At 37.6% G+C, this 140,302-nt stretch overlaps 16 protein-coding genes, 2 non-coding genes and 3 pseudogenes across 21 annotated transcripts; 9 read left to right on the plus strand and 12 right to left on the minus strand.

The window, feature by feature from the left end:
• The first annotated feature begins 3,568 nt into the window (after nucleotides 1-3,568).
• Nucleotides 3,569-8,385, plus strand: LOC137715276 (probable CoA ligase CCL12). The gene is made up of 14 exons (XM_068454541.1): nucleotides 3,569-3,882; nucleotides 4,382-4,511; nucleotides 4,594-4,856; nucleotides 5,067-5,268; nucleotides 5,586-5,626; nucleotides 5,793-5,921; nucleotides 6,054-6,127; nucleotides 6,225-6,445; nucleotides 6,572-6,666; nucleotides 6,745-6,961; nucleotides 7,180-7,305; nucleotides 7,442-7,540; nucleotides 7,674-7,880; nucleotides 8,042-8,385. Exons 1-14 carry the CDS (start codon nucleotides 3,614-3,616, stop codon nucleotides 8,153-8,155), a joined length of 2,187 nt encoding a protein of 728 aa, XP_068310642.1. The 5' UTR covers nucleotides 3,569-3,613; the 3' UTR covers nucleotides 8,156-8,385.
• A 964-nt stretch (nucleotides 8,386-9,349) lies between these two features.
• On the minus strand, nucleotides 9,350-14,105 carry LOC137714099 (putative disease resistance RPP13-like protein 1; annotated as a pseudogene).
• Nucleotides 14,106-18,619: 4,514 nt separating this feature from the next.
• LOC137715519 (probable CoA ligase CCL12) lies at nucleotides 18,620-23,539 on the plus strand. The gene is made up of 14 exons (XM_068454868.1): nucleotides 18,620-18,920; nucleotides 19,417-19,546; nucleotides 19,629-19,891; nucleotides 20,102-20,303; nucleotides 20,593-20,633; nucleotides 20,800-20,928; nucleotides 21,062-21,135; nucleotides 21,233-21,453; nucleotides 21,584-21,678; nucleotides 21,757-21,973; nucleotides 22,174-22,299; nucleotides 22,450-22,548; nucleotides 22,685-22,891; nucleotides 23,056-23,539. The coding sequence occupies exons 1-14, from the start codon at nucleotides 18,652-18,654 to the stop codon at nucleotides 23,167-23,169; spliced, it is 2,187 nt and encodes a 728-aa protein (XP_068310969.1). The 5' UTR covers nucleotides 18,620-18,651; the 3' UTR covers nucleotides 23,170-23,539.
• Nucleotides 23,540-25,892: 2,353 nt separating this feature from the next.
• Nucleotides 25,893-28,212, minus strand: LOC137716510 (feruloyl CoA ortho-hydroxylase F6H1-3-like). Its single transcript, XM_068455965.1, has 2 exons — nucleotides 27,684-28,212; nucleotides 25,893-27,081 (listed from the first exon to the last, which is right to left on the minus strand). Exons 1-2 carry the CDS (start codon nucleotides 28,175-28,177, stop codon nucleotides 26,493-26,495), a joined length of 1,083 nt encoding a protein of 360 aa, XP_068312066.1. The 5' UTR covers nucleotides 28,178-28,212; the 3' UTR covers nucleotides 25,893-26,492.
• A 9,987-nt stretch (nucleotides 28,213-38,199) lies between these two features.
• Nucleotides 38,200-39,581, minus strand: LOC137716156 (F-box/kelch-repeat protein At1g15670-like). The gene has a single exon (XM_068455562.1). It carries the CDS (start codon nucleotides 39,487-39,489, stop codon nucleotides 38,296-38,298), a length of 1,194 nt encoding a protein of 397 aa, XP_068311663.1. The 5' UTR covers nucleotides 39,490-39,581; the 3' UTR covers nucleotides 38,200-38,295.
• A 6,638-nt stretch (nucleotides 39,582-46,219) lies between these two features.
• Nucleotides 46,220-48,074, minus strand: LOC137716430 (probable polyamine transporter At3g13620). The gene is made up of 2 exons (XM_068455887.1): nucleotides 46,507-48,074; nucleotides 46,220-46,381 (listed from the first exon to the last, which is right to left on the minus strand). The coding sequence occupies exon 1, from the start codon at nucleotides 47,940-47,942 to the stop codon at nucleotides 46,563-46,565; it is 1,380 nt and encodes a 459-aa protein (XP_068311988.1). The 5' UTR covers nucleotides 47,943-48,074; the 3' UTR covers nucleotides 46,220-46,381; nucleotides 46,507-46,562.
• A 2,027-nt stretch (nucleotides 48,075-50,101) lies between these two features.
• On the minus strand, nucleotides 50,102-51,619 carry LOC137714185 (probable polyamine transporter At3g13620). The gene has a single exon (XM_068453463.1). It carries the CDS (start codon nucleotides 51,617-51,619, stop codon nucleotides 50,195-50,197), a length of 1,425 nt encoding a protein of 474 aa, XP_068309564.1. The 3' UTR covers nucleotides 50,102-50,194.
• Nucleotides 51,620-53,940: 2,321 nt separating this feature from the next.
• LOC137716452 (phytoene synthase 2, chloroplastic-like) lies at nucleotides 53,941-56,157 on the plus strand (annotated as a pseudogene).
• Nucleotides 56,158-56,733: 576 nt separating this feature from the next.
• Nucleotides 56,734-56,805, minus strand: TRNAG-UCC (transfer RNA glycine (anticodon UCC)). The gene has a single exon. It is a non-coding gene; the product is annotated as a tRNA-Gly (tRNA).
• A 192-nt stretch (nucleotides 56,806-56,997) lies between these two features.
• Nucleotides 56,998-59,257, plus strand: LOC137716277 (uncharacterized). The gene is made up of 3 exons (XM_068455704.1): nucleotides 56,998-57,264; nucleotides 57,804-58,175; nucleotides 58,429-59,257. The coding sequence occupies exons 1-3, from the start codon at nucleotides 57,030-57,032 to the stop codon at nucleotides 59,127-59,129; spliced, it is 1,308 nt and encodes a 435-aa protein (XP_068311805.1). The 5' UTR covers nucleotides 56,998-57,029; the 3' UTR covers nucleotides 59,130-59,257.
• Nucleotides 59,258-61,593: 2,336 nt separating this feature from the next.
• On the plus strand, nucleotides 61,594-64,028 carry LOC137716429 (phytoene synthase 2, chloroplastic-like). Its single transcript, XM_068455886.1, has 6 exons — nucleotides 61,594-61,986; nucleotides 62,126-62,176; nucleotides 62,478-62,650; nucleotides 62,748-62,983; nucleotides 63,153-63,345; nucleotides 63,864-64,028. The coding sequence occupies exons 1-6, from the start codon at nucleotides 61,656-61,658 to the stop codon at nucleotides 64,026-64,028; spliced, it is 1,149 nt and encodes a 382-aa protein (XP_068311987.1). The 5' UTR covers nucleotides 61,594-61,655.
• A 632-nt stretch (nucleotides 64,029-64,660) lies between these two features.
• LOC137715491 (serine/threonine-protein phosphatase PP2A catalytic subunit) lies at nucleotides 64,661-69,715 on the minus strand. The gene is made up of 11 exons (XM_068454838.1): nucleotides 69,407-69,715; nucleotides 68,219-68,275; nucleotides 68,004-68,087; nucleotides 67,763-67,834; nucleotides 67,236-67,307; nucleotides 67,104-67,144; nucleotides 66,364-66,430; nucleotides 65,780-65,971; nucleotides 65,576-65,665; nucleotides 65,377-65,484; nucleotides 64,661-65,183 (listed from the first exon to the last, which is right to left on the minus strand). Exons 1-11 carry the CDS (start codon nucleotides 69,491-69,493, stop codon nucleotides 65,118-65,120), a joined length of 936 nt encoding a protein of 311 aa, XP_068310939.1. The 5' UTR covers nucleotides 69,494-69,715; the 3' UTR covers nucleotides 64,661-65,117.
• Nucleotides 69,716-74,153: 4,438 nt separating this feature from the next.
• On the plus strand, nucleotides 74,154-79,710 carry LOC137715144 (DEAD-box ATP-dependent RNA helicase 37-like). Its single transcript, XM_068454380.1, has 7 exons — nucleotides 74,154-74,283; nucleotides 74,657-75,556; nucleotides 75,634-75,717; nucleotides 76,882-77,124; nucleotides 77,415-77,582; nucleotides 77,722-77,835; nucleotides 78,677-79,710. The coding sequence occupies exons 2-7, from the start codon at nucleotides 74,804-74,806 to the stop codon at nucleotides 79,181-79,183; spliced, it is 1,869 nt and encodes a 622-aa protein (XP_068310481.1). The 5' UTR covers nucleotides 74,154-74,283; nucleotides 74,657-74,803; the 3' UTR covers nucleotides 79,184-79,710.
• Nucleotides 79,711-82,087: 2,377 nt separating this feature from the next.
• Nucleotides 82,088-85,463, plus strand: LOC137715497 (F-box/kelch-repeat protein At1g55270-like). The gene is made up of 2 exons (XM_068454842.1): nucleotides 82,088-82,436; nucleotides 83,826-85,463. Exons 1-2 carry the CDS (start codon nucleotides 82,374-82,376, stop codon nucleotides 85,074-85,076), a joined length of 1,314 nt encoding a protein of 437 aa, XP_068310943.1. The 5' UTR covers nucleotides 82,088-82,373; the 3' UTR covers nucleotides 85,077-85,463.
• Nucleotides 85,441-85,543, minus strand: LOC137716646 (U6 spliceosomal RNA). The gene has a single exon (XR_011065711.1). It is a non-coding gene; the product is annotated as a U6 spliceosomal RNA (small nuclear RNA).
• A 1,885-nt stretch (nucleotides 85,544-87,428) lies between these two features.
• Nucleotides 87,429-89,659, minus strand: LOC137716317 (uncharacterized). The gene is made up of 2 exons (XM_068455755.1): nucleotides 89,040-89,659; nucleotides 87,429-87,717 (listed from the first exon to the last, which is right to left on the minus strand). The coding sequence occupies exon 1, from the start codon at nucleotides 89,563-89,565 to the stop codon at nucleotides 89,041-89,043; it is 525 nt and encodes a 174-aa protein (XP_068311856.1). The 5' UTR covers nucleotides 89,566-89,659; the 3' UTR covers nucleotides 87,429-87,717; nucleotide 89,040.
• Nucleotides 89,660-91,689: 2,030 nt separating this feature from the next.
• On the minus strand, nucleotides 91,690-94,959 carry LOC137715347 (uncharacterized protein At5g01610-like). The gene is made up of 2 exons (XM_068454640.1): nucleotides 94,380-94,959; nucleotides 91,690-92,022 (listed from the first exon to the last, which is right to left on the minus strand). The coding sequence occupies exons 1-2, from the start codon at nucleotides 94,872-94,874 to the stop codon at nucleotides 91,978-91,980; spliced, it is 540 nt and encodes a 179-aa protein (XP_068310741.1). The 5' UTR covers nucleotides 94,875-94,959; the 3' UTR covers nucleotides 91,690-91,977.
• Nucleotides 94,960-96,604: 1,645 nt separating this feature from the next.
• On the minus strand, nucleotides 96,605-97,690 carry LOC137715465 (non-specific lipid transfer protein GPI-anchored 6-like). The gene is made up of 3 exons (XM_068454807.1): nucleotides 97,260-97,690; nucleotides 97,045-97,146; nucleotides 96,605-96,920 (listed from the first exon to the last, which is right to left on the minus strand). Exons 1-3 carry the CDS (start codon nucleotides 97,600-97,602, stop codon nucleotides 96,784-96,786), a joined length of 582 nt encoding a protein of 193 aa, XP_068310908.1. The 5' UTR covers nucleotides 97,603-97,690; the 3' UTR covers nucleotides 96,605-96,783.
• A 2,967-nt stretch (nucleotides 97,691-100,657) lies between these two features.
• On the plus strand, nucleotides 100,658-104,755 carry LOC137716041 (uncharacterized). Of its 3 annotated transcripts, none has more exons than XM_068455432.1 (8): nucleotides 100,658-101,155; nucleotides 101,522-101,627; nucleotides 101,956-102,048; nucleotides 102,143-102,338; nucleotides 102,622-102,800; nucleotides 103,156-103,367; nucleotides 103,607-103,767; nucleotides 104,384-104,755. In XM_068455432.1, the coding sequence occupies exons 1-8, from the start codon at nucleotides 100,822-100,824 to the stop codon at nucleotides 104,549-104,551; spliced, it is 1,449 nt and encodes a 482-aa protein (XP_068311533.1). In that variant the 5' UTR covers nucleotides 100,658-100,821; the 3' UTR covers nucleotides 104,552-104,755. The 3 variants fall into 3 exon arrangements, with proteins under 3 accessions (XP_068311533.1, XP_068311536.1, XP_068311534.1); XM_068455435.1 differs by having other exon boundaries at nucleotides 103,607-103,668; XM_068455433.1 differs by having other exon boundaries at nucleotides 102,634-102,800.
• Nucleotides 104,756-110,132: 5,377 nt separating this feature from the next.
• Nucleotides 110,133-112,532, minus strand: LOC137715552 (uncharacterized; annotated as a pseudogene).
• A 3,339-nt stretch (nucleotides 112,533-115,871) lies between these two features.
• LOC137716240 (uncharacterized) lies at nucleotides 115,872-128,355 on the plus strand. 2 transcript variants are annotated; one of them, XM_068455665.1, is made up of 8 exons: nucleotides 115,872-116,283; nucleotides 116,618-116,723; nucleotides 117,052-117,144; nucleotides 117,239-117,434; nucleotides 122,645-122,823; nucleotides 123,185-123,396; nucleotides 123,636-123,796; nucleotides 128,152-128,355. In XM_068455665.1, exons 1-8 carry the CDS (start codon nucleotides 115,950-115,952, stop codon nucleotides 128,317-128,319), a joined length of 1,449 nt encoding a protein of 482 aa, XP_068311766.1. In that variant the 5' UTR covers nucleotides 115,872-115,949; the 3' UTR covers nucleotides 128,320-128,355. The 2 variants fall into 2 exon arrangements, with proteins under 2 accessions (XP_068311766.1, XP_068311765.1); XM_068455664.1 differs by lacking the exon at nucleotides 128,152-128,355 and adding an exon at nucleotides 124,411-124,904.
• Nucleotides 128,356-140,302: the final 11,947 nt, after the last annotated feature.

Here is a 140,302-nt window from a genome sequence, read left to right on the forward strand (position 1 = left end):
GTAAACCATTTTCCAGTCTGTAAAGCACAGTGCAAACTGTAAAGCACAGTGCACTGCATGAGGAGCATCATTAACACTTAATGCACGGGAGAAGTATCCTGAGGTGGACTTCGTCTAACAGGAGGAGGAGAAGCCAGTTCGTCCCAGAGTCGTACCAGGGTCAGCATTGCCAGTTCGTATATTGTTCACCATGAAAAATGGCGGAAAGGGATGATGGTGCTCACGGTGTAGTGAAGCAGAAAGGGAGAGAGTTAGAGGAGAGAGAAAACTGAGAGATGAGAGGGAGTTGAGGGGAAGAAAGCTTAAGCAAATCCGAGAGTGGAAGGGATGGAGGTTTTGGGTTTGGTTTTTTTTTTTTTTATAATTATTTTAAAATTTTAAATTTGGGCGGGAATTTTTTTTTTTTTTTTTAATTTTTAATTTCCACGTGGACCCCTTAATGACACGTGGCGTCTAGTCATTGTCAACATAGGCACCACGTCATCAGTTAAATGGATAATTAACGGCTAGATTAACGGATGTATGAGATTGTCCCAAAATTAACACTTTAGGTATGACTCGAGGACGAAAAAATTTTCATGTACTAAATGTTGAAAACCACGAAACTTAATGGTAGTAAACTGATATTTACCCTAATTTTTTTGAAGATTTTCTGTTGTAAAGCACCTTGTATTGATAGCTTTCTTATTTTCTGCTTGGCACAGCTTGATAACTGAAACCCAAACTCCCAGTCAATGGAGATGGACACGTGACATAAGCTAAAACCTATCTTCTAGGGGAACGGATCCCCTCATGAGCAAATCACACGGGCCATTGGATTTTGATCCAATGGCTACAATTATTATAACTTTTAGAGGAATCATTTGTTTATAACTATTAGATCAAAATTCAACTACCCGTGTGATTTGCTCAGGAAGCTCAGCCTCCTAAGCTTAGGAGGGGATCCATTCCCATCTTCCAGATGGCTATCCATAACTTTCCAACAAAATGAAAGCCTATCCAGGTCACATAATGACCAAAAGCCTACCTACATGGGCCCCTTATCTCATCATCATAATTCCATCACCTTTAAACCCATCCTGGTCCTTGTCTAATCGAGTTTCAAATTTATTTTTGACTACTTATCAATCTGTCACCACCACCACATTTTTTGGATTTGGATCCTTTCCGGATCCAAAGGATATGAGCCAACAAATCAACTGATTCAGGCTGTTTAAATTTGATCCAATGACTCCTATCCTTTGGATGGCCCGAATCATTTGATATGCGCGCTCCAATCATTTGGATCCGAAAAGGATGCAAATCCACATTTTTGGGGGGATGTTTGTTTATTTATTTTTTATGAAGTTTGTGATTCTCAAAAATATTGTTCACTGCAGTGTTAGAGAGATTTCAGCATCAACTTAATAGCCATTTGCAGTATTAGCGAAGCCAAGGTGGGGGCAATGGGATTCTTTGACCCCAATAACCTTACGCTGACAGCCCTAAATAAGAAGAAGAAGAAGAAGAAGAAGAAAAAGCTATTGCTCCATTTGTTAGCCATCACTCCATCAGTGCCTCTTCTCCCCTTGCTAAATCTTCCCACCACCGTGAATCTATCGCCTGGCAGCCTCCAGATCTTTAGACCCGCGTTTTCAACCTGCCCTGTTTAGGGCATCGAATCGACTGGCACTTCGTCGTTGTCGCGTGGGGATTTGGATTCTTTAGACTCCTCGATGGGTTCCATACAATTTGTGCGACCCTTTTATACATACCTCATTTGTGAGCTTCTATGCTAAGCTTGGTAAGTTGTGCGATGCGCATAAAGTGTTTGAGGAAATGTCTGAACCATGTGTGGTTGCGTGGAATGCGATGATTGATTGCTTTGGGAAGAATGAGGATATGGGTTCTGCTGTTTTGCTATTTGAAAGCATGCTGGAAAGGGACGTGGTTTCATGGAAAAGCGTTATAAACGGGTTTGGGAGAAATGAGTGTTTTAGCAAGGGAATTCGATATTTTTTTTTTCAGATGATGTTGAATCATGAGAATGTGATGGGTTGTTTTGTGAAGCCAAATGAAGCTAGTTATGTTAGTGTGCTTTTTTCCTATGCTAATTTGGGTGGGTGGGGATCTATTTACTGGGGGAAGCAAATACATGGGCATGGGTCCGAATCTGGTGTCATCGAAGCTCCTGCTCTCTGGCCAGACGCAGGTGTCCCAGTACTCCGATGATGATGTCACTGGCCAAGGGTAAGTTTCTGACCCCATCGTTGTAAATTTCTGGCTCCGCCATTGGTTTGCAGCGTACCACTTGAATTTGTCAACCAATCCAAATTGATCCAATCCACACGTCAACACGTTAGACATCCCAAATCAATTTGAACTCTACTGCTTTCTTGGAGATATAGGCTTCGTTTGAATGTGCTTTTAAAATGACTGAAAACGCTTTTAGAAAAAATCTTTTTGAGTTCTAAAAGCACTTGAAGTGCTTTTTGCAAGAAGCACCAGTTATGTGCTTCTTTCAAGAAGTATTTTAAGTGCTTTTCTAGGATTTACTTGCATTTTACTAAAGATTGGTTCTAAAAACATTTTCACCAAAAACGCTTTCAATCATTTTAAAAGCATGTCCAAACGAACTCATAATTTGCATCTTTTTTATTCCGTAGAAGAAAGTACCAAGATAATTCACATTAAAAGATAATAATAATTAATATGATAAAAAAACTATAATATTATCTTTTAACAACAACAAAATTATTTTAACTTTCTTCATCCAACGTCTAGAATCTTGCCAATCCATACTTTGTCCACAAAAGTGTATAGAATAAGCTTTCATTTGATTTATAAAAACAAAAAACCTTTTAGCTAAAATAGTTTATAAGATTTAAATAACTCATCACTTTGATCTTTGAAATTTGAAATCAATAGAAGTGGTCTCTGAATTTGTCAACCATAAATTATTTTGATTATTTCATGAAAAATTATATTACGACCAAAATAACAAAAATACCCTCAATTTAATAAACAATGAGCCAAATGATTTAATAGAAATTGAGCGTATTTTTATCATTTAACTTTATTTAATGGAAATTTGTCATGAATGATCAAAGTGATTGATAGTAGACAAACTCAATGACTACTTATATTAATTTTAAATTTCAAATATCAAAATGATGAGTTGTATAAATATCAAGAACTATTTTGGCTAAAAAGTCAAAACCAAATCTTCATCCAGAAATAAGATGGTAAAGTTGCAACTTGTACGGAATCCGAAATTGTGTGTTTATAACTTGTATAAAGAAAAAAATTTGATATACCACATATGGACAATCATTAATATAATAATTTTTTAAAAAGGAGATTAATTTAGTCAAATTAATAAAGAAAACTCATGACCCAATTCAAAAAGTCAGCGACAATTCAATAAGTCAGCGACTACTAATTTAGCTAGTTTTTCTTTTAGTTGTTACCATAGTCCGAAGCTAGTGACGACGATATGATCAGCACGTGGGTCCACTGTCTTCACGTTTCTCACCTACTTAGATGAGGCGGGCACACCACACAAATCGTCCCTTAGCACATGCAAAACCCTGCAAAACCAGAGAGAGAGAGAGAGAGAGAGAGAGAGAGAGAAATGGTGAAGAACATAAGTGAGATGGGAGTGGAGGACTTTGTTCAGGCAGGGCTAGACGTTGAAGAGGCCAAGGATTTCGGAACAGTCCTAAAAAATACAATCTCCCGCACGAACACAACGGACCCAAAAGAGATATGGCGGCAGATAGTGGCTGAGAGATTGCTGAAACCATCACACCCTCATGAGCTGCACCAGTTGATCTACTACTCAGTCTATGCCAATTGGGATGCCTCCACCAAAGGCCCTCCTCTCTACTGGTTCCCTTCTCTGTAACTCACTTTTCTCCACTCTCCCACTTTTCTTTTGCCTTTTCTTTCTCTGTTTCATTGTTTAATGGAAGGTACGTGGTCTGCTTACCTGCCAATCACAATGCGACGTGCGTGCAGAAAATTTTCGTTTTTGTGTTTTCCGTGTAGAGTCCCGCGTTCTTTTTAACTTGGCATGTGAGGAATGAAATCTGAAATCTATAAAATTAAAGAGATTGTTATTGGCATTCTTAAATTTAATTAAAAAGAAAAATAGGTTGTGTAGAATGAGATTTTTAAGATTTTTGAAATGTTAATAACAGTTTCTAAAATTAAATCCACGTATTAATATCGAGGATATAAGAGGTAACTTTTGATTAATTCAAATATTTGACGCTTCTATGTATATCATTAATGTGTGGATCTTGGAGAAATAATTCTGCAGACATGGAATGTCTTCTTGCTTCTACTTTTTAATTTTGTTTCTATATCCTAACTGAACCCTGTTCTTCTCTATTTTCAGATACCAGTCTCGACAAACAAACTTGGGGCGATTGATGGAAAAGCACGGTCCAGAGCTTTTAGGAACATCATATAAGGATCCCATAACAAGTTATACACTCTTCCAGGAATTCTCTGTTCAGAATCCCGAGGTAACTACTCATTCGTATCCTTGAGTTCTGGCAGCCTTGTTGCATGTTTTTTATTGAACGAGCTGTGCTGTTATTGTTCTAGGCTTACTGGTCACTTGTTCTAAAAGAGCTCTCGGTTTCATTTCGAAAAGTCCCAAAGTGTATTTTGGATAGGACTGACAAATCAAAACGCGGTGGATCTTGGCTTCCACATTCAGTTTTGAATATTGCTGAATGTTGTTTGCTACCCACCAGAATCCCAAGAAAAGACGATGATGGTTTGGCTGTTGTATGGAGGGATGAAGGTTGCGACGATGATTCTTTTGTTAATCGTATGACATTAAAGGAGCTTCGGGAACAAGTAATGTATGCTCCTATTTGATTTCCTCAGCACGGTGGCATATGCTTCAGATCAGTGCAATTTCTGCTTTCACAATTGTTTAAGCCTTTTGATTTCATCTTTTCTCAACTTTTCCATCATTCTGCTTGTAATGTTGCCGGAGCTTTATTCCCTTTGCATACACAATGTCTTTGGTTTTCCTCCTTTTTTGATGTTGTCCACGACATAATTGACAGGTTGGTGGCTAATGCACTGGATGCAACCTTTTCAAAGGGTGATGCAATTGCTATCGACATGCCAATGAATGTCAATGCGGTTATCATATATTTAGCAATTGTACTAGCAGGATTTGTTGTTGTATCAATAGCAGACAGTTTTGCCGCAAATGAAATTGCAACTCGTCTACGCGTGTCTAAAGCAAAGGCCATCTTTACCCAGGTGAGTTTCCGTGACTGGTGGCTAAATGCACTGGATTGCACTGATTATTCTCTGCTAGGAATTTTTTACTTGCTAAAGTATCCTGATGAATTCTCATGTCAGCTATTTTCAATCGGATATCTGCCTGATTAAATTTTGAATAATCCACTTACTTGACTAAAAAGCCTTGAAAGTGCTGAAAATTCAGGATACAGAATTTCATACCAAGAGTGTGTTTTCAAACTATAATTTTCAATTCTCTCTGGATTTCATATTTTGCAGTGTGTATTTATGGCTCTTTTTCTAGCAAATGATTTCTACTTTCACTTTGTATTCAGGATTTCATACTAAGAGGAGGCCCAAAGTTTCCTCTCTACAGGTAGATGCTGCTTCCTTATAAATAATGCTAGATGCTAACATCTCTCTGCTCTTTCAGAGGTTGAAATGTCGAAGTGTTAATTATACATATAAATGCTAGTTTAACTGTTGCATCTGTGAAATGTTGTATGTTCATGTTCGTGGATATGATTTTTCTTTCCATGCAGTCGAGTTGCTGAGGCCGCTCCACATTTAGCTATTGTACTTCCAGCAATTGGGAGCAATGTAGGCATTCAGTTAAGAGAACAGGATCTATCCTGGCATGATTTTCTTTCTCGTGTCGATCACCTTCCAAGGTAATTAGTATACCAGCGATATTGATCTGGCCAATTAGACTTTGTTATGCAATGCGAGACTTATCTTGTTTCTCAATCAATGTACTTTCAAACCAATTTTATATCCATGTAACGCTATTATCTTCTTTGCAGAAAGAACTACTACTCTCCAGTCTATCAGCCAGTCGACTCCGTGACTAATATTCTCTTTTCATCTGGAACCACAGGTAAAGAAATTGCTTCAAAGAAAACTTTTATGGTTAGCTCTACTTTGTAACACATTTTCATCTTTTGATCTTCAGTTCATATTTTGGTGTTTATCAGGAGATCCGAAAGCTATTCCATGGACACAACTGTCACCAATTAGAGGTGCTGGTGATTCATGGGCTCACATGGATAATCAAGTTGGGGATGTCTTCTGCTGGCCAACAAATTTGGGATGGGTTTTGGGTCCAATCTTACTCTACTCGTGCTTTCTAACTGGTACAACTCTTGCTCTGTATCATGGATCTCCTCTCGGTCGTGGCTTCGGAAAATTTGTTCAGGTGAAACTTACATACTTTTGCTCAAAGTTCATATAAAAAGTGCAAAAACTTAATGTATTATAACTAGTAACTACGTATGAGTACCATCCTACCGAATGCCTCCCTTCGTCTATTGTATCTGTTCAGGATGCCGGAGTCACTATATTGGGCACAGTTCCTAGCTTAGTAAAAACTTGGAAGAGTACACGGTGTATGAAAGGCCTAGACTGGACAAAGATAAGGTAATATTTCTATTTAAACTTCAGAACGATTTATTAACATGAGACCGAGAATATGGACTTAAACATCGGTTTCTCCAGATCATTTTGTTCTGCTGGTGAAGCGTCTAGCGTTGATGATGACCTTTGGCTCACTTCCCGTGCTTACTACAGACCCATCCTTGAAAATTGTGGGGGCACAGAGCTTGCTTCGTCCTACATCATGGGAAGTCTGCTGCAGCCACAAGCTTTTGGAGCATTTAGCACAAAGTCGATGACAGTAGGCTTTGTCATCTTTGATGAACATGGAATTCCTTATGTAAGTACATGACTGGCTTGTTTTCTAATTGTGGTTCAATTCCTGTAACCTACCCGTCACTCGTTTACATCATGCTAGTCCCGGGGATATGTTTTTCTTGAATGACGGGTGACAGGCGGGAAAAAATAATGAGAACAAACATCAAGGAATAAAGTCCACTCATTTATATTATTAGACTATATTGTATGTCAATATCTTTGATCTCCTTGATCATACAGCCAGAGGAGCAAGCTTGTGTCGGGCAAGTGGGTTTGTTCCCGCTTTTAATGGGAGCGACTGACAAGCTGCTAAATGCTGATCATGAAAAAGTTTACTTCAAGGGAATGCCGATTTGCAACGGAACGGTAAGATTAGAACTGCATTTCTTACAATATTTGAACCTCTTCATATGCTTAAATGTGAACTTATTGATGTTTGGCAATGCCATTGATCTGTGATGAAAGTAAGAATCTTTTCTATTACTTGACATATGATTGGCAGCAACTTAGGAGACATGGAGACATACTTAAAAGAACTATTGGAGGCTATTTAATTGTTCAAGGCAGGTCCGATGATACCATGAACCTCGGCGGCATCAAGGTACAGTATTCACCTGCACCCTTTATTTGATGAGCAAGTGCTTTGGCTGCCTGATCATCTGTTTACCTTTAAACTAATATGCTCGGACTTGTTTTCGAAACATTAATGAGCATTGATCTTTCTTGAATTTCAGACAAGTTCTGTTGAAATTGAGCGCGTCTGTGACCAGGCTGATGAAAGCATCTTGGAGACAGCTGCAGTCACCGTTGCACCCATCAGTGGCGGTCCTGAACAGTTGGTTATATATGTCGTATTAAAGAAGGGATACGACTCCAAACCAGATGAGCTAAAGAAGAAATTCTCAAAAGCCATTCAAGGCAACCTTAACCCTCTATTTAAGGTTTGTCTTCTAATAATTTTCAAAACAAAAACATGTCCCGTCAGATCGCTTGTGTTTCATCGTTGCTGCTTCAGAAACCAAAGCATGGTCATGGCATTTTAGCTGTTTTTTTTTGTCTCTGAAGGTTCTGAAGTTTTCAAACATTTTAATGGATTGTACAGGTGAGCTTGGTCAAGATTGTAGCAGAGTTTCCTCGAACAGCCTCCAACAAGTTACTAAGAAGAGTTTTGAGGGACCAAATGAAGCATGAGCTCTCTGTTCGGAGCAGAATGTAGCAGCGTGCAGCAGACTCACGTGTCAGTTTAATAACAGCTATGATACGGTAATTTCGTTATGAAAGCAGAGAGTATTCTTGGTCAGTCATTCCATGTAGTGGCTTATGGTTTCAATTTTAGTGTATTTAATTTTGTTTATTTGGTGTTACATATCTCATTTGCTATTGAGCTTGGCCTTAATGGTCATTACTGATCACATTTCTTACTACCTGAGAACATTTTCGTACGTAGTGCATGATGTTTATATTTTGGCAAACTCAATCGTTCTCTTCCCATCATGGGGCTTGGCAAAGAAATGCTAGACATAATCAGAATACAGAACTTGCTTATACACTGGTTTCTCCCCACTCACAAGCGCTTCCAGCAGCGGAGAGAATATTTCCATAGGCCTTGGTGGGACAAATATGGGAACTGAAACCCTATTGTTGCTTGCATTGGCAGCCACTCGATGCTCACTGCTCTTGTACCGTCCATTTCTCATTATTTGCAGTGCATCACCAATGTGGCTAAAAGTAAATTAACAAAACTAGTGGCAAGTGGTGTTATATATATACATAAGTACCTGAGTGGTGGGGGGTAAGCTAACATCGTTTGCCCTTTGATAATCCTACCTTTTCAGTTCAATAGTTTTCTCTCTGGACCGATGAAGTCCCACATACATTCATTGTTTATATAGCAGTCGACGAGAGCTGAGGTCTAGAGGTCCCTGTCCCGGCAGGAACTGCGAGACCAGGAGGTGTTGAAAGTCCATTTCCGTTAACCAGAGCACCATTTGATGATCCTGTCTTTACAGGTTTACTCTGCTTGCTTGCTGCATCAATAAAACCGATATATCAGTTAGTCCTATCACATTTTCTTGACTTAGCATATAGTTGTGTATTGATAAGGCAAACTGAAGATAGAAAAAGTGAGAAAAGTAAATTACAATTCCACCCAGTGAAATCTATAGCACAACAACCAGCCTCCTTATATAGTAACATAATGTACGTACCGGCATTCAAGCAAGCACAGCATACCTGAAGAATACAGTTACAGTGAAAGATGAGAAAGTTATGCCGCAAACGAGACGAGTATGAGAAAACCATCATCCGGGGTTTACCTCTTCTCATGCAGAAGAATCACACATATCCACCCCAAGTAGTTCACAGTATCAGGCAACAAAGAAGTCAATCCCCTCCCATTCTCCTGTAATTTCATCGGAATTAGACTCTCAAACTTGAATTTAAGTAGGAATATTGCCGAGTACTCCAATTTAATAATAAATAATAAATAAGTACCTGGCTTTTGCCTTGAGAGTTGAGAGTTGGAGAGTGAAATGAAAGCTCATTGGATGATGACTAAGTCATCTATCTCTACGCGAGGAATGCGAGCTATGTTTCTCCTCTCTTTTCCCTTCTTGTTCCGATACCTCTTCTTCAGGTTCCGACAACTCAGAGAGATTTTTCAGTGTGATTGGTACACATGGTGGTATACCACGTGTCATTATACAAATGGTAAGATATGTGTGCTAAAAAGTTAATAACTTATAAAATAAAATTTTTCACCACTTCTATTAAAACACGTGATGTATTCCCGTCACAACTAAAAATTTCTCCAACTGTCGATAAGAAAGAGATGCCGGCAAACCCTCTTTTGGAAGGAATTTGAGACTATCGCAACTTGCAATTTGTAGCTGTTGAAGAGAGGTGAGGTGCTCAAGTCCCTTCCCGTCCAAAGATTTCAGACTCCGCATATAAGAGATTTCTAGTGTGTGGAGAGTGGCAGGGAGCAGCTGTTCATTGAGCAATGTCTCCAGCAGATCTTTGTCTCCTACGATCCGGATTCGTCGAAGAGAGACAAGTCCTTGCAATCCCCACTCCACTGATGGCCTCAGTTTCTCACAAAAATCGATCCAAAATGTTTGTAGGTTGGGAGCCCTTGTGCAAATGACACCACATTCGGAACATATTGTATCCGCAAATATTCAAGGGCGGTGAGGGTGTGCATTCGGTCGGGCAACAACTTCAAATTCTCGCATGCAGAGACGTCAGAGGAAGTAGGTTGGGAGTGGGCAATCCCACGTCGGGCAAAGAGATCAGATTTGGATATCTCTGAATATCCAGGGAGTTGAGATGGCTGAGATGAGTGGGCAAGTTTCTTCAAGGAAGGAAGATGAGTGGGCAAGTTTCCTCTCAGCTTCTGACAATTTACTAAAATCGGCTCCTTAAGACGAGGAAAGTCTGGACTTTCACCTCCACTTGGACTAGGCTGCCATACCTTCTACTTTGGCATACCACTAAACTCTAGCTTCTCTAAAGATTGAAATGGTTGATTTCCCCCGTACAACTCAACACCAACACTCGTAACAAATATCATCCTTTCTACGTAGAGCTCTTTGAGAGCAGGTAGCTAACCAACTGGTGGCAGAGAACGACAATCAATACAATCAATGAGACGCATCACTTGTAAGTTGGAGAAGGACGAGTCTCCCACCCAATTCGGGAAAATGGTTCCACATAAAACTTGTTGGTTAGTTTCACCAAATTTACCGAAGGTTGTAGACTTTCAAGTACGTCTCTCTTTCACAAAATCATTGGAAACTTCATGATCCCATGCCAACTCTACCTCATTGAGATCTTTCTTATCCTTCAGCAAGACATCAACAACACTGACTACATTTTGCAGACTCACGATAGAAATTTTTCCTCGAAGGTGCGATAACTCCCTTTGTTCTCTTATATTTGACCCAGTAGATTTCCCCAACACAGAAGCAGTGAGCGTTCTCAAACTTCTTAATTTACCCATTTTCGCAGGCATCTCATTTATGCTAGTTCCACTAATATCAAGATGACGCAAATGAATCAATTTCCTCATGTTTGCAGGCAATTCAACAAATGAGTCACAATTTAATAACAATAGAGTTTGTAAATTGTAGAGTGTAAAATTTGTATTTGGCAACCTTTTAATTGTCGTCTAAGAGAGATCGATATAGCGCAAGTGTATGTGGTTACTAATGGAATTAGGTAATTGATTGATATTTTAATGTCTTGACAATGAAAGTGTCTGTAAATATTTTTGTGTTGGCAATTAGGGGTGGGCACGGGCCGGGCCAAGCCGAGTCCATTTTTGGAGGGATCAGACCAGACCTGTGTGAATAGGAAATGGGCCGGGTCAGGTTGGGGATAGCAGTTTGTAATATAGGAACCAGACCTAATCCGGCCCGGTTAAAACGGGCTGGTTCGGTCTGGGTCCACGGGTCCTTGGTTTTTTTTTTCTTTTTTGGTTGCATATATTAAAAAAAAAAAAACGTAACATTTGTAGTTTTGCACAGATTCAACATTTGCACAGTTTTGCACAGATTCAATTGCACAGATTTAATTCAACATTTGCACACGTTTTGCACATATCACATCCAATCACCAATCCAGTGCAGATTCAGCTCAAACACAAAACTGGAAGCATAAAGGACCTCGTCTTATCCCAACCGTCGACCGCGTCAAATGGTCCGAACTCGCTGTCCCCCACACAGACTCGTTCATCCCAACCGTCAACCGCGTCATCCCCACACAGACTCGGTTCTCCTCGTCCCCTTCCTCAAATCCATCCTCAAATCGCTCCAGGACTTCATCTCGGTCAAGCCCGACCTGACTCAGACCCGCTTTCAGAATTCGCCCTCCCAATTCCTCCGCGTCGGAAACCTCTCGATCGAGCTCCTGTCAGGAAACTTCTCGATCGAGCTCCTGTCAGGCGATCTCCGGTTAGAGAAGGAGCGAAAATCGGCAAAGGTGCATTATCGGAGATAGAGTAGTCCGGAGAGAGATAGTGTGTGTGTGTGTGTGGGAGAGAGAGAGAGAGATCGAGATGGAGGAGATTGAGGTTTGAGATCGAGAGGGAAAAGATCGAGATTAAGGTATGAAAGTGAGAATAAGAGAGAGAGGGTGAGAAGAGAGTTGAGCGGCGACTCGGGATAGAGAGGGTGAGGGCTTGAGTGTGAATTGGGCCTGAGAGTGAGAACAAGAGAGAGTGTGTAAATGGGTAATAATAAAAGGCAGAGTACAAATGCAATGAACGGTTCGGGGCGGGGGCTCGTTGTTTCTAATTTTTGGAACTGGCCTGCCTCATTATTTATAAGAAACCGGCCCGGCCCACCCCGTTTTGTATTTTTAATTTTTGGACTCATCCCGTACCCACCCCGAACCACAAGGAACCGGCCCGCCCCGCAAATCCAGGAATCGTTTGCCCACCCCTACTGGCAACAAATCATCCAGAACTTTATTGCTTAAATATCCTTCATACCAACTATACTATGGTGGTAAAGACAATGGAAAGAAGGTACGCAAACACTTAACTCCTTTTAATGGCTCAAATTTTGGAGAGGTATCATCGTCTCTCACCTATGACAAGTGGCAAACTCTTTTAGGAACTTCATGAGAATTTTCCTCATCCAACTTAAAATAAAACTCTCCAGACACAAACATAGCCAAGTCATTGATGAGATCATGCATAGTGAAGCTTGGTTGATCAAATCTTGGCTTTTGAAATAGTGATTCATCAAAGTATCATTCACAAACCTCTTCCATTGTTTTCCTGCTCTCTGATTATGGAATTAAACCTTCAGCCACCCATAGTGGAATTACATTTTCCTTTTCAAATTCATAGTCCTTTGTAAAAGTTGAGCAATAAGCAAAGCATTGTTTCAAGTAAATTGGAAGATGATGGTAACTCAATCTTAGAGAAGGAAGAACACTATTAGCGTGTGGTGATCCCAAAGATTGCTACTCAATATGTGATTCCATTCCTTGTAGTCTAGGTTGCAACTTAAGAGACCCTTGAGTGTTTTTGCAGCTTAAGGAAAACCGTTGCATTTACTTGCAATTGTCTTACCAACTTCTTCCAAGTCTAGATGTGCACTGGGGTTTTCATTTCTAAATGCATGTTTTGCCAGTAACAACCAGCAGTCCTTGTCTGACAATTCTTCTATGTCGTGAATAGGAATAGTATTGTACACGATGGATGCTACATGTCTACTCCTTGTTGTTACAATGACATTACTTTCATTTGCTCCATACGTGAAAAGAGTTTGTAGCCGATCCCAATCACCATAGTTTTCATTCCAAAGGTCATCCAGGACAAGTAAATTCTATTTCCCCTCAATTGATCCCTTAGTTGAAGTTCAAGGGAATTCATCTCCAAAATATCACAAGGTTTTTAGTGATTTCCCCTATAAAGGGCCTTAATCACCATCAAAGCCTCATATTCGGAAACATAAGCCCAAGCATTTGTATCAAAATGCTCCTTAACTTGTTCATCATTGGTTCATTGTAAAGGAGTTGAGCAAGAGTTGTCTTACCAACCCCGCCCATTCGGACTATAGGGACCACAGAGAAATTACTGCTACTTTTATTTTATGGTCACGTAGCAGCAGTATTGTTTTTAACTTTTCTTTATCCTTATCCCTCCCATAGGTACATAATCCGTCCTCAACAACAGAAGTTGCGGGAGTTGTTTGTGAAACCTTGCCCCCAACACCTGCTCTAAGATCGAGGGTATTTTTTTTTGTTTTGCAAGGTGTTCCAACTTGTTGAATAAATCTTCTAATCTATCATTCGAGCCTTTATAATTAAAAGGATTAAGAGATGTAGAAAGGATGTTCCACACCTGGGTTTTCTTAGTATGATCTTTCGCCTTGCAACGCAAAGCTTCAGTATCGATCTCATCCACCAAGTCCTCGGCATCGAACACAGCATGTTTGTGCTGGCCAAGCCACATCCCGACGGCAGGGTTGACAATCTGCTTCTCCTCTGCATCGTTAAGCACTGCATGGAGAGAGTCATCAACGTCACCTTCAGTCTGTCATGAGTGAATGATTGAGTCTTCTTGCCCGGAAGAAGTCCATGAACTCTCCGGAGACAATCTTGTCGCACAGCACCTGGATTGATCTGGATAGCAAAGCCTCTCCGACCAAAGCCATTTTCCCTTCTTGGCAAAAGGCTTTGATGGAGTATTTGAAAGTTGAAAAACTGAAAATTATTGTGCAATTCAAGTGAAGAAGTAGCAAAGCGTGAAGGGTTATATATCTTAATTTTACATGGTGATCATCCGTAGTGAGACGACTTGGAAATTTTTTTCATTACTATTGGAATACGAGTGGTACACCACGTGTTTTTATATAAATATTAAAATTTTTTATTTTTTAAATTATTAAAACTTTTAAACATATATTTTACTATTTTGTATAGTATGATATATAATGCACTATCCTTTATTCTGATCACATTGAAAATTCTCTCGTTGACTTGATATTGTTTTGGTTAGTCATGCGAGTTGAAATTTCAGAAAAGTAGAGGGTGTGGAACATGCGTCGGTAGGTGGGATGACATTTTTTCATTTTCTTTCTTTCTTTTCCTTTTTTCTACGGGAAAAATAATAAATTAACATGGACCCACTTCCTACTGCTACGCTGGGTCAAGGGTGGCTATCTTTACCATTGAGTCGCAGCTGCTTTTGGCCGTCGGCTTCTTTCACTACCCCAAAAAAAAAGATTTTTTTTTTTTATTATTGAGAATTATTATTACTATTTCAAAAATCTTATTTTACATTCTAAATTTTCTATATTAGGAAAGAAAAAATACAATTATAAAAATTGTAGAATGAGATTTTTGGAATGCCGATAACACTTCCCTTTTTATTTTATGTTTTATGAATTTTGGCAAGAATTTTATTAGTTTTATTTCCTAGGTTGAGTCTAATATGTTGATTTTGTTCTTGTGTGTGGATTTTTGGCTCTGTAATTGATAGTCTTTTGGTACGGTTTAGTGATGAATTTGTGGTTTCCCAGCTCAATTTTCTCTTTAGAGAATTGGGTTTGTTTCTGGGTTAAGCTTGATTTGTTAGTGTTTTGCTTCAGTGTGGAGTTTTGGGTTTAAAAGTGGTGGTCTTTTGGTATGGTGTAGACTGTAGTGATCAATTTCTGGTTTCCCATCTCAGTATTCGTTTTTTAGATAACTGAACACATCCTACAGTTGCATCTCTTGGTTTGTTTCTTTTGTTGTTCTGTCCTGGGTGTCATGTTTTTCAGACTTACTGCAGACTGTAGGTTTTAGTTAGAATCAAATCTGTAGCTGTGTTTTGGAAGATGAGTGTGTGGGAACCCATCAGAATTCTTTTTCATGATTTTCGGATGGTATTACATTACTGATTTTGTTTATGTCTCGAGCGGAGGTGAATAAACTATTAACTGTATATGATTTTCCAATGGCTTTCGGTTTATTTATATTTGTTATTTTAGCAGCTAATATCTATGTTGATAACTGAGTAATAAGGAAAGAAAGAACCATAATGATTGACGTTGGGGCAGTCTTGGAGACCATTTTTATTGATTTTAAATCTCATAGATCAAAATAAAGAGTTGCGTTAATCTCATATGAATGATTTTGGCTAAAAAGCCAAGAAAAATTGAAAAATGGTATACATGTCTTGTGTAAAACACGATGTAAGAACGTAGCAATGCTCATTTTGTTTAACAAGGTATGAGTTGAGTTTGGTATAAGATGGCAAAATATTCCTAAACATCATATTCCTGTGGCTAGTACCCTTTAGAAGCATTGGTGTAACATCCCACATTGCTTAGGGGAGTGATCCTTATATGTATATTCTCATCCCTCCCTAGCACGAGGCCTTTTGGGAGCTCACTGGCTTCGGGTTCCGTAGGAACTCCGAAGTTAACCGAGAAGGGGGCTAGAGCAATCCCATGATGGGTGACCCACTGGGAAGTTGCTCGTGAGTTCCCAAAAACAAAACCGTGAGGGCGTGGTCGGGGCCCAAAACGGACAATATCGTGCTACGGTGGTGGAGCGGGCCCGGGAAGTGGTCCCGTCCGGGCTGGGATGTGACAATTTGGTATCAGAGCCTAACCTTGGTCGTAGTGTGCCGACGAGGACGTCGGGCCCCTAAGATGGGTGAATTGTAACATCCCACATCGCCCAGGGGAGTGATCCTTATATGTATATTCTCATCCCTACCTAGCACGAGGCCTTTTAGGAGCTCACTGGTTTCGGATTCCGTAGGAACTCCGAAGTTAAGCGAGAAGGGGGCTAGAGCAATCCCATGATGGGTGAGCCACTGGGAAGTTGCTCGTGAGTTCCCAAAAACAAAACCGTGAGGGCGTGGTCGGGGCCCAAAGTGGACAATATCGTGCTACGGTGGTGGAGCAGGCTCGGGAAGTGGTCCCGCCCGGGCCGGGATATGACAATTGGTATTTGTGTGCCTTTTTGTACTGACTGAATTCATATTTGAGCAGACAATCTGCTTGTCCTCAGCATTTCCCGTTTGTACTTGGAAGATAAACACGATGAGCTTGCTTCTGGGTGGACGTTGCGGTTTGCTAAGTGATTTTACAAAGGATCTTCTTACATCGTTGCAAATAGTCAGGAAGGATGTTGTGTTATGAAATATGAACCGAATACTACGAGCTAGCGTGTTATGTTCCTGAAGGGATGATACCGAGTAAATTTACCAGCAGAATTTTCTGTCGATTCATCGTTGAGTAGGGTTTAGGGTATGCTGATCTCCAAAGTTAGATGGTACATGCTGCCTGGATTTTTGAGTTTCTTGTAAGACCATAATCGTAGGTTTGACCTTTCAAACATATCAGGAAATGGTGCTGGTTTGGACAAATCCATGCACTTCCCCTCTCCATCTGGCTCTCCCTCCCCGATCCCGTGACCCCTCTCTCTCTCGAGATGAAAGAAGAAAGAGAGACTTATGAAGTAAAAGGGAAAATAAAACATAAATTAAGGGAAATGCTAAAGATACTAAATTTCTAGATCATATTCTGTAAATCACATAATATGGTGATTGATGACTAAATTTTTTTTTAATTATTAAAAAAATAAGTTCAACAATGGACTGTCACATGTGATCTACAAGTGATGTTCTAAAAATTTAGTTTTTGCATTTTCTTAAAATAAAATGGGTTAATCTCAGTTTATTACCTTAAAGTTTCATAGTTTTCAATATTTGGTATATGACGTTTTTTCATTTCAGAGTCACACCTCAAGTCTTAGTTTTGGGATAGTCTCATAAATTCGTTAAATTAGCTGTGAAGTCAGCTGATGACGGAACATTCACGTGAACAGTGATTAACATCACATGTCAATATGACCCACATAAATATTAAAAAAAATAAAAAATAAAAAACTAAACAAACAAAAGATGGCCTAGGGATGCGGACTTTCCCTTCCTCCACCGGCACCACCCCTTTTCCTTATCTTCGACAGCCACAAAGCTTATGTTGACTGCGTTTGAGAAATAAACACGTTTTGGTCTTCAAGTTTTAGAACTTGAAGACAAAGTTGCTAGTTTTGCGAAGTTCAATATTAAATTTGATTTTCAATGTGTCGAATGTTAAATAACTTTGGTAATAACTCACATAGTCGACAAAGATTTAGATAGATAATCAGTCGATATTGAAATAATGCTATTTATTCAAACTGAAAATATATTGTCAAGAAAAAAAAATTCTCTTTATGTGTGAGAGGTTTCTCGTAAAGTGAAAAATTGCATAACAATTTTTTGAGTTAAATTTTTTGGAGAGATTCTCTGTTGTAAAGCACATTGTACTGATAGCTTTCATATTTTCTGCTTGACATGGTATAGGCTAAAGCCTATCTTCTAGGAGAGATTTTTCAGTGTGATTATCACACGAAGTGGTACATCATGTGTCCTTTTTATAAATGGTGGATTCTGTGTGTTAAAACCAATAGACTGAAATTTGAATAACTCATTACTTTTGTTCCTGAGATTTTGAAACTAATAGAAGTGGTTCATGAGTTTATCCATCATTAATTATTTTGATCATTCTATAAAAAATTATATTACGATCAAATTAACAAAAATACGATCAATTTAATAAACAATATGCCAAATGATTTAATAGAAATTGAACGTATTTGTGCCATTTTAGCCTTATTTAATGAAGATTTTTCATGAACAATCAAAATGATTAATGATAGACAAACTCAGAGACTACTTATATTAATTTTAAATTTTAAAAATCAAAATGATGAATTATGCAAATTCTAAAAACTATTTTGACTAAAAAGCCAAAACAAAATCTTCGTCGAAAAATAAGATAGTAAAATTGTAATTTGAAAGGAATCCGAGATCGTGTGTTTATAACTTGTGTAAAGAAAAATATTTGATAAACCACATATGGACAATCATTAATATAATCAATTTTTTTTAAGGAGATTAATTTAATCAAATTAATAAAGAAAACTCATGACCCAATTCAAGAAGTCATCAACTACTAATTTAACTAGTTTTTCTTTTAGTTGTTAGTTACCGTAGTCCGAAGCTAGTGACGACCATATGATCAGCACGTGAGTCGACTGTTTTCACATCTCTCACCTACTCCTTAAATTAGGCACACCACACAAATCGTCCTTTTAATACATGCCAAAACCTGCAAAAAACCACGGAGAGAGAGAGAGAGAGAGAGAGAGAGAGAGAGGGAGATGGTGAAGAACATAAGTGAGGTGGGAGCGGAGGACTTCGTTCAGGCAGGGCTAGACGTTGAAGAGGCCAAGGATTTCGAAACAGTCCTAAAAAATACAATCTCCCGCACGAACACAACGGACCCAAAAGAGATATGGCGGCAGATAGTGGCTGAGAGATTGCTGAAACCATCACACCCTCATGAGCTGCACCAGTTGGTCTACTACTCAGTCTATGCCAATTGGGATGCCTCCACCAAAGGCCCTCCTCTCTACTGGTTCCCTTCTCTGTAATTCACTTTCTTTTGCCTTTTCTTTCTCTGTTTCATTGTTTAATAAAAGATACGTGGCTTGCTTACCTGTCAATCACAATTTGACATGTGTGCAGAAAATTTTCGTTTTTGTATTTTCCATGGAGAGTCCCACGTTCTTTTTAACTTGGCACGTGAGGAATGAAATCTGAAATCTATAAAATTAAAGAGATTGTTATTGACATTTCTAAATTCTTATTTTGTACTCTAAATTAAATTAGAATGAGATTTATGAGACTTTTAAAATGCTAATAACAGTTTCCAAAATTAAAACATGTCATTGAGTTAATCCACATATTAATATCGAGGATATAAGAGGTAACCTTTGATTAATTCAAATATATGACGCTTGTATGTATATCATTAATGTGTGGATCTTGGAGAAATAATTCTGCAGACATGGAATGTCTTCTTGCGTATACTTTTTAATTTTGTTTCTAAATCCTAACTGAACCCTGTTCTTCTCTATTTTCAGATACCAGTCGCGACAAACAAACTTGGGGCGATTGATGGAAAAGCACGGTCCAGAGCTTTTAGGAACATCATATAAGGATCCCATAACAAGTTACACACTCTTCCAGGAATTCTCTGTTCGGAATCCCGAGGTAACTACTCATTCGTATCCTTGAGTTCTGGCAGCCTTGATGCATGTTTTTTATTGAACGAGCTGTGCTGTTATTGTTCTAGGCTTACTGGTCACTTGTTCTAAAAGAGCTCTCGGTTTCCTTTCGAAAAGTCCCAAAGTGTATTTTGGATAGGACTGACAAATCAAAACGCGGTGGATCTTGGCTTCCACATTCAGTTTTGAATATTGCTGAATGTTGTTTGCTACCCACCAGCCACCCAAGAAAAGAGGATGATGGTTTGGCTGTTGTATGGAGGGATGAAGGTTGCGACGATGATTCTTCTGTTAATCGTATGACATTAAAGGAACTTCGGGAACAAGTAATGTATGCTTCTATTTGATTTCCTTAGCACAGTGGCATATGCTTCAGATCAGTGCAATTTCTGCTTTCACAATTGTTTAAGCCTTTTGATTTCATCTTTGCTGAACTTTTCCATTGTTCTGCTTGTAATGTTGCCGGAGCTTTATTCCCTTTGTATACACGATGTCTTTAGTTTTCCTCCTTTTTTGATGTTGTCTACGACATAATTGACAGGTTGGTGGCTAATGCACTGGATGCAACCTTTTCAAAGGGTGATGCAATTGCTATCGACATGCCAATGAATGTCAATTCGGTTATCATATATTTAGCAATTGTACTAGCAGGATTTGTTGTTGTATCAATAGCAGACAGTTTTGCTGTAAATGAAATTGCAACTCGTCTACGCGTGTCTAAAGCAAAGGGTGTCTTTACCCAGGTGAGTTTCCATGACTGGTGGCTAAATGCACTGGATCGCCCTGATTATTCTCTGCTAGGAATTTTTTACTTGCTAAAGTATCCTGATGAATTCTCATGCCAGCAAATTTCAGTAACTTATCTGCTTGACTTAAAAGCCTTGAAAGTGCTGAAATTTCAGGATACAGGATTTCATACTAAGAGTGTGTTGTCAAACTATAATTTTCAATTCTCTCTGGATTTAATATTTTGCAGTGTGTATTTATGGCTCTTTTTCTAGCAAATGATTTCTACTTTCACATTGCATTCAGGATTTCATACTAAGAGGAGGCCGAAAGTTTCCTCTCTACAGGTAGATACTGCTTCCTTACAAATAATGCTAGATGCTAACATCTCTCTGCACTTTTAGAGATTGAAATGTCAAAGTGTAAATTATACATATAAATGCTAGTTTAACTGTTACATCTGTGAAATGTTGCATGTTCATGTTCATGGATATGATTTTTCTTTCCATGCAGTCGAGTTGCAGACGCCGCTCCACATTTAGCTATTGTACTTCCAGCAATTGGGAGCAATGTAGGCATTCAGTTAAGAGAACAGGATCTATCCTGGCATGATTTTCTTTCTCGTGTCGATCACCTTCCAAGGTAATGAGTATACCAGCGATATTGATCGGGCCAATTAGACTTTGTTATGCAATGAGAGACTTATCTTGTTTCTCAATCAATATAGTTTCAAACCAATTTGTATATCCATGTAACGCTATTCTCTTCTTTGCAGAAAGTACTACTACTCTCCAGTCTATCAGCCAGTCGACTCCGTGACTAATATTCTCTTTTCATCTGGAACCACAGGTAAAGAAATTGCTTTTAAAAAAACTTTTATGGTTAGCTCTACTTTGTAACACATTTTCATCTTTTGATCTTCGGTTTATATTTTGGTGTTTATCAGGAGACCCGAAAGCTATTCCATGGACACAACTTTCACCAATTAGAGCTGTTGCTGATTCATGGGCTCACAATGATAATCAAGTTGGGGATGTCTTCTGCTGGCCAACAAATTTGGGATGGGTTATGGGTCCAATCTTACTCTACTCGTGCTTTCTGACTGGTTCAACTCTTGCTCTGTATCATGGGTCTCCTCTCGGTCGTGGCTTTGGAAAATTTGTTCAGGTGAAACCTATATACTTTTGCTCAAAGTTCATATAAACAGTGCAAGAACTTCATGTATTATAACTAGTAACTACCTACGAGTACCATGCTATTGAATGCCTTCTTACTTTCCTCTATTGTATCTGTTCAGGATGCCGGAGTAACTATATTGGGCACAGTTCCTAGCTTAGTAAAGGCTTGGAAGAGTACACAGTGTACGAAAGGCCTAGACTGGACAAAGATAAGGTAATCTTTTTATTTAAACTTCAGAACGATTTATTAACATGAGACCGAGAATATGGACTTAAACACCAGTTTGTGCAGATCATTTTGTTCCACTGGTGAAGCGTCTAGTGTTGATGACGACCTTTGGCTCGCTTCCCGTGCTTACTATGGACCCATCATTGAATGTTGTGGGGGCACAGAACTTGCTTCGTCCTACATCATGGGAAGTTGGCTGCAGCCACAAGCTTTTGGAGCATTTAGCACAAAGTCGATGACAACAGGCTTTGTCATATTTGATGAACATGGAATTCCTTATGTAAGCTCATGACTAGCTGGTTTCTAATTGTGGTTCAATTCCTTTAACCTACCTGTCACTCGTTTACATCATGCTAGTCCTGAACGATGGGTGACAGGCGGGAAAAAATAATAAGAACAAACATCAAGGAACAAAGTCAACTCATTTATGTTATTAGACTATATTGTATGTCAATATCTTTGATCTGCTTGATCATACAGCCAGAGGAGCAAGCTTGTGTTGGGGAAGTGGGTTTGTTCCCGCTATTAATGGGAGCGACTGACAGGCTGCTAAATGCTGATCATGAAAATGTTTACTTCAAGGGAATGCCAATGTATAATGGAACGGTAAGATCAGAACTACATTTCTTACAATACTTGAACCTCTTCATATGCTTAAATGTGAACTTATCGAATCTTTTGAATTTATGTTTGGTACCGCAATTGATCTGTGATGAAAGTAAGAATCTTTTCTATTACTTGACATATGATCGGCAGCAACTTAGGAGACACGGAGACATACTTAAAAGAACTGTTGGAGGCTATTTGATTGTTCAAGGCAGGTCCGATGATACCATGAACCTCGGTGGCATCAAGGTAAAGTATTCACCTGCACCCTTTATTTGATGAGCAAGTGCAAGCTTTGTTGCCTGATCATCTGTTTACATTTAAACTGATATGCTCGGACTCGTTTTCGAAACATTAAATGCCTTCGATCTTTCTTGAATTTCAGACTAGTTCTGTTGAAATCGAGCGCGTCTGTGACCGGGCTGATGAAAGCATCTTGGAGACAGCTGCAGTCAGTGTTGCACCCAAGAGTGGTGGTCCTGAACAGTTGGTTATATATGTCGTATTAAAGAAGGGATACGACTCTAAACAAGACGAGCTAAAGAAGAAATTCTCAAAAGCCATTCAAAGCAACCTTAACCCTTTGTTTAAGGTTTGACTTCTAATAATTTTCAAAAAAAAAACATGTCCCGTGACAGTTTGCCTGTGTTTCTTTGTTGCTGCTTCAGAAACCAAAGCATGTTCACGGCATTTTTAGCTGTTTTTTTTTTCCTCTGAAGGTTCTGAAGTTTTCAAACATTTTAATGGACTGGACAGGTGAGCTTGGTCAAGATTGTACCAGAATTTCCTCGAACAGCCTCCAACAAGTTACTAAGAAGAGTTTTGAGGGACCAAGTTAAGCATGAGCTCTCTGTTCGGAGCAGAATGTAGCAGCGCCCAGCAGACTCGACTGTCAGCCAACAGAGTCCACCTCCCTTTTTATGGGTGAATAGGCCAAGTTTTCGGCTAGCATTAGACTGTAAATTTCAGTTTGCTAGAAGTGTTTCTGTTTAATAATGGTCACTTGGCAACATTCTAAATTGATTACAAAAAAATTATATATCGGGGGTCTCACGTTGAAAGATTTTTCAGAGGTGATTTCAGAGAGTATTCTTGGTCAGTCATCCCATGTAATGGCTTATGGCTTCATTGTCTATCAATTTTAGTGTCTTTAATTTTGTTTATTTGGTGGTACATATCTCATTTGCTATTGAGCTTGGCTTTAATGGTCTTTATTGATCACATTTCTTACATGAGAACATTTTCATGCGTAGTGCATGATGTTTATATTTCGGCAAACTCAGTCGTTCTCTTCCCATCATGGGGCTTCGCAAAGAAATGCTTGACATAATCAGAATACAGAACTTGCTTATACACTGGTTTCTCCCCACTCACAAGCACTTCCGGCAGCGGAGAGATGATTTCCGAAGGCCTTGGAGTGACAAATATGGGAACTGAAACCCTATTGTTGCTCGCATTGGCAGACACTCGATGCTCACTGCTCTTGTTGCTGGCATTGGGGCCTGAAACCCTATTGTTGCTTGCATTGGCCGAATTGGATATGGTATGAAGTCGAATGCTCAGGCGAATGTCGTTCAAATACTTACTCCTCCTCTACTGGCAACTCAAAGAAGTGATAGTTGCCTCCACATTCTCAAGCACTTGAATGGGAACCCCATGATTTACTAACTGAAAGAACCCCCACTTTTCTGCTGCCTTGCAAATAGAATCTGGCACTTTCCGGTCGTCCCAGTTCGACATGTGAATGATAGGGATGGAGTCTTTTGACATTATCATGGTATTGAATTCTTTCCTCAAGGGGTTGTAACTTGTATATATTGGTAGGGAATGCTTTTGAGGCCCAATTCTGAGAGACCCTTTACTCCATTACCTTTGTTTATAACAAAGTCAGTGATATGTGAGAGGTTGGTGATGGTTTTTGGGCCTATAGTTGTTAAGTCTTCTACAATCTGGGAACTGGAGAAGAGAGTACTTAATTGACTATATATACTTGCATATTCTATAGAGAACTTTAACGAAAAGCTTTCAGTATTGTTCACTTTAACGAAAAACCATATTTTTACACTAAAAAGTCAATCTTGATACTATTCACTTTACCCTTTATTTTGTTCTTATCGTTAAACTCAAAGTTTCCAAATCATTTTCATTAGTTTTCCTTATTCTATATCTATCCTTCCAGCTCTGTATATTAACAACTAACCTAGAATCAAATGCAATTAGAATGCTTCTTGATCACGTGAGCTTTAGGTTGGGCACTAAATTACCTAGTCTTATGTGTTAGGTGTTGTTTTATCTTAGTGCTACTACAATAGCGTGCAGCAGTGGGCCTTCACCTACCCACCAGTCAAGCCAGAATTTTGCTCTTTGCCCATTCCAAATTAGCCATTGACTTCCCATGTATTTTTAAGTGTTACACAATAATGCTCATTCAAATCATTTATTTTTAGCCAACTAACTAGTGGCTCGCATACACAGGCAGGAGTCAAAGACTACAACAAATTAAGGTATATATATATTCACACTAATTTTATTAGTCACGCAAACTTTTTAGGCACACCAACTTTATTTCCCATATAGAACGGTATTTTATAGGGAATTGATTTGGGATTCATTTTGTAGGGATTTTAGAAATTTTTACATTTTAACAATTTATCGTATATCGTGCAGTCAGAAATCATTTGACTTTTTTTTATTTAAAATTAAATACAAATAGTATCAGACGAAAATTGATTGAACAAAGTACGATAAACGGTTAGAATGTAATAATCTCTAAGATTTCCACAAAATGAATCCGAAGAAGATCCTTCATTTTATAGCCAATTTTCTCAGTGCATACAAATTCTTGTATCGGGGGTAGGTGATGTAACACGCAATATTAATACATATCTAATTATGCATTGACATATGTACATTGAGATTGAGTTTGACTTATTTGTAATTGTACATATATATACACGAAGTAGATTTTAAATATATTAAATATTAAGTTTTAAACAATAGTAGAGTTCACATGGTAACAAAGAGTTGGGAAAGACAGGTTAAGAAAGGTAATAAAAAAAAGGTAGCTAGCATCCTTCTTACAATGAAATATTACTTATGCAGTCTTGTATATATACATTTAGTATATATGTGATTGTGTAAATTATTAGTAAATTATACTTAAGATACTATAAGATCATTTCACTTTAGAATTGTATTACTTGCAAAGCAAAAAATCCTACTTGATTTACTATAAATATAAATAAAGTCACAAGATCCGGGAATAAAATACAGAATTCCTCAAGCCTAGTCTTTATATTCTCTCTGCCGGCCCGTCTATCTCTCCCTTCTCTAAAATAGGCCACAAAATCCGTCTCCTCCTTCTCTAAAATAGGCCACAACACCAGCATGTTCTTGACACTGCACTAAAAAAAATTGTTCATCTTCAATAAGGAGATTATTATGTTTTAATCATTATTATGAATAAAATTTTTACTGTTTTAAATTCATATACTATTATTAATTCAATTTATTTTTATGTCGAATGAAATACACGTTTTGAAGATGGAAGAAATTGGAGGAGGAACTCCTGCAAACTCGTTCACAATATTTATCATCACAATCAAAGTTCTTTTAAAACGCAGTCGAAATTTTTTAAACCTAATTGCATGAACATTCAGTATAATGCATAACCGCGGCCTAAAGCCGCAACGCGTAAACCGAGCCGACGTCCAAAACCCAGGAGATATCCATACGAACCGTTTCGTCCCTCGATCTCTCCGTTAACCTCATCGCCTTCGTGCGATATCCTGTGGAGATCTATGATCTCTGACCACGCAGACGACCTGCAGTCGTGCAGTCGTCCCAGGTGACACGCTCATCTTCTTCTCTCGCCACCATGCCTAGGCATAGTTTGTAAGTTTAAACTTTTCTGAGGTTATAATTGTCATAGACTCCTTGTGAACAGTTGGATTTGCAACATTTTCTTTGTGTGCATTTAGTGTGAAAGGAGAAAGATTCAATATAAACGGTCAAAGAAGGATATTTCATATTCGTCAAGCTGTCACTAAGAAGAAGAAGAAAATCAGATCACATACTCAGTTCAATTTAGAGTTGGATATGATGAGTTGTAGTAGGATAAGAATGCATACATTTAAGAGATTTAATCGCATCTCTTACTACATGAGAAAATTTTCGTGCGTAGTGCATAATCTTCATATTTTGGCAAACTCAATCGTTGTCTTTCCATTATGGGGCTTCGCAAAGAAATGCTTGACATAATCAGAAAAGAGAACTGACTTATACACTGGTTTCTCGCCACTTTCAAGCACCTCTGGCAGCGGAGAGATCATCTCAGATGGCCTTGGGAAGACAAATATGGGAATCGAAACCCTGTTCTTACTTGAATTGACCGCTACTCGATGCTCAACGCTCTTGTATCGCCCATTGCTTATTATTTGCAGTGCATCACCAATGTTGATAACTAAGGACCCCTTCACAGGTGGAACATGAATCCAGCCGCTATCCTTGTCATTGCCATTGTCATTCCTTCGCACGTAAAGCCCACCAATATCGTCCTGAAGGAGGATTGTAAGCGTTGAGATATCAGAGTGACGGCCATTTCCGACTGCGAGCTCAGGATTTGGGCAAATGGGGTAGTAGTTGAGCTGGATCCGCTTGGCCCCCATTAAAAGATATTCTTTTGCTTTGTCTATTTCTTTCACATTTAGTCTTCTCATTAGCAACTCTACGAGTCGTTTTGTAAGAATTTCAGACTTCTTCATATATTCAAGTACTTCATCCCTAAAACCATAAATACATATATACATAGTCGATAACTTGGTATAAATACTTTTATTCAGATTAATCAGTTAAAAAATCTAAAGAAGATATAATGACTTTTAAGATGATGGCAAGGAGAAATGAATTGTTTAGTACGTACTAATCTATCATATGTGGTACGATGTCTATACTTGGTCGATACTTACTATTTGGTTCATATTTGACATGATTGACAAAATATATCAACCAAATTAATATCCATGATACACTATATATCGTAGATTTGGTGTCTACTAACTAGCCACTGTCCTACAAGTGATCTTCTTTGTTATGATTAAAAGTTCTTTCTTATGAGCGGAATGATATGGAAAATGAACATGATATGAATGTACTTACTAGCAATCTTGTGTTTGAACGTGTATCATTTATTATTTTTATAGCTTTATTCGTGTCCTAATTTTTGGAAATTTATTTTGTGTAGTGTTCGTACTTGTAGCGTATCTCTACCAGTACCTGTGCAACATAGTTTATCATGCTGTATACCTGAATTTATAAAATGGATGTACATGTTAGGGTGAATTTTACTTCATGTACATGTTAGGGTGCATTAATTTACTTCTTACCTGCACACAGGAGGCCAAAACGCAGAGGCCTCATGCTCGTCCCCATAAGCATAGAGACCAAGGAAATCTTTCCACTCCAGAGCCTTCTCTGCTTGAGGATTAAAGCTCGTGCCATATTGGACATTGTTCGAAGGCGAACGCTCTTTCGAGTACTTGCTCTTCTCCTCAGCTGGCAACAAAAAGAAGCGATGAGTTGCTTCCTTCACATTCTCGAGCACTTCAACCGGCACCCCGTGATTCACTAGTTGAAAGAACCCCAACTTCTCTGCTGCACTGCAAATAGATTCTACCACTTTCGGGTCGTTCCAATTCGACATGTCAATGATAGGAATGGAGTCTTGGGACATTATCATAGTACTGATTCTTTCTTCAAGGGGTTGGATGTATTGGTTGGGGATGCTTTTGAGGCCCAATTCTGAGAGACCCTTTACTCCATTGCCTTTGTTTATAACAAAGTCAGTGATATCTGAGAGGTCGGAGATGGTTTTGGCCATAGTAGTTAAGTCTTCTACAATCTGGGTACGGGAGACGGGAGAAGAGAGTGCTTAGTTTACTATCTATATAATAGAGTTTTGATCCAGCGACTAATTCATATACTTGGATATTCTACATCTACCCTTCTACTCTGTGTATTAACATCTAACCTACCATCAAATGCAATTAGAATGCTCGCTTGATCACGTGAGCTTTAGGTTGGGCACTAAATTACCTAATCCTAAGTTCTAGGTGTTGCTTTACCTTAGTGCTACGACAAGGTGCAGAAATATTTTTATGTGTAATGCGACAGTATGACAATCACTTGTTAGAAAAAAAAAATTCGCTAATGCTCATGCAAATCAGTTATGTTTAGCCAACTAACTAGTGGCTCGCATACATAGGTAAGAGTCCGACTACAACAAATTAAGGCACATATATATAGATCTTCCTACCTTGTGGGATAGGTCTATTAGTCACACAAAGAGTCACACAAACTTAGTGCATATAAACTACAGTGGTAAGGTTGCTGACTGCAGTTTCTCAATAAACAAAAAAAATATTGGAGGTTCCGAATTCAATGGTCTGATCTGGTGAGTCTGCTTGGCCCTGGCCACAGGCAGAGTGAAATTCCTCATAGCCTCTTTGATCTTAAAAGAAATAGATAACCGTGACTTACCATCCGTTGTCCCTCTTTTTAAAAGAGAAACAGTGTGCATATAAATTCTTCTATAGTGGGTAGGTGGTGTAACACGCAATATTAATACATACTTACTTATGATCGACATTGAATTTGGCTCATCTGTAATTGTACGTCTAGGTCAACTAAGTAGTTTTTCAACCCATGCAAGACGTTTACTATGGTCTGTTAGGATTTTTTTTTTTCTTTTTTTTTTGTGTTGAGAAAATTAGAATTCCCTATTTATCTTTCATATTTTATGATTAAACATTTCTCTCTTTTTAAGATTTAATTAAAGCACTTTGAATTTGTCCACATCAGCATTTTAGGTTTTATTTATTTTATGTCATTTTTGTGCTTTCATTTAATCAAAGTGGTATATATTAATTTTCAATTTTGTCTTGTCTGTTGTTTGAGATTTTTTTTTTTTTTGCCATGAGATTGAGAAAAATTGTCCCTTTTTCCTACTGTACAATTACCTTTAAAGACAAAATTCAATTGAAACTAAAAGCAAAATTTATCTATAAACTCATGTTCAATAATCAAACACTCCGCTCTATGGCTCGATTCTTGGAGAGCAATGGATTCTCCAAACCCTTGAAAAAGTTTATTTCAAAATCAGAAATCGAGAATGGTGGACTGAAGGACATTTTACTGGATTTGAAAGAAATGTATTGCAAGTATTCCGAGATGTGTAGTGGAGGTACAAATGTACACAGCGAGGAGAAAGTATTTAAGGCCTTAGAATTGCGGCCAAGACTGATAAGTATTGCAAGGAGGCAAAGAAAGGATTTTCAGATTTCGATTTAAATATTCTTTTGAAAATACATTTGTGGTTTAAGAAAGGGTAAAACTGATTTCAAATGCTTATAAACTTATTCTTAATCATGAAGGAAAAAAGTTTGCAAATTTGTTTTTTGTTTGAATTTTTTTTTTTTTTAAACAAGGGCTAACCATCATAGTTTTTTGGCAGTTTTCGGCTCTACTATGTTTTCAGCTTAAACATTATATTAAAAAAAACATTTGTGCCTTAATAAATGGTAAAACCGTTTTCAATTGTCTTATAAAGTTTTTCTTAATGACCATCCCATCACAGTTTTTAGACGGTTTTGAAAAATTGTACAAAATTCGTCATAAAATATATAGCCTTTCACCATACCGCACTGTAACGTCTTGAAAATTCATTTAAGACTTTTCGTTGATATTTTTGAGGATGGATTCCCATTTTAGCAATGTTTTGGGCTCCACTATAATTTTTTTTCTTTTTATTTTTGAACTTCAGCTTAAATTCTACTAAAAAGTACATTTGTGGCTCAATAAATTCTACTAAAAAGTACATTTGTGGCTCAATAAATAATTCACAAAATCATATGTTTATTCCACTAAGTTCAAGCAGAAAAACATAGTATTCCTCAATCATTCAATATAACCTGACAACATGTAATTCCTAGGCTCATGCTACACAGCAAACCCTCATGAAATCATGATTTCTCTTCCATCCAACATATAAATCATTATGTCTCATCATGATATCACAATTCACAACATACATCAATTTACGAACCGACTAAACACAAAACCCTCCTCTAGCCACATTAATTAATTAATTTGATCAAAGTAATAACAATTATTCTCATATCTTCTAAATTCATACCTTATCAAATCATAATCAAATCATAGAAAATCCCAAAGGAGTCACTCAGACGTCCAACATCTTTTCTAACTCAATTCACAAGACTCTCGAAACCATTGACACAATTATATATATATATATATATATATATATATATATATATAACTAAGGTTAGAGTGACACAGTTAGGCCAAGCCTACTTCTCTAAATAATGGGATTTCAAACCACTCTACGAAATCCACAACCTCGGGTTCCGGACCACTCAACAGAACCAAACTAAATATGATCGTCTATCAAATGTACCAAGTACAACTAGTCATCATCACCTCTAGAATGCGTATGGTCCCCCATCGCGGATATACCAAGCAGGACCATAGGCATAAACTCATCGTGCAGGCAGTGATCACCCATCGCAGATATACCAAGCATGATCACCCCTGAATACATATGGTCCCCCCATCGCGGATATACCAAGCAGGACCATCCATGTACCACAACTACATGGTGCAATCTCATCATCACACATTAAACATAATTATACGCCTACATGTTGTCACGCCCCAATCCCGACATACGTCCAGAATTGACACGTGACGTCATCAAAAATCCGTATCTATCATATCTCACCTCCGAGATATGGGCAAGCACAACACAATAATCGAATCACATAGTTATTTTCGTATGCTTTATGGCTGCATCTAACCTCCCCGTTAGACTGTCTACGTACCCTAAACAGGGATCAAGCCATTCGTAGTTCGTCATGCACAATAATTGACATATAACACACTCCAATTAAGTCGAAAGGTATAACGTTTCTCAATCAATCAATAGAACTCGACAAGCATGAAATTACTTGACTCAGGGTTACATAACAACCCATATGAAAATCATGATTTCCCCTCCAACAATATATAGGCAATTATGTCACAACATGATACCACAATTCACAACATATATCATTTTCAAGAACCAACGATGTACAATACCATTCTCTAGCCACATTTATCAACGAGTCTAGTCATAACCATAACCATGGTATCCAACATATCAATCCCACATGATGATTTACTTTTTCCACTTCAACCATCACATAATTCATCACGTTTTCCACATACAATCGCATTTCATAGTGTGTAACATAGTTAAGAATTAACAAAGCACACATTAATCTCTAGAAGTATTAATCAACTAAAATATTCATGATGACCCCACTCATATCCAACGTCATTCCATAATCACCTCAATCAATAATGTCAACCATCACATCATCAATAACACATACAACAAGTCGAAACGCAAGGCTAGAGCAACACAATTCAATTGAAGACTACATCTTTGGAAAAGGGGATTTTGGACCACCCAACGGACCAAGGCTCCAAAGGGGATTCCGGACCATCACTCAACGGAATCCAAACAGAACTCAGTTCCAATCCACCCAACCGAATTGAACGGAAGTCCAAGAAACATAACAATGGCTCGAAGGAATAAGACATGATTCAAGTTACCCAATTCACGAAACTCAACGAACGAAGCAATATTGAGCAAAATCCACATCACAATGGGTCATCGGTCATTTACTAGACCTCACATCTCCCAAGCAATTCAATATGCGTTTCAATCACATGTCACAACCATTTCCAATACACAACTCAAATCACATTTCACTTCATCATACTAATCACTATACTTCCAACATTATATTTCAATACATAGCTTGTAACATGTCAAGGAATCACGAAGTGCAATATTAACATTTAATTTCGTTAAGCAATCAGTGAGATAACATATCATTTCACGAATTTAATTAAAGAACTCTACATAATTCCCAATTTGGGGTTAAGAATAATAACATGGTAATTCTAATTTATTTTCACAATATCTATTGTGGGTAATTCCCATCTACTCGAATTTAGGATTCTAAATCACCTTACGGAATGAACTAGAGCAAGGATTCCGGACCACTCAACGAATCCAACAACATTGGGTTCCGGACCACTCAACGGAACCAAAATATCAAGCGGTTTCTCATAATCTACCCATACCTGTCATATGTAAAGTCAATGCCAATATTATGGAATTGGTGCACTGGCAACTCAGGCACTCAGATAAGCTGAGAGGCTCGGGTGAGGGACAATAAAATAAGCATGTGATACAATAATAAAAACAGCCATCAATCATAATTTATAAACCTTGAATATAAATCTTTCATAAGAAATCAATACCAAACTTTTGAAAACACCGAGGGAGTCACCCAAAAATCCAAAAGTTCATTCCAAACAACCATAGCATCTCACATCCATATTCACATACACACAATGAAAGTAGAAGTAGGGCGACATAGTTCATCCAAAGCCTACACCTTTGCAACCATCTCAAACTAAACTCAATGAACTAAGGTGGATACAATCTCGGACCATCACTCAACGGGATCACGGAGTAAGAGGGATTCCGGACCATCACTCAACGGAATCGCGGAGTGGAGTAGGAAGGATTCCGGACCATCACTCAACGGAATCGCGGAGTACATTGCATAATCACCAATCGATGAAACAACACATGAATCAAGTTACTCAAGTTATAAAGGCTCAACGAAACAAGAAATGAAATAATGAAACGAGCATTGACACATGTTTCAAAGCAACAAACCCCATGACAATGGGTTAACGGTCCACCACTAGCCCTCACCTCATCAAATCAAGTCATTCATACAAAACAAACCATGTTTCCAATATGCACGTCAAATCCCACTTCATATAACTATATCATTGGCTAAATATGAAAATTAACAATTTATAGGAAAATGATTATAAAGCCATTTCATATTCACACATATTAAAATCACTCACATTTCATCATAACATACCATCTATGTAATTCAAACACCTTTCGAATATGCACGTCAATTCACCTACCACGATCATCATCAGTACACAAGCCAAATCATGTTTGATAAACATAGGTCTATGGCTAAATATATATAAATATATAATCACATTTCAATAGAATCACATTATAAGATCAAGTCAAATTCACAGATGATACCAATATAAGAAATCAAGGTAATAACCATATCACACATGTTCAAGTCACTCTCTAACCAATGTAGGCCCACTAGACTTCACTTAAGTCTCCCATGGTACTAATTTTATTATTTAGAACATTCCGAGACATGTTGACCAAAAATCAACTCTCGGTCAACGATGGGGTCCACAACAATCTGCAAATCCGATTTATGATCCATAACTTTCCAAAGTTCACATTATGCTTCGAGGATAACATACTAAAATTTCATTATGATCCAATGGTCGAATTGTCGTCAATCACACAAACAAGTGGCGGTCCATATTGATCACCACACCCAACAATTGAATCTTTGGCAACCAAGCTAGACATAGGTTCACATGATCACTAGAAGGTATTTAAAACCTAGACAACACTCGTGAACGATCCCACGCACCTCCACACGCGGTGGAAGTCAAGGTGGAGGGTTTACAAACCCCGAATTTCAACATTAACTAGAGGAGCTCAAATTTACGTGGTAGTTAGAGCTCAACAAGGGAAACACTTTTCACAACTAGGCCTACGATAATTTCTAACCGGAAACAGTCCAATTTCACCGGAGAAAACCGGATTTCTAGGTGTTCTAAACACCCAACTCTAAAACAAATACGAAAGCACAAACTAAGCCTACCTACTCGAAGATTATGAAGAGTAGATGAAGTTTCATACCTCACTCGAAGGAAATCATTGCCGGAATCGCCGGAAAAATGATAAAACCGCCGGAAAAGTCGTGGACTTTGCGACCTCGAGCTGCAAAGATGGAAAGGAAATGGGGAAATCTAAAATCACAGAAATGTAGGGCTCGCCAAGAGCTTTCCATGGACACCAAGATCATCCAAAACGGAGCTCGGATGAAAAAGATACAAGTGGGTCAAGTTTGGTGGGTTTATGGGTCAATTTCTCCCTAAAAACGGGTTAGGCAGCTCTTTTCCCCCATTTTCCCGAAAAACTCCCCCTTCTCCGCTGGAGGTTTCCCTCCCATTTAATTTATAGCAATTTGGTAATATTACCAAAATGCCACCAACTTCAAACGACTCTAACTTCTCCGTTCGGACTCGGAAATAAGATCTGTTTACGCCTACGCGCTCATGGAATCGAACTCTACCTAACCAATTCAAGAGTTGACCGAAAGGTCGAGAAAATTAGAAATGACTAAAGTAACCCTCACTTCGTTTTTCTCAAATTTGGAGAAATAAAGAACTAGTTCCAATCAAATCTTCGAAATATGTCAAGAATAAAATAAAATAATAATTTTAGGGACGGGATATCACACATGTTATCGATCCCACATATCAACCAGCATCAAGTCATATGGAGCACAACACAAGGAATTCCCTTAATTACTATTTCTACTAAAAATCTAATAAAGTACCTAACTCATCTCCTGACTTTCGTCTCCATCTTATGCTAGGTAATAATGTCAAGTTCAAATAGGTATTCAGTTGGCAATCATATCCAAATAATTATCAAACAATAATTAGCTCCCATAATTGTCATAACATTCATCATAATTATTATTCACATTATTAAAAAGTTAATCAAACACATATATATCACAAACATCATCAATACACAAGCCAAATCATAGTTAATCAGCATAGGTCTATGGCTAAATATATAAATTCACATTTCAATAGAAATCATAATTATAAGACCAATTCATATTCCCAAATGATACTAATATAAAAATTTAAGATAATACTCATATTTCATATAATCAAGTTGCTATCTAACCAATATAGGCCCACTAGATTTTCACTAGTAATTCCCTAAGGTTCGTAAAGCATATCTACAATAGCATACTAAAATTTGGTGTCAATTCAACGGTAATATCATCAATTGTTAGAATATTCAAGTGGCGGACCTTATCGAAAATATACTCAACCAACAGTATTTAATAAATCGAATGCTACATATTGGAAAATTCGACTTTTTCCAAAAATTCTCAAATTTTACAAAAATGAAGATCTCAACAAGCAGAGTAAACTTTATACATGTGGCCAAGGCCAATTTGGCCAGAAAACACGCCAAACTGGCCACGAACCGCCGAAACCCTAAGGTGGGTGTTCTTCAATTCGACTTCCTCGGTGTCCCAACGTCCCTACAACCTATTGGGTCTTGTTCCTGGGTCCAAGGGGAGTTGAGTAAGGGTAGTGGTGGGTGGTGAAACTCACCGGAACGGTGGAATCGCCGTCAAAGCTCCATGGGTCACCCGCACGGTTTTTACACGATTTTGGACCTAAAAACCCTTAACTTGGGGTGGAAATGGAAGATGGGAGATGGTGGAAGAGGTTGCAGGTGATGGATAGTTGAATTTTACCTAAAAAAATGGTGGAAGTGGCCAAAAACCACTCCGTGTTGGCGCAGGTAAATGGGTTCACAGGAATGGAGGGAAAAAATATCCTTTTTCCCCCCATTGGTCCTTCCTTTCTTTCCTTCTAATTGGTCCCCTTTTCCACTTAAAATGGCCGGTCCTTTAATCCTAAAAAGTGTTTGGGCCTTTTTACCCCTAAGTGGAAATTAAAATAATTCTCACAATCTATAGTTTCACAACTGCAAACGTACGTAACTATACCGTTATAATCCGGACTCGCAAACGGTTTTCGCCTATGCGCTCGTGGCTTCGAGACCTATTCGAAAACGTTACTTATGAATTCAAAAGGTCAACAAGTAAATAATAATTTGCCAAACTTCACTTTTCGTAACTAGTTTAATTGAAATCTAATTTCAAATAAACTAATATAAATTCTTGAAAAATAATATAAAATCTCAATAATACAAATACGTAGATTATATCAGTGTTTTTAATCATGAAGGAAAAAAGTTTGCAAATTTGTTTTTTGTTTGAATTTTTTTTTTTTTTTAAACAAGGGCTAACCATCATAGTTTTTTGGCAGTTTTGGGCCCTACTATGTTTTCAGCTTAAACATTATATTAAAAAAAACATTTGTGCCTCAATAAATAGTAAAATCATTTTCAATTGTCTTATAAAGTTTTTCTTAATGACCATAAAAAATATTTCGCGAAAATAAAAAATTGTATTTTTCTGCAAAAACATGGGTGTCATCACAGGTTTTAGGCGGTTTTGAAAAATTGTACAAAATTCGTCATAAAATATATAGCCTTTCAGCATACCGCACTGTAAGGTCTTGAAAATTCATTGAAGACTTTTCGTTGATATTTTTTAGGATGGATTCCCATTTTAGCTATGTTTTGGGCTCCACTATAATTTTTTTTTTTTTTTTTTTGAACTTCAGCTTAAATTCTACTAAAAAGTACATTTGTGGCTCAATAAATAATCAAATGCAAGTTCCAACATTGCATTGTTATACCCTAAAATTAGAATAGAAAAAAAATACATAAAATTGAAGTTTTCTCTAATTGAGAACTCTTTTTTTTTTTTTTTTTTGTTCAAATTGTGTTTCAAGTTCTGTGCATTGCAAGTTCGAGGAAAGCAATGTATGTGACATTTAAAGAATTAATACAGACAGAGGAGTCATGCTTAGCAACCAGAAAGCGAGGTTTTCTATAAACGGGACTTCGACTAATCATTTTCTTGGCACATCCACCTTCGGTGAATACACTGTTGTTCATTCCGGCTGACTTGCCAAGATCAATCCCCCGGCTCCTTTGGATAAAACTTGCATCCTCAGCTGTGGCATCTCTACAGGGTTGGTGTTCTGCCCGAAATATTACGGTTTTGGTTTATGTAGCCAAAGTTGATCCCCTATGTTCAATCGTTGTGTAATACCAAATATTTTCTTTTCAAACATCAGGTTTGGGTGCCACTCTGAATGTGGCAAAACCAAAGAACGGATCTTCACATGTACGTAAATAGTTTGGCGCAACACTTATTTTGTTTCTTATTGTAAATAGGGTGTAAATAAATTTTCACATGTATGTATATAGATTTCCACGTATATATACTTACTACATTTTTGTATTGTTTTAAAACTTGCAGTATGGCATAGGCGCTCTTGCTAGTGAGCTATGATAGGACGTTTGTCAGTGCCGACCTTGAACCGTCAACGCATTGTGATTCATAAACGAAGGAAGGACTAGCAAACAAACATCATCATAAATACTTGCGTGCAATTAGGACAATAGGGATATCTAGGTCTGTATTTCAATTGCATCTAAATTTTCATCCAGCGTAATAAAGAAACAGAGATAACCCGTATGATAAAAATTCACGTGCAACTAGGTCAATAGGATGCTAAAGGTGGTGCTATCTCGAGGCTATCTCAAGCTTTGCATTTCATCAACTGTTTCAAACTGTAATAAGGGTTAATAGAAATTCGCACGAAAAAAACTTACATGCAACTAAAATAATAAGATGTTAAGGTATCAAATATCTCAAATTAGCGATATAAATTTTATGTCTACGTTTCAAGTTTCGTGTAAATTTTTCAAGTTCATGTAAATTTTTCTCCAATCTCGAACCATCGTGTAAATTTTTCAAGTTCATGTAAATTTTTCTCCAATCTCGAACCATCGTGTAAATTTTTCAGGTTCATGTAAATTTTTCTCCAATCTCGAACCATCGAATGTACCGCAATTCTTCATAGTGTGATGAGTCCTAGAGCCTATTTGCCGAAACGAAGGGACACTCGAAAAGACCCTATACAATTCTTGTATATATAATGCATGTAGGTATTACGAACGTAAGATACCAAAACTATACGTCATACATTCAAATAAAGAAAAAAGGTTGCACCCAAAAATCATACATATACTCATGTGTCATTATCCTTACTAGTTAATATCTAAATCTCAACGCAGCAACCTGATTGAACAAACCCAGAAAACTCGTCAGGCACACTAATCCTATCTAATTTGCCATTTTGCCCTCCCTCCGTTTCTTCCGCCATATAGAACCCTTGACTTGACCCTTGGTACTCCGACCCCACCACCAGGGTCCCACCCCCAAGAATGACACCGCAGGTTCCAACTCGGACCGCCGAGTCCAACTCACCCCGACTCACCAATCTCCCATCTTCCCCTACTCCAACACAATGCCTCGGACAATGTCCCGCCTCCCACGCCTCGTCCTCCAGCCGCCACCGCCCCGACCCCAACTCCAACACCTCGGCACCTGCCTCGAAGACTCCTTGACTCTCGGTGCGATACCCGCTAACCACCCAAAACTCGCTCCCTATCATCACCCCCTGACACTCGTCTCGCTCCTGACTCATCTGAGTCAACTCAGTCCACTCGTCTAGTCTCACATCATAAACCCATGCAGACTTCAACGCGTCCTTGTTCTCGTCGTGCCCGCCCGCCACGTAGACCCGTCCAGCGTCCGATCCGATGGCAAAAAAAGAGCGCTTGGACGGCATGTCGTTGGCTTTCTTCCAACGTGAAGTGGTGAAGTCGTACACAAACACGTCTGTGACCGGGCTGTAACTCACCGGGTCCCACCCGCCAATCGCCACAAGCTTCCCTTCACAGCTTGCCAATTGGCAAAACAAGGGCATACCATTTGGGTACTGAGGAACCGGGTCGAGTCTATCCCACGAACGACTCACCGGGTCAAACACGGTGATTCCGAAACTCGGTGACTCGGTGGATTTAGGTACGTCAGATTCTGAGGCAACAAGCTTTCGAGGAAGAGCTTGAACCAAGCATGCAACTTTGTGGGTGCGTGCGATTTTCTTCCTGTGATGGTAAAATTCTTGGCTTTCCAACAGAGTCCGCCATGGACTGCAGACCCGGGAAGCAACTGGATGAGCTGAGTAGGGCAACCGCGTCAGACACTCGAGTCCGAGTTCTGCAGGCAGACCCGGGATCAAATCGGTAAGCTCGATACTCCACATTTTAGCAGAGAAGTGTGGTTTTGCAGCAAAGCAAATTAAGCAAGAAGTGCCTTTTGCAGCTAAGGAGCAAGTGATGTTTGCCAAAAAAAAAGAAGCGTTGTTTTGCATCAAAGAAGTGTATTGTGCAATTGCGTCGTAGGCCATGGACTAATTATTTATAGAAACGGTTAGATGGTGGACTCTGTAAAAAGGAAACATATTGTAATTGCATTAGTCATGTTCGAAAACATCTAATTTCAGATTGGACGGCAAATATTTTTTTTTCCCTCAAAAACCATATATTATAAATTGAAAATGAGAGTTTCCCCTTTAAAACTTATTTTTCTCACTCATCCTTTTTATATTTTTCAGACATAAACCCCATTTACTAGAGTCCAACTAAGCAAATTTCCTTAACAAGCTTGGTATGTCAGTTTTATAATTCTTGCGTTCCTAAAATACCCTCATAGAGTGTAACGTGGGTTAGATTTGACTTATAATTAATCATAAATTTGCATTGCATTTTATTATTTTCAATGCAATTAAATGTCAATTAATCTATTATTTGATTAGGCCTTTTTTTCTCAAATTTTTTTACCAAAAATGTTTTATCGTGAAACTAGCTTACCTTATTAGCATGCAATATATAATATAAATAAATAAAAAATTATGGTGTTTTACGTTGAGACATGGACAAATAATTTCTGTCAAAAAAATTATACAAAATAATGGTTGTATTTTTTTCTTTCCATAGAAAATAATTTACCTATCTATATGTTAGTACCCACTTAGAATAGAAATCCTGTAAAAATAATTTACCTACCACATAGGTGTGATATTGTAAAGAAAAAATGTATATGATTATTATAAGTAATAATATGCATGACAGTATTATTTATATAGGTAAATTAATAAGTAGATTGGTAAATTAGTATGTACTACAAAAATGCAGATAAATTAGCTTGTAACAAAAGAATGTATGTAAATTAGTGATTTTTTTTATTTAAATATAGGTAAATAGTTTGTATCAAAAGAATGTTGGTCAATTAGTTTGTATCAAAAGAATGTAGGTAAATTAGTAAATTTTTAAAATATAGGTAAATAGTTTGTAATACGTGGTTTTAAAACAGGAGCTCAATTGACAATTGCTCATTGCTAGCATAATTGAAGGTGAGTAATAATAATATTTATTGACATATATTAGGTCATTGTGGCGTAAGTTGTAAATATTTTATACGGATATGTCGTTTATTTGTCAACATGGCAGACTATTTGAATTTTGGATTTTATTTGGATGTTTAATATGAGGTGGATTTTTGTCTAGATAATATCAGTTACAAGGGTCTATATCTAAACAACCCTATTATAAATGGCCCCGGCCCCATATGATTCTATTTACATTCAGTTTTTTTTTTTTTTTTTGAAAGCAGACCAATTAGTTGCTTTGCCATGACAATTCATTTTTTGTATGGATCGAAAAGATTCACATAATATTTCAGCGTCTCATAATTAAACTTCCGCATCTTTACTAAGACTTCATTCTTTACAAAATAGGTACATTTACAAAGATTTGATCCTGAAACAAACATGAATATAGTCTCGAACTCTACTAACAAATAGAAAAACAATCACAATCTTTATCCTAATAGAAAATCATAATACATAAAATACTAAACATTCCTTAAGATAAAAATAAACTAAATTGCTAACTTATTATTACTCAACACTTTGAAAATATATCACTAAAGTGTGCACTGATCATATTATGGAAACTAATTATGTCACGTCCCGACCCAGGACAGATCACTTCCCTTATGTCACATCCCGACCCGGGGCGGATCACTTCCCGAGCCCGCTCCACCACTGTAGCACTATATTGTCCACTTTGGGTCCCGACCACGCCCTCACGGTTTTGTTTTTGGGAACTCACAAGCAACTTCCCAGTGGGTCACCCATCATGGGATTGCTCTGGCCTCCTTCTCGCTTAACTTCGGAGTTCCTACGGAACCCGAAGCCAGTGAGCTCCCAAAAGGCCTCGTGCTAGGTAGGGATGGAAATATACATTTAAGGATCACTCCCCTAGGCGATGTGAAATGTTACAAATTATATTGCATGGTATTGATTCAAAGGAAAACTAATCAAAAGAACTTGAAAACTTTAAATTTTAATCAAAATGATAAAAATGTGTTGTAAGTGATTAGTACTATGAATGATTTTTTAAAATAAAAATATCATTTTCATTAAAAATAAATAATACTAAAAATATTTTGTTAAAACTCTTTTATTCAATAGCCAACCACTATTACTGAATTGATTGATAAAAACAAAGGGGATAAGGGTCGGAAAGGAAGGGATGACATAGCAGCGGCAATTGGACATGACGTAATGTGGGCTCTATCAAACGTGGCATGTAACCAACTATCGTGATGATGGTAAAATCGGCCTGCCATGTGGCAGATAAGTGGATGTGTGTATACAATTCAATTGTATGGGATTACTGTTTGATGAGGATGAGGATGAATTTCATTCATTAGTTATTACTTAATCGCTTGCAACCTTTGGATAGAGACAATAATGACTTTTTCCGTGCCAAGTTGCGAGTGAGTGGATGTTATATTCCAAGTTTATCGTATCTCAAGCAGGAAAAAGTTGAAATGTGCAATTTATAAATATTTGGTCAGTGAAAGTGAAATTTAGTACTAGTTTTATCTTGACAAGCACAATATGTCGATCGCATGGGTTTAATGGCTAAAAGAATCAAGATAAGGTTCGTTGATCTCATCCTTTCTTGGTGCAAGAGTCGATGGGTGATTACTCAAGTTGGTTGAAAAGATAGAATTACTTGGGAAAAACATTCCATAGAGCAGTACCAAGGAGGTCACACTACTAAAGAAACACGACTCTACAATTTCAAACTCATAAAAAATTGCTATTAATCAAATTCAACAGAGGTCGAGTTTCCTGTAGTTATTTCCTAAGAGCAACAATTATAAAAAACAATTAAAACAAAAAATACAAAAGATTTTTCTCGACAAAGTAAAAAAGTGAGCACAACCACAAAAACTTTTTTCGACCGTGCGAGAGAGCAATCACAACTAATAGAGAAGATAAATAAGTAAAGAGGGAAAGAGGTGTCCAGAGGAATTGCTTCCGACCCTCAAAGCCAAAAACGAGGATCCGCGGCTATAAGAACTTTTCCTCTAGTTTTTCTATCTAGCAGCTGATTTTATATGCTTAGATATGGTTTGGCGAACAGCGTGACATAGTTGTTCATAAGTTATAGTTATTGATAGATCTATTTGGCGGTAAAGGGTGGATTGTGAGTCTTCCTTCAAATTGGTGGCCTAGTGGTAAAGAGTGGATTGCCAAACTTCCTTCAAACTAAAAACTGGAGGTCTCGTGTTCGAAATCCGCTGTTGATGTGGAAACCAGACTTGTGGCCAGAAGGAGGCTGAAATGCCTCTATGAATCCTCCTGACCCCCGAAAAAAAATGGATAACTGTGATTTGCCACTAGTTATTCCCCTTTGAAAATAAAAACAAAGATATATTTGGCATGTGACACTCTTTGAGTTGAAAGCCCGAGGCTAATCCTCTGAGTATGGATACTCCCAATAATTTTAAGGAAAACTAACAAAAAATTCAAAAAAAACTTCATTTTTAATGAAATGCCCTTTTTAAAGATATAGTAAATAATACCAAAGAAATGTATAAATGTGATTTTTTGTTAAAAATGAACAATACCGAAAGTGTTTTGTTAAACCTCTCATAATTCTATCGTATGATTTGTATACAACTCTTCAACCCATCACAATTTACTATATTAAGCAATGCTTTTTCTTCCGCTTTCTTTGGACACCAATCACATCAAATCAGTTTTCGATGACTAATCTAATCCAAACAAACAACGAAATAAATTATATTGTTTGGATTGGAATGAATCAGTCAATTTGATCGGCCATGTATGGGAAATGAATTATTGACCTGTGAACACCTCTCTACTCACGTAAGTAAACTTACTAGCTAAAGATGCTTAATAAAAAAATCTTGAACGTTCTAGTGAGCGACGGACTCAGAGGTTTGAGAGCGAAAGAAAGCGAGGTTTGAAAGAGAGAAGTAGAAATTGACACGCGTCGATTCTAATATTCCATGAACACCAGAATATGCACGTGCTGGTCGATACCCGAGGTGACGAAAGCCATTTATTGAATGCAAATGCTGAAAATAAGGAATAAATAAGACTGTTGAGAACAAGGAATAAATAAGACTTATAAATTTAAATATAATGAATATGCATTTAAGGAACTTGTTCAAAGTATACAACTAATTACAATACTAAAAAAAAATAATATAAAATTGAATGAATATGAGGACTTGAAGATGCCGATGCAGAAGTGCCTGAACACCGGAATTGTATGCCTTGATTCCAAGTCTTGAAGGGGGCGCAAAACAAATATGAGTGGACCAAGTTGATATAGATATAACAAAACAGTTATCAACATACTAATCCCCAAGTTTTATGAAAACTCATAAACATGATAAAAATAGGTTTTCTGAAACCTAGCATGTCGTGCAATGTCTCAAACATCGTAATCACTAGTGAATGTTCAATATCCCTCCATGCCCCATGCCAGATCCCTGTCTCTATGCCAATTGCTAGAGGAAAATCACCTTCAGGCCCCGTGCCAGCTCCTCGTCCCTGGGCTAATTGTCAGAGGAAAAACGCTTCAGGCCCTATGCCAACACTGTAACCATCGCCCAGGACGGAATCTATCCTTCACCCCGTAACGGAATAGGGACACTAGGTAAGTACAAAACCATTGAACATACATTTATTTGAAAGGCAACTTCATAGTATAAAGTCATCCATTATCTATACTATAAAGAGGTGTTATAAACGTGTTCTAAATATTATATTGTCATCCATCAGATATTCTATAAAGAACACGGGTTATAGGAAAAATAGTAATAATTCAAAGTAGCCTCAATAAGCATGTTATCTCATAAAACGTTTCATAAAACGTAATCATTAAAATCATGATTTTTATGTATGCATTTCCACTATTAAAACATGCATTTTAGAATGGGTCCACTCACATATACTTAACCGCCGAAGAGCCACACAAACTAGCCAAGACAAAACGCCACAATAAATTGCCCTTAAGCACATAAAGGGTACAATTAATAAAACTTTATTATAACAATTGAATTTGGAAAAATGGATGTTGGAAACAAATTCAGGACGTCGAATTATCCTAAGAAGAGTCCCAAGTAAGTTTTATAAAAGTCAACATAAGAATATTCCAGAGAATATTCCTCGGAAGGTTCCAACTGGGTTTAGGGCTTAGGGTTTGGACTTGGGTTAGGTTTAGGTTTAGGTTTAGGTAGGTTGGGCTTCGGATAATGGGTTAATGGGTTAAGGGTTTCAAATTTAAAATGGGTTTTAGGGCTGGGTTATATTAGGTTTGGGCTTGAAAGCTCGTGGGTCTTGGGCTGGCTTAATGGCCTAAAGGCCTGTCTCACTTAGGTTCTCAAATGGGTTGGGCTTGAAGGCCTGACCCTATTCCTTTGGGTTTTAACACAAAATAAAAAAAATAAAAGGTTTGGGTTGGGTTTAAAGGGGCCTAAGGCCCGAGTTCTAAACAGCGCAAGGGGCTTGGGTTTACTAGATTGTGGGTCGCCGAATTCGTAGAAAGAAAAAGGTCGGATTTCGGCCGGAATTTTAGACAAACTTTAAACATTCATAACATTGTCAATACTCAACAAAATTGAGTGATACAAAAATGAAAATCATGGTTCTCGACGAGACAAAGAGAATGGTACCTCGCACGACGTTAACTCGCCTTAGTTTGGCCAGAAAACACCTCGAAAGCCTCGGAGGTCGCTAGAAACTAGGTAAGATTCAAATAGATATAACTTCTTCAATACTCAACGAAATTGGATGAAACAAAAAGGAAAGTTGTAGTACTCAGCAAGACGAAGAGATTGATACCTGCATACGGCCAAATCGCTGTGGTTTGGCCGGAAATTTCCTCGAAAGGGACAGTACTCGCCGGAAAATTTGGAAAAGCTACTCCGAGCAATTTTCTGCGGTTCACGCGTATGCACCACTTAAAACAACCTTCGATCTAACCCTAAAAGATAACCCCAAGGGTTTCTATAAGCTTACCAACGTCGGAAAAACAAGAAACACGTCGGAGAAGATGATGAACAGTGACACCGTCACTATTGGGGTTCCTTGAAGGTTTGCTTGAGTTTTCTCAAGGTTCCTACGTCCAGTGATGTTGGTTTGGGGTTGTTGTTGCTTATGTAAGTGACAAACTTGGGAAGTGAGGGAGAGATCATAGAGGGAGAGAGAGATCCGGGAGTCACATGGGAGAGGGAAGAAGAGAAGAAAAAGAGGGAGAGAAAGATGAGGTTACGGTGAGGGAAGAGAGGAGAGAGAGAAAGAGTTATAAAAATCAAGAAAAGAAAGAAAAAGGGAAGGGAACCGAGGCACAAATCAGGAGGTGGGCCCCTTGGGCTCACCATTAAGACCCAAAAACCAATTTTAAAAGAAAAAAATCTAGTCTAAGGTGAAATTTCACGAAAATACCTCATTCGTTCCGATAAAATCGGGATGGGTTGTTACAGAAACGACAGAAAAAATCGAGATTGTATAGTCGAAGCAGAGCATTTAATAGCAATCGACGCGTGGGCAGCCATGGATACAGACATCGTTCCATTGTGCCAAGGAGGAAAAAAGAGGGAGAATGAAGAGCTGATTAAGGGCATTTTTGTCATTTCACTATTGTGAATATTGTTTTTTGAACCGAGTAGTAATGTCTATATATAATTTATGCATTCTAGCACAGTTGATCCAAAGCAAAAAAATTAATAACCACATTATTGATAGCTTATTTATAACACAAACCTTACATTATTCTTCTCATAAATCAATCAAGTTGATAGGGATATGTCAAACTTAAAAAACTTCACTAAAATGTATATACAACTAGTCAGCTCCATTCTTGATCTATTGAATACTTAATCACTTCTTCACAAATTGGTCATAGTAGCTGCAAGATCATCCAAAGGACAAAAATGGAATCAGCACCATCATAAACGGATGGAAAAATATAGATAGATAGACTCTTTTTTAAAAAACAAATGTCTTTAAGAAGCATTAATATCATAAACTCACCCCAAATCTTCATAATCTGCTAGTTTTGCCACAAGATGGTAGAAGCCAAGCCACATTTAAGCCTGGAAAATCTTCATGCAGTGGTACCAAATAATCCCAAACACAGTCAGCACAGCAATCACCAAGTACACAACTTTTGTGCCAACACAAGTTACATACACCAAAATTCCAAACGGAATAAATAACACTGCTATTAACCCTCTCAGCCTTGTAACTGGAACTCTGAAGGGCCTCTGTAAATCCGGAATCTTCACCCTCAACCAAAGAAAAGCCGAAAATTCAACTAGCATGCTCAAACTGAACAAAACATTCACTAAAGATGTGACATGCCTAAACTTCATGTAAGAAACCAAGTTTGATATCACTGCTGATATAAAAATTCCCACCCAAGGAGTGTCGAACCATTTTGACCGTGCCCCGAAAAGTCTAGGCAGCAACCCTAATTCAGCCATGCCTAAAAGCTGGTGTGAGCAACTGCTCAATTGGGACTGGTAGACACCAATGCTAGACAAAAAGGCTCCAGCCCTAACCCATTTTTTGAACCTTTTCCCTACGATTTTTTCTGCCACAACTGTGTAATACCCATCAACCCAATCATCTAGGTCAAGAGACATGGCACCAGTTGCAGCTAGTAGAGGTATTAGGGAAGTCAAAAAAGTCAACAACCCAGCTGAGAGAAATGCTTTTGGTAATGTTTTGGGGGGATTTTTAACACCTTCCAGAACTAAAGTACTAACATTGTCCCAACAATTTAAGTTCCAAAATAAGGAATTAAAAAACAATGGCCAATTTTTTTTCTTCCTATTCTGGCCAGAAAAAACCCATTTGCTTGGGTCAATTTTGGGAATAGCAAAAAGCGAAATTACTACAAATGGCAAGTATGATAAAATGCCTAAAAATATTGCAGCATAGCCAACAGTAGGCAGACCAATGAAGTTAAGAACTGAGAGCAAAAGGGTTGAAAGAGAGATGAGAAAATAGTGAGGCAAGTGTGACAAAGTTGGTAGCATGGGATCAATGTAGTCTATACAGAGAACTGGGTAGGACGACAGGTTAATGACAGCACTAAGGAACTTCCAGAAACCAATGAGGAAGCCCCAGAAGGGACCAAAGGCTTGGTGAGTCCATATGACAAAGCCGCCATTGCCAGGAAAGGCGGTGGCTAGCTCAGCAGTGACAAGGGCCTCAGGAATGCACCAGATGATGGGGAAGAGGAGAAAGCCAAGGATGGCAAAGAAAGGCCCCCCGGAACCGACAGTGGACTCAGTGCCATAGGGACCGCCGGAGACTTGAAAGTAAATGAGGAAAACTAGTGGGATGAATGCTAGTTTTTTGCTTTTGATCTTGGTGTTGCTAAACATTGGATATTCTTGTGCTTCTTTTTCATTTTCAAGAAGAGAGGTTTTCGATTTTGGAGAAGATTGGGGAGATTTCATGGTGTTTCTTTTTTCCTTTGGGATTTCTTGGATTTTCAATGGGAATTTCAAGAGTTATGTGATTGGATTTCAAGATTGAAGGTGGAGGATGGATTGGAAGGCTGGTTGCCTTGCTTGCTAGTTCATTGGATATATAAATTGGTCCATGTGGCATGCAACAAAATGCTGTCAATGCTGTCAGAATGTATGCAACTAATATACTCAAACAATGTTTCAACTCTTCTGCTGCTTCTTTGTGGTGTTGTACTGAGTGTGCTGCTTCCTGGGAAATTGCTTATACCAGTACACATTCTTGTCACTTGTGAGAAGGGGGTATGATTAACTTTTACATGGTGACAGGGGATGTTATGAGTGAAACAGGATGATGAGTGATATATTTACGGTGACACCCAAGTTTTTCTCTAAGTGGTTTGTACAATAAACTATAATTCATCACCAGAATACAACTTGCATGCACATGTACATTGTTCACCATCTAGTTAAATAATTTTCATGTGGCAACAAAAAGTCTGAGGTAAATAAAACATATGGATACAAAACATGGCCTCCTTTCATTCCCTTTCTCGCTTCTTGTACTGATCATGCAGCTTCCTTCTTGGAAATTTCTTCGGCTCCTAACAACAAAAGAAGGACGAGAGTAACTTTAGATTCCTAAATTTATCTTACATTATTTTCTTGTACGGCAAACCCGTTCCCAAAAACCGACATATTTAAAATTGTTGATAGCAAACTTCCTTTGAGTAAGTTGCTCCTTAATACAACGGTTTAGTGATATTTCTCTTCATTTGTAAGTGAGAGGTCTTAGGTTCGATTCTCATCTTGAACCACATTATTGCTAGCTCATGTAATGCTGAGCCCGCCCACCCTGGACTTTTAGTGTAGATAATATCGTTTTTTTTAAATAAATAAAAAAAAAAAAAAACTTTCTTTGAGTTAGTTGTGAATAAGGTGTGATGACCATATTAAAAAACTAACCAAGCAATTCATCGCTGCCTTCCTCAAACATTCTCTTCGTTAGTTGTTAATATGGTGTGATGACCGTGGATCAAATTGTTGGTAAGAAACGTTAACTAGAAAGGATCAATGCCATCCAATTCCAACCAAGTTCATCACATCACTACTAATAGGTATGGTGTTTTCGGATCAATAGTCATCCCAAAGATCAGAAATGGAGACGGAATCAAACAGAGAGAAGGAATAGCTTTGTATGAATTGTATACTTCAACTAAAGTACCCAAGATTTCAAAGAAGGTGTCAGCTAAAGAAAACAAATTAAATGAGTATTTGTAAGCAGAGACTATTTGCATATTCATTTCGCTGGCGCGGTTCCTTTGGAATCAATTTAGGTGCTTAATTTGGATGATATGGTTCAAGCGACTGGTGTTCAAGTCCATAAATTTTACGACCATAACTCCCTCTCGAGAAATTATTTTCTGAAGATGCTTGACCCAAACATTCAATGAGCTTTAACTGACTAAAATTATTGGGCTGAAATCTATGAGGCTTCGTATTAAAGAGATACTAGAAATCGAGAAGTTCATTAGTTATGTCCCAAAAATATCACAAGTCGTCATTGTTCTAATGTTCTCACATAGCCTCGAATCATTAGTTTGAGACACTCTTGGAATTTTTATTTCATATAAGTATTCATAATTAGCTCCTGGGCTTGATGGATGGTTGGATAGGCTCTTTGTAAGTGCTTTTGCACTGAAATATGTTCACTTGGGTTTTGATTCATTAGAAAAAATAATTAGAAAGGATCAGACATGCTATACTTACCACATTTTTCATTTTACATTTGTATCATCTCTCTCATAGTTTCAGTTTGTCGCTGCAACAAATTATTTTGTGAACTTGTTCAGATCATGGAACGGTCAGCATGATACTTTTCAGTCATGAAGTGGTGGTCTTACACGGCGGGGGTAGTGGTGGCGTATTGGTTTAGAGATTGATTGGTTTAGAGGAGAGTTGAGGAAGAAAATAGTGAAGAGTTCCATGAAGAGTGTGTTGCATGTCTAAAATTTACTTGAGAAAGGATCATAAGATCGAAACAAGTTATAGCAGAAACCATGCAACTTCATGTCATTCGACATTTTTTTTTAAATTTGAATAGAACTCAAAATAAACAAATTCTACTTTGATCAATGGAATCTCGGACTTCTTTATCAACAAAGAGATTCAATCATGCACAACCGGTTTCCCAATTCGATGCCATTAGAAATGGTTCGCTAACTATAAGCAATTTCTGCTTGTCATCCTTCATCAACTTCTATAGTACTGAACGCACAAAACTTCTTAGACTTGAAAATTTTCATTAAAAAGTACCATCCGATTGCCGCCACGGTCATCAAACCGCTGATCAAGTACACAGTCCTGGTAGCAATAGCCATGATAAAGACCAAAAACCCAGATGGAATCAAGCACATGATCACCAAACCTGGCAGCCTCATCGGAACTCGATAAGGCCTCTTCAATGCTGGCAACTTCCTCCTCAACCAAAGAAAAGCAGAAAATTCCAATAGCATTCCCAAACTGTACAAGAAATTTGCAGATGCAATAATATCTGTAAAGTTCATGAAGGAAACTGCAAGAATTATCACTGTGGAAAGTAAAATTCCGACCCACGGGGTGTTAAACCTACTGGACCGAAGAGCAAAAAACTTAGGCAAGAACCCTAAATTCGCCATGCCAAGAAGTTGGTAACCGTAACTGCTTAGTTGTGCTTCAAAAAGTCCAATTCCAGATAACACTGCACCAACTTCAATCCAATACTTCAACCATTTTCCAGCAATCATTTCAGCAGCCTCTGCATGAAATCCAGAACCCCATCTAGTTTGATCCACATTAACCGAACCAATAACAGCAAAAAGCGGGAACAAGTACGCCAAGCAAGTAAAGATCACCGCCACGAAAAGAGCCACCGGAAAAGTTTTTTGGGGGTTATCTACTTCCCCAGCTAAAGTACTCACATTGTCCCAAAAATTTAAATTCCAAAAGAGGGTGTTGAAGAACAAGTTCCAATCTTTCTCCACACCCTTCCGCCCGAGACTCATCCAACGGTGAGGATGAATCTTCGGAATGGCAATCAAACACATCAAAATAAAAGGCGAAAGGGAAGCGACAGCGAGAAGAACAGCAGCATATCCAACAATAGTTAAACCAGTATAGTTTACGAAAGATAGAATCAGAGTAGAAACAGAGATTGCAAGATGCCTAGGCCAACCGGATTCGAAAGCAGGGATTATCTTGTCCATGTAATCAATGCAAAGAACTGGAAATGCTGCAATGTTGATGACGCCGCTTAGGTACTTCCAGGTGCCCATCAAAGAGCCCCAGAAAGGGCCAAAAGCACGGTCGGCCCAGATGACATAACCGCCATTTCCAGGGAAGGCGGTGGAGAGCTCTGCAGTGATGAGAGCTTCCGGGACACTCCAGATAAATGGGAAGATGAGGAAGCCGAGAAGGGCGAAAAGGGGTCCTGCGGCTTGCACTGCAGGCTCTTCTCCAAAAGGGCCGCCGGCAACTTCAAAGTAGATGAGGAAGATGAGAGGGATCAGGGTGAGCTTCTTTCGGTTTGTGGCAGCGGTTGTGGTGGTGGCGGCGGTGGTGACGGGAAGGTCTTGAGGAACCATTGCAGTTTTTGAAGAAGGTTCCATAGTGGACTCTTGGTTTGGCATGTTTGATTGTTTGATGAATTAAAGACTTGGCTTGGATATATAAGAAGATGGAGTCCTATCGAAAATCTTTTTTTTTTTTGTTTTTTTTTTTTTTTTTGGGTCATTCAAATAGGAATGCAGTTGGATTCTGATGAGTGAATCCTTAATAAGATAAGATTCTGGATGCTCTCGCCATCCAATATTGCGGAGAGACTCGGTAACTTTCAGTGGTGACCGTTATTCCGTAATTTGCATTTTGCTCATAAAAAATACATGTATCTTATATTCTTATTTATTGAACTATATACTCTATCTTCTTCACATATCAACTCCATTGTACGTGGTAGATTTCTCTAGTGATTACAGTGTTTTTCTATCACCTACTGCATATCGGGTTTTAAATCCTTTTTTCTCTTGAATGTAAAAAATATTAATTCTATTGTCCGCTCCTATATGATATGTGTATTAATAAATCACGAAAATAAATTGATCGTCGGACTAAAAAGTTCGGTACAGCCAACTTTTCATTAGAATTATTGTAGCAAATCTTATTAGGGTTATAGACACCTGCCCTTTGCATAAAACCAATGAAGACAGCTGACTTCGTTCTGGACGGTCCATATCAAGTTTACCAATATAGCAAAGAATGCATCTGTTTCTGTTCATATTGTCTGTGGGTGATATTTTGGATGGACATGTCGCATAACTTAAGAGTCTATGATTAATACAAGGTCATTCGTGTATTCCATTAAAAATCAAAATACAAAGTCAATAATTCATGCAAGTTGAGAAATTGAGATATATTTTCTCTGTTTTCTAGATAGAAAGATATATTTTCCATAGAAGTGAGTGATTGGTTTTGTATTTTTGTGTTGGATTTAGCAAATTTTTCTACCTATTGTTCTTTATAATGGCTTCTAGTCCATGGTGTCAGTATCCATCTTGAATGTTTGAAAACAGCAAGCACCATATATATTAGGCTAGGAGACGTGGATTTTCCTTGGATTAAAGTTACCCTTTCTTAATGTAACTAGGATTTATAAGTGAGTGGGTGGGACACAAATAACTATTATTATTTGAATTCAAACTTGAGTGCAAAGTGATAGAGTTAGTTGTACCTTAATTCTGGTGTAAAACTGCTCTTATTAACAAGATGGGATTAATTACAATGAGAGAGCTCAACACAAATACTACTTATAAGCTAATTCCAAAATCCCGGCCACAATTTGGTGCCTAACAAACTAACAACCAAAACTACTAGAACTGACCAACAAGTACCTCTTGATAACACAAGGAGACGGAGATACTATTATGGTCAACTGATCTAACCTGCTATTATTGAAGACTACATCATAAGTAGTGCCAAATGTTGTATCAATACGTTGTTTCATACAAATTTCTAGACTTTCAGATACCATATTTGTTGTCACAACTTAAAAAAAAAGTGATAATTTCTTGTAGCTTTAGTTATTGTGCAAATAATGCGACAAATTCATGTAATACAGGGTTTAAGGTTTATGCTAACTGCTAAGTGCCTACGATGTTCTTTAAACTCTCTAAATTCAGGTCAGTGGAGGTGAGGAAGTATGAGCTTGACCGTTTATTTGTCGTATCAAAGTTCTTTGAACGACAACTGGAGAAAATCTTCATTATATATTGGTTTCAATACAAGTCACACGCTGAGGGACATATATCATGCTTGGACTTCTTCCTGGTATGGAATGGACCGTCATGATCAGCATGGCTGCATGGTCTTGCCGGTCGTGCGCCTTTCCTTCAACAGAACGCAGAAAACGGGATATATGTTCAGAAGGGTCAACTAGCAGACTTTCCTTTCAACCAGACTTGCTTTTAGTGTAATTTAACCTTTATCATATGTGGTATAAACATGTTTATTTAATTCACTGGGATCACCAAAATTTAAAATAAGCGCGTCTTTAATGTGATAATAAAACAAAGACAGATCACATTCACATAACGGAAGATTTTGTTTCATCTGTCAAGATTTTCGTTGTTGTTTTTTACTATGAATTATTCTAGAAAGTTATTTGATATTTTACTCAATCAACTGACAATGGTGCTATTTTACATGCATCAAATTTGACGACACCCTTAATTTGCAACAATAATTGAGTAGTTAGTACGTAAGATATGTAAAATATGCAATCCCTCACACCATATAAGATTAATTTATAGGATTTAAGTTTTTAAATGTATTAGATGCCATTGACCATAATTAAACATCAAATGTATAGAAGATGTTGTGTTCATATATTTAAGAGGCCTTTCCTGTTTCAGTCTATATGTTCACTACACAGTTTGAGAAGAAGTGTACTTGTACAATGTGCTCAACATTTTCTCTTGCAGCAAAGGCATACATGAGAGACAGCAATGGAAAATTCCTGCCCCGAAAATATATGGTCATAGCAACAAAAAGGAGAGCTCCCAAGCAAATTATAAGCATACCTGTTTTTCCGGAATTATCAATACAAGTCATTCCCTCTGTTGGTGATTTACAAGTACAAGATCATTCAAAGGCAGTCCCAGACATGTAAAATGGCCAAAGAAGACGGCCGCAGAAAACCAGGGTTGGATCTTAGCTTTGTTGAAGAATCATATGAAAGATGCAGGAAGATTTGTGAAGAATATGGCAAAACATACCATCTAGGTTCACTGTCCAACTTCATTCTTTTATTTCCCATCAAATCTTGTTAATTATATATAGCATTACATGATCTTTCCTTGCCAATCTATTTGTCACATTTGCATGAGTACTGGTGCATGGTCTTGATTCAGGCACGTTATTGATGACAGAGGAGCGCCGAAAGGCATTATGGGCTATCTATGGTAAAAATTTAACTCTATGTTCATATAGTAACAAGAAGTTTTGTCCTAGACATAATATGAGCTATCTATGGTAAAAATTTAACTCTCTATGTTCAGTTTCGATAAAATTTCAATAACAGAGTTTTCAACGTATTTTGATCCATTGTCGATGCACAATTTTTTTGAAAAAAAAAATGTGATCGTCCTTCTCAAAGAATTTCTATAATAAGTGGTGGTGTACATATAAAGTTTTCAAATCAAGATGAAAGGGGAAGTTTTTATGGGCGGGGGACTCCCGGAATGTTCTCACTCCTTTGGATGTGGTTTTGTGAGACCGTTATTGAGGAATTAATCTCGCATGATCCTTCTCAACAAAGACATATCTTTGGGTTTATGCAAAATAAGCAACTATGAGTTTAAGATCTTGTAACCAGTAGGAGTCGTTATGTGATAAATTTTGTTTTTTTATTCTTGTCAAATTGAAATGCATGCAGCTTTGGGTAGGAGGACAGATGAACTTGTGAATGGCCCCAATTCTGTCCACATGAGCTCGGATGTTCTTGATATGTGGGAAGTGAGACTGCAAGACATTTTTGAAGGACGCCCGCACGACATAATCGATGTTGCACTGACTCGTATCGTTTTAAGTTTCTCCTTGGACATCAAGGTGTTTAATTATTTATTAATGCAACTAATCATGCTTGGATATTCTTTTCCAAACATGCAATGTATATATTCCATCAGTTTCATAAAAATTATTTCCATGATTCTATCTCATATAGAATATCCTTGTTTGATCATAGCCATTTAGAGATGTCATCGAGGGAATGCGAATGAATACAAGAAAATTTCGCTATCAGAATTTTCAAGAGCTCTATATTTACAGCTACCGCGTGGTCGGGACTTTTGGCTTAATGAGTGTTCCTGTTCTGGAAATTGCACCAGATTCTCTGATTTCTGCTCAAGGTGTATATGACGGCGCAATTCATTTTGGCACTGCAAATCAACTGACCAACATCCTTAGAGACGTTGGGGAGGAGTAAACTTCTTTAATATGCGTATACATCATGTTGAGAGTTGTCCAGCATCGAAATATGAAGCTTTGCCTTAGTGGTTTATATCATATTGAGCCTCTCTTTATTATTGTCAATCGTTTTTGGGTCGGATGCTGACATTCTAAAACAAATGTTAGTTTTAATTTCTTCACTCACTCTATTTATCTAACTCACCATTGTCCCCTTTTCTATTATTTTTTCTAGTGCTACGCTTAGCAGAGTTTATCTTCCCCAAGACGAGCTTGCACATTTTGGGTTATCCGATACCGATGTTTTTGCAAGAAAGGTAACTGATCAGTGGAGAGAGTTCATGAAAGAACTGATTGCAAGAGCTAGGATATATTTCAAATGGGCAGAGGAGGGAGCTTCTACATATACCTCTTTACATAACACTACAAATTTACAACAATGAACGTACTTGCAGCTTTGCATTGTTTCTTGAACTAATATTTCTTTCAAAGTAAATATAAAATAAAAATTATCGTGCTGCATGTGGGAAAGTTTGTCTTCTTCTGATGATGTGCGGTAATTCTGCAGATATGGTCAGCGATATTCTTGTATCGTGGCATCTTGGATGCTATTGAAGATAATGGCTATGATAACTTGACAAAGAGAGCATATGTAAGAAGAGCTAAGAAACTTCTCATGTTGCCTTTGGCTTACAAAAGATCTCTATAAAATGGAGCAGTACTCAAATTTACATCTTAGTGAAATGTAAAGTTATATATAAAAGTGATTTTTACATCTTAAATTTACATATAAAATCGATCATCAAGGAATTAGTGTGAGATATTATGTAAAAGTTCTTTTGATAAACGAGCTGGAATTATATATGTCAAATTACCATGATGTATGTTGCGTATGATATCCAGAGAAGAAAAAATATGTTTCGTGTATAACATGTAATTAGGACATGTACTCGAGTTTCACCTTGGTTATTCGTTTTAACTTTGTGTGAAGGGGAAAACTAAACTTCTTCAAATGCAACCATAAATGTTCCACGCATCCCTCTCTTTATTCATACACAACTTGCCTTTTTGTGTATTTCATAACTTATTTCATATGAAATAATTAATTAGGACATACATTCGCATTTCACCTTAATTATTCATTTTAATTTTGTGTTAAAGGGAAAACTAAACTTGTTTGAATGCAACCATAAATGTACGCATCCCACTCTTTATTCATTTACAACTTTCCTTTTTGTGCACTTTTCATAATTCAGAACATAAAAACGACAAAAAGAAAGGCCAATGCGTTTGCCGGGAGTCGAACCCGGGTCTATTGCTTGGAAGGCAATTATCCTAACCGTTGGACTACAAACGCCCAGATGTTCAACAATCTCAAATACTCCATAATTTTCCTTTTTTCGTTACTTTTAATATTAACAAACCAAACGAAAAGTTTAAAAAAATTTAGTTTTAATAAAAAATAAAAATTAATAATGTAAATAATAGTACCATAAAAAATAAAAATATGAATTTTCATTAAAAAAAAAGTAAAGAACATCGTTTTTGTTAAAATCCTTTTAATTTTTTCCCTTTTTTACGATGCAGAATCTATACGAACTGTCATTCATTCTGTCTCAGCTGCTTGCGTCTGGCTCTGAAACTGCAGCCATGGAGTCGATTCCTCTGAGGCATTCAATCTCTGCAACCAATCAGAGCTTTCTATTAAGAAGACAAAGAAACCCAGAAAATCAATTTCAGAGCAGCAGCCAAAGATTTCACCTTCACACCCCAACTCGGCGTTTTCGAATCCATTCCAAACTCCCTGGTTTTCAAGGTAAACAGACGCCCGCCAAATTCTTTTCCACTTAATGGGATTTCCTTCATTTGAAGAAAAATAAATTCTTTGTTTGGTATCTGAGAAAACTCAGGAAAATTTGTAAATTTTGAGATTGGCTTTAATGCTTTATTTGCTTGTTTAGAAGTTAAAGACAAAGGGTTTGAATTCTTATTAGATTTCGTTCACTTGGTTTTGGATTTTCTTCTGTTGTTTGGAGGCCATTTACTTGTGTGTGTGTGTGTGTGTGAGAGAGAGAGAGAGAGAGAGAGAGAGAATTGAGATTAATCAGAGGATGCGAATTTGACTTGGAGATGGTTTCATTTAGGTTGTAACGAACCCAACACTAATATCAAAAGCTTAAATTTTTGGATGACCTGCCTGTGAAATCTATGAATTTCTATACTTTTGTCAAATATGTACCGTTAAACAAACAACATTGGGGGAGGGGGAACTGAAGCGCGGGACATTAGACGTTCCATGTATGCAGGGATTGATATTGTAACTGTATGCTAAAATATTTCCCTTTTTTTGTTCAGATTCCAAGGGCCATGCAAGGCCTTCGCGTCTCTTGCCAGCTACAGAAGTGAAAATCTGCACAGATAACTCAGTGGAAAAGCTTTTCTCGTCTTTAAGGGATGACGGATCTCAGTCTTTATACAAGGTTAAGTTAGGTACTAGTAATGTTTATGGCTCAAGTCTCTCTGACTTGAATGCTGGGATCCTCCTTTGCGTGATAGACGAAAATGGTGACTCCATATTACAAAGGATACCATCGAGTATCATAACAAATCATGCTACAGAGTCGGAGGATGGCGTGCTTCACTTTCAAAGAGGTTCTGTTGATGAGTTCACCTTTGAGGGACCTAAGCTTGGAAAAGTTGGAGCTGTTTGGATCAGTCTTGAATCAGGTTAGACTTACTAGAATTAGTTTAGCATCCGTAGGCTTAGTATGAAATAATGAATATGCATACCGAAAAATTACATTTGGCTTACCTATGTTATATTGAGGCTTACTCTTTGCATATTAACTATATGTACTCTTGTCTCTGCTATGCGTACTAGTTGAATTTCTGTAGGATCAAAAGGTGAGCTTTAAAAACTGACTTACGCATGTTTTACTGAATCATGCTAACAATTTTTCTGTAAACTCTCCAAGGTCAGGTCAATGGCGGTTAGGAAGTGTGAGCTTGACCGTTATCTGTGGGAAACAAAGTTCGATGGAAGAAAAAGACGAAGAAAAACTTCAGTATACTGGTTTCAGTTACAACTTTGCTGTTGAGGATATCTTGCTGGGTGAGGGAAGTGACAGTTCCATGCTGCAACTTAGACCTTGCCTTGTGACCGAGCTATCCGGGGTTGACCCCGTCACCATCTTCACCAAAAGCCTCCCTGAATCAACTCTATCTGTGAGTGGGATATCAAACAAGGAAACCATGAGAGAATACGAGGATTTGAAACTATCTTTGCTACTTTATGATGCCATGCTGATCTTTGTTGGTACATCAGTTGCATCCTTCTCAGCTGGGGAAAACATAAGCTTTGCATTTTTAACAGGTGGGATGGGCGGCTTCTTCTATCTCTTGCTACTGCAAAGGTCGGTTGATGGATTGCCTGCTGCAGAATTGACTTCCATGAACACGGGACAGACCAACCAAACCTTCGGAGGATCTAAGGTTCCAATATTTGTCTTTGCATTGGCTATTGGTTTTACTCTAGTCACAGTGAAGTATGGCGGGGATGTCCCAATCGTATTCACTCCGAAACAACTCATAGCCGGGATGATTGGATTTCTTGCATGTAAAGTTTCTGTGGTCCTGGCAGCAGTTAAGCCCTTGCCAATAAGTCTAAAGATAAACGAGTGATATATCTTCAGTGTAGACAACATAGTTGTATTGTATATATTAGGAAAAAAAGAAATTGCAGCTTATACTTTCGTAGTTTCGTACAAATTACACATCACTATAAGTTAATAGATACAAACTGTTGCATATTTTCCTTGTTGATCTCTGTTTCTGTGCCCCGTTTTCGTAGGGCAAAGTTTGCTCGAAGTCGGACATGCCGAATTACCCGTTTCTTATTGTCCTTTCGGCTTTGGGGGTTGTTTCTGCTTGCCTTAGCCTTCATTACCTCGATGTTGTCATTAAAACAACAAAAACCCTTGCACAATTGGGAAAATCACAAATCGGCAAATGATTTGTAGCTTAAGTAGTTAAGAACATTTACTCACTCTTCACCTAAGGTCTCATATGCGAACCCTCCTTCCTCGATTTCACTTGTATCATGAAGGGGGGAAAAAAAAAGTGAAGGCATGTCATGTATGGTATTTTGTCTTCAATTTTTTCAAAGAGGATTAAGATGGTAGATGAACATGCCTTGAAGATGTGTTTCACGAGTCAAAGGTTGAATATTATTACTTAATCATAGTTTATTTTATATGTTACTTAATCAGCATACAATAGTGCTGTTATATATGCTTTAACCTACTTAATCCAGAAATCTCTTGATCAACCCATGGCATCTTCATGTGCGGATGCAGTACTAATTTGAGGATTGGACAAAACTTTGAGTTCCAACGTATCATTTTACACATGATATTTTCAAGTTCCAAAACAATTTATTCCTTCTGGCTGGATATTGTCAACAAATGTGCACCCACCACCACCCCCCAACCCACCCACCCCCCAAGACGCCCTCTAGTTAGCAAAAGATTTATAAATTTATTAATCTGTCTCGATAGTGGGGAGAACTGAAAGCAAGGTAAAATATAAAATATTGTGTATCTGTACATGTAGGCATTGTTTGGTGTATAAAGTTAGATTTGAATTAGTTATCATTGAAACTTCTTCCTTTACATCTTTGTACACATACACCTCATTTGGTGTCTAAAGTTGGATTTGGATTAGTTATTAAAGAAATTCTTCCTTCCAATCGTTATAAAATATGGTGAGATTGAGAGCGATAAGCTTACTTCGTGACTAATTCATCTTCTACCTTCAATTTGGACAATATTTCAAAGTTTAATCCATTTATTTATTCAACATATATTGAATCCAATGTTTTATCCAATCAAATCCAACCACAGACATCAATCAAGACCATAGGTCACATTTGGTGCCTAGGGATGTATTAGTTAACTCACTAAAATTATATGTATGTTGCAGTAAGAAATGTACGTCAACTTCCAAATTACCAAATCAAAGGAATTAAATAGTTTAGTTATAAAATGTTGACATCTTATCATTTTATGGAAACTGAAAAGTAAATTTATTTCATGATTGATTCATCTTCTACCTTCATCCGTCGACTTCATAGCCGTCTGCAATGCGGCTGAAATTCCTAAACAAACAACAATAAACAAAAATATTCAATACTAATATTGGATCCACAGTGCTTTATTCATAATTAAGTACTTCCCTCGCCATTCTTAGCTTCCAAATTCATACCAGATGACAACAGTTTAATCTGTTTCCTTACTATTTTTTTCAATCATGCTTTATTTAATCACTATAAGCATCTTTTTCCTCCAAAGTTAATTTCCACTTGGAGCCCCAAAATCTTAAATCTGAAACGTCACTCCATGACAAAATACTAAAAAAGGATTCAAGAAGCTCAAGCTCAAAGGAGCATCAAATTCTGATGATTTCAGAAAGATTCTGTCGATGAGATTTGCAGAAGAAGACAGTTTGTGCAACAATGTTTGGGTAGATAAGCTAAATACAGCACAAAACAACACAACAGCCTCTTTGTAAATCACGTCACATTCTCCTACCCAACAAGGGTTTTGTGCTCAAGTGTGTATATTTGTCAGTTGACGCCATATAATCTGAAGAAATATGCTCAAACAAAACCAATTACAAACTTTTCATTAAAATAACAAACAATAATTTGCTTATATAATATGTTTTGGATCCAAGACGGATTGGGTTAATTGAAGAGGAAGATCTTATCCACCAGGGCAATTCACCACTTGCTATATAAAATAATTAAGAATCATTTTCTTGTTCATTTAGTGCTCTTTTAATTCTATTTTTACAAATATTCTATTTCACTAGAGGGACACTAAACCGACGATAAAGTAGCACTAAAACTTATTTTACTGCATGCTTAGTGTCCCTATAGTAAAAACCAACAGAAACACGTTTTGGATTTTCAATTTACTACAAACAAGAAGCGTTTGGGAAGAAAGCGAGGTGGAAATGTCATCAACGTTTAATCCAAGATTTGGCTTGTTTCAATCGTGGGCCTTTTTTCTGCATTATATTTAACGTTGTATCTCCAATTATCACATCATGAAAGAGAGCGAGGGATATTTAAATGCAGAGGAGGTCTTCCATTTCACATTTCTATCTTACTCCCTAGACCCTTTCGAAAAGAAGTGAAACTTCCAAATGTGTTCTTCAATTTCCTTCGCAGGAAAGACTTACATCGGAGAGAGCAATGGAAGAATTCCGCGTCAAAAATCTATGGTCACAGCAGCAAAAGCTCAAGTGATTACAGCTCCCAAGCAAAGAAGCAGGCCTGTTTTTCGGGAGCTTTCAATTCAAGGCATTCCTCTTGCTGATTTACACGTGCAAGAAATCGTTCAAAGGCAGTCTCAGACTCGTAGTGTGGACGGGGAAGGCGGCCGCCGCGGGCCGCAGTTCAACCCTAGCTTTCTTGAAGAAGCATATGAGAGGTGCAAGAACCTTTGTGCAGAATATGCCAAGACATTCTATCTAGGTACAACTTCATCACCCTTGTTTCTTTCTCCATCAAATATTTTTATTGGAGCTTTTGCTTGCCAGGCTACTGAATTCAAAAATAATGATCATTTTTTCATGAATATGAGATTTAATTATGGTGTGCTCTTTTGATGCAGGCACTTTACTTATGACAGAAGAGCGTCAAAAGGCGATATGGGCAATCTATGGTGAGAATTCAACTCTCTATGATCATGTAGTATCACGTGGTAGATGTGGTTTAGGCTAGTTGATTAAGGCAATATACCGGTCCCTTTGCAGTCGAGCTCAAGTTCTCGTCTTGCTAATTAGATTACTTTAGAGTATCACTTTGTTAAAAATAATAAATAAATAAATAAAAGGTGGTGACGTACAACTTAATATAATTGGAAGAAAAATCATGTTCATAAAGTTGCCACACAAGAAATCATTCGTTGCCAAAAATAAAATTTGAATGATTATAAAATTGATTCTTAGAAAAATGAAATGCAGTTTGGTGCAGGAGGACAGATGAACTGGTGGATGGTCCAAATTCCGGTTACATGAGCTCGGAAGTTCTTGATCGATGGGAACAGAGACTGGAAGATATTTTCGAAGGACGACCTTATGACATGCTTGATGCTGCGCTGACTCATACCGTTTTCAATTTTCCCTTGGACATCAAGGTGCTTATAAAATATCTCATTTAGTTCATTAAACGTATGGTCATTTGATTCTTGTGAAATTTTTCTTCTTATGAACTCCTCTTCTTGTGACCAAAAGCCTTTTCGAGACATGATTGACGGTATGCGAATGGACACGCAAAAATGCCGATACCAAAATTTTCAAGAGCTCTATCTTTACTGCTACTATGTGGCAGGGACGGTCGGCCTAATGAGTGTTCCTGTAATGGGAATTGCACCAGATTCTCGGATTTCTGCTCAAAGTACATATGATTCTGCATTATATTTGGGCATAGGAAACCAACTCACAAACATCCTTAGAGATGTTGGAGAGGAGTAAGTTTCTTTGATGTGTACCAATTTCTCAATTCTATGTTCCTCACTACCTAACGTGAGTTAAGTCAGTTGATTAGGGCAATGTGTCATCCTCTCTTACACACAAGTTCGAGTTCACTTTGACTGGGATCTGATTTTTTTTTTTTCTATATATATATTTTTTTTCCAGTGCAATGAGAGGGAGAGTTTATCTTCCCCAAGACGAGCTTGCGCAGTTTGGGTTGTGCGATAACGATGTTTTTTCAAGAAAAGTGACTGATCCATGGAGAGCATTCATGAAAGAACAGATTACAAGAGCAAGGTTTTATTTCAACCTAGCAGAAGAAGGAGCTTCTCAGCTTGATAAGGCTAGCCGTTGGCCGGTATATACCTCTTTGCAAAATTTCATTAAGTGATTTTGTTCCATTACGAGCATCATTGATGTCATGGACTAAAAAGAAATCCATCCATATTGCCTCTTTGAGAGTAATCTAAAAGGGCTAAAAGCGTTTTCTGATGATTAAAAGCACTTCTAACCATATTTTGTAAGAAAAACTTGATAGTCCTGGTTCATAGAAGGGCTTTCTGGGCACGTTCTTCTTCGAGAAGCACTTGAAATTTAATATGAATTTAACGTGTTTCTAGCATGAACTTCTAACAAGAGCGCTTCATACAGAAGCAAATTCCAAACGGTTAGAAAACAGAACATTCTACTTCTTAGGGTATATAAACTAATAGAATATACAAAGACAAACAACAAAACGAATCTGTTGTCGAAGTTGTTGTCCCTTTGTTGCTGTCTTACCTGTTCATTCATCAACAATACACGTTCTTGTCATGCAGGATAGATTAGAGGTTATCTCCCCTTTTCTTTGTCTAATGATCTGCTGTACTTTTGCAGGTATGGTCATCGTTACTGATATATCGAAACATACTGGACGCGATCGAAGAAAACGATTACGATAACTTGACAAAGAGAGCGTATGTAAAGAGAGCCAAGAAACTTCTCATGCTGCCTTTGGCATACACAAGATCTCTATCAACACATAATTTGATGTCCCAATAATAAAAACATGAAGTTGCACATCAAATTACTTGGACATGTTTTGCGAGTAATCAAGCTATGTATAAATCATTACATTTTTGCTCGTTATAAATTTCAAGGCACTTATAGCTCAAACGGTTAAGAACGTTTACTGCCTGTATCAATTGAAGAACAAGGAATCAAATGAAAATTCGCATTCATAACAAAGGTGCAAATAATGATCGTTTGAACTTTCCTTCCCTTTGTACCTCATCTCAAAAGAATATAATAGTTGATCTGTTAGAGCAATGCACTCCCACCTCTACATCCAAGTTCGTATCTCTCACCCGTACCTTGAATGACTTTAATATAGAATATCATCTCTATCAATAAATAGAGACATTCTCTTGTCGAAAGAAAAAAGAATAGCAAATCTAAAGAAACTCTCCCATCCAAGGGCAATTTTTTCTTTCTTGGCCGAAGCCATTCTATTTTTTTCCCGAGTTTTGGGAAGTTTGGTTTCCGACTAGCGAAACATAATTGGAATCTTCAAACGTCCAATTTCGCTAATCGGAATCTTCAAACGTCCATCCTTTGATTTATTCAATACAAACGGCCAAAATCAAGAGCAAAACAACATAGATTCGTGTAGTGGAAAACTACAAGACAATCAATTGGACTATGAAAAAAAATTGAGATAAAATAAACCTATTGGAACATTTAGAATTCAATACTAAGGGGAAAATTTTAAAAAATAAAAAAGCACCCATCATAGGAAGCAAGCTCATCATCCCTCTACAGATCACCAACCCCCCAAAAATACCATCCTTCTACAGAAAAATTAAATAAAAGAAGAAAAAAAAAATATGAAAAATCAGAACAGAAGATGCCACATTGTTTGCTGGAAACGGTACATATGCTGCAACAGTGTCGCCACCTCCACTGCTTCCTTTTTGCAGAGACTCGTGCACCATCAAATGAAGCCTAACCTGCCAATCCTACACGATTTCTTTCTCAAACCGAACACCACCACTGTTGTGTAATTCATAATCTTAAATTTAAGAATAACCCTCAATACGTAGACCTTGCAGGCAGCAGCAGCAGGTAATTCAGCAACTGATTTGACACTCATTATAGGAAGTAATCAGGTGTTCTTCGGGTCACATCTGGTTCTCCCCTCCTTGGAGCTGGCTCAAACTGAAATACAAGATAACAAAGTTTCAAGCCTTTCTCCCATGCAAATTTTGCAGGCAAGCCAATTAATAGATCACGTCAACCCTTACGAATAACCATTCAGTAACTACAACATATCAATTTGGTCACATTTGTTTTCACGTGCTGAGAAGAGGGGGGTTGTGGGTGGTTGTGTTTGGCAGAGAGCAGAACCAACCTGAATGAATGTGTGACCTTTGCAGTCATCTACTTCCAGGATGGATGCCATATTTCCACAGCGATAACAATAGTTGGGTGCGCTAAATATAGTGACCACTTTTTGTTCCTGCATAAGGTAAACAAATCAATTACAGAAACTTTCCTTCGCAAAATAAACCATATGCAAAAACAGCCACAGAATTAGGATAAATACTCACATGACCCCAGTTGTATCCTTCCATGACCAGCTGATGTGCTCTAGCAATCAACTTTAAGTTATTTGTGTGATTAAACTGCTCGGATATGTCCTATTAAAACAACAAAAGGAAGCAAATCAGCCTACAAGGTCACAACTCTAGAAGACTGGCCAGCTGATTCAAACCATCAACCCCAACAAGAAACGAAATGGATGGGTAACGTACCTGACCAAACGTATATCCAGCACCCCTGGGAGAGATACCCCAACCACAGCGATCATCAGGGTCAGACCATAAAAGATCACACATGGGACCCTCATGAGGAACCTCTTGTACACGGTCAAAATTACGTATGTTATCAAGGGTTTCAATGGATGGAGACAGCCCTCCATGCAGACAGAATATTTCACTTTCAACCTTTTTAACAAATAAAAGAAAATATGTCAATACTTGGAAAAAGAACTATTACACCTACAACTATCAACAATGAGCGTATAACAAAAGATGCAAGGGTCGATCAATGTGACAGGTGGTGGTAAAGTAATTGCAGTTTACAGTCATGCTGCAGAACAACACGATTGAGGACAGCAAGTAGAAAAGGAACTAGAGGCACTCATGCAATTAAACCGGTAGCAATGAACTAGAACGTTGCACCCAGAAATTTCTAGGGTGCATATTTTCAAATGATACAATAACAAGAATGTTCATGGTCATGTTGACCGCTAACTTAATCCAAGTGCAGGCACTGGCTCGCTAACCTACACAGACCATTTATGCATCATAATTAAGTCACATATAACTATACTAACCAATGCTGTCAGTGGAAAATAGTCAAATAAATCTGTAAAGATCTTCCAAACATTGGCATTACCATACCTGCAAAGAGAAATAAAACGGGTCACTATACATGCTTGACAAATAGGATACATCCAATCAAGGACAAGCAGGAAGACAAAAACTAGATGACTGATCAACAGTCAACTTCGTAGGCATAAGAGATTAATAGAGGCCAACAGTAGGTTGAATTCTTTAAGGTAATATACTTCTGACATAATATTGATTTGGTACACCCCAAGGATTGATTCACACTATAGTGTTCATCAATTTAATTCCTGGTTCATATTTTACTCTTTTATCCAGTAAAAGAAGTATGATCATGAAATCAAACTGAAAATACATCAAATGAATGTGAATGTGATATGGGGGCATTATGATGTAGCATAGAAAGTGCAAATACAAATATACTATATCAACATGCGTTCATAAATATGCATACCTACATTCATGCATGTACAGATAAAAGCACACAATACCCTACATTCATGCATGTACAGATACATGCGCACAATAGCTCACTGATCATTTTAAAAATTTTACGCCTAAACTTAGAAGACAACTAAACATAAAAAGCAAACCTTTACATGTATATAGTTTTTAGGCCTGAACATAGGCAAATGAAAAATGGAGTTCTTCCAGAAGTCACATGCCACACATAAATCTTAATTGTATCAAAATTGACCCATAAAACAAAAGATGCCAAGAAACTCACTTCCGTAGGCACTCGTCATAAAAACCATAAACTTGAGTAATCTGCAATGGGGAAACAAAAAGCCACAATCAAAGACCACGCATGCAAGTACTACCAAACTTATATGAACAAGAACGCGGATGGTAAAAACACCTGACGGCTTTCATGGTTTCCTCTTAGGATAGTAATACGCTGATGATAACGCACCTTCAAGGCCACTAGGAGCTGAATAAAAAAAGATAAAGTTAGGAGCATAATGATATACATAAATGGATGCCAAAAGGGAAGATGACGCATCCCCTTTTTCCCAGAAATTCCCATGATAAGAACACTAAGTTCTCAAGTGCAATATAGCTTAGGGGCCAATCTCATGATCTTTATGTGTACTACTACCCTATTTCAGTCTCCCCTGCTAGTATAACCTTGGAAGCGCTAACATATCCCAACCATACTATTTCATTATAGCTCATGTTCAACATGTATCCAACTCTCAATAGTAAAACTTTAAGGTCTTTCGTTAGGAATTGCAACTTATTGTATTGACCAAAACCCTAAATAATCAAACCAAAACATTGCTCAGAGTTTCCAAAATATCTTTTATCTTAGTGCCAAAAGGAGAACCCTAAAATTATAGCTTAACTAATTGAAAGATAAGTAGAAATAAAAATAATCATACTTACTGTCACTGTTTCAACTGAATAATAGCCACGGTCCACATAATCTCCCATAAACAAATAGTTTGTATCTGGGCACTGCAAACAAAATTGCAACAACGGGAAATAAATGTTAGTTTTGGAAAGTGAAACATCCAACAGAACAAACCAGAAAACTACAAATTAGGAAAGAGAAAACATCACCAATAAGTAGCAACCTATTAAGCAAATGTAAGAAGAATTAAATAGCCCAAATCAGAACAAATACCTTTCCTCCAATGCGGAAGAGCTCCGCTAGATCATGGAATTGTCCATGAATATCCCCACAGATAGTTACAGGGCTTTTTACAGGCTGCAAAACATAAGACCCAAAATGGTTATTCATTTATCTCAAGACATGTCCAAATCATTATAGGTCCGAAACCTGTATGAAACAATAAAAAGAAAAACATGAAACAGAAACTTGCAACTAAAAAGGCCCACCTGGACATTGCTTTCTTCCATTAATATTTCCTTGGCCTTCTCGCAGAGCACCCTTACCTATATTAAACAAAAATAATTAAGATGACAATTATTTTACATCTTAAATAAACTCCCCAGAAACCAACAAACATTAAATTGAACATGCACACACTTTCAATAACAGATTTCCATTTTCTTGCTCATTAGAGTTTTCAATGAGCAATTTTTTTGGTCTTATAACGCGTAGTAGTGTATAGGCTGGTGTACCACAGAACATAGCCAATGTTCTGAAATTCAAGAAGCACTAAAGCAACTCAGTTTTGAAGCTACCACTCTTGTAAAGTATGTTATCAGCCTTGCATACCCACACAACCCTTCATCCCTCCCCAAGAATATTGGTATGCTTACATGCACTATAAACCATATACCACAGCGTGCACATTATTTGGCAAATCAGAAGGTGTATAGAGTTTCCTCATAGAATAGAACGTAAACTAAGGATGTTTAACATTACTGATTTCAGAACTGCCCAAATAAGGAAGAATTCAAGGTATCTCCTTGACAATGTATTGCAATGACCACATTTAGCCAAAACCATACTCAAATACTACGCTCCACAAAGTCTCTGCTAATCATAACTCCACATAGGTTTAAAAATTTATTGAAAGATTCAGATTTTGTGGCCTTAAGACTTAGAAACCCAAATTTTGCTTTTCTTGTTCACAAATATACACGCAGAAGCCCTCAGTGCCACAGAAAAGGGGATCTGACCCACACTGCCAATACCCAATCCTAACAGCAGAACAAATCATTACAAACCACCAAGTTCATGTATTTCTTTAGAATTTTTAACCCAGTGGTAAATCCAATAAAAAGATCGACCCACCTAAGTGAAATCAAAACATTCATTCATGGATCCCCAAATTATATGAAATCACAACCCTAGATCGGTCCCATAACAACCCTAATTCAGATAAATTCAATTCACAGACCACGCCCATGGTCACAAACAAAGAAATGCACCACATTTTTCGATCTGCCCCATCAAGCTCTAACATTTCAGAGCTCGATCCGTCTCATTTCCTAAAACTCAACACAAATTCTCACCAAAAACACATTCACGCAAAAATTAATTAAAAAATAAAAAGAAATGGACTAAAATTAATATTAAAATAATTAAAAATCAGAAAAGTTAGATGCTTTGGGTACCTCTTGTTCGGACAAGGGCTTGCACTGCATGAGCTGAGCAATCTGTTCATCCAGGTTCCCATGTGAGTTCGAAGGGACCGAATCCATCCTCTTCTTCCTCTTCCCCCAAAACGCACCGTCTTTCCCAGATCAAGATGCCCCTCCGAAACCCTAACCCTAGATCTGTAGGCAATCGTCGATTTCCCTCTTCGTCTTCTTCGTTTTCTTCGAGCCACTCAGAGAGAGAGTAGGGAGAGAGAGCGGTGGTGGAGAAACCAAAGGCCTTTCAGTTCTTTTGAATTTTTCTTTTTATTTTTTTTGGATTTTTTTTTTTTTTATTTTTAGTTTTTATATTGGTCTCGGGAGTTTGAAACGATAAACCGGTAGTGCGGAGTGGGTAGGCGCGTGGGGATGACTGGACCAGTTCATGGGCTTTGTGCCGGGAGTTAGAGTTTTGTGATTGGGCGGTCGATAACACTGGGTTTCCAAAGCGCGTGAAAGACAAAGATATTTGTGGGTATTTGAGATTGTGGACGGAAATAATGAATCGCCATTAGTGTGCGATGTTTTTCAACAAAGGGGTCTCTCGCACACCCGTATTCAAATTTGTAGAAATGTGTTCAAGTTGATTCACGTAGATGATAAGTTTAAATTTAAATTATTAAGGTTAATGTATTGTGAATAACGTGCGGATGAATTAGAGATCGATCGAGAAAGAATATTATAGTGTTGATTATCATTAATCGTGTCATTATTGATGATATCAAGCATTTAGCAACTCAATTTCAATTTTTCATGCATTCATTTTGTTTCAGTCCTAGAAAATGTAATAAGATAGGTTTAGCAGTAAGCCATGTCGAGAAACTGTTGGGCTCTATTGTAGGCCTACTGCAGTGGGGCCCACTCCTGCAAGTTTTTGCACGTTTTACATGCACTTGGCAAAAAAAAAAATTAAAAAATGGTTGGCATCAGTGTGGCGCCATGCTAACGTTAGCTTGCCCACCAGCACAAAGTCGAACTTATCTTTTTCGGCTTTTGGACGAACTGGTGTTGGCTCACCACTTGCCTTCCACAAATTGGACTAGTGGAGGTTTTTTTTGGGTTAAAGGACAAGTTCATAGCCCTTGCTTTGCCTTTAGGAGAGTGAGATTGTTGTCTCTAACACTTGTATTCAAATTTCTTTAAATGCATTCAATTTGATTTGTGGAGATGGCAAGTTCAATTTAAAATTACTATGGTTAACGTATTGTGGATAAATTGCTGGTGAATCAGTGATCGATCGAGAAAGAATATTACGATGTTGATTATCATTGTGCCATTATTGATAACATCTAGCGTTTAACGACTCAACTTTCATGTTTCATGCATTTGTTTTGTTTCAAACCTATAAATTGTAATAAGATCATCAACTGGTTATGCATGCTTTAAGCATGATATAATACGGAAGTGTAGCTAGATGGAGGAAGGGGGGCTCTCTTATTGCTTAAGGGTTGATGTTGAACTTTCTTTCTATTTGATCGAATTTATTTTATCTAATAAGGAAAAAGGTTTTAGATATATCTAGAGTTATATGCACATACTTTGGATATGGATTCGTTTTTTGACATTTACTTTAAGCCAAATTTAAGACTTCGATCGTGGCTCAAGATGTTGAGCTGATACATAAAACTTGGGCTCATAGTTAAGCTCAAGACTCGTGACATAGACTAGAGAAACCATATACGAGAACCAAAACTTGAGCCTCTATGTGGAATGAGGATGCGGCTTTGTGAGAATTTCGGAGATTCTCCATTCACGTCCATTCATCGTACATCGTGCAGTCATAAATTATTGTTAATCTTTTTATTTAAAATTGAATATAAATAATACATAACGAAAACTAGCCACATGATTACGATGAACGGATGTAATTGAAGGATCCCTGAGATTCTCATCATTCGTCTATGTGAGGCTCAATGGCTTAACTCTAAACCCTTAAGGTGCGTTTGTTTCACCTCCTTAGGAGGGACTGGCTTGAGTAGGAATATAATACTGTGTTTGGTATATCCTTGGACTAAAATAAGTGGGACTCGCCTCGACCACGAGGCCTTCCAGGGTTCGCTAAAGCAGGTTATCTAATCCCAAGTTTTCGCTTGGTATTAAGGGGGACTAGAAGGGAAGGCTGACATCCAATCCCTGAGTTTTGCTTACTGACATATTGGCCTGAGAAATTTGTTGGTTAGGTTGGATATTAAAATTGGGGAAAATGAAAAGGGGTTGACTTTTGGGGGTATAGTTGATAGTTTGCGGGGGGGGGGGGGGGGGAGTGAGGAGTGGAGGGGTAATTTGGAAATTGAGAAAAGATTGAAAAACAATGAAAAGATGAGTTTGAAAGTTCGAAAAATCAATGTGATTTTTATCTGGGTTCTTCTAATTCATATGAGTGGTAATTCAATATAAAGTTGAGTTCCCAATTGAAAATTTTGAAGGGTTTTCAATTGGGCTTCTAGGTTCCATTGATTTATTGGAAAGTTTTGTTTTTGGGTTAAGAGAACGTAAAAATTGAGGGTTCAAATCATGTCTTTGAGAGAATGTAAAATTTGATTGCCAAGTGTAGTTGGATTCAACAGAAAATTTTTGATGTTGGGTTCAATTTCTTTGTATTAGAAAATTATGGAGAAAGTTTTGTTAACAAAAACTTTTTTTTTTTTTTTTGTCCAGTCCAACTTAATCTATAAAGTTTGTCCAGTCCGTGATAATCCGGTGCAACAAATGCACCCTTAAAGTAACAACGAATCTAGACTTTCATATGTGAGCAGCCCCATATAGTAAAGTTTTATAAACACAAATAACTGTACAAGTTTCATACATGATGCATACTCCCAAAAAGATTTTCGAGCTCGGGGCCACAACAGCTTCGTGTCTAATCATGAACATGACATCCCAACTCTAACCTGAATTCTTATACGGAATCAGATCCCCTTCTGGATCATTTGAAACTGAGGTTCCTAATAAAGGGATCCGGATCGTTGAAATTTGATCAAACGGCTACAATTATTATAACCTCTATTATTTTTAGAGGGACCCCCTGTTTGTAGCCGTTTGATCAAATTTCAACGGTCCGGATCCCTTGATCAGGAGTCTTAGTTTACAAGGATCCGAAGGGGATCCGATTCCTTCTTATACCATCATGAGCTGGAATTGGGAAATGGATAATTATAGTAGTATCAAAAGGGATTATATTAGTATGAAGTGTTTGACTTCCAACTTTTGATGTATGAAAGACGATTAGTTGAGAGGGGAGATTAGCCCTTAACAATATTTGTTGTGGAGTAAGGAATGACACACCCATTAACATGGTCCCAATCGAGATGGGCATGTTTTGACGTCAATAGTGTTTTTATAATGTTTTAAGTTTAAAAAACAAGTTCATATATATTACAGAAATACTGAGAATACAATCAAAATTTATGAATTTGATCATAAGTCTTGAAATGGCCCATTCTTTTTTAATTGAAGACTTTCACTTCAAAAACTAAATCCACACTGTTATTTAAGAATATTGACAAATGACTTTGAGTTTGGGTTCATGCATTATGGTAATAGCAATTGTGATATTGTGGTAGAAATTTGAACTAAGATAAGATTAGATCATGGATAGTTGGACCCAGAAATTTGAATTGAGATAAGATTAGATCATGGATGGTTGGACCGGAGCGTAGGGTCTTCAGGTTTAATCTCAAGCATCACTGGTTGGTTACTCATGGACACATATCCAAAGGTTGTGTCCATGAAGTCATTTGCCAGCATTAGGTCACTAAGTCCAATCTAGTGCGAGAATTGGGCTTTCATGATGCATGTTGATCCCCGCGTTGTAGGAGCCATGTCTCCAAGTCCTAGGTGTTAGGTTACAAGGTCAGTAGGTTCGATTTCAAGCATCATTGCCCTAAATCAAATCCCATGACACGAGTCATCGGGTCCAGATTTGGGGGAGATAGTTAGATTTATACGTTCAATTTTGGGCAACAAAGTTAAGGGTGCTGCGTCTTTATGGGTCGGGTCTGAACTTCAGTGTATAGAGACCAGGTTTGGTCCTAAGCATCGAGGTTGCACCGCCCGAGATCACAAGCTCCTATGCACGGGGGCAGGGTCCAAACTGTGTGAATTTCGATGCCAGATCAATCATTTATTATAGAAATTTTCGTTTTTTGTGGAATTCAGAGGTGAAATTTTGGCTTCTCCAAATCCGATGCATACTTTTTTTCTTTCATTTGATAAATGAAATTTATGAAGTTACCTTACCTAAAAATACAATCTTGGTGGATAACCCCCAAAACAAGAGTTTGGTTGTGTATCCATTGGGCACAACTTTGATGAAATGACAAAGGCTCGTATGTAGGGTTCAATATGCAAGTAATTACACAAATTCACTATATATTTTACGGCGCAGTAAATCACGCAAAATTACCATAAATAATGGTTAAGTTGTGAGATGAGGTGAATGTAAATAAGATTGAATTGATAGATATTAGGAATTAGTATAGATAGTGAAAATATTAAGACCTCCCATTCTAATTCACCAACAAGTCGCCAGCCGCAATACTTGTTGGATTTTCGGCTTCTCCTTTTCTTCTCCCAATTTTCCTTTTTATTTTCCTCCTAATTTAAATAAATAAATAACTAAATAAACCTCCTCCTCCTTTGGAAAAAGCAATAAAATCGAAAAAAATAATTAAAATTAAATTAATAATTTCTATTTTTTTAGAGAGAGAAAAGGGAGCGGCTTTCGGTTTGGATATTTTTGTCAGCGAGCTGCACCAACAAAACATTAGGGTTTTTTTCTCTCTCAGATCTTTTTCCTTCTTCTTCCAACCTCCGTCGTCGTCACGTCCGCACTACTGCTACAGGCTTTTGCTTCCGTACAGATCTCTCTCTTTCTCTCTCTCCCCATCTCTCTCTTTCTCTCTCTACTGTGCATGTCAATCTCTTGCCTTGCATTAGCATCGATTCTGCTGTTTTCGTTGCATTTAGATCGGGGATTGTTCTCCCATTGCTTTTGTTTGGGTTCTGTTTGTTGCTGGGAAAATTTTATCGAAGGAGGAGAGAAAATGGGAAAATTTTATTAATTGGTTTCAGTGGTGAAATGGGTTTTCTTTTTTGGTGATTTTGGGTGCATTGTTGTTGAGTTGTTGGTTTTGTGTTTGGTGATCATTCCTTTAGCATATTTGAATTGATATTTGTGTAAAGTTTTTTGCTTGTTTATTTTTTCTTACTTAGTGTTTATTTGTTCAGGGTTTTATCGTCTGCGTTGATTGGATTTTGTTGGAATTGTAATTGAATTAGGGATTCAATTGTGGAGAATTTTGAAGTGGGTTCAAAGATTGTATATTTTTTTGGAGGCTATTTTGGAGTGATAATTTTGTCCCAGTTGTATCGACTATGCGGACTTCATGGGCAGATTTGGCTGCAAATTCTGCAGCTGAGAATGTAGGTTCTGGCTCTTCTGGCAATGCTGGTTCAGGGAATGCTGCTGCTCCTGCTCCTAATCGGTCCACCTATGTCCCCCCACATCTCCGTAACCGTCCACCTTCCTCGGACCCACCTGCTCCAGCATATACTGCGCCGGTTACCAATGATAGAGGTGGCCCAGGTGGGTTCAGTGCACCTCGTTGGGGTGGTCCCAGAAACGACAACAGTCGAACTGGCCATGTTGGCAATGCTGGTCGCGGTGGAGGATGGGGAAGCAGAAGTGGTGGTTGGGATGGGAGAACACGAGAAGTGAACCCCTTTAGAGATGATGATGAAACAGAGCAGCCGTTTAGTGAGCAAGAGAACAGTGGTATTAACTTTGATGCATATGAAGATATTCCGGTTGAGACAAGTGGCGACAATGTTCCCACTCCTGTGAATACCTTTGCAGATATTGACTTGGGGGACGCACTGAATAAAAATATTCAGAGGTGCAAATATGTGAAACCCACACCTGTGCAGCGTCATGCCATTCCTATCTCCCTTGCAGGCCGAGACTTGATGGCATGTGCCCAAACTGGTTCTGGAAAGACTGCTGCTTTCTGTTTCCCAATCATCAGTGGAATTATGAAGGGACAACCTGCACAGAGGCCACCCCGTGGTGCACATACAGTTTATCCGCTTGCTCTCATTCTTTCTCCTACTAGGGAGCTTTCAATTCAAGTATGTTTAAAAAGGTTATTTTCTGATTTCCTCACATGTTGCAGGCCATGAGAATTAAAATTTTCTCTGTGTTTCAGATTCATGAGGAAGCCCGGAAATTTTCATATCAAACAGGTGTTAGGGTGGTTGTTGCGTATGGAGGAGCACCAATTAACCAACAGGTTTCTCATTCTTTTTTTTCTCTTTCTGTTGACTTGGTTTTTAGCCCTATGTTGGATTGGCTTTTGCCCTCATGCACTGTTTCATAATGATGACTTTACGTTTCTAATGACACTTGTTAGAGTGGTGATTACTCAGTCCAACTTATGAACTTTACATTTTTAGAACCTATGGGCTTATTTGTTGCAATTTCATTTACCCAAGCTATGATTGTGCCTGCTATTTTCATTATTTGTTTAAACTATAATTGAAAGAAATTACGTGAAGTTCTTTTGTTATGCCGTATTATGAAAGTTTGTGGCTTGTTAAATTTCTTGATTGCATTTTGTAGTTATTGTGTCTCAGCTGTGCTTCATTTGAAAAAGCATGTCAAAGTTTATAAATTTGAAATTGCTTAAATAGCTCTCTTAATATATATGCATGAAACATATTAGAAATTTCAGAGACGAAGAATTTTGGACTGAATAGTGAGCTCATGTGTTGCAGTGGATTTATCTAAACAGTTAAGTTCAATAAGCAAATTACTGTGTAGGTCTCTTTGGGCATTTTTTTTTTTTGGAGATTTGGGTTGGGACTGAAACTGTGAAGAAGCTTGATTGGAGTTAAATATGGCATAGAGAAGGGGCAGAAGATATTCCAGGGAGGTTCATTCCTCATTCTGGGATATCATTTTGGAAAGGTATTAGGAAAGGTTTGGACACCTCTTGCAAACCAATAAGGCTTAAGATGGGGGATGGTAGTCGGATACAGCTGTCAGTTGTCATATGTGTAGTGTGACATCTTAACTCGTAAGCTATAGGCTATAGCTGATAAGTAAACGACATGATTGCATTATAGTTAGCATATTAAATACTCACATCTTGCTGCTGTTATGTTGGTATTTTGTGAAATGATGCGTAGTTTGGTTTAGGATATTTTCTTCCTAACTGTTTATTCGTTGTGGTCATTCATGTAATACATATTTTTTTTATTGGGATCAGATACATGGTGCGCACACGCATATGCCTTATGCCTATGAGCATTTCTGTTCTGTTGTACTTAATCCTGCAAGTTGTTACACTTACACTGCTTTACTGGATCCTAGTGTATCTAAATTTTCTTGTCTACCGTACCGAATCGTTATTTTTGAGATATATAGCAGATCTTGATGATGTATTTTTGGACAGCTGCGGGAACTTGAAAGAGGTGTTGATATTCTTGTGGCAACTCCTGGAAGATTGGTGGATTTGCTGGAGAGAGCCAGGGTTTCATTGCAGATGATTAGATATTTAGCCCTAGATGAGGCTGATCGAATGCTGGATATGGGTTTTGAACCACAAATAAGGAAAATTGTGGAGCAAATGGACATGCCTCCTCCAGGTATGCGACAGACTATGCTGTTCAGTGCCACTTTTCCGAAGGAAATACAGGTAATTTTTCTTTTTGTGGGAAAAACTTTATAAATGCAAGACTTTCTTCATAGATTTTTTGTAGACATTTTCCGAACTAGAACAGTGTCAGTGTATCACACTTCATTAATCTAACCAACTAATTAATCAGGCCTCAGTAGATCTATGTTGGGATTACCAGATGAATTTATGTTGTAGAAACTAAGTAGAATTGATAATTTTATTTTTTTATTTTTTTTTTGGTTTTATGTTCTGGCCTTATGCTGAAAAGCTCTAATGCGTTTGATTTGAAACTTTTGTTTTGCATGCAGAGACTGGCCTCTGATTTTCTTGCAAAGTACATCTTTCTGGCAGTTGGAAGGGTGGGTTCTAGTACTGATTTGATTGTCCAAAGAGTGGAATTTGTGCATGAATCTGATAAAAGAAGTCACCTCATGGACCTTATTCATGCACAGAGGGCCAATGGCGCACAGGGCAAGGTATTCTTGTGGAACTTCTTTTGAACTTTTTAGCTACTAATGTGAAAACTATTACTAATTGGATAATTTAAATTTGTGTGATTCTTGCATTTATTAATGTGAAAACATTGGTTGCTTGCATTGTTTTTTTATTTTGCAGCAAGCTTTGACATTAGTTTTTGTTGAGACAAAGAAGGGAGCTGATTCGCTGGAACAGTGGCTGTGTATGAATGGTTTTCCTGCAACTACTATTCATGGTGACAGATCACAGCAGGTACGTTGGTTTTGCTATCTGGTTTCTGTCATTTCGGGGGTACATGTCTTGATATACTGTATGTATTTAACTTTAAAGGGGGGGGGGGGTAACATTGGTGTGGTTTTGTAATTGTTGCTATCAACACACACCTCACTAACATGGCGAGTTATCAGATTCAGGCTTCTCGTCGTGGTAGAACAAACATGGATATTCTAACTCAGATTTTTTAGTTAGTAGATTGTTCATGCTTGGGAATGTTGTATTTAGGGTTCTCCTTCCTGGATATTGAGATTCCAGTGAACATTAAGTAGCATGTTAGCAAAGAATGACAAGGTACATAACCAGTAGAGAACACGAGGACTATGAAATACCTTGTTTGAATCTTTTGCTGCTTGCTGATACTGTGTGTGTCATGATATGGCTTTCCATGGGCTTGTTGGTATTTATAAGCATGCATTGGCCCTTTTATTTTGGTTATTGACCCATGTACATCACATTGCGAAGCATATGAGTTTTAGGTTTGGGATTTTTGTTGGTTTGTTGTCAAGTTGCACCAGGCAGTGATTGGAGATGCATTCTTCCTCTTTTATGTTGATAAAAGAAATATGAATTGGGTGATAAAGTGGTATGGAAAAGCTGTTTTTAGGATATACACTGTTTTGAACTTTCGGCTTAGAAGAAACTTAATTGGCTTGATGTCTAAGAATGTACCCTTGTATAATCAATTTGAGACTTAGGATTGGATGTTATTCCAGGGGCTTGAGATCATGTAGTAGTTACGATGGACTGCATTGTTATAAGATTAATGTTTGAATTCTACCTTTTGTTTATATATTTGTTTACCTGTACTTGTCTGCAGGAAAGAGAACAAGCATTGAGGTCATTTAAGAGTGGGAACACTCCAATCTTGGTGGCTACTGATGTGGCTGCGCGTGGGCTAGACATTCCTCATGTTGCACATGTTGTCAACTTTGATCTTCCAAATGACATTGATGATTATGTTCACCGCATTGGTCGTACTGGACGAGCTGGGAAGTCTGGCTTGGCTACTGCCTTCTTTAATGAGAACAATTCATCACTTGCCAGGTCTTTGGCAGAATTGATGCAAGAATCAAATCAAGAAGTACCTGCTTGGCTGTCTCGGTACGCAGCTCGAGCTTCTTTTGGTGGTGGGAGGAACCGTCGTTCTGGGGGAGGCCGGTTTGGTGTCCGTGACTTCCGAAGGGATTCATCTTTCAGCAGGGGTGGCAATGATTACTATGGTGGAGGCGGTGGGGGTAGCAGCGGTGGATATGGGGGTGCTTCTGGTGGATATGGGGGTGCCTCTGGAGGATATGGTGCTGGGGTGGCCAGTGCGTGGGACTAACCGCTAACTCCTCAAAGCAGTTACAGTGTCTTAGGTAATGGATGCAGACTTCTTTATAAGGTCATATTTTTGTTTATGTAATGTTTGGTTTGAACGACCAATGTTTTACATTGTCGGAGACGCTCATCAATGTTTTGAGGGGAGGGGTAACTTATGTTCGGTATTGGTGCCACAGGAATAGAAGGTTTGTGTAATGTTGGTAGGTGTCGATTTAAAAGGTGCTAACAGAGTAGGGATTACTGTCATTTTAGTCATTCTGTACCCTTATTACGTACTCTGGCGTGTGAGTTGGGATGGGTTGTAGAATATGTAGTGGGAGAGGGGAGAGGGTTTCTTTTCGGCCACATCTTTGTTTATCTCATAGGCATGTTCGTTTCAACCCAGTTTGTCGGGTTTATAGTGTTTGAGGGTTCTTCAGTTCCTGCCAATTCTTTCCTCCTTTCAAGGAGTTGAACACGAGGAGTTATAGGGCTTTTGTAATATTTTGGTTCTGACTGAAATAAATACAAAGCTCTCGTTGAAAACCAGATTTCTCCGATTTGAACGGGAACTTTCGGTACCAATTGGACCGGAGTAATCTTAGTTGCCAGTCGTTGTTGAACGCGAAACGTTTGTTATTTTTATGCAAGCTATGTGAAATTCAGAAGGGCCAAGTATTTTCAGATCGGTTTTCTTTTATTTTGAGTGCCTACTTTGCTTTGAATGCGTTTTTTCTTCTTGTTATGAATGAGAAATTTGTGTTGGAACTGAATGAGAAATTTTAGCAAGGGAAGAAAGGTCCTAACTTCTAAGTTAACATCGATTTTATTTCTAAATGTGACTGGTAGTTGAGTTGGTTAATTCACTTTTGTATCCGACTCTGGAGGTTCTATGCTTGTCTTCTCTCTTCCCTATATCGTTTCTAAATATATATAAAATGGCTACATAAAGAAGTTGAAAAATGCAAATGTATGTTAGGTCAGTTGAGCAGGCAACACGCTTGTCATTTTTGCACTTTCGATTTTTTATTTATTTATTTTTACAATTGATATTATTTATACTAAGGAGAGGGGGTGAACTAAGTTTTACAATGAGCTAGCAATAATGTGATTTAATTTACTTTTGACGAGAATCAAACTTAATACCTCTTACTTACGAGTGAGGAGGAATATCGCTAGATTGTAGCATTAAGTAACCGATTTTCTTTTTATATTAAAACAATTTAGAGCGTTGGATTGTCAAATCCTAACACCAAATAGAGTGGGAGAGAGAGACCTACATTTTCATTTGTGGCGTGTGGGACATAAAGGAGAGGTAAGTGACCAACAACAACTCTATTAAGTGGTTAATCACGTAGAAAAAAGAGGTTCTTTATTCCCTTTGAGTCTTTTGACATATCAAAACTTAAACGAAGCTTCTTTGACAAGTGCATATGAGCCAAAAGAGCAAGTACACATTTTATGTTATTCTTTCTCACATCCAAATCAAAATGCTAGAAGACTCCTCTTTCAAGTCTTTGTCCATTTTTATATTCTCTTCCCCCACTCCTTTTCTTAACTTCCAATTTTTCTTCAATCCCTCAGTAGTTTAGAAAATGAATGGTGAAGATTGACTCTAAAAAATCGATTGTGAAAATTGTTTAGAAAGTCGGACTACTTGTAAGATTAGACTACCGAAGACAAACCCTTTAATGAAAATTTGATTTACCGAGTCGGACTACTAACATAATGAAAATTTGGTATAGCGATGCACAATCATTAATTTGTTGGAGTAAGTCATGAGCTCGGACCTCATAAGTGACGTTAAAAATAGTCTATTTCAATTAATTTATCTCCCATGGAAATAATTGGACACTAAAATTTGGAGAAAAGGATAAGAAGATAATAGGGGGGAAGTGAGAAACAGAAAATGATATTTCATAAAAACAGTCACCAATGGATAGGTAAGCTCATTAAAGAGTGGTGGAGGTGAGCTATTAATATTTCGTGAGACCAAAAGCAATATTCAAACCTTCCCGTTGTCTTCTCTCTCTCTCTCTCTCTCTCTCTCTCTCTCTCTCTCTGTGATACTAGTTCTCTCTCCTAAATTGAGTTTTGGGCATGAGCTCTGTCACCCTTGTTGGAGTTGAAATTAAAATAAAACATTTTAGAAGGGGGTTAAAACACCATTTTGGTTCCTCTATTTGCTTGCATTTTGTTTGATTTATTATGTTTTACATTTAACTTTTAAATAATGTTACGGTTTAGTAATATTTTTCTTGTAAGTATGAAGATTTAGATTCAACATCAATGACTGAAGAGTTCAATACCTATTTATGTTGGTTAATTATGCAGTTTAACCAAAATCATCTTCCAATTTCGTTGTATAAACAAATTTGTGTTTTGAATTTAACCAATTAGGTCATTGTGTTTCATCTCGTCAGTAATGTTGTTGGTCCATCTTATCTATTTTAACGTTAATTTTTATGCGCGAGTCTCTGCATGTGTGTGACGTGTCACCATAACGCTCAAATTAAATGAAAAAACAAAAAAGGTTTAACAATTTCAAAAGTGCATTAAAATAAATTAGTTCAAATTTTTCAAGACCCACCTCTATATTATTTTAAGTTTTTCAGACTAAAAATACAAAAATTACTTATCACTATACAATACCAGAAGTTCGAGAAAATTTTGATATTGATTGGAACACGAATGATACATTATGTGTTTTTATATAAATAGTGAATAATTTTATTTTTTAAGTTATTAACTTTTTAATATATATATATATTATATCATTAATATAATAATACATAATATACCATTTTGTATTTCTGTCACGCTGAAAAATCTCTCTAAAAGTTGGTCAGGTCCACGGTCCAGCTGTACTCTTTAGGTTAGAGAGAGAAAGAAACACGAGAGTGCAAACAAGTCTTCTCTTCTGGAGAGAGATAGAGACGGTGAAAGAGAGAGAAGACGTGCCCTCACATTTTGATGTTCGTAGTCTAACTTCCCAGTTGGTGGAGGCGGACTTCTATTTTTTTTTCTGCATTTTTTGTTTGCATCTGCAGATAAAATGGAAAAACAGACCTCCCCAGAAGAAAAAAAACAAAGCTTTTAGTTCATTTCTGCTATCGGCTGGATCGGATTCAAGAAATTGAACTTCCAGCTCCAAAGTGGCTTCTCGATCCAAGCTTCATCCAACCATTTTTCTATGAGCTTGTGATTCGCAGATGGACCAGAACACTGAACAGCCTTCCAATGCTCAGAGGGGCTTCAGAGTTCAAGCCCCACTGGTTAGTCTCCTCACTGATCTCGGAACCCAATTTCCCTTTTATGTTTTTATAATTTTTCCTTTGAATTCATGGCATTTTAGAGATACCCAGATGAAAGTTTAACTTAATTGTGAAAAATTGTGGAGAAATTTTGGATTTTGCTTCTGGGTTTTTGTTTTCTTAAGATTTTAGAGGTGCTCAGCAAGTATTTTTGTTGAATGTGTGATTCTTTGGGGGAAAGGTTTTGACTTTTTATTGTATGAACATAGGGGATGAGGAAATGTTTAACTTTGATTTTTATGAGCTGAACCGTGCAAAATTGTTGACAAAAGATTGGACATTTGGTTGTTTTTTCTTCTTGAGTGCTCTAATGGGTACCTTATTTTTAAAGTTCGAGGTGCAGTATTCTGATTTTCGTGGTGTTGGGATCGTATTTGCTGCTTCTCAGTGATGATCAAATTGGAACCTGAGATATCTCTCTTGGTTTAATTAGAAAGTGTGTTCTTCCTAAACGTATGTTTTAAAGAATAAAGTTAGAGAAAGGAGGTCATTCTTTGCTAAGAAATTACTGTTCTTTGACGATTAACTGCCTTCCACATGAGTTACAGTTACGCTTTTGTAACATTTACAAATATTTTGGATGAAATTACTGCATTTACTTTTCACCTCGATGGTTACTCAAGCTATTTCTATCTTGTTCTCTGGTATATCTTTTAGGGTGCGTTTGGATGAGGGACTTTGAAGTGCCATGGAACTTAGGCCAAATTTATTTGTTAGGAATGCACTGCCAAATTAGGAAGAGGATCTCAAAATGACTAGATGCAGTAGCTTTGAGAGAACTTTCAGATGACTCCTTTGAGGTCCTTAAAGGTGTCACTTGCAAGTCCTTTGTTTAGTGTCTTTGTAGCGTATTTCTAGAGTTTTAATAATAACTTTGTAGTGCTTGAGTAGTTCATTTTTGAGCAACAATATCATTCTTTTTGCGTGATAAATTACATGTAGATAAATACTGGCATCCTTTACATTGTAGATAGATACTTGCATCCTTTAACCCCTCCACCCTTTTCATGCTGTGGAAAAGGATTCAATTGCTACTTTCATTTTCTTGTATTTTGAACTTTTGTTACCATCCCAGATTTTTTTTTTTTTTTTCAAAATTTTATTTCAGTGGGTGCGAATCATGCTATTTTACTAAGCAGTCCCATATAATGTCTCCAAATCCATGCCTACTGTATATCTGTTGTCACAAGCACATCAAAATATGTGTCATGGACTCGTGGCCACTAGCTTCCCCTCGGTGTTTCTAAAAATATGTGTCATGGACTCGTGGCCACTAGCTTCCCCTTGGTGTTTCTAACTTACCTTTTACTTTCGTTATCTCATGCATCCTGACATGCCTTCGTTTTGCAGGTTGACTCCATATCATGCTATTGTAAAGTAGATGCAGGCTTCAAAACTGTTGCAGGGGCAAGAAAGTTTGTCCCAGGATCAAAGATTTGCATCCAGCCTGATATCAATCCTAATGCACACAGGGGAAAAAACTTACGCCGGGAAAGGACCAGAATCCAGCCACCCCTCCTGCCTGGTCTACCTGATGATCTTGCAATTGCTTGTTTAATCAGAGTCCCCCGTGTTGAACATAGGAAACTCCGTATAGTTTGCAAAAGATGGTATCGCCTTCTAGCTGGAAACTTCTTTTATTCGCTTAGGAAAAGTCTTGGAATGGCGGAAGAATGGGTTTATGTTATCAAAAGAGACCGTGATGGAAGGATCTCTTGGCATGCTTTTGATCCCACATATCAGCTCTGGCAGCCACTTCCACCCGTTCCTGGTGAGTATTCTGCCGCACTTGGTTTTGGTTGTGCTGTCCTTAGCGGTTGTCACCTGTACTTGTTTGGAGGAAAACATCCACTGAAGGGATCTATGAGACGGGTTATTTTTTACAGTGCTCGGACAAATAAATGGCACAGGGCACCGGATATGCTTCGGAAACGCCATTTCTTTGGCTCTTGTGTTATTAATAATTGTCTTTATGTAGCTGGTGGGGAGTGTGAAGGAATTCAAAGGACTCTTCGTTCTGCTGAAATTTATGATCCAAACAAAAATCGGTGGAGCTTTATTTCCGATATGAGCACAGCTATGGTGCCATTTATTGGGGTGGTTCATGATGGAATGTGGTTCCTAAAAGGACTTGGGTCACACCGTGAGGTAATGAGTGAAGCCTATGCTCCTGAAGCCAATACCTGGACCCCTATTAGTGACGGGATGGTTGATGGGTGGCGCAACCCAAGTATTTCTTTAAATGGGCAGCTCTATGCTCTGGACTGCCATGATGGGTGCAAGCTTAGGGTTTATGATAGAGTATCAGATTCATGGAACAAATTTATAGATAGCAAGGTTCATCTAGGGAGTTCTTGTGCTTTGGAGGCTGCTGCGCTTGTTCCCCTTAACGGGAAGCTTTGCATTATTCGTAATAACATGAGCATCAGTTTAGTTGATGTTTCAAGTCCGGATAAACATGTAGAAAGCAACCCTCACCTTTGGGAAAATATCGCCGGCAAAGGTCATTTTAGAACTCTAGTCTCAAATATATGGTCTAGTATAGCAGGCCGAACTGGTTTGAAGAGTCACATTGTACACTGTCAAGTGCTCCAAGCATGACAGGCTGACAACTGCTGTCGGTGTTGCTTATGCTTTGTGTGAAGCAAGAGTTGCGATGAGAAGCATTGTTGGTGTATCTGTAGAGCCAAGACAGTCATCTCTTGCAAGCGATCTGGTATGCGACTGGCGAATACTGGTTTCGGAAATAGAATTTCGAGGTTATTGGTCTCGGAAATAGATTTTTGATGTCATTTCTTTATATTCATGATCAAGAGAGGGCAGATAAATTTGTAAATCTAGTTATATTGGTCAAGGCCTTTTTGTCTTGTGCTTTGGGGATTTTATGTTTAGTATCATGTAATCTTAGAGATGCTTTTGTGAATATACATGGGTCATTAGAGATCATTCAATATATACTTTTCCATTAATCCATCATCTCTTCTTTTTCGATGTGTGTCATCCGTGTGCAGGGGCCATGATAATCTTTTGAATTGTTCTAATTTCACCGGACAGGACATCAAATTTCTTTATTTTGCTGGAATATCAGCGTCACCTTTTTTTTTTGTACAACAAAAATTATGAATTTGTAGCCACGACGCACATAATTTTAGTTATTTTTGTTCATAGCAAGACATTTCAAACTCCACGAGCAAGCATTTCCTGAAACCGTTTGAACGACTCTTCCCTTTGAATCTTGAGCTGGTTTCTGAACTTTTTGATGAAGGCATCAGCCATTTCATTGGACGTCGCCTTCCTGATCATCCACCGCATTCATCCTCCGGTTCACCATTTGTTTCTTCATTGTATTCTCCTTTTCCTTCTGCATCCTTTGGCTCCCGTCGGCAGCCGCAACCTCTTGACGAGCATCCATCGCAGCAGCTTGCTCGGAAAGTTCAGTAACCAAAAGGGTAATTTTGATGTCGGATTCGGCAAGGGATTGAAGAGAAACGTGCCTCGAAACTCAAAGTCGATTTGTGTTGGGGAATGAGCAGAATGAATGTATTTATAGCTTCAAACGTTTCTAAAACTTAGAAGCATGAGTTTCATATGGATTGAAGGAAAGGAAAGGAAAGGAAAGGAAAGGGGAAAGAAAGAACAAATAAGTTACACAAGAGTAACAAAATTATGTTTATCGTAGAATTTCAAGTCAGATTTACTTTTTGGTTTTGAATTCGAGGTACAAAACTAGCACAAATATAGGTGATTGCCTAGTTGAAAACTTTGAGAGAACCTGTGTCATTTAACTGTAATCAGGAATGAACTGAAACGCCTTTAGACTTTCCAAGCCTATTAATTAATAATACTTTTTGGGGCCCAACAGGATACCTCAGGCTTCAAAAACTAAAAAAAACAGAAAAGGTGAAAAAAGTTTTTTTTTAATCATTTTATGCTTGATATTAGGCCAAAGATTGACCTAAAAATAAATTAGTCCAAAGATTGCATCTAAAATAACTATTCTATTGGCAAGTTGGTGAAAAAAATTAAGTAAAATATTTGGATTCCCTCGTGGATAAAGATGGATGATTGAGACCTTAATCACTAACTAATTAGGCTGATTAGACGACCTAATCATAGACTAATAGTGCATGCTGATTGTTAATTAGTGTACACACTATTTGTATTTGAGAGCTTACACGTACACGTCAGGGTAATAATTTTTTTGACCTTAAATAATATCTGCCATTATTGACTACAGGATTCAACCATCCAAGACTATAAAATTGGTGTCATTTGTAGGTTCACATTGGATTTGGTTCTAAAACACATGATTAAATAGGATTAATTAGGTTTTAGGTTTCTCAACTAATCTAATTACATACTAGTTGACCAAAATGGTTTGGTTCTAGTTCATACTTCATACTTCATAGTACAGACATTAACCAATCTCTCTAATAGAGTTTTTACCTTGCTTTAAGTATGGAGCTGTTGCTTTATGTCGTTACGTGGTCAATTTATATCGTGGGTTGTTGTTTGAGTAGGTTTTTATGTGACTTTGGTGGTTGAATTTGAAGTTCTTTTGTGTTTGCGTGACTCTCTCTTGATCATTTCATCTTTGCATTCAGAGTTGTTACAAAAATGATGTTAGATTGGTTACTAGGGAAACAGCTTTGCGTCTGGATTCGTTACAAAAAAGATGTCGGATTGGTTACTAGGGAACAAAATTGAGTTTGGATTCATTATAAAAGATAGGCTTTTTAGCCAAATGGTCCAAGATTGGCATAATTCCTCATTTTGGTCCCTGACAAAGAAAATCGATAGGAGTGGTCATTAAGTTTGTTCACCATAAATTATTCTGGTCATTCCATAAAAAATCTATCAATATCCTGGTTAGGTAGAGTGATTGATTTGACAAAAATATTCTTAAAAGGTAATTACTTGGTTGTTCACATGATAATTTAAGAAGAAATGAGAGACTGAAAGATCCACCAAATAATTATTGACAAGCATGAAATTTATATATACATATATGTACTAAGGTTTATACCAGGTTTACACCAGAATAACACCTCTCTCTCTCTCTCTCTCTCTCTCTCTCTCTCTCTCTCTCTCTCTACTAACAAGAATTCATACGCATATTTATTTGCTTCTACCGGCCACTTGTACAATCATAAAGATGATTGCATGAGATCGATGGAAAGATCTGCAGATGGTTTCCTTCTTCCATACAGTGGTTGCATAATTTGCATTGTACTCTTTCTACCTGCAACAATATCGGAGCAGCTACATTAGTCCTCCGATGATTAGCCTAATTTTTCTACCTTAGCAAGTAAAGCCTACATTAGGTCAATGCCAATGAAACCAATTTAATGAAGCAAGTCAGAGTTTAACTTTTGCTTAAGAAATCTAGAGAGAAACTTTAATTTTCAAAATATCATATTTCAAACAGAAAACATACACCCGGGAAGCTGCGCGATGTTGTCCAGCTTCTCAGCTGTATGATTAGCGGTTCACATATGAAGGTTTCAGGCTTCAACAATACAAATTTGGTTTTGGTTTTGTTTTATGGTAACCTAGAAGCCTTTTCATCATGCAGCATCACTAGAAATTTCTTTTTGAATGATCCCTGAAGAAAACTTGAAGAGATTACAAGATTTTCACCAGCATAGCTCCACCAAATCTCGTTAAACGGAGAAATGATAATGCAATGCCGTCCGTAACGATAAACCGATTTAGAGCAACGTTAGTACAAACTGCAAAATGACACATCAGAAATGTACCAGATCATCAAGTACTGTGAACTTCCTGTAACAGGAATTAAGAAAATAAGGTCCAAGATGGGGTTGATAAAGTTAACCCTTCAACCTGAGACCTGAACCTCCAATATTTGAACACAATTATAGGAGAAAATTAAGCAATGCCCCAAAGAATTAGAGAATGGATAGTAGTGAAACAAAGCGAAAGAAGATTGGAACAAGATTTGCAGTTCAGATGTCAAGTGCCTATATGGAAGTAAAGAATCAGAGATTCCAAACTTTGGTGATTCAAATGTCAAGTGCCTATATTATCACCTTATTATGATTGAAATCCTTGATCTTTCTCGAGCATGATCGTTAACATTCCATATCCAAATCGAGCAAGTTGTTAATTGGAAAAAGAAAAAACTTCGCTGTTTATCATAGGTCCTGAAGAGAAATCGAAACCAAAGGCAGACATATCCCTTTCAATCTGCCTGCAATAAAGCTTTTGATCCTTCTGTTGGTCCAATAATCTAATCCGCCGAGACAAATAATCAACAAATATCAGTTTCCTTCGGTTAATCTTACAAAGATCAAGCTCAGAGGAAAATATAAAGGCTGAACTTCCTGAAAAATAAAAATGTTCGTGGATTTTTTTGTTTGTTTTGTTGCTACATGCGATATTAGGATAGGTGGATTTACATAAACCCGAGGTGCAGGAGTAAACGCTCATAACCACTCGAGCTACACGCGAAACTAGTATAAAAAAAATCTTGTCTTTCCCATTTGATCCAATAAAACACAAATAAAACCAAAATTCTGTATTTCTAGAAGGAAAGAATAATACCTCAGATTGATTCAACAGAACCACTTCTGATCCCATGGCAAGCCTTGTTCTTACAGTCAGGAATATCTTCAAACTGTTTCGCCGGCAGCTTCTCCGACAAGGCACCAACGTAAAACTCAACGGAATCCGATCCTTTGTCGCGGTGAATCCCGGTAACAGAAACCCAAATAAAAAGCTTCTTCGCTTGAATCCCAGACACATCAGAAACTTCCCCATAACTCAGCTTCCCTTTAATATGCTTGTTGTAGTAAACCAACTGATCAAAGTGCACGTAACACGGGCTTTCGAGAAAGATCTCGAAGCTTCCATCTTCTGTGAGAGAGTAGGATTTTACGTTGTTTGGTAAGAGACCCTTCGGGAGGCCGTACTGGGGGAGGAGGTCATGGACGTCTGCGATTGATTGGGAGCTGTTGGATGAACCATTGGGATTGGGTTTGAGGTCTCTGAGGGATAGAGTGAGATGGGTTTTTGAGAAGAGGGTTAGGAGGAGAAGGTAGAGAGAGATCTGAGCGGAGGCTGATGCCATTGTTGCAGAGCTCTGAGGAAGAAAGGTGGAGCTTGACTTGGGGAAGAACAGAGGGAGAGGGATGCAAGTTTAAGAGAGTTGTGAAGGGTAATATGGGAAGGGAACTTTGTTCAATGATTGGGCTGGGTGGTTGTTGGTAGGTAATTTTAGTTGGAAGGAAAGTCCAGTGCACTTCTTAGTTACTAGGGTGAGTTAATGACAATTTTACCCCTGTTCAATTATTGGAAATTGTATCATCCTTGCCCAAGGACAAATGTGAAAGCAAACGACACTGAATAATAGAGCTATCCTACAAGGTTTATGTGATGTAAATTGCTAAATTGGCAATGAAAGATCTTAAGTTCGAGTCGATATATAAAAAGATGATTATATTGTTGATTACGTATGTAATGTTGATTACTTTAATGGTAACTTGCCAACAAGTCTTTACTCATGCCATTTCCTCAAAGCAATTCGACCGAGCTGTAACTTTCTTGAGGGTCAGATACAACCTAAGATTTTTTTCATTGAAATCCTTATCCTTCCTCTTGCTTGCTGGCAGTAGACTGAACAGTGTCACGGGGGCAATGAAGATATTGACGCGTAGCAAAAGTTCCGTATTCCTCTCCTTTGCTTTTAATTTTCTTGATGAGGATATGCCTACTGGTGATGGCCTGGTGGACTTTGATGGATTTCAACGTCTTCGATTCTTGGATACGAGTTTTGCCAACCTCACTGGAGAAATACCTGATTTCAGGTGAATTTCCGAAGGAACTTTGCAGACTTCCGATGTTGGTATCCGAACAAAATGCAGACGTACTAGATCATGAATATCTTGAGTTGCCTATCTTCGGGCGATGCATTCTTCTTGGAGAAGGTCTAGAGTACAACTATTTGTATTATACACGATTGTTACAGTACAATTATCAGTCTTACTTTCAACCATCCATACTCCCATACAACAATACCATCAACAGCAGCATACCTACTGAAATTGGTCAGTTGAAGCTTCTCCTCCGGTTGGCTCTTAATGACAACCAATGCTCGGCAACATTCCATATCAAATATCTAACCTAAAGAACTTAGAGATGTTGTACCTCTCTACCAATAATTTGTCTGGAAAAATTTCGACGCATTGTCTAATCTTAATTTCTTGTCACATTTTAATGTTTCATACAATAATTCGAGGGACCAATACCGGCAAGCACTCAGTTCCAAAGCTTCAATGCCTCTGCCTTTGAGGGGAATCCGAAACTTTGTGGCGCCCCATTTCCAAATGAGTGCAGACCGATTCATAGTGCTGTTGTAGATGGCTAGAACAATAAAGACGTGGACAATGGGCTTCAAATTCCATGGTTTCATATTTCCATTGTGCTTGGTTTCCTTTTTGGATTCTGGGGAGCTTGCGGTCCTCTAATGCGCAAGGGAATGTGGTGATATGCATATTTTCAAGTTACAGACAATGTACAAGACAACCTTTTTGTAATGATAACGGGGTGGATGACCAGGACGCAGAGAATGATCAGCAACTAAGTTGTAATATAACTTTTCATCTTATAACCCCTCGGAAACTGGAACTTTCAGGGAAACAAGCCCATTGTTGTAAACTAGTCTTTGCACAAGTAAATGAAATCCTTGAAAGCAATCTGCGACTGAGTCGCTGAGCTCTATCAACTTAGAGGAAAATCTGAGATTCTTAGAAATCCTTGTCCTTCCTCTCGCTTGATGGCAACAAATCGACCAATGTACGTCGATACCTGGTATCGCAAACGTCTTGTATTTATATCCCCTTCCTCATACAAGCAATTCTGTAGGCGAGCAAATTCCAGCCGGCTGTTGTTAATGGCATGGTTGAGCTTGATGGATTCCAAAATCTTCGAGTTCCCGATCATCAAATTTCAACATGCACGCTTTAGGGTTTGAATTTGATTATGCTTCATCATGCATACTTTGATTAATTTGCAAAATCTTCAGCTAACAGCGTTCACGTATCGTCTTTATGTTGATGTTTCCAGATTAGTCTGTCTAGTCAAGTAAAACGAACATTTATTCCAGAAGAATGCGAAAGAGAGGAGATTTTTAGCCTCTGAATTGCACCGACAATTACGACAACGCTACCAAGGTAACATCACCAAGATGCACACATCCATTTCAACTTTCACCCTTGATATTAATGGGTACAAGTAACAGTCTTGAGTTTTAACATCCAGCTTAATATACAAGATTTGATTCCTTCACATATAGCAGATACAACAAACTACAACGTTACAGCGAGGAACACTAGTACGTATTCCCTTATGGAGTACATAACACACTGAATTCTACTAAAACCAAACTCGACGGCTTTTGTGAGTCTGAAAGTGTGAACTACTCTTGAAGAGCCTTTGCTCAGCTACTACACATCGTACAGTATAACCACTCGTTGGTGTCTACCTATTCGGTTATTAGCATCTCAATTTCTTCCACTGGAGATGGAAGCTGCAAATCACCACAGGACAATAAAAAGTTACATAAACATCAGTAGGGAGAGAAGTGCTCAACAAGTACGTATTCCAATTTGAAAGCGGCATAAAAATTTCAGGAAAATGGACTTTAACTTTAAAGCTCCCTTAATGCAGATATTAAGACAATCAATCAGCTAAAAATCAAATTACAAAATGTCCAAAGAAGTGATCACAATGAGATGAACAGCTAGAAAAACAAAATGTTCGGTATCTCCTGACACATCCCTTCCGAGAAAGAGATGCATATTAAAACATAATACTAAATGCACCCATAACCAAAGAGAGAAACCAAATTTAAATAATAGAACTAAAAAATGAGTCTCCTTAAGACAATCAATCAGCTAAAAATCAAATTACAAAATGTCCAAAGAAGTGATCACAATGAGATGAACAGCTAGAAAAACAAAATGTTCGGTATCTCCTGACACATCCGTTCTGAGAAAGAGATGCATATTAAAACATAATACTAAATGCACCCATAACCAAAGAGAGAAATCAAATTTAAATAATAGAACTAAAAAATGAGTCTCCTTAGAATGTTCGGCATCTCCTGAGAAACTTCAGTAACCGTTAATTTTTATGTTAGAGGAGAAAGGTAATAATGCATCATAATACAATTTTTCCCCAGACCAAGGTTTGGTCACTTTGTAATCATGTGATGCTAAGGGTATGTTTACCCTCCTTAAAAACAAAATGGGTATGTTTTCTTATTTCTGCCAAGGTTCCCTACAGAACAACACGACTTAAAGATAACCATAATTTTTCATCTTTAATATCTCTAAAACCGTGGTCTCTCATTGTCAGTGTAAAATAGAAAAGAAACCAAATGGAGGGATTAATTTTTCATGTGATTGAAGAGATTGGTGAAATCAACTTGTTGGATTTAGAGTTTTTATAGAGTACATTCCCAGTCCTTAACTCCTATGTTACCAATACAAAGTCACAGACGCAACAATCTCATTCCCACAAGACAAACCTATGCTGATACTTACTCCCAAAACTCCAGACTTCTCACATTTTTTAAAGAGAAATAACAATGCATAAATCTCAACACACCCTTTCCCATGGTGGGACCCCGGGAGGGCCGGGACCACCCGATTTCCTATCTTTCATTTAACATCGTAGATTCTACATTAATCTTAAAGGTACAACATACACAAGAGTTCGAACTGAAGATGTTATGCATGACAAACAATATTGAACCTCCGCAATCCTCCATCCCAGTTCCCACCCACAAATTGAAACCACTATATAGTACCATACCAATCATAATCCACAAAACGACCTTACAGTATCTTACCAGACAAACTAGCAAAGGATAAAAATGCATGCGAATATCTCAGTCCCTTTGTTGCTTAAAAGAATTTAGTAAGTAAACGAACTCAATATCTTTACAATAACATGCTTCTAAAATTGGGTGACTTGGTTTTCATGATACTCCCACACTAGACTCCTATTCCATTTAAGACTTTAAAACACAACTGCGTATTTACCCCAAGCCAACAAAGCTCCTTGCTTTGCGAGGGTTGGGGGAGGAATATCTGTTGTACGCAGCCTTACCCTTGCTTTGCAAAGAAGCTGTTTCCACGACTCGAACCTATGACCTTTTAGTCTCAAAGGAGCAACATAAGCCAAGAATCCTTCTAATGAAAGCCACCATAGAATCCTTCTAATTCAATGTAATGCATAAGGCTCAAATAACACAAGTTTGCAGACTCTGCACGCTATCATTTGTTACACGGTGTTGGTGGTTTTGCAGTTTCGTTAGGCAGCAGACAGAATAACTGTCCAAGCTGATGCCTTCCCTTGCAGCCACCCACCTATGTCAGTAGCTTCGTAATGTATCATTCCTTTCTGGCTTTATGTGCAAGCTGATGATTAGGAAATTTCTTGAGTAGCTTCCCTCAATGGGAGCACTCAATTCTATGTTTTTGTTGTGTTCCATTTCGGTTCGTATCAGTTACTTCCGTAGATTCAATGTAAACTACATCCTCAATTACCAGGAAACACAATGACAATCCAGAAATTGAATTAAACTTCTCATCTATTCACAAACAAAAGGGAAATCTTTACAAACCAAATTGATTCTTTTTAACAAAAATAATCACTTCAACGATTCAAACTTTAATTTAATTGTCTTCTTTAACTCTAACACAACAAACCCAGACGCATAAAGTTGCATGAATGCAAACTCAAAGATACAAATTTTACACAATAATTAAAGAAAAACGCAAATATACAAAAAAAAAAAAAAAAAAAAAAAACGAAAAGAAATTAAAACATAAATGTAATCAATAAACAGTTAATTAATTAATCAAATAAATACAATACCTGAATGCCCCGTTTGAACGACCCGACGCAAGACCCCGATAACCCGTCACGGCAAGACCGCACATTTTGGAACTGACCGATATCCAGCTTCTTATTGATGATCCCCACAGTGAAGTAAATGCTATCGGACGGCGGCAAATCGACCCTGATCTCGCCGACGCCGAGCCAGAACAAGAACCTCTGGACCTGAATGCCCTTCAAGTCGGTGATCGCCCCGTATGAGAGCTTGCCCGTTATGGTCTTTTCGTAGTAGACCAAGTAATCGAACTGCAGGTAGCAGGTCTTGGGCAAAACGACGACGAATCGTCCGTCGTCGGAGACCGTGTAGTTGGAGACCGATGCCGGTAAGAGGCCGCGGGGAAGGCCGAATTTGGATAAAATGTCAAACACTGTGGGAGGGGAGTCAGAGAGAGAAAGAGAGAGACTTGGGATGACGGAGAGAGAGATGAGGAGGATCGGGATCAGACCCAGATGGGGTTTCGGGGTCGGTGACATATTCGGGTCGGGTTTTACAGAGAGAAAGTGTGTGGGGTTTTCGGATTTTTGAGTATATTGCAGGTTGGATCTTCCGGAAACAAATTTTTTGGGTTCTCTTTTTATATTGATGACATGAGGGGTTTAGAGAAGTTTGGACCGTTGGATTTGAGATATTTGGACGGTTTGGATTTAGTTTGGGGTTGGTGGTATTTATGGGAAGTAATGGGTTGTTCTTGGAGTCCAGGCGGGTTAGTGCAGAAGATGTGTCAATAATACCAATCAGAAAATGGATAATGATTTGGGATAAAAACAAAATGAAAAGGATATTAGGACTTGTACATGAAGTCTGGTTACGGTGCATCGGAGTATGGGATATTTAATCTAATTTAAAGAGTTGAACTTAACATTTTAATGTATCAGAATATGTTATACTTTAGTGTGTGGTAAAAATATTATCAAACTGACCCAAAAGATTGCCTCTTGATTTCACCTTATCCAATTAAATTCTCAATTAAAAAAAATACAAAAACAGTTAAGATGGATGAGTCACTACTATAACCAAAAAAAGGGAAGGAAATAAAAATAGAAAGGTACACCAATGCATCGGTTACATTTCATGATCAATCACAATTAGAATATGAGGGTGTACAACTACACATAGCCTTGATATAGTTTTATTGTTGAAGCATGCAAGACTTATAATGCATATTGTGAGCAAATGACGATGGCGAAATGGTTGGAAGACACGGATACAAGGATCGGTTGAGTTGGTAAAAATCATTCTTTTCTTTAGACTAAGGCATATTTAGGTTTGAGTTTTGCTGTCGACAATAACTCTTAGTGGGCGATCTATTAAAAAAAAAAAAAAAAAGGGCTAAGACCCCTTCTGTAAATCCTCAAAAAAACTTGTAGTATGCCCTGGCCCTAGGATGAGGTAATCTCCCCTCTCCTTAAACTTTTTGTAAATTTTGTTAGAAGATAATGCAAGGGGTGCTCTCGATAGTTACTCATGGTCATACATATGATATTTTCCTTCAATGCAAAGCCGGTATAGAAAATTAGATCCCATGTGGCATAGTAATATATGATGTACATAACTTTGGGCTTGAATTGGAGAACACTAAAGAAAAAGGGTTTGTGGTTTATGAACAATAACGAAAAAGGTCAATGAAGTGAGAGACTTAAGGGATAAGGAATGAGAAAGTGATGGTGTTTTACGCTAATTAAGAGTTGCTAGATGTTTTAACTTTTTCACGTAGAGTCACGTGATTAGTATGGAATATTGCTACTTAAATATTATTGTTTCATGTAAGGTTTTTTTTAGTGAAAGAAAGAGAATTCAAATGTATAAATAAAGGATTGTTGGTGTGACTTTGAGCCAAAAATTAGAGTCCCACATCAGTGGATGTGGAGAGCATCAAGTCCTTTATAAGGAATGGTTCCACACACATACATTGCCGAGGGCTTTTGATAAAAATCCCATACCTGTTACTTCTGGATGGCTAAAGTGGGGGGAGTATTGGCAATTCGACTTGTGTGTGTGAGACCTGTTGGCGACCCGTCCGTTGGCACCGTTGCTATTCTTAAGATAAAGGGAGTGAGGAAGACTGAAAACATTGAGGTCTACTTAACAATTTTCTTTTCCTTCACGTTTTATTGGTAGCCAAAAAGAAAGAATAGAAGTGAAGGCAAACAGGATATAACCACGATAAGGGGCCTAGTAGAAAAATGAGGACAACAGCGAGAACTTATGAATTCGATACTTTGTAAGTTGTGAATCTACTTTCAAATGATTCCAATTGATCCATACACGCCAAAATAATATCCAATTAATATAAAGAAATAAGTGCAGATGATGACAGACAGGAAGAGAGATAGATCTCACAACACACAAAACGACCAGCTGTAAGGACAAGCCAGTCTTATATCAAACATAAAACACCAGGTGTGGAATATAAAACAACAGTAAACTCCCAAAGAGCATCTCTATTCCAATCAAGCTCTTTCCCAGGCTCCCACCATCACTCTTTTCTTGAGCTACTGTACCACTGCTTGTAGAATTCCCTATAATAATTAACATAAAACCAAGTAAATTAAACATATATTACTAGATAAAGAGCTGTTAAATTCTAAAAAACTAATTACCATAAAAATAGGTTAAAATTCTGGAGTAAATTTGTTATAATACCGCTGGATATAGGGGCAGTGGTGCTGCTTCTAGCTTCAGTCTTGTTTTCATAATCCCGGAACATCTTCGCGTCTGGAGAGTTTGATGGCAAATTCAAGAGATCTGAATCCATCACCAACGTTGAAATGATCAAACTAGTGTTATATATAAACATGTATATTTCTAGAAAAATTAAACTAACTTATATATATTTCAGTTCATATATATGTACTTACCAACGCATCTTGATATGTTGATAGGTACATGGCAGGAACTGGGAAGGTTTAAGGCAAGAGTGGCATTGATCTTGAGGCCGAGTTTTGGATCATCGCGGTCCTTAATTAGGACACAGAGGCATTTCTTGCTCTTCTGCACCACTACTTTAATCCCACTGCAACAGTCTATGGTTGGACTTTTGGCATCACCGCCGACGTACGGAAGGCAGGGGGCAAGCCCTACTAGTTGGTCTGCACATTCTGCCTTATCTTGGTCTATGTTGCAGCTGCCAAAACCAACTAGGAATATCAACAAGAAGGTGCATGAGAGTGCCTGCACACTCACATTCTTTGAGTTACTCATTGTAGTGCAGAAAGAACGGAGAAAGAGAGAGAGAGAGAGAGAGAGAGAGAGAGAGAGAGAAGAAATGGGGTGCTATTTGTAGGTTTTGTGCTTTTTCTTGGCTGCCCTTTTGGTTTTTATGCAATTTGAGAAGTAGTTGGGTGGTGGAGTGGCAGTAATTGTTATTTATGCATGCATCTGGTATAAAGTGATCTCATTGGAGGGGCTTCACATGTGAATTATGTGAAGGACATGTTTTGTCCTGAAATGGCTATCACTTGTCACATAGTGCAATAAAATAACGCATCTAAAACTAGAAGAAATAATGGACTCATCTCCAGCACTAGTGCCCTACCATTTATCCAAAACCCTAAAATGAACTGAAATACTGTCGTTGCAACAAAACCACCCCACCCTCCAAAAATAATCTGGAGAAAAGTGACACTGGTGTGGTAACTTTTGTATCTCTTGATTATACGTAAAATTTACGGTGATTGTATGTATTCTATTAATTAGTAAGACTTTCGAAGCAAAGATACACCGATGTGATCATTTCTGAAACTCTTTATTGTACATAGAATGTAAATATTACAATGATTGTATGTATCAAAATTGTTGAGTTAGCAAACTACCACAGTAAAGAGACACCGATATGGTAATTTATATGTAACTCTTATATATCCATACATTATGTAGGATGTGAATTACGATAATTGTATGTTTCAGAATCATTGAATTAGTATATGTTACTTAAAAGTACAATATGGTAATCTTTTTTCTTTTTTAATTTTTCTTCCATTTGTGTTCTATGTTTTAGACAGATCTGGAACCACAGAAGAGAAAGTTGGGATCTTTCAGTTGGCTGGAGGATGAGTTGCAGTATCAATCTCAAAACCAGAAGGCGAAAACACAAAATTATTAAATATTTCTCTAATTTGTTTCACTCAAAATCATTTTTTACGTATTTAGTTTTGGAATCGAAACTCGTGATTTGGATTAAAATCCTGGACCCGTGACCATTTTCATCCATCCGTGATTAGACAGTACTTAACTAAGCTTATGCCCGGCCCCAAACAAAATCTTTCATTCATATTATAATTATATGAGTAAAAGAATTAGGAAATAAGAAGACAACTTACTTTATATTTCTAATATTGTTTGGAGGCAGACAATTCTGCCTTCACAATGATGCTGGTGAAGAAGGAAGCCATAAAGAAGCTTTCACTGCCAGAAATTTGGGTTTCACCTCTCCCCCATGGGACATGAATCGTCTATAAATCTCTTCTATCAAATTCACCAATCTTGATCTTTGAAATTTGATCCAACGGTTAAAAACATGAGCTTTTTTAAAAGTTATAATAATTTTAATTATTGAATCAAATTTCAAAAATTCAAATTAATGAATTTAATATATTTAGTAGAAAGAATCCAGGAGAATCCCCTCCCTTCCCATGTGGACTTGTTTTGCTTTTAGACACAAGGGTTTCACCTCTTCCCCATGTGATAAAATGCTTTTACTATTCAGAAATTTCAATGTGCTCATGATGCAGTAAATTTGGTTTCGAGCTGATTTTTACACAATTCTTAAGGCTTTTCACTTATTTTTTTAATTTTATTTTTTGTCATCAATTAAATAAATTAAAAAAAATAAGTTTAAGCAGAGTATGTTAAAAAAAAAAAAAAAAAAAAAGTTGTGTTTATAATTCTCCAATTGGTTTTCTTTCCATTCCAAAAGTGCAATCTCACAAGTCCATCAAGATTGGTACCATGATTATTGTTTTAGAGTGATTTTTCTATACATAAGGTCTAAAAAGAGTGAGGATAAATACTTATAAAGGAATCCAATGATAAAAATTCAAGAACCTTTCGCACACTTCTTTAATTTTATTTTAAGTTATTCTTGCAAAACGAAAAACTTTATTGACATTTTAGAATATTTTAATGTCCTGCATCTCAAGTTCGTAGCAAAAAGGAAAAAAAAAAAAAAGAATTATCATGTACAAACTTAAGATGGCAGGGACATGATAATCCTTTATCCCTCAAAGATATTATGGCTAACACCACCCGAGGAGATGAACATAAAATTCAACAATTTATAACGTATGGACAAAGATTAGTTCAACAATTTATAATGTATGGACAAAGATTAGGTAAAGTTGTATAATTAAAGAGGTGTGCTATCCACACACTCCATTTTACTTTTCGCACACTCCTTGATAATTTCTGTCCATTAATCATTTTCAATTCATCTGATTCGATGGTTAAAAATTAAAAAGGTGTGTAAGAAGTAAAATGAAGAGTGTAGATATCACATTCCTAATTAAATATGCATTTGCATATTACTTTTTCCTGCAAAGTTTAAAGGCAAATAATGTATGGACATAGACTTCTAGTTTAAGGTAGACTAATGGATCACTCTCTCGATCAATATTTAGGTCATGCGCGTGGATCACAAAAACAGGTAGTAAACCATATAACCAGACCACACCAGCACATAGGTGTTAGTTATAAATCACACATTATACTTAAGAGCAATTAGCGAAACTCAAAATCTAATTAAGCAAACAAACAACCCTCTCTCTTTCTATTATTTCAATTTCGTGGAGCTTAGAAAAAGGAAATAGACCAAATAAAGAGGACTCAGATGAAATTTTCAACGTGATCGAATCGAAACAGTAAAATCTTAGAAATAAATTGAGTAAATTATAACAATAGTTCCTTAACTTTAATTAAATTGAAGCAATGATTCTTCAACTAAAACCATTGGTCCACTCATCAAAACATGTAGCTATAATCATTTTTGTCAACTTCGTCAAAATTTTGTCAAAATGAGTTAGCTTGGAAGGATCATTTTTACAAATGGGTTAAAATTGAGGAACCATTTTTCCAATTAGATTAAAGTTGAGAGATCATTGCCTGGTAATGAATTTTTAGCTGAGGAACAATTGTTGCATGTTTTGATGGGTTGATAGACTAATGATAATGAATTTTTAATTGATGAACTGTTGCTTCAATTAAGTTAAAATTGAGGATTACTACCATTTACTCAAATAAAATCACCAAAAGGATCCGACTTTACATGTGGATTTAGCTGGAATGGAGGCGTAGCAACCCATTGCGAGCATTTGATGTTCTTAGAATATGCAACTGTAAATTAGCGGTGTCCGTGAAATTGCATAGAACCCCGATCATTTCTGCCCCTCTTCTCCGAGCGGATAGGAGTTCTGTAACCAAACCCAAATGCCTCCGACCAAATTCTCACCGAAACTCCACCATGAAGCCACAGTGATCAGATCAGCAATCCAGTCCAGACTCCTAGTCCTGACTCTTATCCTCCTATGGCGGACTCTCTTGTCCTCCTACGACACCTCCGCCTCCATCAATCCCGATTGCCTATCTACCATCCCCTCACAAAAAAACGTTCTCTTTCATTCCCTGGGTTTGGCTATCGAGTCCAGCATTGTATGGGACAGTGTCTACTTTGTTCGGATTGCAGAGTGTGGCTACGAGTACGAGCAGATCTACGCTTTCTTCCCCCTTCTTCCTCTTTGCATGTCGTTCTTATCCCGCACAGGTTAGGCTCAGATTATCAGCTTTCAGTAATGCCATTTTGGAATTGTTAGTTCTACGGTTTCAAGCAATACCTAATTTGCAATTTGTGAACTTTAAGCAATACCCAATTGGCGATTTGTGAACTTTGAGCTTTCCCAATTTGAAATTTGTGAAACTTGAGCTTACCAAAATGACATATTTTGAAATTTAAGCTTACCCAATTGGCAATTTGTGAACTTTGAGCTTGCCCAATTGGCAATTTGTGAACTTTGAGCTTACCCAATTGGCAATTTCTGAACTTTAAGCATACCCAATTGGTGATTGTATCAGTTTGTTGAGTTTGAATAAGTGCTTTTTTTGTAATTAGCAGTTGTGCTTTGTGTTTCAGTTTTGGCGCCATTGGTTCCAGTTATTGGGCAAAGAGCTGTGTTGGGATTATCCGGCTATGTCATTAATAACATTGGCTTCGTGTTTGCGGCAGTTTATTTATACAGGTGAGCTAGTTAGGATTTTCATAATTTCAATTCGATTCGGAAAAGCTTTATCCGGACTATAACCATTTGGCATCTTCAATTGTGTTTCATTCCAGCAATAATTAGATCTTGTCTGCCACCTTAATGAGGCCCTTATTCTCTGAAATTGGATTTTATCAATAATTAAAAGGAAAGATTGTAGATATATATCAGAATGAAGTTTTAGAGAATAAGGAGCTATAGTATTATCAACCTGGATCCAATTGGCTGCCCTTGATTGTTTTACATTGACTTTTTGATTGGTTTAACACTTTTGATTACTTAAGTCTTTCCCTTGTCACTTTAACAGGCTTTCAGTTGTCATTTTGAAGGACCAAGAAGCAGCAGTGAGGGCTTCAGTTTTGTTTTGCTTCAATCCAGCTTCCATATTCTATTCATCAATGTAATTTCCCTTTTCTTTTGTTTCTTTCTAGTTGGTACCTATGATACCTATGATATGGCATCAGGCTGATGTTTTCATCTGCTTTATACTGCAGATATTCGGAGACATTGTTCGCCCTTTTTTCAGTTGGAGGATTGTACCATCTAATATCTGGAAAAGATGTCATTGCTGTTCTTTGGTTTGCTCTTTCAGGATTTTCAAGGTCCAATGGAGTGCTTAATGCTGGTTATTTCTGTTTTCAGACTATGCATCAGGCCTATGATGCTGTTTTCTTGAGAAAGCGTCCTTTTGTAGGTTTCAATTTTTTTTCTTTTATTTATGATTTTAAGCTGATACATATGAAAGATTAAGCTTCGGTATCATGATTATCAATAATTTATTTTGCCTACTCAGTTCCATAAAAGTGGACTTTCATTCAGCAAATCATACAACTCCATACCATGTAGATGCAGTTAGAATATTATTATACAATATCAAAGAAAACAGAACATGTCAATTATGTAGCACAACGCAATTTATTGATTTATACTTATCAAGCGGATGACTGCTTAGTAATTTTAATTTCTGTGGCAGTTGGCATTGCAGGCTGTTGTTGGTGGAGCTCTGCGCTGCATATGTATATTTGTTCCTTTTATTGCATTTCAAGCATACGGATACAACAATCTCTGTCTTGGACATCTTCCGTCCGATATGAGGCCCTGGTGCAAAGCAAGAGTCCCTTTGTTGTACAATTATATTCAGAGTCACTATTGGTATGTGATCTTTAATCACCAATGCTTGTTCATCAGATTAACACCTTTTTTTTTTTTTTTTGTGTCTAGCTAAAGGTTCACAATCATTACTGTCAATTGTTGTTGAAGAGCAATGTTACGAAAAGAGTCCTTGTTCTCCTGATTATTGGAAAATCATTAATAAATAGTAATAAAGGATAGTCTATTGTGTATAAGATACAAATTAATATTTGACTTTTTAAGGAATGGTAATTGGATTAGCTCTATATACATCTGTACTGTTTCATCTTGTTATACTTATAGTTATACAGGATAAATATAAAAAATTGGAATAAATAGAAAGATATTCATAGTTGATGGTTTACCTTCATGCCAGGGGAGTAGGTTTCTTGAGATATTTCCAAGTTAAACAGTTGCCAAACTTTCTGCTGGCTTCACCAATATTGTCTCTCGCTCTTTGCTCAATTGTCCATTACGCGAAGTCAAAGCCTGAAAAGTTCTTCTCTTTGGGTTTTCGTGCTCCTCCTGAGGATAAAGATTCTGCTGCTGTGCTCTTTTCTCTAGCAGCATACTCCTCCAGAAGTCAGGGTATTACTTTTAAACAGCCATTGCTTTGTGATTGACATATTATTACTTTCATTGCTTTATGGCTTATTCTGTTGACATATATGAAGCTAGTAAATCAATTGTTTAGCATAAATCAATATGTGCACATGCATCCAATTTTTTTATTATGCATGACCTAATCAGTATTTTTGGAATATTGTTTCTCATCCATTCATGCTGGCTTTCAACACTCTGTAATCAATCGTTTGCAAATGTAACAGAAAATCGCACAAGGAAGCAAGTGAACAAAGATGGTCCTGCTTTACTCCCAGAAGAACATAAGGTATCAGCAAAGCAAGGATACTTGTCTGTTACTGTGCTTCCATGTATTCTACATTTGGGATTTATGGCAGCCACCGCATTTTTTGTCATGCATGTGCAGGTTTAATTTTATTCCCTCCTAAAGTTCTTTATTTTGCCAAAAATATTTAAGCTAGGAGTATTTGAGAAATATAGAATACTAATTTTCAGCTTCATGAAATTATGGTTTTCAGTAATTCTCTTCGACTTGATCAATATAATTTTGTCAATTTTTTGGGTTTATATTTGGATTCTGATGTTAAAACAGAAGAAATTTGATCATCACTGGCATCATGATTTATTTTATCTTTCAGTTGCTTGTTTCCCCTTGTAATTGACAAATTGTTTCAGGGATGAAAAGCTTGATAGATGAAGATTAACCAATCATGTAAAGATTAATCATGCTGAAGTGTTGCATTATGAATAGAACTGACTCACCAATAACTCCGAACTATGCATGTATTTCCAAATTTGTATGCACCAACACTAAAACTTTTCACTTAGTTAGATGACGCGTAAAGTTTTCTTCCAAAGATGGTGTGAAGATGCTGCCTTGCGATCAGAATGGCATAATAGATTAGTGATTACCATCTTGGTTTTTAGCTTGTGCTCTTTACTGTTATTATTATGTTATTTTTCTGGCAAGGTTTGTATTTGGAAAATTGATATCATAACTTTGAATGCTTCATGTTTGACAGGTTGCTACTCGTTTCTTATCCTTCAGCCCTCCACTCTATTGGTTTGCGTCGTATATAATGAAATCTCGTGGTACTGGTAAGAGATGGGGATGTATAGTTTGGGCATACTCTGCTGCGTACATTCTTCTAGGCAGTTTGCTCTTTTCGAACTTCTATCCTTTCACTTGATAGTTTTACAGCAAGGAGTCTCAGCTGAGAGCTTTTCTATCGAAGAGTTTGTGCCTTTCACAGTGTCTCAGATTGAATTTGCATACTGAAGGATATTCTTCTATTGTTTGGGGAGTCCCACGGCTTAGTATTTTAGTTGCTTGCCTCTGTGTATAAGCATCGCGCGACTGTCGGTCCCGAAGAGGCGACAGTTTTGTTCTTTTCCGCATGATATATATATATATATAGTTTTTATAAATGATAAGAATATTATTAAACAAACAAAATTGTCGAAATGGCTATAAAACTTCAAGATATTACATCATGACTAACTTGTTATTCTACAGAGTTACAAAGTACCATATAAATGTAGAATACTGGCCTAACCCTAATAGGCAAAAAAAGGAAACCCTAATACTAACGAGTTAGGTCCAAAATACCCAACATTAAAATAACAAAAATGTTATTCTTATAATTTATTTGTATTCACATGTGTCGGCCTAATAAGCAAGGAAATGAAATCCTAGTACTAATGGGTTAGGCCCAAAATATCAAACATTAAAATAACAAAAATATTACTCTTATTATTTATTTGTAGTCACATGAGTTGGTGAACTCTAGTACATGTGATGGTACAAATGGCTACTCTTAAAATAAAAGGAAAAGTAATGAAAAAAAATTGAAAATTTTAAGTTTTAACCACAAGAACAAAATAAAGGGTAAAGTAAATAGTATCAGGTTTGACTTTTTAGTGTAAAAATGTGGTTTTTCGTTAAAATGAACAGTACCATAAATTTTTCGTTAAAACTCCCTAAAATAAATCTAGATGCTAATATTTTCCAACAAGATTCACCCACATCATTTCAATTTCATCGGATTTAGTTCATGTAGTTTACAAACTGTCTTAATTCTAGAATACACGTACATACGAGTAATATTCAAAACCCTCAATTACAACTAACTTAACTGTTAAATTAAACCATAAACCTCAATTACAAATTGGGTTCATAACATAATTCTTGCTAGATAAATCTGATCAGTTATAGTAGTGGTGACAAAAAAGTATTACAAGGCATGAGGCCGCGTAGATGACAGAGGCAGTACACTTGAACCAGAGGGGAAATGGGATTGTGATGGAAATGAAGAAGGCGATCACCCCAAAGAAGACACCGAAATAATGGAAGAGATGAACTATGATTCGTGGGCATTTGGAGTTCTGAATGAACTTGCTAACCAAGATGCTCGAGAAGGAGAGTGTGATTGCGAGACCGAGAAAGCAAAAGGATAGAGGGAGCTGCTTGGAGTGCAGTTGGATGGGTAAGAGAGCCATTCCAATTGCCGTTGACAAGCAATACGCAAAAATAATTGTTGCCCAATCTAAGTTGGATGGGTCAAGGTCATTATCCAACACGCTACGGAATATCTTGTTGAGTAGTTGCTGTAGAAACGCCTTCATTTTTTTTTTCTGGAACGAAGAGAGGGGGAGATGGGTTTTGTAGTGAAGCAACTTCTTCATTATCCTTTTATAGGATAACATTTTGGACATTTTGATTGAGATATACGTTAAATTACCAAAATATCCACTCTCATATCCTATAAAGAGTTTTACCAAAATGTCCACTCTAGGGCTGGGCAAACGGGTCCTGGACCCGCGGGTAGGGGCGGGTACCCGTTGTTTGGGGCGGGTAAGGGCCGGGTCCAAAATTTCTAAACACAAAACGGGGCGGGGCGGTTCGGGTATACCATATTAACGGGGCGGGGCGGATCTTGAAATAGAAGTGGACGGGCCCCCGGCCCGGCCCGTTTCTAGAATGAATAATAGAAGAAAAATTGTTTCCTCTTCCTAGTCTTCTCGAACTCTCCTCCCGACTCCTCTCATTTCACTCAGACCTCTCTCCTCCTAACTCTCTCCGATCATCCTAGCTCCATACACCACCGCTACCATCATCACTCATACCTCTCTCATCCTGATTTGCTTCTATCTTCCTCCCTCCGTCCGCTGCCATCATCATCAAGCTTCGATCTATTTTCCTGACTCACTCTCTGGAAATCAGTTTCTCTCCCTCTGACAAACTTAAAGGGACGAACAATGAAGTCGAATAACTCGTGTACCCAGCAAGGTAAATATTTTCTTCTGCTTCCTTTCATTTGCTGCGATTTTCACATGGATCTTGCTTGTTTTTTGGTTGTGATTTGATTGAAATGGTCATCTGGGTCTGTTTTTATTTGATTTTTGGAGCTGGGTTTTTGTTCTTTTGGGATTTAGTTTGGTTTCTCTGTTGAAATGTGTTGGGGGTGAGTTGGATTTGCGGTGAGTGAGTTCTCTGGGTTTACATTTTTATGTTCAAAATGAAATTAGGGTTTTCTAGATTTAGGGGTTTTGTTGAGTTCTTAAATTAAGGTGAAATTGTGTGTGTGATGTTCTTGTTTTTGGTGGGGTTTTAGTGGCGGCATTGATGTCGGTGAAGAGAGATATGAAGGATGAGTTGCTTGTGATGGCCGGTTGGGATATAAACTCCGTTGATCCTTGCACTTGGAACATGGTTGGTTGCTCCACTGAGGGCTTTGTAATCGGAGGAAAGGCTCGCAATTTTGGTGGTGTGATGGTGCCGGATTTGAAGGGGGTTGGGAAAAAGGGTTTGGAATGGGATTTGAATGATTTTAAATTGGAGAAACGGAGAAGGGATGTTTTTGTGGAAAACCGAGAGTTGAATAATGAAGCTGCGTCTCTGAATCTTAAACTCGGCGGGCAAACTTATCCCATTATGGAAGAAGTACAAACCGGGAAGAAAACAAAGACAATTGGGAATTTGGGACTACTTCAAACCGTGCAGTTTGTCAGGTGGAGGACTGTAAGACTGATCTTAGCAAATATGCACTGTAAGTACTTGCCTTATTCATTGTACACTTCTGTCTTAGTGAAGCATTCTATCTCAGACTTATTTGAATCCACATATTATGCCATATATAAATTGCAGCTAGTAGTTCTGATCAAACAAAGGATCAGGATGTCGTATCTCATTTGTTGAGGAGCTTAGCCAATCTTATTTGAATTGTATTTTGAACTTCAGATGTATTTGTCTAGATGAGATAATATTCTTGTATCTCCTGTATAGAAAGATCGTACAGCAGCATTATATAGATTAATGTGAATCACAAAGTTTACATGGTATTCGAGCCTCTGACCCTCTTCTAGGATCATTTTTTTCCCAATCTCATGGCTTCTCTTGTATCCCCAATATTTCTAATCTGGTGTTTGTCAACCTTTATGAAACGAATTACCTCCAATGGGAATGTCAGGTGAAAACCCTTCTTGGTTGGCCAAAATTACTAGCAATTTATTGATCTATCTCATCCTTGTCCTGCACCGACTGCTGTCACCAAGTATATATTTTCTGCTGTCAATCATGTTGATCACTGTCATGGCACCCGGAGTTCCCCCAAACACTTCAGATGCATGGTAAAAAATAAGTTGTGCACCCTTAATCTGGTAAGTTAATTAATTAAGGGCAATGATCATATGAACTGTCCCAGTGAAGTGATCAAGGGAACTCCAGGGAACAGCTGACAATCTCTCTCTCACTTTTGTGGTTTCTTGGCAAGGCAATGCAGTTTTGTGCAGATTGCAATCTGTGCAATCTGTGCAGTTTTCTGTGCAGTTTTGTGCAGATTGCAATCTGTGCAGTTTTGCAATATGTGCAGTTTGCAATCTGTGCAGTTTTGTGCAGATTGCAATCTGTGCAGTTTTTGTGCAGATTGCAATCTGCAATCCGTACAAATTTTTTTTTTTTTTCAAACAACCAAAAAAAAAAAGAAAAAAAAAAGGACCCGTGGACCCGGCTCGAACCGGCCCGTTTCAACCGGGCCGGGTAATGTCCGGTTCTTATATTAGAAAATGTAATCCCCGGCCCGGCCCGCCCCGTTCTCTTTGAACCTAGGTCCGGTCCGGTCCCTTCAAAATTGGGCCCGGCCCGGCCCGTGCCCAGCCCTAGTCCACTCTCATATCCACTCCCATATCCTATAAAAAGTTTTACCAAAATGTCCACTCTCATATCCTATAAATAGTTTTACCAAAATGTCCAAATCCTATAAAAAGTTAAATTACCAAAATGTCCAAACTGTTATCCTATAAAAGGATAATGAAGAAGTTGCTTCACTACAAAACCCATCTCCCCTTCTCTTCTTTCCAGAAAAAAAAATGAAGGCGTTTCTGCAGCAACTACTCAATAAGATATTCCGTAGCGTGTTCAGAGTTTCTGGTGAGTCAGTTCTATTCAAACTGTAAAACTTGAGCATGATTAATCTTTACATAATTGGTTAATCTTCATCTATCAAGCTTTTCGTCCCTGAAACAATTTGTCAATTACAAGAGGAAACAAGCAACTGATTCCCTCTAGCTTGATTTTTCCAATGAAAGATAAAATAAATCATGATACCAGTGATGATCGAATCTCTTTTGTTTTAACATCAGAATCCAAATATAAACCCGAAAAATTGGCAAAATTATATTGATCAAGTCAGAGAATTACTGACAACCATAATTTCATGGAGCTGAAATTTAGTATTCTATATTTCTCAAATCTCCTAGCTTAAATTTTCTTGGCAAGATAAAGAACTTTAAAAGGGAATAAAATCAAACCTGCACATGCATGACAAAAAATGAGGTGGCTGCCATAAATCCCAAATGTAGAATACATGGAAGCACAGTAAGAGACAAGTATCATTGCTTTGCTAATACTTTATGTTCTTCTGAGAGTAAGGCAGGACCATCTTTGTTCACTTGCTTCCTTGTGCTATTTTCTGTTACATTTGCAAACGATTGATTACACGCTGTTGAAAGCCAGCATGAATGGAAGAGAAGCAATATTCCAAAAATACTGATTAGGTCATGCATAATAAAACAATTGGATGCATGTGCACATATTGATTTATGCTAAACGATTGATTTACTTGCTTCACATATGTCAACAGAATAAGCTATAAAGCAATGACAGTAATAATATGTCAAATCACAAAGCAATGGCTGTTTAAAAGTAAAACCCTGACTTCTGGAGGAGTATTCTGCTAGGGAAAATAGCACAGCAGCAGAATCTTTATCCTCAGGAGGAGCACCGAAACCCAAAGACAAGAAATTTTCAGGATTTGACTTCGCGTAATGGACGATTGAGCAAAGTGCCAGAGACAATATTGGCGACGCCAGCAGAAAGTTTGGCAACTGTTTAACTTGGAAGTATCTCAAGAAACCTACTCCCCTGGCATGAACGTAAACCACCAACTATGAATATATCTCTATTTTATTCCAATTTTTTTACATTTATCGTTTATTTGCACGGTATAACTATAACTAGATGAAACAGTACAGATGTATATAGAGCTAGCCCAATTACCATTTCTTGCAAAATCAAATACTAATTTGCATTTATACATAATAGACTATCCTTTCTTACTATTTAGCGATGCTTTTCCAATAATCCGCAGGACAAGGACTTTTTTTGTAACACTGCTCTATAACAATTGACAGTAATGATTGTGAACGTTTAGCTAAACCTGAAAAAAAGGTATTAGTCTGATGAACAAGCATTGGTGGTTAAAGATCACATACCAATAGTGACTTTGAATATAATTGTACAACAATGGTACCCTTGCACTGCACCAGGGCCTCATATCGGATGGAAGATGTCCAAGACAGAGATTGTTGTATCCATATGCTTGAAATGCAATAAAAGGAACAAATATACATATACAGCGCAGAGCTCCACCAACAACAGCCTGCAATACCAACTGCCACAGAAATGAAAATAACTAAGCGATCATCTTTTTGATAAGTATAAACCAACAAATTGCTTTGTGCTACATAATTGACATGTTCTGTTTTCCTTTGATGCTGTACAAGAATATTCTAACCACGTCTACATGGTATGGAGTGGTATGGTTTGCTGAATGAAAGTCTACTTTCGTGGAACCGAGTAGGCAAAATAAATTATTGATAATCAGGATACTGAAGCTTAATCTTTCATATGTATCAACTTAAAATCATATGTAAAATAAAAAATTGAAACCTACAAAAGATGCTTTCTCAAGAAAACAGCATCATAGGCCTGATGCATAGTCTGAAAACAGAAATAACCAGCATTAAGCCCTCCATTGGACCTTGAAAATCCCAAAAGAGCAAACCAAAGAACAGCAATGACATCTTTTCCAGATATTAGATGGTACAATCCTCCAACTGAAAAAAGGGAACAAAGTCTCTGAATATCTGCAGTATAAAGCAGATGAAAACCTCAGCCTGATGCAATATCATAGGTACCAACAAGAAAGAAACAAAAGAAAAGGGAAAATTACATTGATGAATAGAATATAGAAGCTGGATTGAAGCAAAACAAAATCGAAGCCCTCACTGCTGCTTCTTGGTCCTTCAAGATGACAACTGAAAGCCTGTTCAAGTGACAAGGGAAAGACAAGTAATCAAAAGTTTTAAACCAATCGAAAAGTCAAAGTAAAATAATCAAGGGCAGCCAATTGGATCCAGGTTGATATTTATAGCTCCCCATTCTCGAAACTTCATTCTGATATGTATCTACATTCTTTCCTTTTAATTATTGACAAAATCCAATTTCAGAGAATAAGGGCCTCATTAAGGTGGCAGACAAGCTCTAATTATTGCCGGAAAGAAACACACTTGAAGATGCCAAATAGTTATAGTCCGGATAAACCTTTTCCGAATCGAATTGAAATTATGAAAATCCTAACTAGCTCACCTGTATAAATAAAATGCCGCAAACACGAAGCCAATGTTATTAATCACATAGCCGGATAATCCCAACACAGCTCTTTGCCCAATAACTGGAACCAATGGCGCCAAAACTGAAACACAAAGCACAACTCCTAACTATAAAAAAGCACTTATATAAACTCAACAAACTGATAAAACACCAATTGGATATGCTTAAAGTTCAGAAATTGCCAATTGGGTAAGCTCAAAGTTCACAAATTGCCAATTGGGTAAGCTTAAAGTTCACAAATTGTCATTTGGGTAAGCTCAAATTTCACAAATTGCCAATTGGGTAAGCTCAAAGTTCACAAATTGCCAATTGGGTATTGCTTAAAGTTCACAACTTGCCAATTGGCTATTGCTTGAAACCGTAGAAACTAATATACTTCCAAAATGGTATTACTGAAAGCTGATAATCTAGGCCTAACCTTGTGCGGGATAAGAACGACAGTAAACTCCCAAAGAGCATCTCTATTCCCATCAAGCTCTTTCCCAGGCTCCCACCATCACTTGAGCTACTGCACCACTGCTTGTAGAGTTCCCTATAATAATTAACATAAAACCAAGTAAAATAAACATATATTACTAGATAAAGAGCTGTTAAATTCTAAAAAACTAATTACCATAAAAAATAGGTTAAAATTCTGGAGTAAATTTGTTATAATACCGCTGGATATAGGGGCAGTAGTGCGGCTTCTAGCCTCAGTCTTGTTTTCATAATCCCGGAACATCTTCGCGTCTGGAGAGTTTGATGGCAAATTCAAAAGATCTGAATCCACCACCAACGTTGAAAATGATCAAACTAGTGTTATATATATAATCATGTACATTTCTAGAAAAATTAAACTAACTAGTATATATACTTCAGTTCGTATATATCTACTTACCAACACATCTTGATATGTTGATAGGTACATGGCAGGAACTGGGAAGGTTTAAGGCAAGAGTGGCATTGATCTTGAGGCCGAGTTTTGGATCATCGCGGTCCTTAATTAGGACACAGAGGCATTTCTTGCTCTTCTGTACCACTACTTTAATCCCACTGCAACAGTCTATGGTTGGACTTTTGGCATCACCGCCGACGTACGGAAGGCGGGGGGCAAGCCCTACTAGTTGGTCTGCACATTCTGCCTTATCTTGGTCTATGTTGCAGCTGCCAAAACCAACTAGGAATATCAACAACAAGGTGCATGAGAGTGCCTGCACACTCACATTCTTTGAGTTACTCATTGTAGTGCAGAAAGAACGGAGAGATCGGCGAGGGGAGAGAGAGAGAGAGAGAGAAGAAATGGGGTGCTATTTGTAGGTTTTGTGCTTTTTCTTGGCTGCCCTTTTGGTTTTTATGCAATTTGAGAAGTAGTTGGGTGGTGGAGTGGCAGTAATTGTTATTTATGCAAGCATCTGGTATAAAGTGATCTCATTGGAGGCTTCACAAGTGAATTATGTGAAGGACATGTTTTGTCCTGAAATGGCTATCACTTGTCACATAGTGCAATAAAATAACGCATCTAAAACTAGAAGAAATAATGGACTCATCTCCAGCACTAGTGCCCTACCATTTATCCAAACCGTTTGGTACGTGGGACGGGACGGAACAGAGTGAGACAAGGCGTTCCGTCCCATGTTTGGTGCGCCTAAAACGGGTGGAACGAGCTGTTCCACGGGACGAGTTTTGGGTGAATTTTCGTTCCACTTCACCCCCCTGGAACGACTCGTTCCACATCCGTGGAACACAAAATTATAACCTCTCCGTCTCCTTCTTCTTCCTCCTTGTTTCCATCCGAGGGCATCTTTGCTCCCGCACTGTTCCGTTCCGTCCTGTCCCGTCCCGTCCCGTTCCGTTCCGTCCTGTCCCGTCCCGTCCCGTCCCGTTCCGTTCCGTCCCGTCCCGTCTGCATACCAAACGATACCTAAATGAACTGAAATACTGTCGTTGCAACAAAACCACCCCACCCTCCAAAAATAATCTGGAGAAAAGTGACACTGGTGTGGTAACTTTTGTATCTCTTGATTATACGTAAAATCTACGGTGATTGTATGTATTCAATTAATTAGTAAGACTTTCGAAGCAACGATACACCGATGTGGTAATTTCTGAAACTCTTTATCGTACATAGAATGTAAATATTACAATGATTGTATATATCAAAATTGTTGAGTTAGCAAATTACCACAGTAAAGAGACACCGATATGATAACTTATATGTAACTCTTATATATCCATACATTACGTAGGATGTGAATTATGGTGATTGTATGTTTCATAATCGTTGAATTAGTACATGCTACTTAAAAGTAAAATATGGTAATCCTTTTTCTTTTTTAATTTTTCTTCCATTTGTGTTCTATGTTTTAGACAGATCTGGAACCACACAAGAGAAAGTTGGGATCTTTCAGTTGGCTGGAGGATGAGTTGCAGTATCAATCTCAAAACCAGAAGGCGAAAACACAAAATTATTAAATATTTCTCTAATTTGTTTCACTCAAAATCATTTTTTACGTATTTAGTTTTGGAATCGAAACTCGTGATAATTAATTTGGAGTAAAATCCTGGACCCGTGACCATTTTCATCCATCCGTGATTAGATAGTACTTAACTAAGCTTATGCCCGGCCCCAAACAAAATCTTTCATTCATATTATAATTATATGAGTAAAAGAATTAGGAAATAAGAAGACAACTTACTTTATATTTCTAATATTGTTTGGAGGCAGACAATTCTGCCTTCACAATGATGCTGGTGAAGAAGGAAGCCATAAAGAAGCTTTCACTGCCAGAAATTTGGGTTTCACCTCTCCCCCATGGGACATGGATTGTCTCTAGATCTCTTCTATCAAATTCACTAATCTTGATCTTTGAAATTTGATCAAACGGTTAAAAATATGAGCTCTTTTAAAAGTTATATTAATTTTAGTTATTAGATCAAATTTCAAAAGTCCGAATTAATGAATTTGATAGATTTAGTAGAAAGAATCCAGAAAGGATCCCCTCCCTTCCCATGTGGACTTGTTTTGCTTTTAGACACAAGGGTTTCACCTCTTCCCCATGTGATAAAATGCTTTTACTATTCAGAAATTTCAATGTGCTCATGATGCAGTAAATTTGGTTTCGAGCTGATTTTTACACAATTCTTAAGGCTTTTCACTTATTTTTTTTATTTTATTTTTTATCATCGATTAAATAAATTAAAAAAATAAGTTTAAGCGGAGTATGTAAAAAAAAAAAAAAAAAAAAAAAGGTGTGTTTATAATTCTCCAATTGGTTTTCTTTCCATTCCAAAAGTGCAATCTCACAAGTCCATCAAGATTGGTACCATGCTTATTGTTTTAGAGTGATTTTTCTATAAATAAGGTCTAAAAAGAGTGAGGATAAATACTTATAAAGGAATCCAATGATAAAAATTCAAGAACTTTTCGCACACTTCTTTAATTTTTTTGAAGCTATTCTCACAAAACGGAAAACTTTATTGACATTTTTGAATATTTTAATGTCCTGCATCTCAAGTTCATAGCAAAAAGAAAAAAAAAAAAAAGAATTATCATCTACAAACTTAAGATAGCAGGGACATGATAATCCCTTATCCCTCAAAGATATTATGGCTAACACCACCCGAGGAGATGAACATAAAATTCAACAATTTATAATGTATGGATAAAGATTAGGTAAAGTTGTATAATTAAAGAGGTGTGCTATCCACACACTTCATTATACTTTTCACACACTCCTTGATAATTTCTGTCCATTGATCTTTTTCAATTCATCTGATCCGACGGTCGAAAATTAAAAAGATATGTGAGAAGTAAAATGGAGTGTGTGGATATCACATCCCTAATTAAATATGCATTTGCATATTCCTTTTTACTGCAAAATTTAAAGGCAAATAACGTATGGACATAGACTTCTAGTTTAAGGTAGATTAATGGACCACTCTCTCTATCAATATTTAGGTCATGTGCGTGGATCACAAAAACAGGTAGTAAACCATATAACCAGACCACACCAGCACATAGGTGTTAGTTATAAATCACACCTTATACGTAAGAGCAATTAGCGAAACTCAAATTCTAATTAAGCAAACAAACAACCCTCTCTCTTTCTATTATTTCAATTTCGTGAAGCTTAGAAAAAGGAAATAGACCAAATAAAGAGGAATGTGATCGAATCGAAACGGTAAAATCCTAGAAATAAATTGAGTAAATTGTAACAATAGTTCCTTAACTTTGATTAAATTGAAGCAATGATCCTTCAACTAAAATCATTGGTCCACTCATCAAAACGTGTAGCTATAGTAATTTTCGTTAACCGTTAAAATTTTGTCAAAATGAGTTAGCTTGGAAGGATTATTGCTACAATTGGGTTAAAGTTGATGAACTATTTTTCCAATTGAATAAAAGTTGAGAGACCATTAGTAATGAATTTTTAGTTAAAAGACTATTGTTTCAATTCAGTTAAAATTGAAGATTGCTACCATTTAGTCAAATAAAATCCCCAAAAGGATCCCACTTTACATGTGGATTTAGCTAGAATGGAGGCGTAGCAACCCATTGCGAGCATTTGTAAATAAGCGGTGTCCGTGAAATTGCATAGACCCCCAATCATTTCTGTCCCTCTTCTCCGAGCGGATAGGAGTTCTGTAACCAAACCCAAATGCCTCCGACCAAATTCTCACCGAATCTCCACCATGAAGCCACAGTGATCAGATCAGCAATCCAGTCCAGACTCCTAGTCCTGACTCTTATCCTCCTATGGCGGACTCTCTTGTCCTCCTACGACACCTCCGCCTCCATCAATCCCGATTGCCTATCTACCATCCCCTCACAAAAAAACGTTCTCTTTCATTCCCTGGGTTTGGCTATCGAGTCCAGCATTGTATGGGACAGTGTCTACTTTGTTCGGATTGCAGAGTGTGGCTACGAGTACGAGCAGACCTACGCCTTCTTCCCCCTTCTTCCTCTTTGCATGTCGTTCTTATCCCGCACAGGTTAGGCTCAGATTATGAGCTTTCAGTAATGCCATTTTGGAATTGTTAGTTCTACGGTTTCAAGCAATACCTAATTTGCAATTTGTGAACTTTGAGCTTTCCCAATTTGAAATTTGTGAAACTTGAGCTTACCAAAATGACATATTTTGAACTTTAAGCTTACCCAATTGGCAATTTGTGAACTTTGAGCTTGCCCAATTGGCAATTTGTGAACTTTGAGCTTACCCAATTGGCAATTTCTGAACTTTAAGCATACCCAATTGGTGTTCGTATCAGTTCGTTGAGTTTGAATAAGTGCTTTTTTTGTAATTAGCAGCTGTGCTTTGTGTTTCAGTTTTGGCGCCGTTGGTTCCAGTTATTGGGCAAAGAGCTGTGTTGGGATTATCCGGCTATGTCATTAATAACATTGGCTTCGTGTTTGCGGCAGTTTATTTATACAGGTGAGCTAGTTAGGATTTTCATAATTTCAATTCGATTCGGAAAAGCTTTATCCGGACTATAACCATTTGGCATCTTCAATTGTGTTTCATTCCAGCAATAATTAGATCTTGTCTGCCACCTTAATGAGGCCCTTATTCTCTGAAATTGGATTTTATCAATAATTAAAAGGAAAGATTGTAGATATATATCAGAATGAAGTTTTAGAGAATAAGGAGCTATAGTATTATCAACCTGGATCCAATTGGCTGCCCTTGATTGTTTTACATTGACTTTTTGATTGGTTTAACACTTTTGATTACTTAAGTCTTTCCCTTGTCACTTTAACAGGCTTTCAGTTGTCATTTTGAAGGACCAAGAAGCAGCAGTGAGGGCTTCAGTTTTGTTTTGCTTCAATCCAGCTTCCATATTCTATTCATCAATGTAATTTCCCTTTTCTTTTGTTTCTTTCTAGTTGGTACCTATGATACCTATGATATTGCATCAGGCTGATGTTTTCATCTGCTTTATACTGCAGATATTCGGAGACATTGTTCGCCCTTTTTTCAGTTGGAGGATTGTACCATCTAATATCTGGAAAAGATGTCATTGCTGTTCTTTGGTTTGCTCTTTCAGGATTTTCAAGGTCCAATGGAGTGCTTAATGCTGGTTATTTCTGTTTTCAGACTATGCATCAGGCCTATGATGCTGTTTTCTTGAGAAAGCGTCCTTTTGTAGGTTTCAATTTTTTTCTTTTATTTATGATTTTAAGCTGATACATATGAAAGATTAAGCTTCGGTATCATGATTATCAATAATTTATTTTGCCTACTCTATTAAGCAATTAAAATGCATGAAATAAACATGTTGGAATAATGGTAGGCTAGTCAATTTTCTTGTTCAAAGTTAGGCAAGTTACCATAGTCAAGCAAGTTAGGTAAGTTAGGCAAAATTAGGTTTATGTTCTTTTTCTTCCCTATATATATGTTTCATCTTGTAATTGTTTCATTAAGCAAATATACAAAACCATCTTCAACACTTCTCTCTCATGGCTTAAACCCTAGAACCCACGAAACCCTAGCGGGTTCATATTTTATCATGGTATCAGAGCACCGTTTCTGGTGACTCTGAATACCCCACCTATCTTCAACGCTTCCGCACCACAACCAACAACATCGTCATCATGAGTGATTCAGGAACCAACACAAAACCATTAGAAATGGCTACTGATCTCTCGAACCCGTTTTTATTACACCCCTCTGATCAACCTGGGAACATCTTGGTCTCCAAAACCCTTCAAGGAGACAACTACAACACATGGAGCCGTGCTATGCGCATCAGTCTAAGTGCTAAGAACAAGCTAGGTTTGGTCGATGGAACCATTGACGCACCTGCTGAAACAGATAAACAATTTGCATTGTGGCAACGATGCAATGACATGGTTCTCGCATGGATCCTGAATTCTGTACATGAAGACATTGCAAGCAGCGTTTCCTACTACACTTCAGCAGCAGATGTGTGGGCTGACTTGCGTGATCGTTTCTCTCAAGGGAACGATTCACGTGTTTACCAAATTAAGAGAGAAATTGTTGAGCACAGACAGGAGCAACAATCGATCTCAGTCTACTACACCAAACTAAAGGCATTGTGGGATGAATTGACGTCCTATCATGAGCCCTCAACATGCACTTGTGGGGGTTTGAAGAAGATCAATGAACGTGATGAAAAGGAAAGAGTGATGCAGTTTCTCATGGGATTAAACGAGTCCTATGCCGCAGTACGTGGGCAAATCTTGTTGATGCAGCCACTTCCCGACACTCGGAAGGCATACTCTCTTGTTTTACAACAAGAGAAACAAGTGGAGGTATCTCTCACTCGTCATAACAACAGTTTGCATGCGATGCATTTGACAAGCCATAGGGAATCTGCTGCACAACGAGGTAACTCCTCTATTAAATGCTCATATTGTGATCAAAAATATCATACCGTAGATCGGTGTTTCTATCTCAATGGCTTTCCACCGGGGCACAAATACCATGGCAAAAAGATGATTCCTCCTAACAAGAAGAAACCTGCGGCTAATCAAATAAAGACTGGCAGTGAAGTCGCCACAGTCACGGATCAGCACCATCATAAAACCAACGGTGACAGCCCCAAGTTCACTCCTGAAGAGTACAACCAAATCATGGCCATGCTCAAGAAAAACAACTTGGATGGTAATCCTCACCATTTTGCAAACGCCACAGGTACTCTTACACCTTTGTCTAAAATGTCAGGAGCCTTACCACAGAAAAACCTATATTGGATCATTGATAGTGGGGCAACGGATCATATATCTCCTTCATCTCACTTGCTTCACAAGAAATCTATGTGTGATTATGTACAAATGCCGAATGGGGGAAAAGCCATTATAGAATCTGTTGGTTCCGTCCAAGCAACTCCTCTTCTTAAACTTGATGATGTGTTACATGTTCCAAATTTTCAAGTTTATTTGTTATCCGTTAGCAAACTCACTGAGTCTCTACAATGCATAGTGATTTTCTTTCCTACCTTTTGTGTGATACAGGACATGGCTACGAGGAGGACGATTGGCCTGGGCAAGCGATATAATGGGCTCTATTACTTGTCGTCAACACAAAATCCTCATTTAGCTCACAATGTCAACCATCATTCAAACCTTTGGCACCGACGGTTAGGACATCCCTCCACCGGTCCCTTACAACTTTTGACCAAGCAAGTTCCAACTATTATGTTTGATTCTAGCCATTTGTGTGACATTTGTCCCCTTGCTAAACAAACTCGTTTGTCTTTTCCGTCAAGCTTTATTTCATCTCAAGCACCTTTTGATTTAATACATTGTGATATTTGGGGACCTCATCGAGTCAATTCTCATTCAGGGGCTAGATATTTTTTGACTATTGTTGATGATTATTCACGATTTACTTGGATCCATCTTATGCGTTTAAAATCTGAAACACAAGGGTTGTTACGTTCTTTTATTGCTTGGGTTCAAACACAATTCAATCGCATGATCAAGACGATTAGGGCAGATAATGGGGCTGAATTCATTTCTTTACGTCCCTTTTTTGATAGCAAGGGTATTGTGTTTCACACTTCTTGTCCTTCTACTCCCCAACAAAATGGGGTCGTTGAAAGAAAACATCGCCATCTTTTAAATGTTGGGCGAGCACTTCGTTTTCAAGCCAATTTACCTTTAATTTTTTGGGGGGAAAGTGTTCAAACGGCATGTTATTTAATCAATCGCTTACCAACACCACTCCTCCATCACAAAACCCCATTTGAGCTTTTACATTGTACACCTCCAGATTTTCATCACTTGCGTGTGTTTGGTTGCTTATGCTATGCCACAAATCTCACTCCCACACACAAGTTTGATCAACGTGCTCGGAAATGCATATTTGTTGGATATCCTCTTGGTCAAAAGGGGTACCGTGTTTATGATCTCACTACCCACAAATTCTCCACCTCCCGTGATGTGATCTTTCATGAGGACACCTTTCCCTTTCTTTCTCAACCCCCAGATCACCAACTTGACAGTGTTGTTCTCCCTCTTCCCCTTGATACTACCATCGACTCACCTGCCCCTACCACCACTCCCATCCCCCTTCCATCCCACGACACACCACACGACCCACCGCACGACCCACCACAAGTCACACCCCCTATCCATGCCACCAACCCTTCCTCGGACCCTCTCATCACCGAGCCTGCTCCCTCCCCTCTTCCCCTTGCCATTCGCCACTCCAACCGTCCTCCACAACCCTCCGTACGACTTCAGGGCTATCATTTATATCATGTACACTCTCTTGCTCCCAGTGCCACCTCCTCTTCCATGTCAGGTACACGTTACCCTTTATCTCACTATGTTTCTTATGCTCATCTTTCTTCTTCACACCGTTCTTTTGCTTGTGCTATTTCCAACATTGTTGAACCCACTACCTTTGAGCAAGCTAATAGTGATCCTGCATGGCAAGCCGCCATGCAAGCTGAACTCCTAGCCTTGGAACAAAATCAGACTTGGACTCTCACTCGTCTCCCTCCCGGGCATCGAGCTATTGGTTGTAAATGGGTTTACAAGGTCAAGTATCATTCAGATGGGTCTGTCGAGCGTTATAAAGCTCGCCTTGTTGCCAAGGGTTTTACACAACGTGAAGGTATCGATTACAAAGAGACTTTCGCCCCAGTTGCCAAACTTATTACCGTCCGATGTCTTTTGGCCGTCGCTTCTGTTCGTCATTGGTCTCTTCACCAAATGGATGTTCAAAATGCCTTCCTCCATGGAGATCTTGAGGAAGAAGTCTATATGCAACTGCCTCCTGGTCTTCGTCGTCAGGGGGAGCACAATGTATGCCGACTCAACAAGTCACTTTATGGGCTTAAACAAGCCTCTCGAAGCTGGTTTCACAAATTTTCCACTGCTATACACCAAGCTGGGTATCAACAATCCAAGGCCGACTATTCCTTGTTCACTAAGGTACGTGATCACTCATTCACAGCTATACTAATCTACGTTGATGACATGATCATCACAGGCAATGATGAAGAGGCCATTCGTGATCTCAAACAGTTTCTTCACACTCAGTTTCGAATCAAGGATCTGGGACCATTAAAATACTTTCTCGGCGTAGAGGTGGCTAGGTCATCTCAAGGTATTTCTATCTCACAACGGAAATACACGCTTGACATTCTTGATGAAGCCGGCTTACTGGGTGTCAAACCTGCAAAATTTCCCATGGAAGAAAATTTGAAGTTATCTCCAACAGAAGGGCAAGTTCTTCATGATGCCTCGAAGTATAGGAGACTTGTTGGTAAACTTATTTACCTTACTATCACTAGACCGGAAATTTCATATGCAGTTCATGTACTCAGCCAATACATGCAACAACCAAGAAAACCACATTTAGATGCAGTCCATCGTCTCTTGCGATACTTGAAAGGGGCACCTGGACAAGGACTTCTATTTCCTTCAAAGGGGGACCTAATCTTGGCTGGATATTGTGATGCCGATTGGGCTCGATGTTCAATTACAAGGAGATCTGTCACGGGTTATTGCATATTCCTTGGAGGAGCATTGGTATCTTGGAAGACTAAGAAACAAACCACCGTTTCTCGATCTTCAGCAGAAGCAGAGTATCGTGCCATGGCCTCTGCGACGTGTGAACTCACATGGATGAAATACTTGTTAGCTGACTTACGAGTTGATCATCATGTGCCAGCAAAACTGCATTGTGACAATCAAGCGGCTCTTCATATAGCAGCCAATCCTGTGTTCCACGAGCGTACCAAACACATAGAAATCGATTGTCATGTTGTTCGTGAACGTATTCAATCAGGGGTTATCACGACAGCCTACGTTCGTACTGGAGCACAGTTGGCTGATATATTTACCAAGCCACTTGGACAAGGGATGTTTCACTCATTACTTGGCAAGATGGGTGTGATTGACATTCACATTCCACCTTGAGGGGGAGTATTAAGCAATTAAAATGCATGAAATAAACATGTTGGAATAATGGTAGGCTAGTCAATTTTCTTGTTCAAAGTTAGGCAAGTTACCATAGTCAAGCAAGTTAGGTAAGTTAGGCAAAATTAGGTTTATGTTCTTTTTCTTCCCTATATATATGTTTCATCTTGTAATTGTTTCATTAAGCAAATATACAAAACCATCTTCAACACTTCTCTCTCATGGCTTAAACCCTAGAACCCACGAAACCCTAGCGGGTTCATATTTTATCATACTCAGTTCCATATAAGTAGACTTTCATTCAGCAAATCATATAACTCCATACCATGTAGATGCAGTTAGAATATTATTATACAATATCAAAGAAAACAGAACATGTCAATTATGTAGCACAACGCAATTTGTTGATTTATACTTATCAAGAGGATGACTGCTTAGTAATTTTAATTTCTGTGGCAGTTGGCATTGCAGGCTGTTGTTGGTGGAGCTCTGCGCTGCATATGTATATTTGTTCCTTTTATTGCATTTCAAGCATACGGATACAACAATCTTTGTCTTGGACATCTTCCGTCCGATATGAGACCCTGGTGCAAAGCAAGAGTCCCTTTGTTGTACAATTATATTCAGAGTCACTATTGGTATGTGATCTTTAATCACCAATGCTTGTTCATCGGATTAACACCTTTTTTTTTTTGTGTCTAGCTAAAGGTTGACAATCATTACTGTCAATTGTTGTTGAAGAGCAATGTTACGAAAATAGTCCTTGTTCTGCTGATTATTGGAAAATCATTAATAAATAGTAATAAAGGATAGTCTATTGTGTATAAGATACAAATTAATATTTTACTTTTTAAGGAATGGTAATTGGATTAGCTCTATATACATCTGTACTGTTTCATCTTGTTATACTTATAGTTATACCGTGCAAATACAGGATAAATATAAAAAATTGGAATAAATAGAAAGATATTCATAGTTGATGGTTTACCTTCATGCCAGGGGAGTAGGTTTCTTGAGATATTTCCAAGTTAAACAGTTGCCAAACTTTCTGCTGGCTTCACCAATATTGTCTCTCGCACTTTGCTCAATCGTCCATTACGCAAAGTCAAAGCCGGAAAAGTTCTTCTCTTTGGGTTTTCATGCTCCTCCTGAGGATAAAGATTCTGCTGCTGTGCTCTTTTCTCTAGCAGAATACTCCTCCAGAAGTCAGGGTATTACTTTTAAACAGCCATTGCCTTGTGATTGACATATTATTACTGTCATTGCTTTATAGCTTATTCTGTTGACATGTGTGAAGCTAGTAAATCAATCGTTTAGCATAAATCAATATGTGCACATGCATCCAATTGTTTTATTATGCATGACCTAATCAGTATTTTTGGAATATTGTTTCTCTTCCATTCATGCTGGCTTTCAACAGCGTGTAATCAATCGTTTGCAAATGTAACAGAAAATCGCACAAGGAAGCAAGTGAACATAGATGGTCCTGCTTTACTCTCAGAAGAACATAAAGTATTAGCAAAGCAAGGATACTTGTCTGTTGCTGTGCTTCCATGTATTCTGCATTTGGGATTTATGGCAGCCACCGCATTTTTTGTCATGCATGTGCAGGTTTGATTTTATTCCCTCTTAAAGTTCTTTATCTTGCCAAAAAAATTTAAGCTAGGAGTATTTGAGAAATATAGAATACTAAATTTCTGCTTCATGAAATTATGGTTGTCAGTAATTCTCTTCGACTTGATCAATATAATTTTGTCAAATTTTTGGGTTTATATTTGGATTCTGATGTTAAAACAAAAGAGATTCGATCATCACTGGCATCATGATTTATTTTATCTTTCAATGGAAAAATCAAGCTAGAGGGAATCAGTTGCTTGTTTCCCCTTGAAATTGACAAATTGTTTCAGGGACGAAAAGCTTGATAGATGAAGATTAACCAATCATGCTCAAGTTTTACATTTTGAATAGAGCTGACTCACAAAAAACTCCGAACTATGCATGTATTTCCAAATTTGTATGCACCGAGACTAAAACTTTACACTTAGTTAGATGACGCGTAAAGTTTTCTTCCAAATATGGTGCGAAGATGCTGCCTTGCGATCAGAATGGCATAATAGATTAGTGATTACCATCTTGGTTTTCAGCTTGTGCTCTTTACTGGTATTATTATGTTATTTTTCTGGCAAGGTTTGTATTTGGAAAATTGATATCATAACTTTGAACAGGTTGCTACGCGTTTCTTATCCTTCAGCCCTCCCCTCTATTGGTTTGCGTCGTATATAATGAAATCTCGTGGTACTGGTAAGAGATGGGGATATATAATTTGGGCATACTCTGCTGCGTACATTCTTCTAGGCAGCTTGCTCTTTTCGAACTTCTATCCTTTCACTTGATGGTTTTACAGCAAGGAGTCTCGGCTGTTAGCTTTTCTATCAAAGAGTTTGTGCGTTTCAGAGAGTCTCAGATTGAATTTGCATACTGACGGATATTCTTCTATTGTTTGGGGAGTCCCACTGCTTAATATCTTTAGTTGCTTGCCCCTGTGTATAAGCATCGTGTGACTGTCGGTCCCGAAGAGGCGACAGTTTTGTTCCTTTCTGCATGTTATATATAGTTTTTATAAATGATAAGAATATTATTAAACAAACAAAATTGTCGAAATGACTATAAAACTTCAAAAAGCTACATCGTGACTAACGTTTTATTTTATAGAGTTACAAAGTACCATATAAATATAGAAAACTGACCTATCCCTAATAGGAAAAAAAACAAAAACCTAATACTAACGAGTTAGGCCCAAAATACCCAACATTAAAATAACAAAAGTGTTACTCTTACAATTTATTTGTATTCATATGCGTTGGCTTAATAAGGAAATGAAACCCCATTACCAACGGGTTAGATCCAAAATACCAAACATTAAAATAACAAAAATGTTATTGTTACCATTTATTTGTATTCACATGAGTTTGCGGACCCTACCTCCATTAAAGAGATGGGTATACGTGATGGTACAAATAGCTACTCTTAAAATAAATCTAGATACTAGTGTTTTCCAACAAGATTAACCCATATCATACAAACTGTCTTAATTCTAGAACACACATACATATGAGTAATATTCAAACATTGCAATTCAATTCTCTCCTCTCGAATGCTTTTTTATTTTCTGGAATTATTTTAATTCTTGCTGGATGCATCTCATCAGTTATAGTAGTGGTGACAAAATAGTATTACAAGGCCTGAGGCCGCATAGATGACAGATGCAGTACACTTGAACCGGAGAGGAAATGGGATTGTGATGGAAACGAAGAAGGCGGTCACTCCAGAGAAGACACCGAAATAATGGAAGAGATGAACTATGATTCGTGGACATTTGGAGTTCTGAATGAACTTGCTAACCAAGATGCTAGAAAACGAGAGTGATTGCGAGACCGAGAAAGCAAAAGGTTAGAGGGAGCTGCTTGGAGTGAAGTTGGATGGGTACGAGAGCCATTGTAATTGCCGTTGACAAGCAATACGCCAGAATAATCGTTGCCCAATCAAAGTTGTGCTTCCTAGGCGGCCTAGAGCTGGCGGCAGCTGCTGGTGGTGGTGGCTCGGCAGGTGCAGTTGTTTCCAGGTCATTATCCAACGCGCTAGTGAAGATTTTGTTTACTTGCTGCAAACATGAGCATGCCTTCATTCCTGTGGAAAGGGGAGAGGGAGAGATGGGTTTGTTTATTGATTTTTGGTCGGGGAGAGATACGTTTGTTAATTTCCAAATAATCGCTCATGATACATATATACACACACACATATAGAATTATAAACGTGAAAACCACGAGTGCATATTCTACGAAATGTCATGTACTTTTGCTAACCTCGTCATTTGCCCCTTCTAAATTTATTATTTATTTTAATCTTTTAAAAATTATTGTTATCACTCTAAAAATATAATTATGTAGTCATTTAATACTACAGTCTTAATGGTATTTCTCTTTATTTGTGAGTAAGAGGTCTTAAGTTTGATTATCGTCAAAAACAAATATGAAACATATTATGATTAAGTTTATTGTGAGATTTATTCCACTTTCTTTCCATAATTAATGTAAATTATATCGTTTATTAAAAATAAAGAAAAAGTACAACCTAAGTGTGCATTTTCAATTTTTTTATAATTAAAAAGAAATATCCTCTTCGGCAGTGGCGGCAGAAATGTCTTGTTAATGAAAAGGTGGACGAGAGAGAGAGAGAGAGAGAGATTGGAAAGAGAAGAATGAAAGAATAATTCAGTCGAAACATTGGTTTCTTTTTCTCCCTGATGTGTACAAAAAGACATGTCTAGTAAAATAATCTAAATTATATCGTTTATTTGTTTATTAAAAATAAAGAAAAAGTACAACCTAAGTGTGCATTTTCCATTTTTTTTATAATTAAAAAGAAATATCCTCTTCGGCAGTGGCCGCAGAAATGTCTTGTTAATGAAAAGTAGACGAATTGAAAAGAGAAGAATGAAATAATTCAGTCGAAACATTGGTTTCTTTTTCTTCCTGAAGTGTACAAAAAGACATGTCATAGTAAAATAATGTAGCAAAAAGACATGTCTAGAAAAAAGACATATCTAGAAAAAAACATGTCTAGCAAAACGTACGGATTATAAATGGAGTAATGTTATTCTTATCATAATTTTATGAATGTATTTTTGTTCATGACTAATTATTTGATGTATGTTCATCATCCTATTTATCATCGTTAGATGAATTTGAATTTTGAGATTTGTGTCTATCCACTATATGGATCTCAAAATTCAAACTCATTTAATAATGATAAATATGGTGGTGAGCATACATCACACTAAATGGTGGCAAGCAAAATGCTCTCTAATTTTATACCACATTTATTTACCATCTTAGGTGGCAGATGAGTTGGACAAACTACATCATTTAATTTCAATCTTTTTATTAATTAGAACACTTAAATAATCTTAAGTGGAAGAATAAGACTTCTCGTATACCATAATCATCATTTAATTAACAATCTTTTTATTAATTATTGATTAACATTTCATATCATATATCATCTAAAATGGTATACAATTATGATATAAAAATATGGTAAGGATAACATTATTGTTATAAATGGTGTGTCTAGCAAAATGACATGTCTTTAGTGTCCCGCAAAAAGACGCCTTTCCAGATTCTCCAAAAAAAAGACGCCCTTTAGACATGTCTTTTAAAAAGAGATTTTAAAGACAGTCTTTTAAAAAGAGATTTTAAAGACATGTTATGCAAAACGTATTACTAACGTAAGGATTGCAGTTGCACTGTTCATTTGTTTTTAACCGAATTTCCACTTATTTACGGTTCTGCCACTGGCTCAGGGATTTCACGTTATTTAAGCTAGGAGTATTTGAGAAATGTGGAATACTAAATTTCAGCTTCTTGAAAATCATGGTTTTCTCTTCGACTTGATCAATATAATTTTGTGAAATTTTTGATTTTATATTTGGATTCTGATGTTAAAACAAAAGAAATTCGATCATCACGGGCATCATGATTTATTTTATCTTTCAATGGAAAAAGCAAGCTAGAGGGAATGAATTGCTTGTTTCCCCTTGTAATTGACAAATTGTTTCAGGGACGAAAAGCTTTATAGATGAAGATTAACCAATCATGTAAAGGTTAATCATGCTGAAGTTTTAAAATTTGAATAGAACCGACTCACAAAAAACTCCGAACTATGCATGTATTTCCAAATTTGTATGCACCAAGACTAAAACTTTTCAGTTAGTTAGATGACGAGTAAAGTTTTCTTCCAAAGATGGTGCGAAGATGCTGCCTTGTGATCAGAATGGCATAATAGATTAGTAATCACCATCTTGGTTTTCAGCTTGTGCTCTTTACTGGTATTATTATGTTATTTTTCTGGCAAGGTTTGTATTTGGAAAATTGATATCATAACTTTGAATGCTTCATGTTTGACAGGTTGCTACTCGTTTCTTATCCTTCAGCCCTTCCCTCTATTGGTTTGCGTCGTATATAATGAAATCTCGTGGTACTGGTAAGAGATGGGGATATATAGTTTGGGCATACTCTGCTGCGTACATTCTTCTAGGCAGTTTGCTCTTTTCGAACTTCTATCCTTTCACTTGATGGTGTACAGCAAGGAGTCTCAGCTGAGAGCTTTTCTATCGAAGAGTTTGTGCCTTTCACAGAGTCCCAGATTGAATTTGCGTACTGAAGTATATTCTTCTATTATTTGGGGAGTCCCAACTGCTTAAGATGGTACATCACACGAATAGCTACTCTTAAAATAACAGGAATTGTTATTGTCACTCCAAAAATCTCATTCTACAATCCAAACATTTTACATTTGAAAAAAAAAAAAAAAAAAAAAAAACACTTGTGAGGAGTGTAGAATGAGATTTTTGAAGTGTCAATAACACTTCCCAAAATAAATCTAGATACAAGTGTTTTGCAACAAGATTCACCCATATCACACAAACTGTCTTAATTCTAGAACACACATACATCTGAGTAATATTCAAACATTGCAATTCAATTCTCTACTTCGAATGCTTTTTTATTTTCTGGAATTATTTTAATTCTTGCTGGATGCATCTGATCAGTTGTAGTAGTGGTGACAAAATAGTATTACAAAGCCTGAGGCCGCATAGATGACAGATGCAGTACACTTGAACCAGAGAGGAAATGGGATTGTGATGGAAACGAAGAAGGCGGTCACTCCAGAGAAAACACCGAAATAATGGAAGAGATGCACTACGATTCGTGGACATTTGGAGTTCTGAATGAACTTGCTAACCAAGATGCTAGAAAACGAGAGTGTGATTGCGAGACCGAGAAAGCAAAAGGTTAGAGGGAGCTGCTTGGAGTGAAGTTGGATGGGTACGAGAGCCATTGCAATTGCCGTTGACAAGCAATACGCCAGAATAATCGTTGCCCAATCAAAGTTGTGCTTCCTAGGCGGCCTAGAGCTGGCGGCAGCTGCTGCTGGTGGTGGCTCGACAGGTGCAGTTGCTTCCAGGTCATTATCCAACGCGCCAGTGAAGATTTTGTTTACTTGCTGCAAACATGCCTTCATTCTTGTGGAAAGGAGAGAGAGGGAGAGATGGGTTTGTTTATTGGTTTTTGGTCGAGGAGAGATACGTTTGTTAATTTCCAATTATGAGCCTTGTATACACACACGCACGCACCACATATAGATTAATAATACACACATGTACACACATATAAACGTGAAATCGACTAGTGCATATTCTACGAAATGTCAAGGAAGTTGTACTTTTGCTAACCTCGTCATTCCCTTTCTTAATTTATTATTTATTTTAAGAAAAACTAACAGAGATAACTTAAAAAGTTTTAGTTTTAATAAAAAACCATGTTATAAGTTTTGTTTAATGATTAGTACAAGCCTCATATTAAAGTAGTCAAACTAAAAATGACCCAACTATAATACATTATGATTTGTCGATTTTACCCCTAACTTTTTTAGGTTGAGTTCTAGATTTTTGTCGTTAATGAAGTTCATCATTGTTTTGCAGACATTCTTCTTTTTCTTTGAAACAAAAATATAGATCCTCATGTTATTTAATTTATATTTTTTATTATTTCGTTGAAATGTGATCGTCGTTATTATTCACAGTATATTTTCGGTACTGTTTTTCAATTTTTCATCGTTAGTGGTGTTCATCATTTGCTTCTCCAAAAAATAAATTTGAGATCTGTATACTATTCAATAATGACGATGGGTCACAGTTTCTGGACTGTAAAAATAAACTGTTTCTGGAATCTAAGTCACTATTTCTGGATTCAAATAAAATAGACACACTGTTTCTTAAATGTAAGTTAGAAAAGAAATAGTGAAATTCATTGTATTTGGATTCAAAGCAAAATAAACACCATGTTTCTTAAATATAATCAACTAATACATGAAAGAAAAGAAACAGTCAAATGTTAAATGGTAAATTACATTGTCATACTTTAAGTTTAGGGTCTATTTCAATTCCTTACAACATCTTCAAAACATTTCACTTTCATACCTTAAGTACTATTTTATTTCAAAATAATACATCCGTTACATTTTCCATCCATGGATCCATTAAGTGCTGACATGGCTGCCACATATATGCCACGTGGCTGCCAAATGTGTGCCACGTAGCAAAAAAATTTTAATTTTTTTTTAAAACTTGAATTTTCTCAAAAAAAAAAAAAGGGTAAATTACATTTTCATACCTCAGGTTTGGGGCATATTTCAATTCCTTACAATATCTTCAAAACATTTTAGTTTCATACCATAAGTACTATTTTATTTCAAAATAATACATCCGTTACATTTTATATCCATGGATCCATTAAGTGCTGACATAACTGCCACATATATGCCACGTGACAAATTTTATTTTATTTTTAAAAACCTGAATTACCAAAAAAAACAAAAAAAAAAAAAAAAAAAACCCATCCCCGACCCACCCCTTTCTCCCATCCATCATCACCTACCCCCAAATTCCACCCGAGCCACCCCTCTCTCCCATTGCCCATCACCCACCCTCAAAAATCCCACCCGAGATTAGGTGGATCTACCACAAAACCTGTCCAAAAATCATCTCAAACTAAAAATCCCTATCTCAAACTCCGTAAGATGAATCTACCACAAAACCACCCAAGATTAGGTGTGATTCGGGGTCTCTGTGCAAGGGAGGTAGGTCGCGGGGTCCCGCGGGGGGTTTGGGGGGGGGGGGGGATGGAGGGGAGGTTGGTCGCTGGGTTGAAGGTGCGCGGGGGAGAGGGGGTGTTGGGGGACAAACTGGGTTGCAGTTTTTTTTTTTCCCTCTTCCTCTTCTTCTTCTTCTTGCAGGTGGGGAACCGGGGGGAAGGGTTTGAAGATTTTTTTTTTTTTTTCCTCCCTCTTCTTCTTCTTCTTCTTCTTCAGGTTTTTGGGTTCTTCAGGGACATGGGTTGTTGGGGGGAAGGGATAACGGTTTTTTTATTTTTTGAGAAAATTCAAGTTTAAAAAAAAATTTTAAATTTTTTTTTTTTGCCACGTGGCATATATATGGCAGTCATGTCAGCACTTAAATGATCCATAGATGAAAAATGTAACGGATATATTATTTTGAAATAAAATATTACTTAAGGTATGAAACCGAAATGTTTTGAAGATGTTGTAAGGAATTGAAATAAGCCTCAAACCTAAGGTATGAAAATGTAATTTACCCTTTTTTTTTTTTTTGAGAAAATTCAGGTTAAAAAAAATGTTTTTTTTTGCACATCGCACACATTTGGCAGCCACGTGGCATATATGTGGCAGCCACATTAGCACTTAACGGATCTATGGATGAAAAATATAACGAATGTATTGTTTTGAAATAAAATAGTATTTAAGGTATGAAAGTGAAATGTTTTGAAGATGTTGTAAGGAATTGACATAGGCCACAAACCTGAGGTATGAAAATGTAATTTACCCAATGTTAAAACATAGCCTATTTTTGGAACTAAGTCACTGTATCTGGATTTTGGTTCTTTTCTTTCTAGATATAGTGATTGTTTTTTCACAGACAAAACAAACACTGTATCTGATTTTGTTTCCAGAAACAGTGTTATGTTTTGGGTTATCCAGAAATAGTTTTTTTTTTTTTTTTTTGGGGACACTTTTTTGTTGGTTTCTACCATTAAACTTCTTTGAACTTGTTTCGGCGGCTTTGTTCCGATGAGTGCTTCCTTTTTCAACTTGGATTTGAACTTTGATTTGGTTGTTTTTGAAATGGGGGAATTCGATTTGATAGGAAGACAGAGAGTTATTATGGCGGTTTGGTGCTGGGTTGATGTTGGTGAAGAGTCAAGACGATATCAAATCATTTAGGGGTATTTACGGAAGTGTAGATTTGTAGTGGGTTGGGCTTGTAAGTTTGACTCGTGGACAATAGTTTTGGATGATTTTTTATTGAACTTTGAGCTATTTTTGTTAAATAACATTTTGGGATGATTTTTGGTTAAATATTTGTTGGCCCAAGCCCTTTTCATTAAAGCTCTATTTATTTTAATCTTTTGAAAATTATTGTTGTCACTCTAAAAATTTAATTTTGTAGTCACTTAATACTACTATCTTAAATGATATTCTTTTTTACTTATAAGTAAGAAGTTTTAAATGTAAATCATAAGAAATTAATTCAGAATGAAAGAATAATTTAGTCGAAACATTGGTTTATTTTTCTCACTGAAGTGTACAGAAAGACAAGTCTTTGTACTTGGTGTCTTGTCACCTGCTATCTTTTTCATAGAATATGAAATTAATTTAGTGGAACCTCATACAGTAGAAAACAATCATATGGTATTGTTATCTGCTATCTTTTTTTTATGGAATCTCTTATATATAAAGCTAGGGCCCCAATTTGGGGTCACCGTTTTGACAAAAATAATTGGATCAAATTGCTCTTTAGCTAAAAAAATTCAAAATCTGTCCAAAATAATATATCAAATCATGCAAAAGTAAGTTGGTAATTTGATCATTATATTATTATCATAAAATATAATATAAATATAAATGGGGAGAGCGAAAAAAATAACAAAAATAAAAGGGAAGAGAGAAAAGAATAAACAAATGACAAAGCTGATGATGCCCATGTGATGGGGAAGAAAAATATCATAAAAAGATAAGAAAAATCATGAATGTTGTATTTAAAACATCTTAAGAGGTAGTGTCGATGATAAAAAAAAAGAAAAAAAAAAGAGAAAATAACGAAATAAAAAAAATATTGAAGCAATTCATGCATATAAATACATTTAAAATGTCTAAGTCGTGTGTAGTGCGTTGTGATTTAAAAAATGTCTTTTGCGTGCGGTTGTTTATTAAATGTTATTTCTCAATTTTTAAACACTTAAGAGGTGCGTAGTGCCAGTTAAAAAAAAAAAAAAAAAGTCTCTCGCACGCGCAAAATAATGTGATTCAATTAGTTGTCAAATGATCTTTTTTTTTTTTTTAACAAATGATGTTATCTACACTAAGAAGAAGGAGTGGGCTTAGCCTCACAATGGGCTAGTAATCAGTTGTTTAAATATTATTTTTTCTAATCTTAATGTAAATTCAATAAAATATAGATAGAAATTGAAAGACCGCTTTTACTAATATAAATTCTGCTGCTTTGATTAGTTAAAATACAACTTTTATTAAATGTATTTATTATTCATTTCCATCTACATTAATAAATATATTTAAAACATGAAAATTGCACGTAGCACGCCGTTATTCAAAAAATACATTCTGCATGCACATGCGTGCGTGCATGGAGGCTAGTGTGTGTGTATATATATAGGAAGCCTTTAAGAGAAGAGATCTTTCTTTTTTTTCTTTTTTTTTTTTTTAAATGGAGATAGTGGTGGGGTTTACACCACATTGATACTTAACTATTTGAACCGTCTATTTTTCAAGTTGTACCTCATAGATCATCCTTGTAAAATAGCCAAATCGGAAATATTTAAAACATCTAATTGAGTTTAAAGAAATGAACAAATACTTTGTTATACAAGAAACAATGAAATTTGATATTGATAATTAAATATGCAAATGGTTTCGGATTGAATTGAATTTTTGTAAGAATGTTCTATGAATTGAGACTTACAAAACAAACGGTTCAGATTATTGAAATTCGAAGTGAAGTGGGCCAAAGCTAATCCTTATTTAAAAAAATAAAAATAAAAATTCCTTTACATAAAAAGCCTGTATATATTTATTTATATCATGTGAGTCAACTCCAAGTGATGAATATGGAGGTTAAAAGTGTGGGGCACATTTGGTGATGTGACCTAGATTTTCTGGCTGGCGAAGGAGAGTAGGAGACCAGCAAGTAACGCTACGCACTCAGGGTGACCCTGATTTGAGGGAGGAACGTGGGAGTTGCAGGAGCATATTAAGACCCAAAAGTTGAAAAGAAGATAAAAGCAAAATAAAATGGACCAAGTGCAGTCTAAGTAAGCTATCTAAAATTTCACAAAACCTACTAAACTACCAGTCACAAGAAAGCCTTTGTAGTCAACAACTTTTGGCTTTTGGTAAAAGTCTATAAGGACAATTACCATTACCAAAACTATATCTAACCAATAATCCCATTTGATTAAACTCGATTAATTGGTGGTTAAGAACTTACAAAAGTTGAGCTAATTGGTCTCTGGAACAAGTCAAAAAGGACATAATTTTCTATCAACCGCCATGAGAAAGGTTTTAGCTTCTTTTTTTTTTTTTTTTTTTTTTTTTTTTTTTTTTTTTTAATTTTTGGCAGACAAGGTGAAAAGGGTCTTTGCTGTGCTTCAACTTTGAGAGACCATGAGTTAGGTTTTTTTTTTCCCAAATTTTTTTAAAAGAAAGCAAAAATATTTTTGGTGGATTTGGTATGCGTCATATGATAGGTACTACAAATGTCACTTGCTGTTTGGAGCAACAGCCAAAAGTGACCACCAATGAAACGGCAGGCCATAACTGTGCAACTTTTACGTGATTCTTCAGCATATAATCAGGGAACAAAGCCTAAATTGATGCAGGCATCCAATGCCGTGAGGCCACATGTCGAGCAAGGGAAATTTCTTACTTATAGCACATGACAATGGCGTAGGCAGGCTATACCACAAAACATGAGTGCTTCTGATTATGCATTGCAGTAAGGTCTTTGATGCAGAGCGATATGGCAGCTGCAAAGTCCAGATGCCATTGGAGAATACACAAGTTTTTCTCTCCTTTTATTTCAATCAGAAGTACTGGAATATTATAATGAATTTTTAAAGGGTTTGTTAGATAGTTGAGCACCCACTTTTGCATTTTTCACTTATTATTGCTTGTATAAATAAATACTAAGTTAAGTCCAAATGAGACTTGCATGAAATTAATTCAAAGTGGAACCTCAACTTTTCTAGCAAAATAAGGTAAGGACTTATTCCAAATATAAGTATTATTAATGGAGTGCCCAACGCTCTTATCTGCCATTTTTTATTTAATTAGTTATTCTATATTTTTCGCATTTTATTCTTTATTTATTAAAAACTTAAATTACAATTTTAAGTTTAAAATTTAAAAAAAAACCTACCAACTAATTTTAGTTTTGCCTCTTTCTAATTAAATTGTTAGGGAGGGCATTTTGTGATATTATGAATATTGGCGAACTATGTTGGACTCTATGAACCATTTTTTTAGTAAATTAAGGATTAAACATATTAAAATTATAGAAAACTAGATTTTAATCCCTAAATAAGATGAAGTTTAGAAAAATGTCTTATACAAGATTAAAAATTGATTTTAGTCCCTAGACTCTATTAAATGCCAGCATATGTATTCAATGTCTATCTTTTTTATTTATAATTTTAGAGAACTTTAACGAAAAGCTTATAACACTATTCACTTTAACGAAAAACCACATTTTTACACTAAAAAGTCAATCATAGTACTATTTACTTTACCCTTTATTTTGGCCTTATTGTTAAAACTCAAAGTTTTCAAGCCATTTTCATTTGTTTTCCTATAATTTTATGGTGTTCGTAAATTAAATTTTATGAAAATATTATAAATTTTCATTCTCATTATGCTGAGTATCTTATTTTGGTCTTATTGTTAATACTCAAAGTTTTGAAGCCATTTTCATTTGTTTTCCTATAATTTTATGGTGTTCATAAATTAAATTTTATGAAAATATTATAAATTTTCATTCTCATTATGCTGAGTATCTTATATAAGAAAATATTTTCGTAGAGATTTTTCGGTACTTATGTTTTTGCATATTTTCTTATGTGCCACTAATTCATTACAATATATTTAGGTACGAACATTTCAGTACACTGAGTTAGTATAATATGTTTAGGTATGTACATTTAGGTACACTAGTTTAATATAATATATTTAGGTATCGACATTTCAGTACACTAGTTTAGTATCATATAGTTAGGTACGGAATTTTTGGTACACTTACATTTTTACATATTTATTATGTGCCACCAATTTTGTAACATCCCGTCCCGAAACTAACGAAACGTACATTGAAATTACAATTTTACCCCTAATCTATTCGTTTACGTGTATATTTGTGTTGTGTGGGTGGTGGGACCACACACAATCATACATTTTTTCTTTCTTTCCGGGATTCCCTCCCTCATTCCCTCACTCTGTCTCTTCTCTCTTCTCTCAGTCTCTCTCTCTCTCTCTTCCTCCCCGAGCCATTTTCTTTTTCTTCTTCCTCTACACACGGACACATATACAACCCAACTCAAACCTGCACCAATCAAGAAACTAAGACCACCATCGTGTTCGTGGAGCTGAGAGGAGTTCAAAGGTGCCATTTTCAGGTAAGGAAAACACCATTTTCACGTCGATATCACGAGGTCCGATTTGAACACTGTTCATGCAAACCTAAACTAGCTTGTTTTTGGAATTTCTAAGCTTGTAGTTGTGCTTGTGAGGTCCCAAGGAGCCTCGGAGTAGTTCGTTGGGTGAATTTGGACGTCGGGAAGGCTAGGTTCGAAGTTGGCCGAACTTTGAAGTCGTGGACAGGTATGATCTAGCAATTTTTAGGCCTTAAAACTAGTCTAACGTGATTCTACTAGTCCTAAGCTTCATTTTGGTATAAAGAACGTGAAAAATGGTTGAAAAACGAAGGAGAAAACAAAGTTAGAATTTTACCCAGTTTTCCGGCGCCGTCGCCGGCGCCGGCGTCTCGCCGGAGAAGAAAGGAGAATATTCCGTTAAGTCTAACGGAATATTCCTAACGGCAGTGACAGAATCCGGTTAGATTTGACGGAATATTCCGTCAGTTAACGGAATATTCCTGACGGCGTCAACTGACGCCGTCAGTGTGCAGTGCACGTGGGCCGCGCGTGGGGGCGCGTAGGTCCGTGCGTGTTCAGGCGCGTGGGGGCGCGTGCGTGGTCCAAAAATTTTTCTAAAAATATGGGCGTGATCTTGAGGTTGTGTAGGTCACGTTGGTATATTCATATGTCCAATTTGAGCAATGTATGAGAAGTTATTACGAGAAGTTGCTTAGGTGCTTTTAAATTAATGTTTTCGTAACTTTGTCGCGTATAGGTGATTCGTTTTCCGAGGACGAGCGTACGCACTCGAGGCAGGGGGGCTACGACCCTTCTAATTATCAGTGAGTGGGCTTTTGTTTTCCGTATATACCTATATACAGTTATATTCCCAGAAATTAAATAGAAAATGTTATTTGTTTTATGCCATGCATTATATGAATGTTGTTTACGCATCATTGCATGTATTATTGGTGATATACATACATATATACATGTGTATTTGGTGCGGTGGATGCACAGGTAAGTGCCAGGTAAGCGGTATTCAGGTGGTTATGCATTCCTGTTTATTATGCAATAATAGTTTGAGATGCTTAGAGAGCTCATAATCTGCACCCCCGGTGTTAGTGCTCCCGTCCAGGGCCAGGGCACAGCCTTCACGTGTATGTTCACCAGCACCGCATGCTCGTCTTGGATCCAAGTTAGGTGCAAGCCTGTCGTAGAGATCACATTAGGTGGTTCCGACTTGTAGGTGACCCGCGATTTATCGCCAGCTTCACGTGATCGTAGCACTAGAGCATACATATATATTACACCCAGCTTGTTGTACAGACCACGTTAGGTGGTTCCGACTCGTGTGCAGATTCAGTGATTGAGTTGAGCGTGGAGCTCTAGGTGCAGCGGTACATGTCACGTTAGGTGACTCCCGGCTGCCAATTTATATGTTGTTGATGTGATTTACGCTTGAGCATTTATATTTGATTATGAGATTCTGTCATGGCATATTCTCGAGCATAAATGGCATATCATGGAGCATGATTGACATACCTATAAATACGTATATATGTTCATTTTCTGGGAAGTATACAGGTTTTACGGCGAGGGGTTAGAATGTGTTTTGCTAAAGAGTTTTCAAAGAACTTTGTTTTTGCCCACTCACGCTTTTGTTTTTGCGCCCCTCCAGGTTCTAGTGGTCTAGAAGGTTCGGTGGTTTTCCCCAGAGGGCGTCCCGGCAATTTCTGACAGACACTCACCATTGTAGGGTCACCTTCGGGTGTACATATGTCGTATCTTTTCCTTTTGGACTGTTGTAGACTTGCTCTGAATTGTGTCTCACATACACTAGTACTTTGTATGTTATTAGGTTTTTAATTATTCGTACTTTTATGTTACCTTCTTAATTAGCTTCCGCACGCGCACATGGTTACGTCACCTTCGTGTGACGGCCAGCACGCCCTGATCTCGGTCGGGGTGTGTCAGCTTGGTATCAGAGCCTAGGTTTGGCAGTCCTGTGTCTTTGTGAGTATTCTAATAGTTGGTGTCTTCTGTCAGAATCATGCCGCCTCGTCGGGAACCACGTCGCTCAGATGAGTCTAGTTTCCCTGATCTTACTCAGTTGGGGGAAGTGATTGCTACAGCCCTTCAAACAGTGATGCGCCCTCCCCAGAGGACTCCTCTGGAGACTATGTATAACTTGAAGTTGGATAAGTTTAAAGGTAATGAGGGTCACGAAGGCGCAGAACGTTGGTTAGAACACATAGAGAAGACTTTTCGTGTGTTGCATAACCAGGGGAACCTTCCTATGGAAAGGTGGGTTGAGACGACCTCTTGGTTTCTGGAGATGGAGTCTGCAGCTTGGTGGGAGCAAGAACTTCGTAGGTTAACTCCAACTCAGAGGACCGATTGGAATGTTTTCAAGGACGTGTTTCAAAGGAGATTTGTACCCCCTGAGTATATCGACCGTAAGAAACAGGAATTCACTGAATTGAAACAGCGAAAGATGACGGCTAACGAGTACTATCGTAAGTTCACTGATTTGTCTCGTTACTATCCTGATGTCGCTGGTAATCCGGCGGAGATGCTTCGTCGTTTTCGCTTGGGCACTAGGAAGAAATGGCGTTCTATGGCCACTACTACTCATTGCGAGTCCTACCAGGAGTTCTATGAGATATTGTTGAGGGTAGAGGACTCAGAGAATATGTCGAGCGACAGTGATGAAAAGAAAGATGACAAAGGGAAAAGTCAAGTGTCGCTTGGGCCTCGCCAAACTCAGAACTTTAAAAGGGGTGGTGCCAGTTCGAGTTCGTCTAGTGGTGGTTTCAGTGCCTCTGGACAAGGACGTGGAGGTAGATTTTATGGAAGTGCTCGAGGCCAGAGACAAGGTGATGGTGGCCGAAACCGACCCCCATTTTGCCGGAGGTGTAATAACCGACACTTCGGCGAGTGCAGGCAGATCAACGGTGCTTGTTTCACGTGTGGACGGACGGGACATAGAGCGGTGGATTGTCCCCAGGGTCAGCAGCAGAAGCCGCAGCAGACCTTTCTGCCGCCACCTGCACCGATTCGGCAAATCCAAGGTCCGAGTACTTATGGGCAAGCAGGTAGAGGTGGTGCCTATCACTATCAAGGTGATGTTGTTCCCTATGCTCCAGGACCGTATCAGTACCCCCAGGACCCGTATTCACAAGGTGGTTATCCCCCGTATCCCAGCAACTACATGCCGTATCCTCCAGCTCCAACGGGTGGTTCTCAATGGTACCAAGGAGGACAGTATCAGCAGGGTGAGAATGCTACTAGTAGCGCAGGGTCTTCGAGACAGATGGGTCAGTCCAGTCAGGGACGTGGAGCTCAAGGTCGCGGTGTTCAAGCGAGCAGAGGTCGTGGCGGACGACAGCAGGGCCAAGGGCGTATTCACAATATTTCCCTGCAGGATGCTCAGAACAACCCGGACTTGATAATGGGTACGTTAAACATTCTTGGTTATTTTGCTAGAGTCTTAATTGATTGTGGAGCTACACATTCCGTTATTTCTCATACATTTGCTCAAGTAACGCAACCTCGCCCCACACCTCTAGGGTACGATTTAGAATTCGCTATGCCTAGAGGAGAAAGATGTGTTGTAGATTGTTTATACCCAGGATGTCCAGTGATAGTAGAGGGTGTTGTTATGCCCGCTGATCTTATCCCGTTAGATATTGTCGATTTTGATGTGATTTTGGGCACGGATTGGTTGCACTTCTATCGTGCTAACATTGATTGTTACGGGAAAGTAGTTACGTTTCACCGTCCTGGATTACCTGAGGTTACTTTTGTGGGTGAGCAGAGTGGAGTAAGACAT

The sequence above is a fragment of the Pyrus communis genome, chromosome 14, assembly GCF_963583255.1.
Source record: "Pyrus communis chromosome 14, drPyrComm1.1, whole genome shotgun sequence".
Classification (NCBI taxonomy): domain Eukaryota; kingdom Viridiplantae; phylum Streptophyta; class Magnoliopsida; order Rosales; family Rosaceae; genus Pyrus; species Pyrus communis.

Bases quoted from the DNA above. Each gene is read 5' to 3' on its own strand.
- LOC137715276 (XM_068454541.1), top strand. From the start codon at position 3,614: ATGGTGAAGAACATAAGTGAGATGGGAGTGGAGGACTTTGTTCAGGCA. The intron at 4,857-5,066 runs GTATGCTCCTAT...CATAATTGACAG, and splicing joins GAGCTTCGGGAACAAGTAAT to GTTGGTGGCTAATGCACTGG. The intron at 5,627-5,792 runs GTAGATGCTGCT...CTTTCCATGCAG, and splicing joins CCAAAGTTTCCTCTCTACAG to TCGAGTTGCTGAGGCCGCTC.
- LOC137715519 (XM_068454868.1), top strand. From the start codon at position 18,652: ATGGTGAAGAACATAAGTGAGGTGGGAGCGGAGGACTTCGTTCAGGCA. The intron at 18,921-19,416 runs GTAATTCACTTT...CTCTATTTTCAG, and splicing joins CTCTACTGGTTCCCTTCTCT to ATACCAGTCGCGACAAACAA. The intron at 22,300-22,449 runs GTAAGATCAGAA...TATGATCGGCAG, and splicing joins TGCCAATGTATAATGGAACG to CAACTTAGGAGACACGGAGA.
- LOC137716510 (XM_068455965.1), bottom strand. From the start codon at position 28,177: ATGGCCAAAACCATCTCCGACCTCTCAGATATCACTGACTTTGTTATA. The intron at 27,082-27,683 runs GTAAGAAGTAAA...TTATGGTTTTAG, and splicing joins TTTTGGCCTCCTGTGTGCAG to GGATGAAGTACTTGAATATA.
- LOC137716156 (XM_068455562.1), bottom strand. From the start codon at position 39,489: ATGGCCTACGACGCAATTGCACAATACACTTCTTTGATGCAAAACAAC.
- LOC137716430 (XM_068455887.1), bottom strand. From the start codon at position 47,942: ATGAAATCTCCCCAATCTTCTCCAAAATCGAAAACCTCTCTTCTTGAA.
- LOC137714185 (XM_068453463.1), bottom strand. From the start codon at position 51,619: ATGCCAAACCAAGAGTCCACTATGGAACCTTCTTCAAAAACTGCAATG.
- LOC137716277 (XM_068455704.1), top strand. From the start codon at position 57,030: ATGCAGAATCTATACGAACTGTCATTCATTCTGTCTCAGCTGCTTGCG. The intron at 57,265-57,803 runs GTAAACAGACGC...TTTTTTGTTCAG, and splicing joins CAAACTCCCTGGTTTTCAAG to ATTCCAAGGGCCATGCAAGG. The intron at 58,176-58,428 runs GTTAGACTTACT...CTCCAAGGTCAG, and splicing joins TTGGATCAGTCTTGAATCAG to GTCAATGGCGGTTAGGAAGT.
- LOC137716429 (XM_068455886.1), top strand. From the start codon at position 61,656: ATGTGTTCTTCAATTTCCTTCGCAGGAAAGACTTACATCGGAGAGAGC. The intron at 61,987-62,125 runs GTACAACTTCAT...CTTTTGATGCAG, and splicing joins TGCCAAGACATTCTATCTAG to GCACTTTACTTATGACAGAA. The intron at 62,651-62,747 runs GTGCTTATAAAA...TGTGACCAAAAG, and splicing joins ATTTTCCCTTGGACATCAAG to CCTTTTCGAGACATGATTGA.
- LOC137715491 (XM_068454838.1), bottom strand. From the start codon at position 69,493: ATGGATTCGGTCCCTTCGAACTCACATGGGAACCTGGATGAACAGATT. The intron at 66,431-67,103 runs GTGAGTTTCTTG...TTCTCTTTGCAG, and splicing joins TATGACGAGTGCCTACGGAA to GTATGGTAATGCCAATGTTT. The intron at 65,485-65,575 runs GTGAGTATTTAT...TACCTTATGCAG, and splicing joins AAGGATACAACTGGGGTCAT to GAACAAAAAGTGGTCACTAT.
- LOC137715144 (XM_068454380.1), top strand. From the start codon at position 74,804: ATGCGGACTTCATGGGCAGATTTGGCTGCAAATTCTGCAGCTGAGAAT. The intron at 75,557-75,633 runs GTATGTTTAAAA...TCTGTGTTTCAG, and splicing joins CTAGGGAGCTTTCAATTCAA to ATTCATGAGGAAGCCCGGAA. The intron at 77,125-77,414 runs GTAATTTTTCTT...TTTTGCATGCAG, and splicing joins CTTTTCCGAAGGAAATACAG to AGACTGGCCTCTGATTTTCT.
- LOC137715497 (XM_068454842.1), top strand. From the start codon at position 82,374: ATGGACCAGAACACTGAACAGCCTTCCAATGCTCAGAGGGGCTTCAGA. The intron at 82,437-83,825 runs GTTAGTCTCCTC...TTCGTTTTGCAG, and splicing joins TCAGAGTTCAAGCCCCACTG to GTTGACTCCATATCATGCTA.
- LOC137716317 (XM_068455755.1), bottom strand. From the start codon at position 89,565: ATGGCATCAGCCTCCGCTCAGATCTCTCTCTACCTTCTCCTCCTAACC.
- LOC137715347 (XM_068454640.1), bottom strand. From the start codon at position 94,874: ATGTCACCGACCCCGAAACCCCATCTGGGTCTGATCCCGATCCTCCTC. The intron at 92,023-94,379 runs GTATTGTATTTA...GGTGATTTGCAG, and splicing joins CGTTCAAACGGGGCATTCAG to CTTCCATCTCCAGTGGAAGA.
- LOC137715465 (XM_068454807.1), bottom strand. From the start codon at position 97,602: ATGAGTAACTCAAAGAATGTGAGTGTGCAGGCACTCTCATGCACCTTC. The intron at 97,147-97,259 runs GTAAGTACATAT...TGATGGATTCAG, and splicing joins CAACATATCAAGATGCGTTG to ATCTCTTGAATTTGCCATCA. The intron at 96,921-97,044 runs GTATTATAACAA...TAATTATTATAG, and splicing joins CACTGCCCCTATATCCAGCG to GGAATTCTACAAGCAGTGGT.
- LOC137716041 (XM_068455432.1), top strand. From the start codon at position 100,822: ATGCCTCCGACCAAATTCTCACCGAAACTCCACCATGAAGCCACAGTG. The intron at 101,156-101,521 runs GTTAGGCTCAGA...TTTGTGTTTCAG, and splicing joins GTCGTTCTTATCCCGCACAG to TTTTGGCGCCATTGGTTCCA. The intron at 103,368-103,606 runs GTATTACTTTTA...CAAATGTAACAG, and splicing joins ATACTCCTCCAGAAGTCAGG to AAAATCGCACAAGGAAGCAA.
- LOC137716240 (XM_068455665.1), top strand. From the start codon at position 115,950: ATGCCTCCGACCAAATTCTCACCGAATCTCCACCATGAAGCCACAGTG. The intron at 122,824-123,184 runs GTATGTGATCTT...CCTTCATGCCAG, and splicing joins TATATTCAGAGTCACTATTG to GGGAGTAGGTTTCTTGAGAT. The intron at 123,797-128,151 runs GTTTGATTTTAT...CATGTTTGACAG, and splicing joins TTTTTGTCATGCATGTGCAG to GTTGCTACTCGTTTCTTATC.